Source organism: Mytilus galloprovincialis, chromosome 5 (genome assembly GCF_965363235.1).
Source record: "Mytilus galloprovincialis chromosome 5, xbMytGall1.hap1.1, whole genome shotgun sequence".
In the NCBI taxonomy this organism is placed as follows: Eukaryota; Metazoa; Mollusca; class Bivalvia; order Mytilida; family Mytilidae; genus Mytilus; species Mytilus galloprovincialis.
Genome location: NC_134842.1, coordinates 77285515 through 77429693, shown reverse-complemented (window position 1 = coordinate 77429693; position 144179 = coordinate 77285515). Strand labels below are relative to the sequence as shown.

The 144179-nt window shown below is 33.1% G+C and overlaps 3 protein-coding genes and 1 long non-coding RNA gene across 5 annotated transcripts; all 4 read left to right on the top strand.

The window, feature by feature from the left end:
- The first annotated feature begins 37449 nt into the window (after window positions 1-37449).
- Window positions 37450-69217, top strand: LOC143076439 (uncharacterized). The gene is made up of 2 exons (XM_076252216.1): window positions 37450-40375; window positions 68028-69217. Exons 1-2 carry the CDS (start codon window positions 37819-37821, stop codon window positions 68624-68626), a joined length of 3156 nt encoding a protein of 1051 aa, XP_076108331.1. The 5' UTR covers window positions 37450-37818; the 3' UTR covers window positions 68627-69217.
- Window positions 69218-80302: 11085 nt separating this feature from the next.
- On the top strand, window positions 80303-87289 carry LOC143076438 (uncharacterized). 2 transcript variants are annotated; one of them, XM_076252215.1, is made up of 6 exons: window positions 80303-80353; window positions 81540-81625; window positions 82474-82656; window positions 83178-84608; window positions 86012-86230; window positions 87065-87289. In XM_076252215.1, exons 2-6 carry the CDS (start codon window positions 81565-81567, stop codon window positions 87073-87075), a joined length of 1905 nt encoding a protein of 634 aa, XP_076108330.1. In that variant the 5' UTR covers window positions 80303-80353; window positions 81540-81564; the 3' UTR covers window positions 87076-87289. The 2 variants fall into 2 exon arrangements, with proteins under 2 accessions (XP_076108330.1, XP_076108329.1); XM_076252214.1 differs by having other exon boundaries at window positions 80307-80353; window positions 81552-81625.
- A 13498-nt stretch (window positions 87290-100787) lies between these two features.
- On the top strand, window positions 100788-103228 carry LOC143074736 (uncharacterized). The gene is made up of 4 exons (XM_076250046.1): window positions 100788-101108; window positions 101454-101597; window positions 101817-102122; window positions 102675-103228. The coding sequence occupies exons 1-4, from the start codon at window positions 101045-101047 to the stop codon at window positions 102917-102919; spliced, it is 759 nt and encodes a 252-aa protein (XP_076106161.1). The 5' UTR covers window positions 100788-101044; the 3' UTR covers window positions 102920-103228.
- Window positions 103229-111262: 8034 nt separating this feature from the next.
- LOC143076437 (uncharacterized) lies at window positions 111263-115483 on the top strand. Its single transcript, XR_012978648.1, has 4 exons — window positions 111263-111370; window positions 113459-113540; window positions 114017-114661; window positions 115356-115483. It is a non-coding gene; the product is annotated as an uncharacterized LOC143076437 (long non-coding RNA).
- Window positions 115484-144179: the final 28696 nt, after the last annotated feature.

Here is a 144179-nt window from a genome sequence, read left to right as displayed (position 1 = left end):
TTCTCCTGGATATACTGTGATTTTTCACAGCGGAGTAGAACATAAGCATTGCTTCTGCCAGTCATCATAGAAGTGGACTAAATCCTATTGGGTTGTAAATTTCCTAGGAGGATGTCTAAGGAAAGGTTATATTTAATGGTAAGTAAGAACGAGAGAGTGAGTGAATGAGTTGGAGAGAGTGAGTGAATGAGTTGGAGAGAGTGAGTGAATGAGCTGGAGAGAGTGAGTGAATGAGCTGGAGAGAGAGAGTGAGTGAATGAGTTGGAGAGAGTGAGTGAATGAGCTGTAGAGAGTGAGTGAGAGAGTGAGTGAATGAGCTGGAGAGTGAGTGAATGAGCTGGAAAGTCAGTGAATGAATGAGCGAGAGAGAGACAGTGAGTGAACGAGAGAGAGTGAACGAGAGAGAGAGTGAACGAGAGAGCGAGAGTGAGTGAACGAGAGAGCGAGAGTGAATGAGAGAGTGAGTGAACGAAAGAGAGTGAGTGAATGAGAATGAGAGAGCGAGAGAGCGAGAGAGATAGAGAGCAAGAGAGGTAGAGAGATAGAGAGAGAGGTCAATATTACAAGTTTAGTGCTTTTATAGGTATAATACCACTATTCAGGCACGGTCGTAAAGAACATACAAGAAAGTAATAGATATTTTTAACAAAACAGCTCTTACGCATAGCTGTATCTTTGCCAATTGCGGGTATATTTGGTTATTTGTGGTATCAAATGAAAGCTTTAGGACTTGAGATCATTGTAGAACCCTTGTTGAGAGATTTATTTAAATTATAAAGAAGTATATGAAATTTTGATAGAAGGGCACATTTGACCTGTTGTTCAGATTAGAAGTTCCTGTTTTTGTACTATCAAACTTCAGGGAACCTTTACGCTCTAACATGCAATAAAAGGTATGTTGACTTTTGCAGCACAAGTCAGGATAAGGTACCGTTTTGACATTTAGCTCACTCGCTCGCTCTAGCTCACTTAATAATCAAATCAAATCAAATCAAATATTTTTTTGTCGTATAAACTTTACAGTTTGTGACGAACGTATATTAATACAATGAACACAATAAACATATATACATACATATGAAACATACACAATAAAAACAGCATCAAAATTTATAACAACAAACAAGCTGTTAATAGTCCCCTGCCCTCAGTTCTAATGAATTTTTTTAAGAAGGATCCTAACTTATTTGTTTGTACAGGCGTTGATGGATTTAGTAAATAATGAATTTTTCTTCTTCAGTTAAATTGTTAAAGTTATTATTGTGTTGAAAAAAGTTATTTCTTAGAGTTTTATTATAATCACAATACAGTAAACAAAGTTTCTCATCCTCTAGTATTTTACATTTATGGCAAAGTTGTTCCTCTCTTGAGATTTTAAAATATCTACCCTTTTCAATCAAGAGGAAGTGATCACTTATTCTAAATTTAGTGATTAATATTAATAATGATAATAATATATTTATTTAAAGAGAGTAACGCATTTGGATTAAACCAATTTTCTATAAGGCTCTCTACATACAATGTTAACAATATGAATAAAACATAATTAATCTACTATTACACAAATGTAAACAATAGACGTATATAAAGTAATATAACAACAACAACAAAAACACCTATGGTATACATTGTGGTTTAACTTAAATTTAACACTTTTAAAAATAAAATGACTTGTAAGATATACTTTTTGATTTTTTAATTTCACTGGACAGTGAATTCCACACTATTGAACCACTTAAAGAAAAAAAATCACTCTAGCCCACTTATTTACTGTATCTCTCACTCGCTCAATCGCTCATTCACTCTTACTGTCACTCAATCTCTCTCTCTCCCACGCATTCTGTCTCTCTCTCGCTCATTCTCTTCTCGCTCATTCTCTATCTCTCTACCTCTCTTGCTCTCTATCTCTCTCGCTCTCTCGCTCTCTCATTCTCATTCACTCACTCTCTTTCGTTCACTCACTCTCTCATTCACTCTCGCTCTCTCGTTCACTCACTCTCGCTCTCTCGTTCACTCTCTCTCTCGTTCACTCACTGTCTCTCTCTCGCTCATTCATTCACTGACTTTCCAGCTCATTCACTCACTCTCCAGCTCATTCACTCACTCTCTCACTCACTCTCTACAGCTCATTCACTCACTCTCTCCAACTCATTCACTCACTCTCTCTCTCCAGCTCATTCACTCACTCTCTCCAGCTCATTCACTCACTCTCTCCAACTCATTCACTCACTCTCTCCAACTCATTCACTCACTCTCTCGTTCTTACTTACCATTAAATATAACCTTTCCTTAGACATCCTCCTAGGAAATTTACAACCCAATAGGATTTAGTCCACTTCTATGATGACTGGCAGAAGCAATGCTTATGTTCTACTCCGCTGTGAAAAATCACAGTATATCCAGGAGAACACCATTGTCTACCAGTATCAGGGAAAGGGCGGCATCCTCACCTTCAGTTAAACTTCATTAGGTGAGGAGCAAGTTTATTTGTTTTTTGACATGAAACTTTAAATCTGAACCAAAATGTTGTATGTGTTGGTATTTTTACAAATGGCTTCTTGCAGTTTTATCTTACAGAAGGATGTTTATGATATTTTGCTATCATTTGCATGATGGTTTTTCATCATTCTATGTACTTTTCAAATATAATTGTCGAAACATGTTTTATTTAATAAATTATTGAGAAAATTGCAAACATCCATATTAAAGGACGATAACTGCAATTGATATTTTATTCAGATTGCTACCATATGTCGGTACATGTTTTGTAGAAACAGTTTTCAACAAGATCCTTGGTTTGTCTCAGAAACCTAGCACAGACTAAATTGTCAGACTTGGAAACATGGTAATATATCATCAAAATTTCAACAAAAAATAACCCAAAGTTGTGTAATCAACTTCAGTTATCGTTCAAAATCCATGGATCACAATTATAACGACATCATTTTGACCGACTGCAATAATTGATTCTAAAAACACAAAACTGGGTAGAAATTATCATTAGTAGGTGTAAAACCACTAATTCATAACCCAATTTCTTTCCATGTTAATTTCTGCAATTTCAAGCATTAATGGCTTCTTTGTCTTAAGTTCAAATAAAGTGGCAGTTATTTCATGTCTAAACGGTACCTTATCCTGACTTGTGCTGCAAAAATCAACAAACCTTTAATTGCATATTAGAGCATACTGGTTCCCTGAAGTTTGATAGTACAAAACAGGAACTTCTAATCTGAACAACAGGTCAAATGTGCCCTTCTATCAAAATTTCATATACTTCTTTATAATTTAAATAAATCTCTCAACAAGGGTTCTACAGTGATTCCAAGTCCTAAAGCTTTCATTTGATACCACAAATAACCAAATATACCCGCAATTGGCAAAGATACAGCTATGCGTAAGAGCTGTTTTGTTAAAAATATCTATTACTTTCTTGTATGTTCTTTACGACCGTGCCTGAATAGTGGTATTATACCTATAAAAGCACTAAACTTGTAATATTGACCTCTGCTTGGCTTAATTTCCTTCTATGATCTATTTCTAACATTGAAAAACACATAAAGCTGTTGTGATAACACTGTATCACTGAATTCAAGCTCTAATTGGACTGGTAGTAACATATGCGTCAAACAAAGAAAACTACATCTGGATACCAATAGTGACAAGTATGACCCTTTTCCAATTTTACTAGTTTTGATATGTTAATAGCTTCTCAAATAACAGTGTTCTGACCTAAATGTCTTATTTTTATCAGAGATTCTTACTTGAATATAAACACAGTGGTCCAAATATAAAATATAATTGATAATTTTGTCCCCCCTTTTTTCTACATGTTTAAAAAGGAGAGTAATTTGATAAGAAACATACTTTTGTTTATAAACATGGATCAACAAGAGTAGTTTATATATCTCCAAGCTAGACAACTTGCTTAAATGATTATGAAATGCATTTCCAGTGAGATTTTGGAATTCCTATATAAGTATACACCAATTGTCCTTGAAATAAATAATTCACTAAGAAACCCAATAAAACATGAACACTCACTAGATAATTGAACCAAAAGTAATATTTATCTGTAAACTAGTCATATTATACAAGTTTCATTGCTTTAAGTGTTAGAAAATGCAAAAAATAAAATTTCAGGTAAAATCTCAACTGTGTGCATGCTGAATGTCCAAAAAAGGGAAAACTACCTTAGTGTAACAATTTGGAGGCTGTAATTTGACGCTAGCACGTTTGTTACATAAAATAAATAATGTAACATGATATCTGACATCCCTCATTATCCCTCTCTTTCTCTCTCTTGCTCCCTCTTTCTATTTAGCTCACTCGCTCGCTCTAGCTCACTCACTGACTCTAGCCCACTCGCTCACTTACTTCTTCTGTCACTTACTCACTCTGTTTCTCTCTCACTCGCTCACTCCTCTTTCTGTCACTCACTCACACTGTCTCTCTCGCTCATTCTCTCTCTCGCTCATTTACTCTCTCTCTTGTTCATTTACTCTCTCTCTCTCTCTCGCTCATTTACTCTCTCTGTCTCTCTCATTTACTGTCTCTCAGTATGTCTCATTTTCTCTCACTCATTCATTCACTCACTCACTCTCACTCTCGCTCACTCTCTTTAGCTCATTCGCTCACTCTCTCCAGCTCATTCACTCACTCTTTCGTTTTTACTTACCATTAAATATAACCTTTCTTTAGATATCCTTCTAGGCAATTTAAAACCCAATAGGACTTAGTCCACTTCTATGATGACTGGCAGAAGCAATGCTTATGTTCTACTCCGCTGTGAAAAATCACAGTATTTCCAGGACAACACCATTGTCTACCAGTATCAGGGAAAGGGCGGCATCCTCACCTTCAGTTAAACTTCATTAGGTGAGGAGCAAGTTTATTTGTTTTTGACATGAAACTTTAAATCTAAACCAAAATGTTGTATGTGTTGGTATTTTTACAAATGACTTCTTGCAGTTTTATCTTATAGAAGGATGTTAATGATATTTTGCTATCATTTGCATGAGGGTTTTTCATCATTCTATGTATTTTTCAAATATAATTGTCGAAACATGTTTTATTTAATAAATTATTGAGAAAATTGCAAACATCCATATTAAAGGACGATAACTGCAATTGATATTTTATTCAGATTGCTACCATATGTCGTGTTTTGTAGAAACAGTTTTCAACAAGATCCTTGGTTTGTCTCAGAAAGCTAGCACAGACTAAGTTGTCAGACTTGGAAACATGGTAATATATCATCAAAATTTCGACAAAAAGTACCAAAGTTGTGTAATCAACTTCAGTTATCGTTCAAAATCCATGGATCACAATTATAAAGACTACATTTTGACCGACTGCAATAATTGATTCTAAAAACACAAAACTGGGTAGAAATTATCATTAATAGGTGTAAAACCACTAATTCATAGCCCAATTTCTTTCTATGTTAAATTCTGTAATTTCAAGCATTAATGGCTTCTTTGTCTTAAGTTCAAATAAAGTGGCAGTTATTTCATGTCAAAACGGTACCTTATCCTGACTTGTGCTGCAAAAATGAACATACCTTTAATTGCATATGAGAGCATACTGGTTCCCTGAAGTTTGATAGTACAAACACAGGAACTTCTAATCTGAACAACAGGTCAAATGTGCCCTTCTATCAAAATTTCATATACTTCTTTATAATTTAAATAAATCTCTCAACAAGGGTTCTACAGTGATCCCAAGTCCTAAAGCTTTCATTTGATACCACAAATAACCAAATATACCCGCAATTGGCAAAGATACAGCTATGCGTAAGAACTGTTTTGTTAAAAATATGTACTACTTTCTTGTATGTTCTTTACGACCGGGCCTGGATTAGTGGTATTATACCTATAACAGCACTAAACTTGTAATATTGACCTCTGCTTGGCTTAATTTCCTTCTATGATCTATTTCTAACATTGAAAAACACATAAAGCTGTTGTCAAAACGCTGTTTCACTGAATTCAAGCTCTAATTGGACTGGTAGTAACATATGCGTCAAACAAAGAAAACTACATCTGGATACTAATAGTGACAAATATGACCCTTTGTCAATTTTACTTATTTTGATATGTTAATAGCTTCTCAAATAACAGTGTTCTGACCTAAATGTCTTATTTTTATCAGATATTCTTACTTGAATATAAATACAGTGGTCCAAATATATATTATAATTGATAATTTTGTCCCCCCTATTTTCTACATGTTTAAAAAGGAGAGTAATTTGATAAGAAACATACTTTTTTGTATAAACATGGATCAACAAAGAGATGATTTCAGCTTTCCAATTGTGAACTTTCCATTTCTAAGTAGCAACATTCCAGCAGCACCTGCATACGGGGTATATATCTCCTAATTGATACGATATTCCCGTGCTTGCATTTCCTATCATGATTTTCTTGATAGAGGGTTACTGCTCACAAAGAAGCTATTAAACCAAGAGTTACAAATGGTGAAGTTGAAATCATCCCTTCGTAAATTTTACGGACGCCATCACGAGTTGGTTGACCGTTATGAAATAACCGTTTCACAAATGATATCGGATATGTTCCTTACGTCGTAACTACAATCCCCTTCCCTTGCATGAATGTGACCTACCGAATTAGACTATTTACCGGATTTGTAATCACATAAACAACTCGACGGGTGCCACATGTGGAGCAGGATCTGCTTACCCTTCCGGAGCACCTGAGATCACCCCTAGTTTTTGGTGGGGTTCGTGTTGTTTATTCTTTAGTTTTCTATGTTGTGTCATGTGTACTATTGTTTTTCTGTTTATCTTTTTCATTTTTAGCCATGGCGTTGTCAGTTTGTTTTAGATTTATGAGTTTGACTGTCCCTTTGGTATCTTTCGTCCCTCTTTTATATATCTCCAAGCTAGACAACTTGCTTAAATGGTTATGAAATGCATTTCCAGTGAGATTTTGGAACTCCTATATAAGTATACACCAATTGTCCTTGAAATAAATAATTCACTAAGAAACCCAATAAAACATGAACACTCACTAGATAATTGAACCAAAAGTAATATTTATCTGTAAACTAGTCATATTATACAAGTTTCATTGCTTTAAGTGTTAGAAAATGCAAAAATTAAAATTGCAGGTAAAATCTCAACTGTGTGCATGCTGAATGTCCAAAAAAGGGAAAACTACCTTAGTGTAACAATTTGAAGGCTGTAATTTGACACAAGCACGTTTGTTACATAAAATAAATAATGTAACATGATATCTGACATCCCTCATTATCCCTCTCTTTCTCTCTCTTGCTCCCTCTCTCTATTTAGCTCACTCGATCACTCTAGCTCACTCACTGACTCTAGCCCACTCACTCACTTACTCCTTCTGTCACTTACTCACTCTGTCTCTCTCTCACTCCCTCTTTCTGTCACTCAACACTGTCTCTCTCGCTCATTTACTCTCCCTCTCTCTCTCTCACTCATTCATTCACTCAATCACTCTCACTCTGTCTGGCCCATTCTCTCACTCTCTCGCTCATTTACTCTCCCTCTCTCTCTCTCACTTTCTCTCACTCATTCATTCACTCAATCAGTCTCACTCTGTCTAGCTCATTCTCTCACTCTCTTTAGCTCATTCGCTCACTCTCTCTAGCTCATTCACTGTCTAGCTCATTCTCTCACTCTCTTTAGCTCATTCGCTCACTCTCTCTAGCTCATTCACTCTCTAGCTCATTCGCTCACTCTCTCTAGCTCATTCGCTCATTCGCTCACTCTCTCACTCTCTTCAGCTCAATCACTCACTCTCTCCAGCTCATTCACTCACTCTCTCCAGCTCATTCACCTCTCTCTCTCTCCAGCTCATTCACTCACTCTCTCCAGCTCATTCACTTACTCTCTCGTTCTTACTTACCATTAAATATAACCTTTCCTTAGACATCCTCCTAGGCAATTTAAAACCCAAAAGGCCTTAGTCCACTTCTATGATGACTGGCAGAAGCAATGCTTATGTTCTACTCCGCTGTGAAAAATCACAGTATTTCCAGGAGAACACCATTGTCTACCAGTATCAGGGAAAGGGCGGCATCCTCACCTTCAGTTAAACTTCATTAGGTGAGGAGCAAGTTTATATGTTTTTGACATGAAACTTTAAATCTAAACCAAAATGTTGTATGTGTTGGTATTTTTACAAATGACTTCTTGCAGTTTTATCTTACAGAAGGATGTTAATGATATTTTGCTATCATTTGCATGATAGTTTTTCATCATTCTATGTACTTTTCAAATATAATTGTCGAAACATGTTTTATTTAATAAATTATTGAGAAAATTGCAAACATCCATATTAAAGGACGATAACTGCAATTGATATTTTATTCAGATTGCTACCATATGTCGGTACGTGTTTAGTAGCAACAGTTTTCAACAAGATCCTTGGTTTGTCTCAGAATGCTAGCATAGACTAAGTTGTCAGACTTGGAAACATGGTAATATATCATCAAAATTTCGACAAAAAAGTACCAAAGTTGTGTAATCAACTTCAGTTATCGTTCAAAATCCATGGATCACAATTATAACGACTACATTTTGACCGACTGCAATAATTGATTCTAAAAACACAAAACTGGGTAGAAATTATCATTAATAGGTGTAAAACCACTAATTCATAGCCCAATTTCTTTCCATGTTAAATTTTGTAATTTCAAGCATTAATGGCTTCTTTGTCTTAAGTTCAAATAAAGTGGCAGTTATTTCATGTCAAAACGATACCTTATCCTATCTTGTGCTGCAAAAATCAACATACCTTTAATTGCATATTAGAGCATACTGGTTCCTTGAAGTTTGATAGTACAAAAACAGGAACTTATAATCTGAACAACAGGTCAAATGTGCCCTTCTATCAAAATTTCATATACTTCTTTATAATTTAAATAAATCTCTCAACAAGGGTTCTACCATGTCTACAGTGATCCCAAGTCCTAAAGCTTTCATTTGATACCACAAATAACCAAATATACCCGCAATTGGCAAAGATACAGCTATGCGTAAGAACTATTTTGTAAAAAATATGTACTACTTTCTTGTATGTTCTTTACGACCGGGCCTGGATTAGTGGTATTATGCCTATAACAGCACTAAACTTGTAATATTGACCTCTGCTTGGCTTAATTTCCTTCTATGATCTATTTCTAACATTGAAAAACACATAAAGCTGTTGTCAAAACACTGTATCACTGAATTCAAGCTCTAATTGGACTGGTAGTAACATATGCGTCAAACAAAGAAAACTACATCTGGATACTAATAGTGACAAATATGACCCTTTGTCAATTTTACTTATTTTGATATGTTAATAGCTTCTCAAATAACCGTGTTCTGACCTAAATGTCTTATTTTTATCAGATATTCTTACTTGAATATAAATACAGTGGTCCAAATATAAATTATATTTGATAATTTTGTCCCCCCTTTTTTTCTACATGTTTAAAAAGGAGAGTAATTTGATAAGAAACATACTTTTGTGTATAAAGATGGATCAACAAAGAGATGATTTCAGCTTTCCAATTGTGAACTTTCCATTTCTAAGTAGCAACATTCCAGCAGCACCTGCACACGGGGTATATATCTCCCAATTGATACGATATTCCCGTGCTTGCATTTCCTATCATGATTTTCTTGATAGAGGGTTACTGCTCACAAAGAAGCTATTAAACCAAGAGTTACAAATGGTGAAGTTGAAATCATCCCTTCGTAAATTTTACGGACGCCATCACGAGTTGGTTGACCGTTATGAAATAACCGTTTCACAAATGATATCGGATATGTTCCTTACGTCGTAACTACAATCCCCTTCCCTTGCATGAATGTGACCTACCGAATTAGACTATTTACCGGATTTGTAATCACATAAACAACTCGACGGGTGCCACATGTGGAGCAGGATCTGCTTACCCTTCCGGAGCACCTGAGATCACCCCTAGTTTTTGGTGGGGTTCGTGTTGTTTATTCTTTAGTTTTCTATGTTGTGTCATGTGTACTATTGTTTTTCTGTTTATCTTTTTCATTTTTAGCCATGGCGTTGTCAGTTTGTTTTAGATTTATGAGTTTGACTGTCCCTTTGGTATCTTTCGTCCCTCTTTTATATATCTCCAAGCTAGACAACTTGCTTAAATGGTTATGAAATGCATTTCCAGTGAAATTTTGGAATTCCTATATAAGTATACACCAATTGTCCTTAAAATGAATACTTCACTAAGAAACCCAATAAAACATGAACACTCACTAGATAATTGAACCAAAAGTAATATTTATCTGTAAACTAGTCATATTATACAAGTTTCATTGCTTTAAGTGTTAGAAAATGCAAAAATTAAAATTTCAGGTAAAATCTCAACTGTGTGCATGCTGAATGTCCAAAAAAGGGAAAACTACCTTAGTGTAACAATTTGAAGGCTGTAATTTGACACTAGCACGTTTGTTACATAAAATAAATAATGTAACATGATATCTGACATCCCTCATTATCCCTCTCTTTCTCTCTCTTGCTCCCTCTCTCTATTTAGCTCACTCGCTCGCTCTAGCTCACTCACTGACTCTAGCCCACTCGCTCACTTACTCCTTCTGTCACTTACTCACTCTGTCTCTCTCTCACTCCCTCTTTCTGTCACTCAACACTGTCTCTCTCGCTCATTTACTCTCTCTCTCTCTCTCTCTCTTTCTCACTTTCTCTCACTCATTCATTCACTCAATCAGTCTCACTCTGTCTAGCTCATTCTCTCACTCTCTTTAGCTCATTCGCTCACTCTCTCTAGCTCATTCACTCTCTAGCTCATTCGCTCACTCTCTCACTCTCTTCAGCTCATTCACTCACTCTCTCCAGCTCATTCACTCACTCTCTCCAGCTCAATCACTCACTCTCTCCAGCTCATTCACCTCTCTCTCTCCAGCTCATTCACTCACTCTCTCCAGCTCATTCACTCACTCTCTCCAGCTCATTCACTTACTCTCTCGTTCTTACTTACCATTAAATATAACCTTTCCTTAGACATCCTCCTAGGCAATTTAAAACCCAAAAGGACTTAGTCCATTTCTATGATGACTGGCAGAAGCAATGCTTATGTTCTACTCCGCTGTGAAAAATCACAGTATTTCCAGGAGAACACCATTGTCTACCAGTATCAGGGAAAGGGCGGCATCCTCACCTTCAGTTAAACTTCATTAGGTGAGGAGCAAGTTTATATGTTTTTGACATGAAACTTTAAATCTAAACCAAAATGTTGTATGTGTTGGTATTTTTACAAATGACTTCTTGCAGTTTTATCTTACAGAAGGATGTTAATGATATTTTGCTATCATTTGCATAATAGTTTTTTCATCATTCTATGTACTTTTCAAATATAATTGTCGAAACATGTTTTATTTAATAAATTATTGAGAAAATTGCAAACATGCATATTAAAGGACGATAACTGCAATTGATATTTTATTCAGATTGCTACCATATGTCGGTACGTGTTTAGTAGCAACAGTTTTCAACAAGATCCTTGGTTGTCTCAGAATGCTAGCATAGACTAAGTTGTCAGACTTGGAAACATGGTAATATATCATCAAAATTTCGACAAAAAAGTACCAAAGTTGTGTAATCAACTTCAGTTATCGTTCAAAATCCATGGATCACAATTATAACGACTACATTTTGACCGACTGCAATAATTGATTCTAAAAACACAAAACTGGGTAGAAATTATCATTAATAGGTGTAAAACCACTAATTCATAGCCCAATTTCTTTCCATGTTAAATTTTGTAATTTCAAGCATTAATGGCTTCTTTGTCTTAAGTTCAAATAAAGTGGCAGTTATTTCATGTCAAAACGATACCTTATCCTATCTTGTGCTGCAAAAATCAACATACCTTTAATTGCATATTAGAGCATACTGGTTCCTTGAAGTTTGATAGTACAAAAACAGGAACTTATAATCTGAACAACAGGTCAAATGTGCCCTTCTATCAAAATTTCATATACTTCTTTATAATTTAAATAAATCTCTCAACAAGGGTTCTACCATGTCTACAGTGATCCCAAGTCCTAAAGCTTTCATTTGATACCACAAATAACCAAATATACCCGCAATTGGCAAAGATACAGCTATGCGTAAGAACTATTTTGTTAAAAATATGTACTACTTTCTTGTATGTTCTTTACGACCGGGCCTGGATTAGTGGTATTATGCCTATAACAGCACTAAACTTGTAATATTGACCTCTGCTTGGCTTAATTTCCTTCTATGATCTATTTCTAACATTGAAAAACACATAAAGCTATTGTCAAAACACTGTATTACTGAATTCAAGCTCTAATTGGACTGGTAGTAACATATGCGTCAAACAAAGAAAACTACATCTGGATACTAATAGTGACAAATATGACCCTTTGTCAATTTTACTTATTTTGATATGTTAATAGCTTCTCAAATAACAGTGTTCTGACCTAAATGTCTTATTTTTATCAGATATTCTTACTTGAATATAAATACAGTGGTCCAAATATAAATTATATTTGATAATTTTGTCCCCCCTTATTTTCTACATGTTTAAAAAGGAGAGTAATTTGATAAGAAACATATATACTTTTGTGTATAAACATGGATCAACAAAGAGATGATTTCAGCTTTCCAATTGTGAACTTTCCATTTCTAAGTAGCAACATTCCAGCAGCACCTGCATACGGGTATATATCTCCCAATTGATACGATATTCCCGTGCTTGCATTTCCTATCATGATTTTCTTGATAGAGGGTTACTGCTCACAAAGAAGCTATTAAACCAAGAGTTACAAATGGTGAAGTTGAAATCATCCCTTCGTAAATTTTACGGACGCCATCACGAGTTGGTTGACCGTTATGAAATAACCGTTTCACAAATGATATCGGATATGTTCCTTACGTCGTAACTACAATCCCCTTCCCTTGCATGAATGTGACCTACCGAATTAGACTATTTACCGGATTTGTAATCACATAAACAACTCGACGGGTGCCACATGTGGAGCAGGATCTGCTTACCCTTCCGGAGCACCTGAGATCACCCCTAGTTTTTGGTGGGGTTCGTGTTGTTTATTCTTTAGTTTTCTATGTTGTGTCATGTGTACTATTGTTTTTCTGTTTATCTTTTTCATTTTTAGCCATGGCGTTGTCAGTTTGTTTTAGATTTATGAGTTTGACTGTCCCTTTGGTATCTTTCGTCCCTCTTTTATATATCTCCAAGCTAGACAACTTGCTTAAATGGTTATGAAATGCATTTCCAGTGAGATTTTGGAATTCCTATATAAGTATACACCAATTGTCCTTAAAATGAATACTTCACTAAGAAACCCAATAAAACATGAACACTCACTAGATAATTGAACCAAAAGTAATATTTATCTGTAAACTAGTCATATTATACAAGTTTCATTGCTTTAAGTGTTAGAAAATGCAAAAATTAAAATTTCAGGTAAAATCTCAACTGTGTGCATGCTGAATGTCCAAAAAAGGGAAAACTACCTTAGTGTAACAATTTGAAGGCTGTAATTTGACACTAGCACGTTTGTTACATAAAATAAATAATGTAACATGATATCTGACATCCCTCATTATCCCTCTCTTTCTCTCTCTTGCTCCCTCTCTCTATTTAGCTCACTCGCTCGCTCTAGCTCACTCACTGACTCTAGCCCACTCGCTCACTTACTCCTTCTGTCACTTACTCACTCTGTCTCTCTCTCACTCCCTCTTTCTGTCACTCAACACTGTCTCTCTCGCTCATTTACTCTCTCTCTCTCTCTCTCTTTCTCACTTTCTCTCACTCATTCATTCACTCAATCAGTCTCACTCTGTCTAGCTCATTCTCTCACTCTCTTTAGCTCATTCGCTCACTCTCTCTAGCTCATTCACTCTCTAGCTCATTCGCTCACTCTCTCACTCTCTTCAGCTCATTCACTCACTCTCTCCAGCTCATTCACTCACTCTCTCCAGCTCAATCACTCACTCTCTCCAGCTCATTCACCTCTCTCTCTCCAGCTCATTCACTCACTCTCTCCAGCTCATTCACTCACTCTCTCCAGCTCATTCACTTACTCTCTCGTTCTTACTTACCATTAAATATAACCTTTCCTTAGACATCCTCCTAGGCAATTTAAAACCCAAAAGGACTTAGTCCATTTCTATGATGACTGGCAGAAGCAATGCTTATGTTCTACTCCGCTGTGAAAAATCACAGTATTTCCAGGAGAACACCATTGTCTACCAGTATCAGGGAAAGGGCGGCATCCTCACCTTCAGTTAAACTTCATTAGGTGAGGAGCAAGTTTATATGTTTTTGACATGAAACTTTAAATCTAAACCAAAATGTTGTATGTGTTGGTATTTTTACAAATGACTTCTTGCAGTTTTATCTTACAGAAGGATGTTAATGATATTTTGCTATCATTTGCATAATAGTTTTTCATCATTCTATGTACTTTTCAAATATAATTGTCGAAACATGTTTTATTTAATAAATTATTGAGAAAATTGCAAACATCCATATTAAAGGACGATAACTGCAATTGATATTTTATTCAGATTGCTACCATATGTCGGTACGTGTTTAGTAGCAACAGTTTTCAACAAGATCCTTGGTTTGTCTCAGAATGCTAGCATAGACTAAGTTGTCAGACTTGGAAACATGGTAATATATCATCAAAATTTCGACAAAAAAGTACCAAAGTTGTGTAATCAACTTCAGTTATCGTTCAAAATCCATGGATCACAATTATAACGACTACATTTTGACCGACTGCAATAATTGATTCTAAAAACACAAAACTGGGTAGAAATTATCATTAATAGGTGTAAAACCACTAATTCATAGCCCAATTTCTTTCCATGTTAAATTTTGTAATTTCAAGCATTAATGGCTTCTTTGTCTTAAGTTCAAATAAAGTGGCAGTTATTTCATGTCAAAACGATACCTTATCCTATCTTGTGCTGCAAAAATCAACATACCTTTAATTGCATATTAGAGCATACTGGTTCCTTGAAGTTTGATAGTACAAAAACAGGAACTTATAATCTGAACAACAGGTCAAATGTGCCCTTCTATCAAAATTTCATATACTTCTTTATAATTTAAATAAATCTCTCAACAAGGGTTCTACCATGTCTACAGTGATCCCAAGTCCTAAAGCTTTCATTTGATACCACAAATAACCAAATATACCCGCAATTGGCAAAGATACAGCTATGCGTAAGAACTATTTTGTAAAAAATATGTACTACTTTCTTGTATGTTCTTTACGACCGGGCCTGGATTAGTGGTATTATGCCTATAACAGCACTAAACTTGTAATATTGACCTCTGCTTGGCTTAATTTCCTTCTATGATCTATTTCTAACATTGAAAAACACATAAAGCTATTGTCAAAACACTGTATTACTGAATTCAAGCTCTAATTGGACTGGTAGTAACATATGCGTCAAACAAAGAAAACTACATCTGGATACTAATAGTGACAAATATGACCCTTTGTCAATTTTACTTATTTTGATATGTTAATAGCTTCTCAAATAACCGTGTTCTGACCTAAATGTCTTATTTTTATCAGATATTCTTACTTGAATATAAATACAGTGGTCCAAATATAAATTATATTTGATAATTTTGTCCCCCCTTTTTTTCTACATGTTTAAAAAGGAGAGTAATTTGATAAGAAACATATATACTTTTGTGTATAAACATGGATCAACAAAGAGATGATTTCAGCTTTCCAATTGTGAACTTTCCATTTCTAAGTAGCAACATTCCAGCAGCACCTGCATACGGGTATATATCTCCCAATTGATACGATATTCCCGTGCTTGCATTTCCTATCATGATTTTCTTGATAGAGGGTTACTGCTCACAAAGAAGCTATTAAACCAAGAGTTACAAATGGTGAAGTTGAAATCATCCCTTCGTAAATTTTACGGACGCCATCACGAGTTGGTTGACCGTTATGAAATAACCGTTTCACAAATGATATCGGATATGTTCCTTACGTCGTAACTACAATCCCCTTCCCTTGCATGAATGTGACCTACCGAATTAGACTATTTACCGGATTTGTAATCACATAAACAACTCGACGGGTGCCACATGTGGAGCAGGATCTGCTTACCCTTCCGGAGCACCTGAGATCACCCCTAGTTTTTGGTGGGGTTCGTGTTGTTTATTCTTTAGTTTTCTATGTTGTGTCATGTGTACTATTGTTTTTCTGTTTATCTTTTTCATTTTTAGCCATGGCGTTGTCAGTTTGTTTTAGATTTATGAGTTTGACTGTCCCTTTGGTATCTTTCGTCCCTCTTTTATATATCTCCAAGCTAGACAACTTGCTTAAATGGTTATGAAATGCATTTCCAGTGAGATTTTGGAATTCCTATATAAGTATACACCAATTGTCCTTAAAATGAATACTTCACTAAGAAACCCAATAAAACATGAACACTCACTAGATAATTGAACCAAAAGTAATATTTATCTGTAAACTAGTCATATTATACAAGTTTCATTGCTTTAAGTGTTAGAAAATGCAAAAATTAAAATTTCAGGTAAAATCTCAACTGTGTGCATGCTGAATGTCCAAAAAAGGGAAAACTACCTTAGTGTAACAATTTGAAGGCTGTAATTTGACACTAGCACGTTTGTTACATAAAATAAATAATGTAACATGATATCTGACATCCCTCATTATCCCTCTCTTTCTCTCTCTTGCTCCCTCTCTCTATTTAGCTCACTCGCTCGCTCTAGCTCACTCACTGACTCTAGCCCACTCGCTCACTTACTCCTTCTGTCACTTACTCACTCTGTCTCTCTCTCACTCCCTCTTTCTGTCACTCAACACTGTCTCTCTCGCTCATTTACTCTCTCTCTCTCTCTCTCTTTCTCACTTTCTCTCACTCATTCATTCACTCAATCAGTCTCACTCTGTCTAGCTCATTCTCTCACTCTCTTTAGCTCATTCGCTCACTCTCTCTAGCTCATTCACTCTCTAGCTCATTCGCTCACTCTCTCACTCTCTTCAGCTCATTCACTCACTCTCTCCAGCTCATTCACTCACTCTCTCCAGCTCAATCACTCACTCTCTCCAGCTCATTCACCTCTCTCTCTCCAGCTCATTCACTCACTCTCTCCAGCTCATTCACTCACTCTCTCCAGCTCATTCACTTACTCTCTCGTTCTTACTTACCATTAAATATAACCTTTCCTTAGACATCCTCCTAGGCAATTTAAAACCCAAAAGGACTTAGTCCATTTCTATGATGACTGGCAGAAGCAATGCTTATGTTCTACTCCGCTGTGAAAAATCACAGTATTTCCAGGAGAACACCATTGTCTACCAGTATCAGGGAAAGGGCGGCATCCTCACCTTCAGTTAAACTTCATTAGGTGAGGAGCAAGTTTATATGTTTTTGACATGAAACTTTAAATCTAAACCAAAATGTTGTATGTGTTGGTATTTTTACAAATGACTTCTTGCAGTTTTATCTTACAGAAGGATGTTAATGATATTTTGCTATCATTTGCATAATAGTTTTTCATCATTCTATGTACTTTTCAAATATAATTGTCGAAACATGTTTTATTTAATAAATTATTGAGAAAATTGCAAACATCCATATTAAAGGACGATAACTGCAATTGATATTTTATTCAGATTGCTACCATATGTCGGTACGTGTTTAGTAGCAACAGTTTTCAACAAGATCCTTGGTTTGTCTCAGAATGCTAGCATAGACTAAGTTGTCAGACTTGGAAACATGGTAATATATCATCAAAATTTCGACAAAAAAGTACCAAAGTTGTGTAATCAACTTCAGTTATCGTTCAAAATCCATGGATCACAATTATAACGACTACATTTTGACCGACTGCAATAATTGATTCTAAAAACACAAAACTGGGTAGAAATTATCATTAATAGGTGTAAAACCACTAATTCATAGCCCAATTTCTTTCCATGTTAAATTTTGTAATTTCAAGCATTAATGGCTTCTTTGTCTTAAGTTCAAATAAAGTGGCAGTTATTTCATGTCAAAACGATACCTTATCCTATCTTGTGCTGCAAAAATCAACATACCTTTAATTGCATATTAGAGCATACTGGTTCCTTGAAGTTTGATAGTACAAAAACAGGAACTTATAATCTGAACAACAGGTCAAATGTGCCCTTCTATCAAAATTTCATATACTTCTTTATAATTTAAATAAATCTCTCAACAAGGGTTCTACCATGTCTACAGTGATCCCAAGTCCTAAAGCTTTCATTTGATACCACAAATAACCAAATATACCCGCAATTGGCAAAGATACAAAGAACTATTTTGTTAAAAATATGTACTACTTTCTTGTATGTTCTTTACGACCGGGCCTGGATTAGTGGTATTATGCCTATAACAGCACTAAACTTGTAATATTGACCTCTGCTTGGCTTAATTTCCTTCTATGATCTATTTCTAACATTGAAAAACACATAAAGCTGTTGTCAAAACACTGTATCACTGAATTCAAGCTCTAATTGGACTGGTAGTAACATATGCGTCAAACAAAGAAAACTACATCTGGATACTAATAGTGACAAATATGACCCTTTGTCAATTTTACTTATTTTGATATGTTAATAGCTTCTCAAATAACAGTGTTCTGACCTAAATGTCTTATTTTTATCAGATATTCTTACTTGAATATAAATACAGTGGTCCAAATATAAATTATATTTGATAATTTTGTCCCCCCTTTTTTTCTACATGTTTAAAAAGGAGAGTAATTTGATAAGAAACATACTTTTGTGTATAAACATGGATCAACAAAGAGATGATTTCAGCTTTCCAATTGTGAACTTTCCATTTCTAAGTAGCAACATTCCAGCAGCACCTGCATACGGGTATATATCTCCCAATTGATACGATATTCCCGTGCTTGCATTTCCTATCATGATTTTCTTGATAGAGGGTTACTGCTCACAAAGAAGCTATTAAACCAAGAGTTACAAATGGTGAAGTTGAAATCATCCCTTCGTAAATTTTACGGACGCCATCACGAGTTGGTTGACCGTTATGAAATAACCGTTTCACAAATGATATCGGATATGTTCCTTACGTCGTAACTACAATCCCCTTCCCTTGCATGAATGTGACCTACCGAATTAGACTATTTACCGGATTTGTAATCACATAAACAACTCGACGGGTGCCACATGTGGAGCAGGATCTGCTTACCCTTCCGGAGCACCTGAGATCACCCCTAGCTTTTGGTGGGGTTCGTGTTGTTTATTCTTTAGTTTTCTATGTTGTGTCATGTGTACTATTGTTTTTCTGTTTATCTTTTTCATTTTTAGCCATGGCGTTGTCAGTTTGTTTTAGATTTATGAGTTTGACTGTCCCTTTGGTATCTTTCGTCCCTCTTTTATATATCTCCAAGCTAGACAACTTGCTTAAATGGTTATGAAATGCATTTCCAGTGAGATTTTGGAATTCCTATATAAGTATACACCAATTGTCCTTAAAATGAATACTTCACTAAGAAACCCAATAAAACATGAACACTCACTAGATAATTGAACCAAAAGTAATATTTATCTGTAAAAGTTATCAAAGATACCAGGATTATAATTTAGTACGCCAGACGCGCGTTTCGTCTACATAAGACTCATCAGTGACGCTCATGTCAAAATATTTATAAAGCCAAACAAGTAAAAAGTTGAAGAGCGTTGAGGATCCAAAATTCCAAACAGTTTGCCAAATACGGCTAAGGTAATCTATGCCTGGGATACGAAAATCCTTAGTGTTTCGAAAAATTCAATGTTTTGTAAACAGGAAATTTAGAAAAAATGACCACATTATTAATATTCATGTCAACACCGGAGTGTTGACTACTGGGCGGGTGATACCCTCGGGGACGAAACGTCCACCAGCAGTGGCATCGACCCAGTGGTGTAAAAGTTATCAAAGATACCAGGATTATAATTTAGTACGCCAGACGCGCGTTTCGTCTACATAAGACTCATCAGTGACGCTCATGTCAAAATATTTATAAAGCCAAACAAGTAAAAAGTTGAAGAGCGTTGAGGATCCAAAATTCCAAACAGTTTGCCAAATACGGCTAAGGTAACTAGTCATATTATACAAGTTTCATTGCTTTAAGTGTTAGAAAATGCAAAAATTAAAATTTCAGGTAAAATCTCAACTGTGTGCATGCTGAATGTCCAAAAAAGGGAAAACTACCTTAGTGTAACAATTTGAAGGCTGTAATTTGACACTAGCACGTTTGTTACATAAAATAAATAATGTAACATGATATCTGACATCCCTCATTATCCCTCTCTTTCTCTCTCTTGCTCCCTCTCTCTATTTAGCTCACTCGCTCGCTCTAGCTCACTCACTGACTCTAGCCCACTCGCTCACTTACTCCTTCTGTCACTTACTCACTCTGTCTCTCTCTCACTCCCTCTTTCTGTCACTCAACACTGTCTCTCTCGCTCATTTACTCTCACTCTCTCTCTCTTTCTCACTTTCTCTCACTCATTCATTCACTCAATCAGTCTCACTCTGTCTAGCTCATTCTCTCACTCTCTTTAGCTCATTCGCTCACTCTCTCTAGCTCATTCACTCTCTAGCTCATCAGCTCATTCACTCACTCTCTCCAGCTCATTCACTCACTCTCTCCAGCTCATTCACTCACTCTCTCCAGCTCAATCACTCACTCTCTCCAGCTCATTCACCTCTCTCTCTCCAGCTCATTCACTCACTCTCTCCAGCTCATTCACTCACTCTCTCCAGCTCATTCACTTACTCTCTCGTTCTTACTTACCATTAAATATAACCTTTCCTTAGACATCCTCCTAGGCAATTTAAAACCCAAAAGGACTTAGTCCATTTCTATGATGACTGGCAGAAGCAATGCTTATGTTCTACTCCGCTGTGAAAAATCACAGTATTTCCAGGAGAACACCATTGTCTACCAGTATCAGGGAAAGGGCGGCATCCTCACCTTCAGTTAAACTTCATTAGGTGAGGAGCAAGTTTATATGTTTTTGACATGAAACTTTAAATCTAAACCAAAATGTTGTATGTGTTGGTATTTTTACAAATGACTTCTTGCAGTTTTATCTTACAGAAGGATGTTAATGATATTTTGCTATCATTTGCATAATAGTTTTTCATCATTCTATGTACTTTTCAAATATAATTGTCGAAACATGTTTTATTTAATAAATTATTGAGAAAATTGCAAACATCCATATTAAAGGACGATAACTGCAATTGATATTTTATTCAGATTGCTACCATATGTCGGTACGTGTTTAGTAGCAACAGTTTTCAACAAGATCCTTGGTTTGTCTCAGAATGCTAGCATAGACTAAGTTGTCAGACTTGGAAACAAGGTAATATATCATCAAAATTTCGACAAAAAAGTACCAAAGTTGTGTAATCAACTTCAGTTATCGTTCAAAATCCATGGATCACAATTATAACGACTACATTTTGACCGACTGCAATAATTGATTCTAAAAACACAAAACTGGGTAGAAATTATCATTAATAGGTGTAAAACCACTAATTCATAGCCCAATTTCTTTCCATGTTAAATTTTGTAATTTCAAGCATTAATGGCTTCTTTGTCTTAAGTTCAAATAAAGTGGCAGTTATTTCATGTCAAAACGATACCTTATCCTATCTTGTGCTGCAAAAATCAACATACCTTTAATTGCATATTAGAGCATACTGGTTCCTTGAAGTTTGATAGTACAAAAACAGGAACTTATAATCTGAACAACAGGTCAAATGTGCCCTTCTATCAAAATTTCATATACTTCTTTATAATTTAAATAAATCTCTCAACAAGGGTTCTACCATGTCTACAGTGATCCCAAGTCCTAAAGCTTTCATTTGATACCACAAATAACCAAATATACCCGCAATTGGCAAAGATACAGCTATGCGTAAGAACTATTTTGTTAAAAATATGTACTACTTTCTGGTAGTAACATATGCGTCAAACAAAGAAAACTACATCTGGATACTAATAGTGACAAATATGACCCTTTGTCAATTTTACTTATTTTGATAAGTTAATAGCTTCTCAAATAACCGTGTTCTGACCTAAATGTCTTATTTTTATCAGATATTCTTACTTGAATATAAATACAGTGGTCCAAATATAAATTATATTTGATAATTTTGTCCCCCCTTTTTTTCTACATGTTTAAAAAGGAGAGTAATTTGATAAGAAACATATATACTTTTGTGTATAAACATGGATCAACAAAGAGATGATTTCAGCTTTCCAATTGTGAACTTTCCATTTCTAAGTAGCAACATTCCAGCAGCACCTGCATACGGGTATATATCTCCCAATTGATACGATATTCCCGTGCTTGCATTTCCTATCATGATTTTCTTGATAGAGGGTTACTGCTCACAAAGAAGCTATTAAACCAAGAGTTACAAATGGTGAAGTTGAAATCATCCCTTCGTAAATTTTACGGACGCCGTCACGAGTTGGTTGACCGTTATGAAATAACCGTTTCACAAATGATATCGGATATGTTCCTTACGTCGTAACTACAATCCCCTTCCCTTGCATGAATGTGACCTACCGAATTAGACTATTTACCGGATTTGTAATCACATAAACAACTCGACGGGTGCCACATGTGGAGCAGGATCTGCTTACCCTTCCGGAGCACCTGAGATCACCCCTAGTTTTTGGTGGGGTTCGTGTTGTTTATTCTTTAGTTTTCTATGTTGTGTCATGTGTACTATTGTTTTTCTGTTTATCTTTTTCATTTTTAGCCATGGCGTTGTCAGTTTGTTTTAGATTTATGAGTTTGACTGTCCCTTTGGTATCTTTCGTCCCCCTTTTATATATCTCCAAGCTAGACAACTTGCTTAGATGGTTATGAAATGCATTTCCAGTGAGATTTTGGAATTCCTATATAAGTATACACCAATTGTCCTTAAAATGAATACTTCACTAAGAAACCCAATAAAACATGAACACTCACTAGATAATTGAACCAAAAGTAATATTTATCTGTAAACTAGTCATATTATACAAGTTTCATTGCTTTAAGTGTTAGAAAATGCAAAAATTAAAATTTCAGGTAAAATCTCAACTGTGTGCATGCTGAATGTCCAAAAAAGGGAAAACTACCTTAGTGTAACAATTTGAAGGCTGTAATTTGACACTAGCACGTTTGTTACATAAAATAAATAATGTAACATGATATCTGACATCCCTCATTATCCCTCTCTTTCTCTCTCTTGCTCCCTCTCTCTATTTAGCTCACTCGCTCGCTCTAGCTCACTCACTGACTCTAGCCCACTCGCTCACTTACTCCTTCTGTCACTTACTCACTCTGTCTCTCTCTCACTCCCTCTTTCTGTCACTCAACACTGTCTCTCTCGCTCATTTACTCTCTCTCTCTCTCTCTTTCTCACTTTCTCTCACTCATTCATTCACTCAATCAGTCTCACTCTGTCTAGCTCATTCTCTCACTCTCTTTAGCTCATTCGCTCACTCTCTCTAGCTCATTCACTCTCTAGCTCATTCGCTCACTCTCTCACTCTCTTCAGCTCATTCACTCACTCTCTCCAGCTCATTCACTCACTCTCTCCAGCTCAATCACTCACTCTCTCCAGCTCATTCACCTCTCTCTCTCCAGCTCATTCACTCACTCTCTCCAGCTCATTCACTTACTCTCTCGTTCTTACTTACCATTAAATATAACCTTTCCTTAGACATCCTCCTAGGCAATTTAAAACCCAAAAGGACTTAGTCCATTTCTATGATGACTGGCAGAAGCAATGCTTATGTTCTACTCCGCTGTGAAAAATCACAGTATTTCCAGGAGAACACCATTGTCTACCAGTATCAGGGAAAGGGCGGCATTCTTACCTTCAGTTAAACTTCATTAGGTGAGGAGCAAGTTTATATGTTTTTGACATGAAACTTTAAATCTAAACCAAAATGTTGTATGTGTTGGTATTTTTACAAATGACTTCTTGCAGTTTTATCTTACAGAAGGATGTTAATGATATTTTGCTATCATTTGCATAATAGTTTTTCATCATTCTATGTACTTTTCAAATATAATTGTCGAAACATGTTTTATTTAATAAATTATTGAGAAAATTGCAAACATCCATATTAAAGGACGATAACTGCAATTGATATTTTATTCAGATTGCTACCATATGTCGGTACGTGTTAAGTAGCAACAGTTTTCAACAAGATCCTTGGTTTGTCTCAGAATGCTAGCATAGACTAAGTTGTCAGACTTGGAAACATGGTAATATATCATCAAAATTTCGACAAAAAAGTACCAAAGTTGTGTAATCAACTTCAGTTATCGTTCAAAATCCATGGATCACAATTATAACGACTACATTTTGACCGACTGCAATAATTGATTCTAAAAACACAAAACTGGGTAGAAATTATCATTAATAGGTGTAAAACCACTAATTCATAGCCCAATTTCTTTCCATGTTTAATTTTGTAATTTCAAGCATTAATGGCTTCTTTGTCTTAAGTTCAAATAAAGTGGCAGTTATTTCATGTCAAAACGATACCTTATCCTATCTTGTGCTGCAAAAATCAACATACCTTTAATTGCATATTAGAGCATACTGGTTCCTTGAAGTTTGATAGTACAAAAACAGGAACTTATAATCTGAACAACAGGTCAAATGTGCCCTTCTATCAAAATTTCATATACTTCTTTATAATTTAAATAAATCTCTCAACAAGGGTTCTACCATGTCTACAGTGATCCCAAGTCCTAAAGCTTTCATTTGATACCACAAATAACCAAATATACCCGCAATTGGCAAAGATACAGCTATGCGTAAGAACTATTTTGTTAAAAATATGTACTACTTTCTTGTATGTTCTTTACGACCGGGCCTGGATTAGTGGTATTATGCCTATAACAGCACTAAACTTGTAATATTGACCTCTGCTTGGCTTAATTTCCTTCTATGATCTATTTCTAACATTGAAAAACACATAAAGCTGTTGTCAAAACACTGTATCACTGAATTCAAGCTCTAATTGGACTGGTAGTAACATATGCGTCAAACAAAGAAAACTACATCTGGATACTAATAGTGACAAATATGACCCTTTGTCAATTTTACTTATTTTGATATGTTAATAGCTTCTCAAATAACAGTGTTCTGACCTAAATGTCTTATTTTTATCAGATATTCTTACTTGAATATAAATACAGTGGTCCAAATATAAATTATATTTGATAATTTTGTCCCCCCTTTTTTTCTACATGTTTAAAAAGGAGAGTAATTTGATAAGAAACATACTTTTGTGTATAAACATGGATCAACAAAGAGATGATTTCAGCTTTCCAATTGTGAACTTTCCATTTCTAAGTAGCAACATTCCAGCAGCACCTGCATACGGGTATATATCTCCCAATTGATACGATATTCCCGTGCTTGCATTTCCTATCATGATTTTCTTGATAGAGGGTTACTGCTCACAAAGAAGCTATTAAACCAAGAGTTACAAATGGTGAAGTTGAAATCATCCCTTCGTAAATTTTACGGACGCCATCACGAGTTGGTTGACCGTTATGAAATAACCGTTTCACAAATGATATCGGATATGTTCCTTACGTCGTAACTACAATCCCCTTCCCTTGCATGAATGTGACCTACCGAATTAGACTATTTACCGGATTTGTAATCACATAAACAACTCGACGGGTGCCACATGTGGAGCAGGATCTGCTTACCCTTCCGGAGCACCTGAGATCACCCCTAGTTTTTGGTGGGGTTCGTGTTGTTTATTCTTTAGTTTTCTATGTTGTGTCATGTGTACTATTGTTTTTCTGTTTATCTTTTTCATTTTTAGCCATGGCGTTGTCAGTTTGTTTTAGATTTATGAGTTTGACTGTCCCTTTGGTATCTTTCGTCCCTCTTTTATATATCTCCAAGCTAGACAACTTGCTTAAATGGTTATGAAATGCATTTCCAGTGAGATTTTGGAATTCCTATATAAGTATCTTGAAATAAATAATTCACTAAGAAACCCAATAAAACATGAACACTCACTAGATAATTGAACCAAAAGTAATATTTATCTGTAAACTAGTCATATTATACAAGTTTCATTGCTTTAAGTGTTAGAAAATGCAAAAATTAAAATTTCAGGTAAAATCTCAACTGTGTGCATGCTGAATGTCCAAAAAAGGGAAAACTACCTTAGTGTAACAATTTGAAGGCTGTAATTTGACACTAGCACGTTTGTTACATAAAATAAATAATGTAACATGATATCTGACATCCCTCATTATCCCTCTCTTTCTCTCTCTTGCTCCCTCTCTCTATTTAGCTCACTCGCTCGCTCTAGCTCACTCACTGACTCTAGCCCACTCGCTCACTTACTCCTTCTGTCACTTACTCACTCTGTCGCTCTCTCACTCCCTCTTTCTGTCACTCAACACTGTCTCTCTCGCTCATTTACTCTCTCTCTGTCTCTCTCTCTCTCACTTTCTCTCACTCATTCATTCACTCAATCACTCTCACTCTGTCTAGCTCATTCTCTCACTCTCTTTAGCTCATTCGCTCACTCTCTCTAGCTCATTCGCTCACTCTCTCTAGCTCATTCGCTCATTCGCTCACTCTCTCACTCTCTTCAACTCATTCACTTACTCTCTTCAGCTCATTCACTTACTGTCTCCAGCTCAATCACTCACTCTCTCCAGCTCAATCACTCACTCTCTCCAGCTCATTCACCTCTCTCTCTCCAGCTCATTCACTCACTCTCTCCAGCTCATTCACTCACTCTCTCCAGCTCATTCACTTACTCTCTCGTTCTTACTTACCATTAAATATAACCTTTCCTTAGACATCCTCCTAGGCAATTTAAAACCCAATAGGACTTAGTCCACTTCTATGATGACTGGCAGAAGCAATGCTTATGTTCTACTCCGCTGTGAAAAATCACAGTATTTCCAGGAGAACACCATTGTCTTCCAGTATCAGGGAAAGGGCGGCATCCTCACCTTCAGTTAAACTTCATTAGGTGAGGAGCAAGTTTAAATGTTTTTGACATGAAACTTTAAATCTAAACCAAAATGTTGTATGTGTTGGTATTTTTATAAATGACTTCTTGCAGTTTTATCTTACAGAAGGATGTTAATGATATTTTGCTATCATTTGCATGATAGTTTTTCATCATTCTATGTACTTTTCAAATATAATTGTCGAAACATGTTTTATTTAATAAATTATTGAGAAAATTGCAAACATCCATATAAAAGGACGATAATTGCAATTGATATTTTATTCAGATTGCTACCATATGTCGGTACGTGTTTAGTAGCAACAGTTTTCAACAAGATCCTTGGTTTGTCTCAGAAAGCTAGCACAGACTAAGTTGTCAGACTTGGAAACATGGTAATATATCATCAAAATTTCGACAAAAAAGTACCAAAGTTGTGTAATCAACTTCAGTTATCGTTCAAAATCCATGGATCACAATTATAACGACTACATTTTGACCGACTGCAATAATTGATTCTAAAAACACAAAACTGGGTAGAAATTATCATTAATAGGTGTAAAACCACTAATTCATAGCCCAATTTCTTTCCATGTTAAATTCTGTAATTTCAAGCATTAATGGCTTCTTTGTCTTAAGTTCAAATAAAATGACAGTTATTTCATGTCAAAACGATACCTTATCCTATCTTGTGCTGCAAAAATCAACATACCTTTAATTGCATATTAGAGCATACTGGTTCCTTGAAGTTTGATAGTACAAAAACAGGAACTTATAGTCTGAACAACAGGTCAAATGTGCCCTTCTATCAAAATTTCATATACTTCTTTATAATTTAAATAAATCTCTCAACAAGGGTTCTACAGTGATCCCAAGTCCTAAAGCTTTCATTTGATACCACAAATAACCAAATATACCCGCAATTGGCAAAGATACAGCTATGCGTAAGAACTATTTTGTTAAAAATATGTACTACTTTCTTGTATGTTCTGTACGACCGGGCCTGGATTAGTGGTATTATACCTATAACAGCACTAAACTTGTAATATTGACCTCTGCTTGGCTTAATTTCCTTCTATGATCTATTTCTAACATTGAAAAACACATAAAGCTGTTGTCAAAACACTGTATCACTGAATTCAAGCTCTAATTGGACTGGTAGTAACATATGCGTCAAACAAAGAAAACTACATCTGGATACTAATAGTGACAAATATGGAAACAGAATGACAACAGCAGCAGATATACATACAGAGAACAATGTGAGTAAAAATACAGAAAAAATAGCAAATGTTGGTACAAAACGCTGTTTATCACCAGATCCTAATTCTAAACCAAATAACTGTAAAAAACTAAAATCAATTTGTGGTGACAAAGACGACGAGATATATCGATTATCAGATTCACAACAGTGTACTATTAATAACACAGATAAGAGTGATATTAGTGAACTGAAATCGTTGATTTTAGGATTAACGGGCACCATGAATAGTATTTGTGAAGTAATGACAAAACGGATGGATGACTTTGAAATGAATATCCCTAGGCAAGTCGCTGCTATGATTGATACAAAAATATCTGAAGAGATTAGTAAGGTCAAAGAGCAATTTAAGGTTGATCTGAATGCTGTCACCGAAAAAGTAAACAAGATGGAAACTTCTTACGCTAATGCGGTAAAAACTAATACAGACCGCACTACATATGATGATAGCCTTGTGATTCGTAACTTACCTGAAACCGAAACAGAAAATGTTGTAAATAAAGTTATCAGTGTTTTTAAAGATGGATTACGCTTGAAAGATATACAAGTGGTTTCAGCGGAAAGAAAGAAAACGGCAAATAAAAAGAAACACGGGGTTGTGGTAGTAAAGTTACAGTCAAGTGCAGAAAAACGTAAAGTGATGGAAAAGAAAAGAGAGCTGAAACAGTCGAGAAATTTCCAGGACGTTTTTATCGAAAACGATATACCGAAAGCACAGAGGCTAATGAACAACAACTTGCGCAATATAGTGAAAGCAATCGGTATGAATAAGCTAGAAATGAGAGGAACAAGGGTTTGTCCAACATCATATGATAATCGTGTGTCTAGGGAGAAAATTCCTGTCGTAGCCGGTAAAAGCGATGTCAATCAAGTGAATGGACAATCAAGAACACAACCAACAAATAATAATTCTGGACGTGGTAGAAATGGTGGCGTCAGAGGTCGAAATGGTAAACGAAGAGGGTATTAGGTTAAATGTGGATTTTGGAACTTAAATGGCTGGAATACTGATTGTAAACGGGATGAATTTAACCTTTTAACCTTTATCATCGCACAATGTAATCTGCATATAGTTGGACTGGCGGAAACACACTTAAGAGGAAATGATTCTATTGTAATGCATGGATATCAATGGTTTGGCCATTACCGAAATAATATACATAAACGTGCGAAATGTGGATCGGGTGGAGTTGGTGTTTTAGTCAGGAACGATTTTGCTGACCAGTTTTCAATAGAAATTGTCGAAAGCAGTAAAGATGGAATCATGTGGATTCGATTTACTGAAAAAAACTGTGTCCAAAACTGTTTTTATGTTTGCGTGGTGTATTTGCCACCAGAGAACTCTACTAGAGCTGTAAACGCACAAGAATTTTTTGATAATATTATCGGTGATATTTATACAATTCCGAATGAAAATATGTTTTATCTATGTGGAGATTGGAATAGCCGATGTGGTGATATGCTAGACTATATACCAGGCGTAGATTCCTTACCAGAACGAAATGTAGTTGATTTTAAATGGAATTCGTATGGAAGTATATTTTGCGATTTTCTATCTGATATAAGCTGTTGTATACTTAATGGCCGAAATACGATTCAAAATGACTTTACGTACGTATCTACTCGAGGATCTAGTGTAGTAGATTACTGTATAGTACCTTACGAAAAGTTACAAAATTTTGAAAAGTTTAGTGTAAGTCGTGCAAGTTCCTTAGTCGACACTGTAAATGGCATTGGAAAATATGACTTAAAAGGAATTGTTCCAGATCATTCTATGTTATCATGGGAGATGTCACTAGACTTTTTAGTGACTGAAATAACACGTGAAAATACCAAGCAATCTGTTAAGAAGAGGTACGACACACAAAACATACCTCAGGACTTTCTTGTAAATTCGGAAGCTATTTGTGACTTAAACAAACTTATTTTAGACCTTGAAAACTCAAATAAGTCACAAGTCGATTTAGACCAGATGTATTGTGAATTTGTTAAAGTGGTAAAATCAGAGATGTCAAGTAAACTTTCATGTAAAACATATATAACGGATGGATTTAATAACAAACGCCATAGATGCAAAAAACCATGGTGGAATGAAGAACTAACCGTTTTATGGAATTGTGTTTGTAGTGCAGAAAAAATATGGATTAAAGCAACCTGTAATAAAAGTACGTTACGTCATAATTATGTCCAAAAGAGGAAACATTTCGATAAAGCGTGTCAACGTTCCAAACGCCAATACTGGTATAGTATGCAAGATGAATTAAAGAATTTAGAAGATAACCCAAAAGAATTTTGGAGGAAAATCGGGAAAATTGGAGTAGGAAACAACAGGCAAAGTATTCCAATGGAAGTGAAAATGGAAGATAATTCAATATGTACCGATCCGAAAATTGTTTTAGATAAATGGAAATGTGATTTTTCAAATATGTTGAATTCTGGAAATTTATATGAAACTACCGAAAAAGATGTTAACAGTTGCATAATAACCGATGATATTCATGACAGTGAAATAACCAATGAAGAAGTTGTCAATATTTTAAAATTGTCAAAAGCGGGAAAATCTCCTGGTTGTGATGAAATTCCGATGGAGATGTATAAAAATCAGACAGCTATAAACGCCCTTACTCAAGTGTTCAACATTTGTTATAATACAGGAATGATACCGGAGCTATGGAGTAGATGAATAATCACCCCCATACCGAAGAGTTCGACTTCCGACCCTCGGGACCCGATGTCTTACAGAGGAATAACATTGGCGCCAACTGCATATAAACTGTATTGCGGAGTACTGAATTCAAGATTTACTGTAAAGCTTGATGATCTAAATTTTATACATGATGAACAAAATGGTTTTAGATCTAATCGTAATACTATTGATCATTTGTCAACAATTACAACTATTATTGAAACAAGAAAAATGTGTAAAATGTCAACTTTTGCAGCTTTTATTGATTTCAAAAAAGCATATGATACTGTAAACAGATTTTTATTATTTTGTAAACTTGAGTCAATAGGAATTAGTAGTAAAATGTTGAATGCTTTAAAATCTTTATATCATAAAGTACAGTCATGTGTTAAAGTTAATGGGAATTTAACCCAATGGTTTGATGTTCAATGTGGTTTAAAACAAGGGTGTGTGTTATCGCCCATTTTATTCAATATTTTTATTAATAATTTAGTAAATGAGGTTAAACGTTTAAATGTTGGTATTCCGATAGAGGAAGAGAAAATATGTATTTTGCTCTATGCTGATGATATTGTTTTACTTGCTGAAAATGAATCAGACTTACAGATGCTCTTAAATGTTTTACATATGTGGTGTCATACAAATGATATTAGTGTTAATTTGAGTAAATCTAAGATTATTCATTTTAGACCACCTTCTTTTCCAAGGTCTATTTATACATTTATGCTGGGTAATGATAATATTGAAACTGTAATACAATATACTTACCTTGGTTTACATCTTACAGAATTTTTAAATTATGATTTAATGGCAAAAGCTATTGCCAAGTCGGCAAGTAGAGCTCTTGGGTTATTGATCGCAAAATGTAAATCAAATGGTGGTTTTTGTTACTCTACTTATACAAAGCTTTTTGACACACTTGTATGGTCAGTCATCGATTATGGTGCTTCAATATGGGGAACAAGAGAATTCTCTTGCATAAATGCTGTTAAAAACAGAGCGATGAGATTTTTTATGGGTGTAGGAAAGTATACACCAAACTTATCTCTCTATGGTGATATGGGCTGGATTCCATGCAATGTAAAGCAATGGACAGCTGTTTTTAGATTATGGTCCAGATTTTGTAAAATGGACAATGATAGATTGAACAAAAGAGTATTTATATGGTCATATAAGTATGGAAATAAGCCAATTAAAAACTGGTGCTTCAGAGTGATGACTAAGTTTAAAGAGTATAATCTTGAACCATATTGTAACTGTGATATTTTGTTAACTAAAAATGTAATTAAGGATATAGAATGCTTAGCTATTGATTTATATAAAACTGAATGGCATAATAAGTTGGTTTCGAATGAATATGCCAAACTTCGTACTTATAAATTATTTAAAACAGAAGTTAAGGTAGAAAATTACATTTGCAAAACTATTGCAGGGAAATATAGAAGTGCTTTTGCAAAATTTCGTTGTGGTGTTGCGCCCCTAAAAATTGAAACGGGCCGGTATCAGAACTTACCTATTAATGAACGAATATGTTTTAGTTGTAATGAAACCATAGAAGATGAGAAACATGTAATTTTGAAATGTCCACTATATGCAGATTTTCGTGCTGTATTGTTTAGTCATGCTAATTCTTTTTGTCATGATTTTAATAGTGTGTCAGATGATGATAAATTTGTATTTTTATTTAGTGATGAACATGTTTATTTTTACACTGCCAAAATCTGCTATGATATTTTACTGAAAAGAAAATGTTTATTATATTCTTAACATTTGTTTACTTTTAAACTGTTTTATGTTAATCTTAACATTTGTATACTTTTAATTTGTTTATGTTTTATGTATGTATATATATATATATGTAAATGGTTTCGATTTAACATCTAATAGAACTTTTTAATGTATCAATTAGTGTGTTTTAGTTATATTCTTAGACATTTATATAATTTTAATTCAGTAACTGTATCAGTTTATTTTCACAAACTGATCCACGCTTAATTAGATTGAATGTTGATTGTTGCTATTTTTAGACATTATATATATATGTAAATGTATATACCTTTTTTTTTATAGTCTCTCATAACTCTTTTTAGAGTGGCTCTTGTTTTATATTGTAATATGTAAACTGTAATATTATGTAAATGTTTTAGAAGAGGTGAGACTCAAATAAAATATTGTCTTGTCTTGTCTTGTCTTGTCTATGACCCTTTGTCAATTTTACTTATTTTGATATGTTAATAGCTTCTCAAATAACAGTGTTCTGACCTAAATGTCTTATTTTTATCAGATATTCTTACTTGAATATAAATACAGTGGTCCAAATATAAATTATAATTGATGATTTTGTCCCCCCTTTTTTTCTACATGTTTAAAAAGGAGAGTAATTTGATAAGAAACATACTTTTGTGTATAAACATGGATCATCAAGAGTAATTTATATATCTCCAAGATGACAACTTGCTTAAATGGTTATGAAATGCATTTCGAGTGAGATTTTGGAATTCCTATATAAGTATACACCAATTGTCCTTGAAATAAATAATTCACTAAGAAACTCAATAAAACATGAACACTCACTGGATAATTGAACCAAAAGTAATATGTATCTGTAAACTAGTCATATTATACAAGTTTCATTGCTTTAAGTGTTAGAAAATGCAAAAATTAAAATTTCAGGTAAAATCTTAACTGTGTGCATGCTGAATGTCCAAAATAGGGAAAACTACCTTAGTGTAACAATTTGAAGGCTGTAATTTGACACTAGCACGTTTGTTACATAAAATAAATAATGTACCATGATATCTGACATCCCTCATTATCCCTCTCTTTCTCTCTCTTGCTCCCTCTATCTCTGTTTAGCTCAGTCACCGACTCTAGCCCACTCATTCACTGTATATCTCACTCGCTCACTTACTCCTTCTGTCACTTACTTTTATAGTTTTGTCAAAGGGGCAAAGTAAACATTTTGTCCAATTTTATAAAAATTAAACCAGCTAAATTAATATTAGTCAAGGTGTTTGGTGCCACCTTAATCAACCATGTTTTCTGTTTTAACACTTGTCCAGCCAAAACCAATAAAAATTCAATTAAAAAAAATACTGTTTATTCAAATGATCAGTTAAATAACACGAGGGTCGTATCTTTACGGGCTTTATAAACATCATAGCAGTATCAATTAGGATGTTATATCTCGTTTTTGATATGAATGCTCCTAATTAAATATGTGTATCTATCAAACAATTTGGTAAAGGTTTTAATTAATTTGCTGTTCATTTTTGCTTTTTAAGCTAACAATTCGTCTATTATACTTTTCAAGATAACATATATAAGAACACAAAAAATGGAATAAAATGTCATTTAAAGGCATATGCATTGAACCCTAAACAGAGTTCACCGACAATTTTAGCAATATAGAATAATTAGTGGACATTTTGGCTTCTTTTTAAGTTTTCCTCTTTCTATTGTGGTTTCAAGATAAAAAACAATTACACAAGCAAATTGAAGATCTTGTCTTGTAGATCATTTGTTTGATATAAAGGATTAAACACATTTTTTTTCTAGAGGATATTGATGTGTAAAACGGGGCGATTAACTCACAAACTGAATAAAAGTTCGAAGAAATCTCGCATCATATTTGAATAGGGAGATAGACGATTGTACTTTGATTTCAAATATATATTATCAAAAGTGGACATATTACACTATAAAATTCACACTGATCTGGTAAAAATGGTCTAAGTCCCATAACTCTAGATGTCAGACTGACAAAAGACAAAAAAAAATAAAGAATAGTGTAAATAAGATGGATACAACTAATGTGACTGGATTGAAAAAAATGAATAGTATGATACAGTATTTCAATTTCTATTGGCTTATAATTTTTTTAACTATACATATGAGGGTCGGTAAGGAGGAGGGGTCCTTCGTCTATTTCATTTATTATGTCTGTTTAGTTCACGCATCATTGTAAATATAACGGAATATGATGAGACTGTCAACAAAGTGAGAGGTTTAGCTCTATAAAACCAGGTTTAATCCACCATTTTCTACATTTGAAAATGCCTTTACCATGTCTGAAATATGACAGTTCTTGTCCATTCGTTTTTGATGTGTTTTGTCATTTGATTTTGCCATGTGATTATGGACTTTCCGATTATAAATTCCTCTGAGTTCAGTATTTTTGTGATTTTACGTTTTTCATGTATGTATTCTCAGTCTCTTAGGCGATTTTCTCTATTCTTTATAAATTTGGTCCGATTTTCTCTGTTCTTCGAATTTAAGCACCCTATTTTTCACTTTTCTTTATAGATTTTGCCTGTTTTCTCTTTTTTTTTAGCATTTATTTTGCACATTTTGTCTATCATTCTCTATTCTGTAATTGTTTTGTGCTTGACGGTCCAGCGTCAGATACATTATGCTTATTTAGGACCAGAACAAATTCAACAATTATAACCTAATTAGTATTTATAAAAGAGAAGTTGTGGTATGATTGCCAATTAGACAACGCTCCACAAGAGACCAAATGACACAGAAATTAACAACTAACGGTCACCTTACGGCCTTTAACAATGAGGTAAGCCCATATCGGATAGTCAGCTAAAAAAGCCCAGAAATTACAAATTTTAAGGTAGGTTCTGTAAAAGGGGATCGACTGGGATACAGTGCAAACTATTTTGTCGGAAAAAAAAACATGAATATTGTGTAGGTGGAATTTTCCCCTTGAAAAATGTCACATAGAAACCCATAAAATATTGTCCCCCACCTATGACCCAGCATAAATTATCATTTTGCCTGATCTTACCACGATTTTTGTACATTTCAATACATTAGCTTGCCATCTACAAGTAATGAACGATGTATTTTCTATTTTCAGAAGATGAAATTTATGATTTTAAATAAGAGAAAGGTATTTTTAAACGCTCTCTAAAAGTAGTGTTTAGTATGGATATATTAAAGGCTAAGCAACAAAAAGTATGTTTGTTAAAGGTTTCTTTGTTTTCAAAGAATAATAGGGTACGATTTATGTCTTGATATAAAGGAGAAAGTGTTCAATGTTGAACGAAAGGCAGTCTGCAAATAAATGGAAAAAAAAACAACATAAGGACAGATTTTAAAATGGATATTCAAAAGGTGAGAACGTGGTGCAGATCCGATACTTCAAATCAGGATAGAAACTAAATACTAAGGCAAAAAAAAATATATGTGAATTTCCTATTACATCTTTGAAAAAAAAAGGATTTTTTTTTTTCACTTTACAATTTCTTTTTACAATAAGTATATGGGATGGACATTCTCACTTTAACAGACTGGGTGCTTATTGAAAAATGACACACAAAAAACAACCTGTAGTGAAGGCTATTTTTGAGCTTAAAAAATAGGGAGGATAAGGAATAGGAATCACACACTTTTTGTTTTGGCCTAATTTGGAATATTTAGAAAGGTTAAAATCAGTATCCTTCTTTTATGCTTGGACAACCAAAACTAACAAATTTCTTATAGCATGCACAGTCATATAAGTGAGATGTTTAGCTATAAAACCAGGTTTAATCCTTCATTTTCGACAATAGGAATGTCTGTCCAAAGACAGGAGTATGACAGTTGTTTCCAATTCGTTTCATGTATTAGAGTTTTAGATTTTGCCATTTGACAAGGGACATTTCGTTTAAAATATTCCATTGAGTTTGGTATTTTTGATATTTTACCTTTTCAGCAGGTACATAAACCAGGAAAGTGATGAATACGTCTTAAAAAATCCCGCACGAAATTAGTATTTGGACAATACTGCGTGAAATCGGAAGCAAATGGCAAGAAACAATCAAACCAAAGTTATAACTTACTATGCAGTTTGGTTTTGCTCATTGTTGAAGGGCGTAAGGTGACCTATAATTGTTAACATCTGTGTCATTTTGGTCTCTTGTGGAAAGTTATCTCATTGTCAATCATACGACATCTTCTTATTTTATATCTACTATAATGTAAATATTTTATCATACACTGTATTGAAACAAATATTTGTCGGTAACTGAAGGACAAGTTACATCTATTTTTGACAACAGAGGTCATTATTGATGAACCATTCATGCTTTATCTGCAAAACAGTTCAGAAGAACTTAAAAATAGCACAAGGATACACTAGGGATATCACCTTCGTATATCAAGTCTGCTTTTTATGTGATGGTTCTTTAGGCGTTTGTTTTTTCTGCAAAATAGTTAAAAGATAAAATGTAATATTCTCCAGCGGTTCATATTCATTGTTCTCTCGTCATTATCTCTCTATGACGCGGATATATAGTCTACGTTAAACGGATCGCACGTGCTGCAGTGGTAATTATTCCTGCTGCAATACGATAGGCAGACGAGCACGCGCAAATCAATATGTATGTAACTAATAAATAAATACATAATTAGAAAGTTGTTAATTTGATAGAGTAGTGAAGAAAAGTGAACAGATTTTACAATGAATGATATTTTTTTCTAATGTATCATATTTTGAAATATGGAAATATGGAAATATATATTCTCTAATCATTTAGATGGCTTTTCCAGTGAAGCAATTTATTTTTGGCGACTTCTTGTGCAAATTACTGATCGCAAGTGTCTATATGCACTTTTTTACCAAGCACTGACGGAATTTCATGAAGAAAAAATCTATTAAGTTATTATCCTGAAATTCTGAGAGAGAAAAAAGTTGTTGTAAAATGTTGGAATTTTTTATTTATTGCAATAACAGCTAGGATTATATTATTGGATATATGTAAGCACAAATTATAAGGTAAATAGAAATTGTTTTAGAGTTAATCAAAAGGAAATAAAAATGACAGAATCGAGTGAAGAAGAAAGCATGCTGTCAAAAACTGAGAGATCGCCACGAAAAAGAAAAAAGAGAAAAAATCGGAAAAAGTCTGTCGAAAATAATTTACAAAACACAGCTAATTCCAAGGAGCCAATACCCACTTCAACATTGTCTGATAACGATTGCAAGACAAAATCTGACAAAAGATCTGACAAAAGACAAAGCGGCAGACGATCTTTGAAACATTTATTTAAAAAACAGTCGGATTCCAATTTTCACAAACTTTCAAACGATGATGTACGTGTCAGTACAGAAGACATCTTTTATGAAACCGGAAAATTGGATTTATCAGAAAAAATGCCACATCATACACAATTTGATCCTATATTGCAACCGCGGACTCGACTTGGGTGCATGACTTTAAAAGATGCAATGAAAGAGAAACATTCCAGAAGAGAGCAATCTCCATCCAAACTACGCCTTTTAAGCAGTGGTTCAAGTGAAACGTCCTTGCCTGATATTATTGTTCATGATTCAGACCAGCCAGCAGATTACCACAGAAAGAAATCAAGGTCAAAAAGTGCTGAAATTCCAAAACGAACTCATTTACCCCGCCATGTTTCACAATCAACTGAAACCGCTAATGATTCTGCGATACCTTGTCGCGGAGAACAATTGAGTAATACATTAGATGAAAAAACAAAACATTTACCAAGGCAGCAAGAACGGGGAAGAAAATTGGACAAAACCTATCAACACCGGCGTTCCCATTCAAAAGAATTCATCGATTCTGAAAACCAAAGAGAATCTTTTTCTGCATTTATTAACCTACGACAATCATCGCCGTCATCTAGGTCGTCTAGTTTACAAAGACTACAAAGTCCATCAACCACAAAGGATAGTTGTCATCAAAATAAGTTACAAAGTACATTAAATACGAGCGAGGATGTAACCGATCAAAAGGATTATAACTATAGTAAAAATGACAATATATCAACAATGACAAAATCTAATCTACCGAATACAAAACAAACTGCATTGGGTTTAAATAAAACAGTGTCACAGATGGCGAAACGAGGTTCAATCAATAAAACTGATAATTCAACAACAGAAAACACATTTGAAAACATTAAAGAGGAAAAACGTTTCGACAGACGAAGTTACAAATCACCGCGGCGATTTTCTGGTCGGAGTGCTTCTAGAGAACGAAAAAAATCAGGAAAAGCCTCTGAAAACACGGAAAAAATTGAAAATTTTAAAAACGAAAAAATATCTGTGCAAAATAAAAATGAGAAGGATTTCAACTCTGAAGCTACAACTAAGGATATACAAACGGAAACTGATATACCTGTCAATACGGTTATGTCTAGGAGTATACAAACGTCTTTGAATTTACTCGACATTCAAAGTTACGGTAAGAACACCGGAAGTAAATCTGAGAACGATCTAGCTGCTCCAGTCGTGCCAGTGATAATTGAGCCTATTCAAATCGAAATAAAAAATGATTCTGATACTGAATCAATTGTACAAAGTGAAAAGTGTTTAGATGAAAAATCCTCACATAATTCATCAGAAAGCGAAGAATTCAAAACACCAAAGCAATCACCATTACCAGACAGAAAGAATGTAGATGAAACGCCATCTTCATCCACCAAAGCACATGGTAAAAACGAGAAGAAAAAATCACATGAACCGGAAAAGAAATCAAAACTTTCTTTTTTAGCAATTGTAGCATTGAAAAGAAAAATTGCTAATCACAGAAAAAAGAAAAAAGACAAAATGTCTGGTGATGAAGCGGAGAAAAAACAAAATGTAAAAGAGTCCGTTGCAGTTACGTCGCAAGATATTATGCCAGAAGTTTCAGACAAACCAAACGAATCTGACCTTGAAAGAGAAAAATATCTTTCTTCGTTTTACTTTGAAAATGAAACTATTTTCAATGTAGGTTCTCTTTCCTACTTACCAGAAACTGATATCTTAGATGTAGACGAAATCAAAAGGGAAATTCCCAATTCCGACAAAAAATTGTCTTTTGATATCATAGAACCAGATGTGACCTCTGACAAACCCATGCCAGATTCGTATGTTCACAAGCATGGGCACCTTGCAAAGCGAAGACAAAGTGAAGTTTTTCGTGAAAAACGTAAAAAAGCATTACACTATTGTAAAGTATTTGTGGCTTTTCTCTTTTCTCACATAGGTCTATGTTCATTAATGGTGGCATATGCTATTTTAGGTGGAACTATATTCAAATTATTAGAAGGTCCATTCGAAATGCAAACAAAAATTAAAGTGATGAACGAAAGGGATCAGACTAAAATCCAAATTTTACTGCTAGCTTCTAAATTGATTGTTAATAATAAAACTAGCAACAATGAAACTGCAGTTCTAATGGATAAATTATACAATGACACTGCAGATGAAATAGATAAATTATTAACAAAATTCCAAACGGAAGTATACATAGCTACGAAAGTAAATGGATTTAGTAATGCAGGGGAAGATAACCTAGAAACGGAGGAGCAATGGTCCTTTGCTAGTTCACTTTTGTTTGCTATCACCGTCATGACGACCATTGGTAAGTTTATTTCTTATAATTTTATATATGTCTCGAAGTTTTTTTATCAGTATTGATTTTTAGAGACAGTAATGCAGTATTACAGAGTCTGGATGAGGGATACTTACTTTCTGTATCTTTTAAATGTTATCTTAAAAGAGCACAGATTTTGTAAATTCTCATGAAAATAATTTTTCTGTTATTTGTTTTATTTGTGATTAGCTAAATTTTTCTTTATTCTGTTATTCTTTCGTTTCTGTAATCAGTATTGTATTTATTACCCAATTATTTTATTTTTCACAGTTATTCTTTATACTTGCACATCCATCATTCTCCATTCTTTAAATTTTTGCTAATATTCTCTTCATATTATTGGTCCACAAACCCCATCCAGACCCTCATACATGCACCAACGTAATCAGTGGGGATATATGGGTGCACATACATGCACTAAGATAGCATATATATGCGTCGTTGTACAAAATTTCATGATTGAACTGTCGGGTGTATTTTTTTCCTTGTATTGTATCTTCATCTTAGCTAGCCAAGGGTTACGATCCCATCCCCTCCTGGAGAGAAGGTGAGTGTATCATAAGCCTTGGCCAGCGAAAATGACTTATCTCCTTTTTCTTAAATCCAGAAAAGAATATCGGATGCATGCATCAAATCATAAAGTGTTATTTTTTTATTATTACAAAAAATACTAAATTGAGCAATTTTATTTTGGATTCGTGATTTTTTTATGGATTTACTTTAGAATTCGTCGAACTGCGCCCACATAAATATACAATATGTGTACATTGTAGGGAAATATAAAATTCAGTTGTATGGGCTTTGCTTACAAGACGAGAAGCGAGCCTGACATAGCTTTTTTTTCTATTTGGTAGCGAGTACTATTATAAATTATATATTTTAAAAAATCTACAGAATTTTATATTGGTTTTATAAAGGTTCAGTCAGGTGCTAAAATCCACAAATGGTGTCTTTGTTAAAAGAAATAGACACGAAAAGGGGCCTCATGCAAATGAACTGACACTCAAAAGAAATCTCCACTTTACTATTTATCGATACTTTTGTACAAAAACCAATATTTAAAAGGCAACGATTATTTGTATTCCTGTTATTTATACAATAGTCGTCTTCCTGCATGATATTGAAAAAAAATGTCCGTAGTAAATTAAACATTCGTGAATACATGTATGTTTATAAACGAAACGAATGAATGTAAAAAGTTAGAACAAGAAATACGCATTTTTAAAACTTTTTAAGGCCATTTTTCGAAAGCCCTTCCACGCATAATTATGTCAGATATATATAAGTTTACTGTTACCATTTCTGATGACCTGTAGACAATTCCATCATAATTTCAGTTTAACTACAATTAAATAATACTACTGCAAAATCGGTAACTTTGTTGAACGTTTTAATGTATACCTGTATGTACTTCTAATTATCAAGTATTATCAATCAAATCAAATAATATTAACGGTAATATTGTGGAAATGATGATTTTATCGACAACTCTGTGTGGTAAATCATACCGTTAAAGAGCAAAAAGAACCCAACAAAAAAACAACGTGAAAACGTCATCATAAAGATAGATTTCAAAATACGTTTGACAGAAATTCATTGTGCCATTTTAAGAAAAAGGATTAACACACATCAATAATTACATTAGATGTATGTTTCATTATAATACTTTATTCTGATTGGCTAACTGCACATCACATGTTATTCCGTAAGCAGTTGCATTGCTCAATACAACTTTTCATTCATGATAACACGTGGTCCAACAATAAAGTGCACAGATGAATTAAATAAAAAAATATATAAAATTCAATTTTTCATGATCATAGCTAAAAAATGTAATTATAAGTATTGAATGCTTCTTTTAGTAACTTTATAGGGTTGTAAAAGCGTTGACCGTGCGCACATTTTTAGAATGAAGCGCTTCCGCGCTTCATACAAAATGTACTTCGGTCAACGCTTTTACACCCCAATAAATTTACAAAAAGAAGCATTCAATTCTTAAATAATAGAATGTATCATACGAGCATGTTTTATCAATAAAGTTTGATTTCGATCTAACATTTGTTACAGTTTGAAAAACAGACAAACATTTTATCTGCTAATTTCACGGAGAGGCCTTTCGATATTTTTATCAAACCATCTCTTACTTTGGCATCCACAATATTTATAAGTCAATTTCCTTCACACGTCTTTTCTTGACACTATATATCCTCAGCCACTACACGTATCCTTGAAACATTTCTTATAAAACCTTATTTTACGAAATTATAAAACCAAGACGCCGGCTGCGCCCATGAAACGACAGACATTTTCTTTAATGATTTCCGATCGTTATAAGTAATAAGAGCTATTTTTTTAGTAATTGTAACGTTACACAACTGCGGTAAACTTCATAAATAATTTACAGCTTTTTCAAGGTTAATAGGATTTACTTTTTCGAGTCGCCAATCTTTAAGATACAAACATATTTGTATTTGTCATAATAAGTTTAATTGGCAATAAAGATTTGAATTTTTAAGTGTTTTTTACTGGTTTTGCTACAATGAAAACAATCTTGCCCCAACATCGACAACTTAGATTCACTAATAAATAATTTACTGATATGCCATGGAAAGGAAGGTATAAGACCCATTAAATGAATGATTGATTGTTAGTTGCTTTAGGTCCCGTACCAAATGTTGCATGCACGTTCAGAACGAAAACAGACTAAATTTGGACAGAGAGTTATCTCATTGGTACTCACACCACATCTTCCTATATCTAAAGCCAATACGTAGGTCTTATAGCAGAGGTGGTAGTTCGTGGAAATTATACGGCCACTTGAAGGTTGGAGTATTTTGGATAGGAACATAAATATAGCCTTGTAACAGGGCACATACGGACACACAAACAAGTTGTTACTGAAGTGCCTTATTTATATTCCCTAGTTCCTTGGTGATAAATTCGATGTTTTTTTATTTCATTTAGACAAACGATAGAATATTTCACCGATTCAAAGTATCCAAACTTCTAACAATAATTCAAGATTGGTTGAATAGAAAAATACAAGAAAAATTATGTTTTTAATCCCTAAAGTTACATCATTGAAATATATTAGCTTGTATGTTGGTGCTGTAGCACATTGCTTTTGTACATTTTCGCATACATTGGAAAACATATAATATTTTTATATAACGTCATCCATGAAACGTGAAAACTAATTTTAAAAAACAATTAATTGAATTTAAAGTTATTATGTTTGAATACATTTACACGCTCCTTTGGTTCTGTTCTGTTGCTGTTTTTTTAAATTGATTAAGCCACCCCCCCCCCCCCCAAAAAAAAAAAAATACTGATACATTTATCCAATAAAACACAAAATAATTTTGAATACTATATTACACTCTACAGGGAAGGGGGGGGGGGGGGGGTTACTTAAATATTTTTTTGGTAGGGGGGTGCCATTTTTGCTTCAAAAATTCAGTACCTGTAGTTATATAAGTATGTCAGAAAGAAGACCAATACTTATATACAAATCAGGAGACACATGTTCTGGGTTGATTTGGGATCTTATTTGAATTGGTTTAATTTATTATAATATTGACCATTAATAATTTTAAGATTTCGAATAGCATATTTATATGATATGAAGATCATAATACCCCAAATCAATGTATGAAGTAATCAAACGTAATGCATTTTAATATAGTATGTTATAAAAAGGAGGGTACTCATTTTTATATAAAATCTCGCAAAATTATGACTAATATTTTTGGCACATACACGTAAACCCAATTATAGGAAGTGAACACTCCGGTATATAACTATCTTCTTACTAGTAATCATTATCTTGTATGTTGTTCAAGATTGCATTACTCGTACACAAGTTTTATTGTAGATATTATTACAGGGCGGTAAAAAAAAAGCAAAAATTCTCAGCCTTCAGTGGACCGTTTATCTTCCAATAAAACTATAAAAAGAAACAATAAATATTCTTAATTGCGCACCAATACTGAAGCACTTGAATTATGGTCACGTGGTAATTAAGTTCTTGTGTTGATTGTTTCCCAACTAACATGACTAACACTGCAAGGCAGAAGTACTTGAATCGAGTTTGGTTTGAATTGGATATTCAACTTTTTCTTAAATTTTTCAAATCTGTTGACTTGGACCTCAATCAATTCAATTCTTTATTACTTTGAGCAAATGATGCTCATCAGTACAAATCTATACTATTAAACCAGAAGACTTCATTTTGTGTGTCGCTTCTCTTCCTTCCACAGTAAATCAATCATCATGCCTCTGTGTCCTTTAGGTAACATGCATAGTCGCATTTGTCATCCATTCTTATGATTATTCAGATTGAGTTATTTTGGGAGAAAAACGACAAAAAAGGAGTCCGGATATGATTCCGTTATCGGACTAACTTTTAGTCATAGATAGACTTCCGGTTTGAAACATGCACAAATACAACCAATGGTGTGATAGATAACAAAAATGAAAAAATGAATAAGCCATTCAGAGCGTTCTCCATATCATGATGTTTAGATCGCAAGAACCACAACTATTATACCCAGTCTTTATAGAGAAAAATAATTTTTCGCGTCTATATACATGTAAACTACGATTATACTACTTGAATATATAGAGACTCTCTGTATTCTTTCTACTGTTTTCTTTGAATATTTACTATTTAAGAGGTCATACAAGTTGCATATATATTTAAAAAGTAAAACGTGACACAAGTGCAACCAATCATAATTTTTTTATGATGGATAACAAAAATGAAAAATGAATAAACCATTCAGAGCGTTCTCCATATCATGGTGTTTAGATCGCAAGAATCACAACTATTATACCTCCTTATAGAGGACAATTATTTTTCGCGTTTATGTACATGTAAACTACGATTATACTACTTTAATATATAGAGACTGTCTGTATTCTCTCTACTGCTTTCTTTGAATGTTTACTATTTAAGGGGTTATACCACTTGCATATATATTAAAATAAGTAAAACATACTCAACTTCATCTAAAACTACTTCGACCAATAACTTTAACCGGCAGCGGAACAGACGGACGGACGGACGGACGACCAAACAAACGAACACACGGATGCACATATTAGAAAACATAATGCCCATAAATGGGGCATAAATTGTTGAAAGGGAAAATACTGATTTGGCAAAAATGAAAGTAAGGTAGAGATTAGAGGCAGGCAGGACCTTTTTCGAGACGTCGGGATTGGTGTTTTTAAGCTCGGGATTTGGGGATTGATCCATACGGGATCGGGAATATATTTTTCGATTTCGGGATCAGGACCCCTCCGACCACCCCTCAAATAAGCCTTGTCGGTCTTAGTCATTTATACATGATTCATATCCTACCATTGGCATGTTAATAAGGCTCTCAAAATAAAAAGCAGTGATGGATTGTCCTAGAAGCATATTTTATTAGACTAATAATGGTCTATATATAAACAGTTACATTTATTTCATGTTTGAAACGGTGCAAATTTTTAATTTGATTTGACTTAAAATTACCAACAGAAGCATTGTAGCAAATGGGAAGATTAATTGTGGTCTGAGGCCAGACACACGAAAATATTTGAATTTAACAGAAAGGAAACACATATCGGACATTGGAAAAAGGGAGAGGGAAATGGGAGAGATCTTTTGATACCTTTTATGAAATTTTCCATACATAATATCTTTTACAAAAAATCATCCAACAACAGTTCGCAAGCTGTATATGCCCGCGATTTCGCGGGTGTGTTCTAGTATAATATATGCAAATACAATATATCATAAAACATACATAAAACATACATAACTGATAAATGAATACATCCGAGAAGAATAATAATCTATATTAAGTATTGGTATGACATGTCTGTTCTACGTTTAAATGCATGGAAAAGAAATTTACAAAGTTACATTTTCTGTGCTCAACAACTGTATAAGCTTAAATGACGATGGACGCAGTGGACGCTTATAATAATATGGCTTAATATACTGTCTCCTAAATGCATTATAACAATCACACTGTAAAATGAAATAAAACTCGTCTTCTATTGTATTTAAAGTACAGAGAGTGCATTTTCTTTCAGATCTATTAACACCGTGATATCGTCTTGTTTCAACAAATAAGTTATGTGAAGACAATCTTATTCTCGTTAGATAAACTCTAAAAATCACATGTTTAGTAAGGTTAAATTGTAAATAAAACATTATTTACACAGTATTTATGTAAAAAAACACTTTGGCGAGCCATCCAATAATCGATTCAAATATTGATTAGCTGGATCAAATATTCTAGTTTTGATAAAATACTTCGGAGTGTCATTTACAACTCAAAAATCTTGGTTATACCAGAAGTCATTCAGACCCAAATTAAACAATAAAAACTTCAGTTGATAAATCTAACTATTTCTGTTATTACATAGACCAAAGAGTAGAAAACACCCGAAGGCCACCAATGGGTCTACAACTCAGCGAGAACATCCCGCACCCGGATGCGTGCTACAGCTGGCCCCTCATCTTTAGTGTTGTTTTTTTGTTGTAAACCTGCATATATAACCTTTTATTCGTATCAATAGATTGTAAAGGTAAAGAATAGTGTTTCACTGTGCGTTTTATTGTGTGTTTGTTTATTCCACATTGGATATAGGTATGGGTGAAGGGTTCTGATCTTACAAAACATGTTTAACCCAGCGACATTTTAGCGCCTGTCCCAAGTCCGTAACATATGTAGCCTTTGTTAGTTTTGTGTTGTTTTTAAATTTTGGTTTATGCGTAAGTTTCTCAATTTAGCGCTAGCGTTAAAGATCCACATAAAAAACTGTGCTGTTCCTTCACAGTTTATCAAGGATTTGTATAGTGAGATATACAAATCCTTGAGTTTATTTATGCCGAATTAGAACTTGAAATTATGTTTCTCTTTTAATGTTTAAAACCATTATGTTCACACAAAGCGATTGGATCAAGGATCAACTTTTAAATTCCATACAAGATGGATAGAATGATTAATTCTAATAATTAAAACTAATTATGATCTAGTGACGTCTTACACAAGTATCTTTTAGGTTGATTAAAAGTTGTATTACTGTGCAGTTGAAATTTTTCTCACATATATTTTGTGTGTTAACTGCGGCTATAGAGTTTCGTGTACGGCAATTAGTAGCTTTGCAATATTAAGTGTCTCTGTGAAGACTTTGGGGAGCAATTATTTTAAAAATAGGAATTGTTAGTTCTGCATCGCCGAATTTTAACGTAACTGAAGGATCCCTGTAGAAAACGACCAATTATTTAGAGAAATGTACTGCATAGCAGATAATATGAAACAACTAGGTTAACTCATTTTACTCATGATAATAAAAAGGAAGTAAATGGTATTTCCATGCACAATAACATTCAAAGTACCAGATCGGGAGATTTAAGGCACTAGAAACATTGCCAAACTGCAAATTCGATATGTTTGATAAATTCAGTCATTTTGTATACAAATAGATCTTCTTTTTAAATTATTGATCCCTCTAATTCAAATAGAAAGCATACCTAAAGGTTTACCATTTATTTATGAGAGTGTTTTGTCTGCAAAATACATTGATATAAAAAAGAAGATTCTAGTGACAATGATACAACTCTCTATCCAAGTCACAATATATGAAAAGTTAACATTTATTGGTCAAAGTATGGCCTTCAAAACAGAACCTTGGCTCATACCGAACAGCAAGCTATAGAGGGCCGAATTTAAACCGATTAATTAACTCTTTGAATATTACTTCCGTTTGAACTATATGCCCTTAAATGAGCAGTAATTGAATCGTTAATAATTGATGATTATTGTTGTGTAGTCTACGGTCGTAAATATTTACTTAGTACTTCCAGTACAATTTTGCTTTTCACAAATTGAAATATTTGCCACTGAACATTATGCCATCAACAATTATTTTATCTGAGTACAGTGCTCGATACCTCAAATCCAGTATTTTGATTAGTGGAATTATGAGTCTGAGAATGATAATCGCACTTAATTTATTTTATAACTTCAATGCATTTTGGAATTCACATTAATAAAATATTTGACTGTGACTTTCCTTTAATTTACATAAAAGTTAATTTATGAATTCTTGTCATTTTTTAAAGCTATTTGTTTTCTATGGAAAAGGGATTCTTAGGATTTTTCATAAGTTGTTGCAAAGTGAAACATATATATGTATCAGCAGCGATTTGTAACGATGGAGCCTTTCTCGACGGGATAATTAATCCATAGACGCGTTAAATAATAACATTGGCAACTGTACGTAAATCTTCATACTAATATCAACACAAACATTTCTATATACTATACAGTAGAATGCAGGTTATGTGCGTTATAGTCAATTTTTTATACAATCATGTACGCATTTTTCCATATTCATATTGTTTCTTTTTATTATATTTATTTCTTTTATCGTTTTATTTACACCAATTTATCAGTAAGTACACTGTGAAATTTGTCGCTGATAAACCATTACAAAATAGATTCAAGAAGTAGGGTCAGCTTCCCTTCAATTCATATCTTAAAGTATAATATCTCATATGTATATATACTAGGTACTAGGATGTAAAGACATGTTAAGTTGTGTTTTGTCATTGTATAGTCTGCAAATTACACTCTCCCAGAAACAGTGGCGGATCCAGGAGGGGGGGGGGGGGGGGGGGTTCGGGGGTGCGCACCCCCCCTTTATTTTTGCCGATCAATGCATTTGTATCGGGACATATGTTTTGCATAATTGAAATTCACCAAGTTCCTCATTTAGCATATTGAGATCATATTGAGATCATATTGAGATCATATTTAGATCTGTTCAAATCTAACTGGATCTTTCACTCCAAAATTTGGTTTCACTTATGGGTCACCTTAACGTTTACATCACCATTTACTTTGACAAATGGTCAGTCATAGTCCATTTAAACATCTGTCACATGAACCGATATAAGGGGAATGCAACAACGTTATTCTTATCGTGTGAACGATTGAACAAAGAGTACCATGCTGCTATAGACAAGTTGATATCTTGAATGTAGAACTTCCAGTGGTATTTCTAATCGCAGTGTAGACATATAATGGTTGATTGATGATTTTCCTTGATGAGGTTAAACTGTTCATACAGTACGTCTTGTCTGTGTTTTATGATGACTATGCATCTGTTGTTTTCTCATTGTATCTCTGGCGGGTGGTACTAAGTGAAAATAATTCTAAGTCAAAGCATTCTTACTGTTTCTTCACCAATTCTAAGGTTATAACACACATGTGTATCTCTGGCGGGTGGTACTAAGCGAAAATAATTCTAAGTCAAAGCATTCTTACTGTTTCGTCACCAATGCTAAGGTTAGAACACACATGTGTATCTATGTATATTTTCCTTTCAAAAAACCAAATGCAATTCATACTTCGAAAAAGATTTGTCTTTTTTATTTTCTTATTGATTTTTTTATTTTGGAAAAAAGGGGGTCTATGAAAACAGTTCCCAAAACCATAAAACACGAACTTATTGGTGTTTGAACTTGTTTTGTTGTGTTCGGTGATTAACACTGTCTATTTCAAGTCTAAAAGGGATTTGGAAACGACCATTTAGCTTCAGGGGGGTATGTTTTTCCCCATAATAATACTCTGACTCCAAATTTGAGGAAAGATTATTTTGGTCAAGCAGATGACAAAAAGAAATTGTTGCTCTGCTAGATTGTTTTTTCCTATCCTTCTTTGAAGTTTGTGTGAAGCTCGAAAAGAATGCACATACATCTTAATCTGTCCAGCATACACAAACAAGACACAAGGTTAAGATATATATTATGATTGCCAGCCAGTTCACCTTTGGTTTTCACATGGCGGAACGTTTAACCGTTTGTTGTAATTTGTTGTTACTACAGAATTAATTAATGTATAGTTTTGATTGTACGCAAATAAGTATTCTCTGAAAATACACCATTGATTAAAGAAAAATATAAACAGATATGAGATATAATAGATAATGAAATCATGGAATGTGTCAAAGAGACAACAACCGGCAGACCAAAGAGCAAAACACAGCACAAGGCCACCAATGGTTTTCAATGCAGCGATTAAATCCCGCACACGGATGTATGCCTCAGCTGACTCCTAAACAATTTTGCGAAATAGTTCCTTAGGGTATCTTGTTTATAAATTTTATCCGAAGTTTTGATCCATCAACAAACATGGCCGCCATGGCTAAAAATAGAACATAGGGGTCAAAAACAGTTTTCGTCTATACCTCAAATACTAAAACTATTATAGCAAATCTGACATGGGGTAAAATTATTCAATTGGTAAAGATCTGTTAGCTCTGAAATTTTTAGATGAATCGAACAACCCATTGTTGGGTGGCTGCCACTATATTGGTAGTTTTAAGGAAATTTTGCAGTTTTATGCCCCATTTATGGGCACTATGTTTTCTGGTCTGTGCGTCTGTCCATTTGTTCACCTGTCCGTTCGTCTGACCGCTTCAGGTTAAAGTTTTTGGTCGAGGTAGTTTTGATGAAGTTGACGTCCAATCAATTTGAAACTTAGTACACATGTTCCCCATGATATGATCTTTATAATTTTAATGCCAAATTAGAGATTTCACCCATTTCCGCGGTCCACTGAACTCAGAAAATGGTAGTGCGGATGGGGCACCCGTGTACTGGGAACACGTTATTGTTTGTTTTTATCTTGAATATCATTATAGATAGATATAAATTGTAGACAGCAATAATGTTCAGTAAAGTAAGATATTTAAAAAAGTTAACACGACTCTACTACTGGGTATCTTGCAATACCATATTTCTCTAATGTTAAGCTTGAAACTTCAGAGAATCAATTAGGACGCACGAAGTTTATAACGTGTTAAATTGTTTTTATTTTTTAAAAACTCTCGGCAAGCTTCGTGTTTTAATGTTGTAAATTAAAATATCTCGAATTAAAATATTTTGTATCAGACTTAATACTGTGATTTACCTAACAAAAATATGCATTTTAATGCTCTCGCTAGTGACTAAATGATATGTTAAAAAAGATATGATATAGATATAAGATACTTTCTTTCTATTCCTTAAAAACCTCGCAAGAAAACATCTCTTAAGGTGGTACCTACACTACAGGGATATAACTCGGTAAAATCAGCAGAATGTTTTAATGACGTTGTGTTGTTAAGGGAATATTAAACATCTCAATGATCAAAATAGGTGTTTTTCAAACTGCTATATAACCAGTGTAATTTTTCTGATTAAACGGTTGGTTCAAATTTTTTGATTTTTTTATATTTTTGATAAAGGGTCAAAGTAAATACTGTGTCAATATTTTATGAAAATTAAACGAGCCAAATTAATTTTAGTAAAAGTGTTGGGTACCACCTTAACTGTATTTATTGTTATCACAACTGGTATAGAAGGAGCACCTCTTATTTTATCCCATCTTCTATATGTTATAAAAATGGTAAACTCCCAGATAATTGATAAAATAAAAATCCAATGAAAGATAGGTACAGACGTGTTCGGTAGTATACCAGATGTCTTCTTATACAAACGATCGATTTATAGTAATATAACTGGCCACAGACCACAATTAATTCCTCTATCAGTTCTTTATAACGTTTTGCATCATTAAAAAAAATGCACCATGCACTTTTGTCAATTTTTTTGTGTGTGTAATGTATAGTCCTAGTCCAAATATATATCCAAATTCAGAAAGATTGAACAAATCACTTTTACAAATTTAGCCAATACACATCTATACCCCTATTGACAAGTCAAGAGATGTTCCGAAAACTGTAAATATTACCTTTTTGCACTTGGCCTAATCACTCATTCCATATCAAAATCAGTTTAAATACAACATTCAAAAATTTATTTCACCTCTCTTCTTTCATTTCCACTCAAAAAAATCTAAGAAATGACTGAGGAAGGAAAAGAAAAAAAATTAATGAAAAATACACTCTAATTAAAAGGAACTATATACGTCAACGAAAAGCCGGGTCATTAATTGTGGTCTTGGGCCAACTAATAGTATACTTTTACTATACAGTTTGTGCTATTGTTATTCTCTTCTTTATTTTTTTTGTCTATTTTTCTCTTTTCTTAAATTGTTATGTTCCTTTTCTGTAGATTTGGCCAAGCATTCTCTATTCGATAGTTTTGTGGCACATTATTCTCTCTTCTTTATATTTAAGCACTCCATTATTCTCTTTTCTCTGTTTTATTAGGCTATTTTTCTTAAATATTTTGCCAATTTGCTGAAGATTTGGATTCTGTAAATCCCACCGAGACTTTCGTTTGCAAACACACGAAACTGCTAATGACGAGTTATTTCTAATATAAAAAAGAAGATGTGTTATGATTGCCAATGAGACAACTATCCACAAAAGACCAAAATGACACAGACATTAACAACTATAGGTCACCGTACGGCCTTCAACAATGAGCAAAGCCCATACCGCATAGTCAGCAATAAAAGGCCCCAATAAGACAATGTAAAACAATTCAAACGAGAAAACTAACGGCCTTATTTATGTAAAAAAATGAACGAAAAACAAATATGTAACACATAAACAAACGACAACCACTGAATATACAGGCTCCTGACTTGGGGCAGGCACATACATAAATAATGTGTCGGGGTTAAACATGTTAGCGGGATCCCAACCCTCCCCCTAACCTGGGACAGTGGTATAACAGTACAACATAAGAACGAACTATAAAAATCAGTTGAAAAAGGCTTAACTCATCAGATGGACAAAAATATAAGTGGACGTGGCCGGGTACTTATACATCCCGACACAAAAAGACACAATGAACAGATCTGAGAGTACTCGCAGTTATCTGACAGCTAGTTCAAAGCCACTAACAACTAATAAAAAAATCATGCATCTAAGACTAAACTATCAATCCGTACACATCCAACATCCAATGGATTTAGTGTAAAGACATCCTAAACAGCCAGAGAAAAACATGACCTTGTGCAATGCCAAGTTACAGGTATCGACAGATTGTAGATCCATGAATATGTATATATATATAACATACTAGTAAAATTTAGTTAGCTTTTAATCTACTGATAACAAAATCAATATTTATTCCAATAAAAACAATATTCAATGATCTTATTACGGTGTTGAATAGGTAACCTTTTAGAATAAGTTTTTTTTTAAAGGAGCGACAAGTTTACATGGATCATTTCTAAATTTCCGGGCACGGTTAACAACATTTCCGTAAAAATGAGGATGTGCTATCCCGTTTGAAATAAGTTTTCTACAGGTACATCCAAACTTCAAAACCAAATCTTTATATTTATGGAAAAATTTAGTAAAGGTTTTCAGTAATTTATGGTAACGATATCCCTGGCTTAATAATTTACCAGTAATACATAGGTTGCGTTCGTTAAAATCAAAAACGTCACAACAGACACGGGCATAGCGAACAAGTTGTGAAATATAAACACCGTAAGATGGTGCCAAAGGAACATCACCATCTAAAAAAGGAAAATTAACAATAGGGAACGAAAAATCGTCTCTTTTGTCGTAAATTTTAGTGTGGAGTTTTCCATTTAAAACCGAAATATCTAAATCCAGGAAAGGACAGTTATTACCGAATAAATTTGATTTATTTAAAGTAAGTTCCTTGGGGTAAATTTCAGCAGTATATTGAGAAAATTCTTGATTATTTAACGAAAAAATATCATCAAGATAACGGTAAGTGTTGTTGAATTTAATAGTCAAGATAAAGACACTTATTTCTTAAGCACACTCGTGTATAGCATGTTGACAATTACATTAACATTGTAGATTTGGCCAATTATTCTCTATTCTATAAACCCCATCCATACTCTCATATACTAACACAGAAAACAGCTAATGACATTCAAGTTGTTTCTAATAGACCGATAAAGGCACTTCTTTTTTATGAACTCTCATGTATAAAATGGTGACAATTACATTAACATTGTAGAATTGGCCAATTATTCTCTGTTCTACAAACCCTATCAAGTCTCTCTTATACCAATACATGAAACTGGTAATGCCAAGTTATTTTAATAGACAGATTGAAGTTCTTTCTTAAGAACTCTAATGTATAAAATGGTTACAATTACATAAACATTGTAGATTTGGACAATCATTCTATATTCTATAAACCCCATCCATACTCTCATATACTAACACCAAAAAAAAAAACGGCTAATGAAGAGTTATTTTAACAGACAGATAAAGGCACTTCCTTCTTAAGCACACTCGTGTATAGAATGGTGACAATTGCATTTAAAACATTGTAGATTTGGCCAATTATTCTCTATTCTATAAACCCTATCCGCCTCTCTTATACTAACACACGAAACTGTTAATGACAAGTTGTTTCTAATAGACAGATAATGGTACTCCTTTCTAAGAGCTCTCCCTGTATAAAATGGTGACAATTACATTACCATTGTAGAATTGGCCAATTATTCTCTGTTCTATAAATAAAATTGAGAATGGAAATGGGGAATGTGCCAAAGAGACAACAACCCGACCATAGAAAAAAACAACAGCAGAAGGTCACCAACAGGTCTTCAATGTAGCGAGAAATTCCCGCACCCGGAGGCGTCCTTCAGCTGGCCCCTAAATAAATATATACTAGTTCAGTGATAATGAACGCCATACTAATTTCCAAATTGTACACAAGAAACTAAAATTAAAACAATACAAGACTAACAAAGGCCAGAGGCTCCTGAATTGGGACAGGCGCAAAAATGCGGCGGGGTTAAACATGTTTGTGAGATCTCAACCCTCCCCCTATACCTCTAGCCAATGTAGAAAAGTAAGCGCATAACAATACGCACATTAAAATTCAGTCGAAATGATGTCCGAGTCTGATGTCAGAAGATGTTACCAAAGAAAATAAACAAAATGACAATAATACATAAATAACAACAGACTACTAGCAGTTAACTGACATGCCAGCTCCAGACTTCAATTAAACTGACTGAAAGATTATGATTTCATCATATGAACATCAGGCACAATCCTTCCCGTTAGGGGTTTAGTATCATACCATCATAACATATATGAGAAGAACATAACCCGTGTCATGCCAACAACTGGTTTTTGAATAAATGTGTTTAGTTCCGATGCAAAGACCCTATAAGTGAATCAATATTAACGCCAAAATATGCAATCATTAATGACCTGACAACAGTATCGTAACTATATCCCTTCTTAATAAGTCTATTCAAAGGTTTTGTTAGTAACCCTATCAAGTCTCTCTTATACCAACACACGAAACTGTTAGTTGAATAGACAGATAATGTACTCCTTTCTAAGAGCTCTCATGTATAAAATGGTGACAATTACATTAACACATTCTACTACTCTGTGACACTTATTTCATGTAACCTTTCTGATGATCATCATGATTATAAATAGATTTCATGGCGACAACAGACTACTCGACTTGACGATTGTTCCATTTATTGCTTCTTATTATACACCCCGCTAAAAAATGCCATTAAAACATCATTATCCTCTTTCAGTCTATTAAGAACGTTTATACTTATAGTTTTAGATGTAAGTCTAAAATAATTGGTTTTCCTTTTTTTTTGTATTTTTTCATTTAAGAATTTAGAAAGGTTAATTATGAGTACATTGCAATTACATTGTTCTAACCCCAATTTGACAATAACACTTCCCATGCAATTGATTGAATTGTCAATTGTTTTTGGACGTTGTAAAATATTCCGAATGCTTTAGTGTACACTTTTGAAAAACAAAAAGGTAAGATTGCATCACAAAATCTTCTTTTAAAATGGCTAATTAATAAAAAGATGTTGTATCGGTTCATAATATCGAGCTTAAATTCACATCAACATCATTGAAGTCGCATCATGTAATATCGAGCTTAAACTCACACAGACGTTTGCGATACTTTTTAATTTTTTAAATGGAAAGGTACGAAAAAAGAATGTACAACACATTCTTCTAATTGAAGTTTCTTTGTCGGGAAGTGGTGACCGTCAAATATATGATCAGGGTTGTACTAACATGAAGTAGTCTCGCCATAAATATTCAAGAAATATTTGCCACTGGACATTAACCAAATGGTGACTCCTACATGCACATTTACCATGTGTATATTTATACGTTTTTAACGACGACATTTGTTTTGCACGTTCATTTTACATTAAGGCGGGCTACTTATTGCTTCGAATGTATGAACGATATATTTAAGAACACATTAGCATGATTAACCAGAGTATTTACAAATTTACCTTGCTAGGTATTACACCCACCTTAACAAAAACAATCTTAAGAACATTCTATTAATGGGGCTTTAATGACTGGCATCAAAGACATATCCATACTTGTATACCTCCAAATAGTTCTTATTTTCTAATTAAAAGCAGGTATAACAGACCACGAAATGAACCAACTTCTGTAAGAAAGCAATAATGGGTTTATAATAAAAGACAAGTACACCAACTGACTTGCTCGTTTTTTGTTATGTAACTACCACATGTTTTTCACTTTTATGCGTTGAATCACATGAATGTATTCTTTGGGTCTATATACCTCCTCTGTCATTGTTAATCTTGTTTGTTGCTGTCGTTTAGATGCTTCTACAGGTAAGGGACGACATCAAAAGATCAATGTAAGATAAAAAAAAAAACTTAATTCAAATAGTTTGGGGGTGGGGTTGGGGTTGGGGGTTGAACTGCAGCAAGATTATGGTTATCCGACATTGATTTTTACATATATATCCATATGGGTCAATCAATTTTTCCCAAATTAAGTTAAGAGGGGGTGGGGTGTCAGTGAAAAAACTATGTGAATTAAGTTTTTTATCCTTCATTGAACTTTTGGTGTCATCCCTAAGACATGTCTACAACAAGCGTTTATCTTTTATTTTTCTTAATCAAATATGACCTTTGAACAGTATAAAGTAAACTTAAAAAAAAACTAAATAAAACTCCGAGGAAAATTTAAAACTGAAAGTCTAGAATCAAATTACAAAATCAAAAGCTCAAATACATTAAACGAATGGTTAACAATGGTCACATTCCTGACTTGGTATAGACATTTTCGTATGATCTTTTTTAAAAAAAAAATATGATTTTTTTTATTCAATATTATGATACTTCATAGTAAAATAGCACAGTTTGATATATGAACTCGATTTTTTTAGCAGATAATTTGAATAATAATTTTGCATTATACAATTCTCAAAAGCTTTTAAACATTTGAGAATTACAAAATAATATACTTACTATTGAACACAATAGGTATTTGAGACTATAAAACAAGAGGAAATGTATGGTACGATTGCCTATGTAGACGACTATACAATCTCGAGCAGCTATCAACTGACAGGAATGAAGGCCAATCAAAGGCCATCGCACTGCTTTCAACAATAAGCAAAACCTGTCGTTTGTATATAAAGCAGTTAAAGGATTCGGCATGACATAATAGCGGGAAAAAAAAAAAAAAAAAAATAATAATAAAAAAAGAACACCAGCGGCATGATTTAAACTCACATATCTGTTACAAAACACTACAACGGTGGGTTCGAGTTTCACATAATCCAAATAAAAGTCATAACGAGTTGAAGAACTCAACTTACTGTATTACATTATTTTTAACGATACGTATTTTCCGTAGAAAGTACTTGATATATATTATAATTTTAATAGTACAAATTTTGGCGTAATTGTTTTCAATATTACCTGAAGATGCTTAAAATCATTTTGTTATCTCTTTCTAAATGCCAATGTTCTCTCAGTTATTTCTGATCAAAAGGTCATATGTATATGGGAGATTAGTTTGGTTAATGTAACTAATTAGTTTACGTCATAATAGCTCTATTCCCTTGCCAAGTGGATAAGTTATGGAAAAGAACTTCAGAACTTTCCGTTCTAACAATTAAAAACCATGAATCAATTGTCAAAGAACTTAACAACGACCTCGTTTGACCTATTTGCATAGTGACGTCAATCAGCGCTTTACACCTGTCGAGGCAGACGTCATAAAGTATCTTCCCGTGATGTAGTATAGGTAAAAAATGTCTGCACATGATTAAGTTTTATCGTGGCACTATGTGAAACTTTTTCATTTGGATTACATAAATATTTTGTGTCTTATGTGCTATACATGTTATATATATCAGGGATGTTGATGTGTATAATCTGATTAGGATAAAAGTCAGAAACCAGTAGGTGCAAGTTATATTCATCAACGCAAATGTTAAATTTATTAATAACGTCATACAGAAATATTTATGTATATATAATATGATAATCTTAAAAACATTTTCTCTATTTAAACGATCTAGACAACCACTAATCAAAAATTTGTTAAAAGATGGAAATATTGGAAGGGCGTCGATGAAGGTGGTTTAATATCATTTTTCTGCAATTTACATGCTATTTGAAAATAAATTCCACCGTGCATTATTGATATTGATACATCGAATGTTCATTGTTCAAAATCCTGTTAATCCGTCAACCAATAAAGATTTAGTTGTGAGCGAGAAAAAGAGAATAAAAAATTAGTTAATATTTTTAAATAAGATAATTTGGAAAAACAATATAAAAAAAATAGTGTAAAACTTATAAAAATAAACTTATGACTATCATAAAACCATCATAAGACACTCTCGTGTAGTCCTGTCATTATGACCAAACTTACGAGATGTCATGATTTAGGACCACTTTGTATAACCCAGTTAGGACTAACATAATTCTCTAGACCATCATAAGACAGCTTTGAGAAACTGGCCCCTGATGCTTAGCATTTTCGATGTAGGTTCGTTAAAAAAATACTTAAAACAAAACAAATGTAGTTTGTCGTGCTTTGATTTAGTCGAACCTTAACGTCTTACGAAATATGGATTGTGATGGCAATTTAGATCAAGATTAAAAATGTCTAATTTAAGACTTGAAGATTTTTTTACCTTTGCATGTCAATAGAACAGCTTTAAAAACTATTATAGACAGATGAGTAAAACCTGTTCTGATTGGCTATGCTACATTGCTATTCATTGTTTGATTACATCCATGTAAGATATGGTAAGCTCATCAAGGTCACGTGTTACTTTTACAACATAGACGCAGACGTATCTTTGGCGCTTTAGTTGCTGTTAACAAGAAGCCTCGTCTGAAAGTGAGTCACGTGATGAGCCGAAATGTGCTGAAGTGATTGTTTTAGTTGTGCCTTTTAATATCATTTTTACTTTTCACTACTATTTTAAATCAAACCAACTGTTGTTTAAACTTTTTCTCGAGATTTGTAATTGCATTACTCAAATGAAAATAACATGGGTATAACTTGTTGTTTTTCTCGATTTTTTTTCAATCATTTCTATTAATATTAATTTGATTATGTATTTTGGCATAAAACTGCGTTTATTTCTTTATCTAAATTCATTTAGTATATTCATCATTTCTGTTTTAATAACCATATTCCTGGAACATCTGATAATCGCTAACCTCCCTTGAATTACAAACTGTCAAAGAAAGACAACTCTCCTCACAAAAACAAAATAATATATACTTTATAGTACGAAAGTTCCAAAAGGAAACTGAATATTAAGTCTTACTCTGTCTACGAGGAAATAACATAAAAAATGTTGAAAAAAGTGTTCTAGTCATCTATAATAATTTAATTTCAAATTCCATGATCAAGTAGTAAATATTGAAGAAAAAACCAGCTGACAACGTCACGTTCACTTGACGCAACGTCGTTTAGCTGATAGAAAAATACGTTCAGCCAATTAGAAGGCGTGTTACATTTAAAATAAAATTAAAAACAAATTAAACTTATAGTGAAGGAACAGTCTAAATATGATTTATCATTGGTTGACTGATTGATCACGGTTTGCTAAACGTGCAGTGGAAAATATTTCTTGTATGATTGGAACTTGAATTGAAACGGACTTACCTATGTATTAATGAAAGTGAACACTATATTTATCTTAAGTGAATATGCAAAATAATGTTTCATTGAAAGCATCCTGCTGACTTCATGAAAAATGTGAGGACCTTTATAAAAATTATAAATAAGATATGAAATACTTTATTGTCTGGGAATCGGTTTTGACACGCTATTATGAAAGAAAGGGCTTCACATCTTGAATAACTTAAGGATCCAGTATTATATTTTACCACAACATATTTGTACAGAGTTAATAGTGTAATATACAACTATATAACATTGATAACGAGTTACACGTGTGAAACAATCGTCTAATCAGGTGTTTGTTTATTAGATATTGTTGATATTTATTAAAGCAAACAACTGCAAGACGTACTGACGGTGCTATGTGCATATTAATCATACATGTTTGTTGCTTACTGACCAACGGAATTAATTATGATACAGCTTTGTTTTCATCTTAGCCAATTTGTAGAGCTGTCAATCATCCCGTACTATTGACGTTTGTTTGACGGGTAATTGGTCAACCTACATATGCCACACGGGAATTAACGTTATATATTACTGAAATGCAAATGGAATAATTAAGATAAATAACTGTACAAGAAAGAAAAAATAAAGCAACTCTTTAAAGTGTGACAATTGTTAATAATAACTGAACAATTTTGGGGTAAAGAGTAACTTTAAAAGTATGACATTCAAAAGTCTGATTTAAGGGGCCCGATGGCACGGCCCCCTTTATGGAATGAATTTCGTTGATTATTTAGGGAATCTTCGGAGCGGGCCCACTCTAATGCATTCAGTTATCCACTGATAATTATAATTAGCCGTGTACACAATAGAAAAAAAAAAGAGAACAACTCTTTAAAGTATGAACATTCTAAAGAAGTTTCTCTTGAAGATGATATTTTGGCTCTCAATAATGACGACTTCAGTATGTATATTAAAGAAATTTATCCTGCTGAACTTACTTTAAATAAAGCTAATAATAACAATGACCACTGTCCTTTCCTCGATCTTGATATCTATATCACTAACGGAAAGCTGAATACTAAAATTTATGATAAAAGAGATGATTTTTCATTTCCTATCGTTAATTATCCATTTTTAGATGGTGACGTTCCCTTGTCACCATCTTACGGTGTTTATATATCTCAACTTGTACGATTCGCTCGTGTATGTCACACTAACAATGTTTTAGATTTAAACAGTGAGAAATATGTATTACTGAAAAATTATTACACCAGGGTTTTCGATATCACAAACTAGTCAAAACATTTACTAAATTCTATCATCGGTACATGTATACGGACATCATTCGTTAATATAGCTCAACATGCAGACTTCTTATACGTTCAGGTATTTCACATCCAATTTTTTATGGAAATATTCTTTATAAAGCACAAAGGTGTCAGTATTCACCTCAAAAACTAACAAAACCTTTGAATAGACTTATTAAGAAGGGTTATAGTTACGATACTGTTGTCAGGTCATTAAAGATTGCATATTTTGGCGTTAATATTTATTCACTTATAGGGTCTTTGCATCGGAACTAAACACATTTATTCAAAAACCAGTTGTTGGCATGACACGGGTTATGTTCTTCTCATATATGTTATGATGGTATGATACTAAACCCTTAACGGGAAGGATTGTGCTTCATATGATGAAATCATAATCTTTCAGTCAGTTTATTTGAAGTCTGGAGCTGGCATGTCAGTTAACTGCTAATAGTCTGTTGTTATTTATGTATTATTGTCATTTTGTTTATTTTCTTTGGTTACATCTTCTGACATCAGACTCGGACTTCTCTTGGACTGAATTTTAATGTGTGTATTGTTATGCGTTTACTTTTCTACATTGGCTAGAGGTATAGGGGGAGGGTTGAGATCTCACAAACACGTTTAACTCCGCCGCATTTTTGCGCCTGTCCCAAGTCAGGAGCCTCTGGCCTTTGTTAGTCTTGTATTATTTTAATTTTAGTTTCTTGTGTACAATTTGGAAATTAGTATGGCGTTCATTATCACTGAACTAGTATAAATTTGATTAGGGGCCAGCTGAAGGACGCTTCCGGGTGCGGGAATTTCTCGCTACATTGAAGACCTGTTGGTGACCTTCTGCTGTTGTTTTTTTTCTATGGTCGGGTTGTTGTCTCTTTGGCACATTCCCCATTTCCATTCTCAATTTTATCTCTATTCGTCTTTCACTCAAAAGGCTTCTCAATTACTGTCAGTTGACGTCGGAATACAAAGATCAAAGTCAAATTAGTTAAAAAGTGTCCCCATCATTATCAGACAGCTCACGTATTGCTTTGATTTTCGAACGAAAGGAAACATCGTGTAAAGATAAACTTTTTCCCTCTAGAAAGTGTTTCTATTCTGGGGTTTTAAGTGGCGACACCTGCTGATTACATTTCTGTAGAATTATTATGTTTTTGTCCAGAATAGTCGTCATTTTTCTAACATCTGTTTCTGTTTGGTTGTTGTATGTTCCACATGTTCTTTGCTAATTATTGTAATTTTAGTTATATTATTATTATTATCGCATCATAATAACAAATAATTTATGTGAAAACTACTGTTATAAGTTATATACCAATATCTGCTGGACATTACATAAAATTACATTATGGACAAAATATCATACCGTCCCGTCTAATGGATTCAAACAGTGTAATCTTTTATTACGAAATAAAAAGTAATACAATGTAGTATGATTGCCAATGATAATGAGACACGTATCCATCAGAAACCAAATGACGTAGAAATAAGCAACTAAAGGTCAATGTACGACCTTCAACCATGAGCATAATCAATTCCAAGGAGAAAAATAACGACCTGGTTTATGCACAAAACTATTATTCTTTTATGATTTGCATATAAAGGAGTACGTTTGTATGATTGGTCGAAAGGGCTCCCGGTAGAGGCTCTTGACGTTATTTATTTTTCGATGGACGACTTTGAACGAACTACTTTTTGTAACCAATGTAGACAAGATGCCGGCGACGTGAACAGTTTTTACTTTGCGTTCATCATTAAATTAAATAATAAATACAAATAATTCATTTGAATGATAATAAGATATTTTTTGCAGTTTACTTGTAATCAGGTAGCAAATTCCATAGATTTCATTTTTTTTTGCGTCAACCTGAAATATATTCATAAGCAAGGCAAATTCAATGACAGAAATAAACACTTTACGTGTGATAGAGGTTAAGAGTGCGAAAATCAGTAAATTTGTTTTTAAGGAGCACAGACTTTATTTGGAAGAACAAGATGTATTTTTGTGTGGATTTATCCTTGCAATTTCATGGTCTTAAGTTTTGTTTAATCTATACATGTACGTCATGTATAGCAACAGAATTGAATTAGAACGCGATATATGATCATATATTTTTAACCGTTGCAGTATCAAAGTTCGCAAACCAGAATATCGAATACATTTTTGAAAATAGTGACCCATTTCTATAATTATCTTTATCAGATAACTATAATAAATAAACTGATCATAGATACCAGGACTAAATTTTGTATAAAATTATACGCCAGACGCGCGTTTCGTGTACAAAAGACTCATCAGTGACGCTCGAATCCAAAAATAGTTAAAACGGCCAAATAAAGTACGAAGTTGAAGAGCATTGAGTATCAAAATTCCTAAAAGTTTTGCCAAATCCAGCTTAGGTAATCTATGCCTGAGGTAGAAAAGCCTTAGTATTTCAAAAATTCAAAATTTTGTAAACAGTTAATTTATAAATATAATTTACGATTGCCAAAAGACGATTCAGGAATATGACAGTTGTTTCTTTCCCTTTTATTTAATGTGTTTTAGCTTTTGATTTTACCATTTGATAAGGGACTTTTCGATTTGAATTTTCCTTGGAGTTCGGTATTTATGTTAGCATACTTTGTCCCATCGAACACTAGCTTGCAAACTTAAACATTCATAGATAATATCGAAATTACAGTAATGTAACATCAATGCCAGAAGAATAGTCGGTTAACTAACCAAAGTACGAAAATAACTTAACTAACGTTTCATTTCCCTATTAAAACCCCAGTTAATTCGGTATTTTTGAGTAATATAAGTGACGTTTGATGAAGTCTCCCGCCTTTTACAAACAAACAGATCCCGACTGTTATATAAAAACTAACTTGTCAAAACAAGAAACACGAAGACATGAAAGATACATGGAATCAAAATAAGAAACAGTAAGATACATGGTATCTATTATAAGTAACAGTATTCTTAACAGATTTGTTGACACAGAAGGTACCAGACGCTTACGTACTCAACTGTATGTTTTGAAGCTATCAATCTACAGTCAAACCTGCTCAAGAGACCACCTGTACTAAGCAAATACATGTATTATAAGACCATTAATTTAAGATCTCTCTGTAGTACATTTCATATAAATTAAACCTTTATTGAAAGACGACCTGTCTTAAGAGACAACTGTTTTGCTCTTCCTTAAATGGTCTCTTAAAACAGGTTTCACTGTAATTTGATATTTTTAGCCCTCTGACGAACTCTTGCAGACGACAAGTGTATGCTATTGTTATGTTATTTGCTTGACATAAGACATGTTTCATTAATTTATTTTTTACTTATACATTTTTGTACGTAAACATGATAAACAGTTGCTGATTAAGAGGCCTTGGGTCTCAGTGGTTGTTGTTATTTATTTCTCTACTATATGCACTGCTTGGTGCATTCGACATTCCGCATATTGGAGAGAAAATAACTGCAGCAAACTCTATGAGGTTTAATTGAGTAACAAAACAAATACTTAACACACATTAATTGCTGGAAAAAAAATGACGAATGTCAAATACCGCACTTGTTCAAAGCACTTACCCCATTTTTATTTCAGGTAGTTTTACGATTCTATTGGTTTTGTTAATTACTTTACCAAATATTAGAATTCTGCACAAACTTGACCTTGAAATCAAGTTCTGGAAAATTCAATCTGACTAGAAGATCGGTACCGTGTCCGCGTTTTTTTTCTAATCAGATCGAAGAAAATTAATATCAAATTTTAATTTGGGGAATAGAATCTGATGTTTAGTTTTGCAAGTTTGAATTTGAATTTTTGTTTTTCATGATTTATCTTTTTTTTTTTAAATATTTTATTGCTAGATCTATTTGTTTGATAATTGTTTGTTATTTAAGCCTGGCGTTGTTTTAAGAGAGCGACAGCGATGTAAGCGTAAATTCGGAAATTTGAATGTCCAAGCACGTATTTGTCAACCGACGTACATTCATGGGAAAGAGTTTTGTTGAACTAGATTTTGGCGGGAAAAGTCAAACTCAAAAGTCGAAGAGAACTGTACATAATCAAAACGAGAAACTAAGACCACCAATAGTCTACAAAACACAAAAAAATGAGAATGTGCAACAAGAAATTCACCAAAATGGTAGATAATCGCAGGAGGCAACATGCTACATTTAATTTGTCTATAAGTTCTTTATACCGTTTTATCTCTTGTTGAACTACACTATTGGCGGGAAAAGTCAACGTTAATCGTACAGGTAATCCATAGTGTATGTTGTTTTCTCACAAATAAAGTTCATGCATCATTTACGAACTGAATTCCCGTCACGTGTTACTATAATCATAGTTATAGATGTCTAATATCTTTTTTTCTATTTTTTTTCTGATTTGATGTAACGTTTAACTTAGATCTCATCACTGTTGACATAACTCATAATTTATCTAGAGATGAGAAGAGTCGACTACATGTAAGAGCTCAATCACTCATACAGCATGTATGTTAGTCCATGATTTCATATTTCAGTGAACGTAAAGTAATATCTTTCTCATTCAGTCTGTTCCCAAACATGCTAAATAAAGATATGATTATACTGACAACTACGGAAGCGTATTAGCGCCACACATTTTGCGTTATAACGCAAACCTTTGCGTTACAACGCAAACATTTGCGATATAACGCAAACCTTTGCGTTATAACGCAAACATTTGCGTTATAACGCAAACCTTTTGCGTTATAACGAAAACCTTTGCGTTATAACGCAAACCTTTGCGTTATAACGCAAACCTTTGCGTTAAACGCAAACCTTTGCGTTATAACGCAAACCTTTGCGTTATAACGCAAACATTTGCGTTATAACGCAAACCTTTGCGTTTAACGCAAACCTTTGCGTTATAACGCAAACCTTTGCGTTTAACGCAAACCTTTGCGTTATAATAACGCAAACCTTTGCGTTAAACGCAAACCTTTGCGATATAACGCAAACCTTTGCGTTATAACGCAAACCTTTGCGTTATAACGCAAACCTTTGCGTTGTAACGCAAACCTTTGCGATATAACGCAAACCTTTGCGTTATAACGCAAACATCTTTATTTCAATTATTCATTAAGTTTTGTATATATGTCCGTCTGTCATTCATTTCGGATGTGATTTACTAGTAGATAAAAAAAGAAACATACATACAAGGCCAAATCATTATAATAAATATGCATAGGAATAATGGAATAATTGAAGTGCAATTATACATAAATTAAGACTGATTTGTGCATCAGAAAAGTATATAATTTAACAAGAAAATAGATATAGTATATAGTCATATTAAAATTGAAAGATCAAAAATAATGTCATACAATTGTGAAACCTCCAAGTCAAATAGACAAAATGATCTTTCTGCTTTAAAATGAATTATTAATAAGGAAACATTTTTTTTAAATCTCAGAATATGATCAAGATTCTTTGATAGAAAGTCATTGAATTTTCATTTCAATATAATGAAGTATTTTTAAGATGCTTGGGTAGCAATTTGAATAGAGAGAACATAATTTTATTAATAAAACATCTTCATTCTATACATGTATTGCCAAAGGGTAGCTTGTTTGAATGTAACCTACTTTACACAGTTCTCAAACGAGAGCTTACTTTGGAAGTATATTTATATTCGGTTATAGCTATATTAGCAGGGTTGATTTTTTTCTTAGGTATAACCTCAATTTACTCAATTTTCTTTGTAATATATATACTAGTAGTAACTTGGATATCGTTTTTGGGGACCTTTATTATAGTTTGTTGTTTAGTGTGAGCCAATGCTCTGTGTTGAAGACCGTAATTTGGCCTATGATGGTTTACTTTTACGAATAGTGACTTAGATGGAGAGTTTTCTTATTGGCACTCATACCACATCTTCTTATATTATTCTGCTCATTATTAGTCATTGATATGATCTAATTATTCAAGCAGTTTACTTTGCAATTACTACAAAGGTGATCAATTTTATTATATCCAGCCTCCTCCATTAAAAACTACAGTTTCCTTTGAATCTTAAATAAGAAATAAGATAAAACAAATGTTTGCGTTATAACGCAAAGGTTTGCGTTATAATGCAAAGGTTTGCGTTATGTCGCAAAGGTTTGCGTTACAACGCAAAGGTTTGCGTTATAACGCAAAGGTTTGCGTTATATCGCAAAGGTTTGCGTTATAACGCAAACATAGGAAGAAAAATAAAAAAAAAATGTGTGGCGCTAATACGCTTCCGTAGACAACTACAAACGCATGATTAATTTAAAGAGTTAATATAAAAATAAGAAGATGTGAAATGATTGACAATAACAGAACTCTCCACAAGAGACAAAATGACACAAGAAATTAACAATTTTAGGTCACCGTACATAAGTAATTATTATATTTTACTGTTAAACAAGCTTCAGATTGCATCATAACTTTTTGTCTTATTTTATAGGATATGGTCATGTAGCTCCGAAGACAGACATGGGTAGAATTGTGACAATAGGATATGCTGTATTTGGAATACCTCTGACGTTATTGTGTCTCACTAATATTGGAGATTTAATGGCTACTGGTTTCCGAATGTTATATGCTAAAGTCTGTTGTGGTGTTTGTTGTTTACTTTTTACCCCAAGTAGAAGAAAAATGCAAGATCCGGAAAAAGCGTTAGAAAGTGGAAGTATAGAATATCAAGAAGGCAAAGCAACAGACAAATTTCCAGAGGTGATAAATGTTCCGACTTCAGTTTGTATTTTATTAATGACATCCTATATTTTGTTAGGAACGTTGCTTTTTTCAATATGGGAGGGATGGGACGCCATTACCGGAACCTATTTTTCTTTTATAACTTTAAGTACTATTGGATTTGGAGATGTTGTGCCAGGTACTGCTATGAACCAATGGGCAAACGAAGAAAAACTAGTACTATGTGCTATGTATCTAGTGTTTGGACTCTCTTTAATTGCAATGTGTTTTAACCTAGTACAAGAGGATGTAAAAAATAAATGTAGATGGCTTGGAGCCAAACTAGGTATAATAGATCGTTCAAAGTGACGAGAGAAATAAGTGACTTAACACATACCCTATTCCGTATAGATAAGTCATCTGAAGTGTAAGAGAGATGCGTTCGAACAAAGTTATCTATGTGACTTAACACATACCCTATTCCGTATAGATAAGTCATCTGAAGTGTAAGAGAGGTGCGTTCGAACAAGGTTATCTATATGACTTAACACATACCCTATTCCGTATAGATAAGTCGTCTGACGTGTAAAAGAAGTGTGATAGAATATTGAGGGATCTACCATTTGATGTTTAGGGGTGCGGGACTAGGATGAAATTTGAAAAGTTTTTTTAGTAAAATAAAAGGCAAGACAAGACGAATTTCAAACCAAAAATTTATGTAAAAAAAAGTCAGGATAAACTTATAAAAAATGCAGGATTAAAAAGAGAGAAAAAGTAAAAGGCAGGACAGAGATTACAAAAAAAAAAAAAAAAAATGCAGGACAGAATTTTTCATCCTAGTTCCTTTCATAAAAATTAAATGGTTATCTATGTGCATGTATATTTGAATTATTGTCTAATTATGTTGTTGAAAGGTATGTTCAAAGTTTGAGTGCGATAAAATTTTAACCAGTACTGCAGCATTGTATCTTTAAAACATTGTAATATTTTACTTATCAATCTTTAAGTATGCATGTATTGGTCCAGTATGTTTCTCAACATTATAATTATCAGAAACTAGTTTGATTTAAGAATTGAGAATGCTTCTTTTTGTAAATTCATTGGTGTGTAAAAATGTACAAACGTAAACATGTGCGCACGGTCAACGCTTTTACAACCATGTGAAATTACAAAAAGAAGCATTCAAGTCTTACAATTACTTTGTTAGCTACGATCATAAAAACACGATTTCTATCACGTTTTTCCTTAGCACTTTATTGTGGAAGCTCATGTCATCATGAATGATATACATTTCATTGTGTAATGAATGTTAATTTCAGAATGACACGAGATTGCTGTCAGCCAATCAAATAACGTATAACATAATGAAACATACATGCACAATGTGATTATATGACTTTTTTTATACAAAGTATTTTCTACTTGTAAAAGATAATCCAATGTGCATATCTAATTTTTTTGTATTTTCAGTATTGTACATTTATATTTCTTTTTTTCACAAATGAATTAGTCAAAGGAATTTTAGACAGAAACATTTCAAATACAGTAACGTCAAGTATTTTCAGTCTGTTGATTTGCAACCATTTCTGATCAATAACACACACCATACAACCAGCATTGAAACCATTTCTGATCAATAACACACACCAAACAACCAGCATTGAAACCATTTCTGATCAATAACACACACCATACAACCAGCATTGAAACCATTTCTGATCAATAACACACACCAAACAACCAGCATTGAAACCATTTCTGATCAATAACACACACCATACAACCAGCATTGAAACCATTTCTGATCAATAACACACACCATACAACCAGCATTGAAACCATTTCTGATCAATAACACACACCATACAACCAGCATTGAAACCATTTCTGATCAATAACACACACCATACAACCAGCATTGAAACCATTTCTGATCAATAACACACACCATACAACCACCATTTTCTTCAATGACTTTATTATTTTTATTTTCTTCTTTCAATTTGCTGATATTAACAATTTTCACTTTTGCATATCATCAGTTATGGTCCTTTTTTTCAAATACACTATGTGTAGTTTCTGTGCAATACCGTGGACAGGCGCGGATCCCAAAAAGGGGGGTTCCGGGGGTTGGACCCCCGTTTTTTGGATGATCAATGCATTTGAATTGGTACATGTAGTCGGAACCCCTCCTTTGTCCTGGGTTAGGACCCCCCTTTTAAATTGCTGGATCCGCCCCTGGGGGAAACTGTTCAGCCAATCATTTTCTAAGTTGAATTTGTTGTTTATCATTACAAAATCATTTTAAAGTTTACATTTGCTGTTAGGGGACATAGTCTTTTATAGATTAACACCTCTTTAGATAAGTTGAAAACCGCTAAAAAAAAAACCTGTCTTAATTAAATAAGGTACGTGTGTGGTGACAAAATAGCGGTTCCTTTCAATTTAGAGAAATTCCACTTGTACTGTTTATTAGTTGTGGCACGTGTTTGTTTTCAATGAAACTTATACGTTTGCTTCAATGCACATACATGACCACACCCTTCATATATAAACCTTTATGTAAACACATTTTACTCGTGCTTGTGCTAGGAGCCGTCTATAACTTGCAGTGAGGTGAGAATTTTTTCTCCATATTGAAGGTCTCGCTGTAACTTATAGATGGAGAATATCAATTCAACTGTGTACCTTTGCCCTCGTTTCTTTCCCCCCTTTTTAGCTCACCTGGCCCGAACGGCCAAGTGAGCTTTTCTCATCTATTTGCGTCCGTCGTCCGTCGTCGTCGTCGTCGTCTGTTAACTTTTACAAAAATCTTATCCTCTGAAACTACTCGGTCAAATTTAACCAAACTTGGCCACAATCATCATTGGGGTATCCAGTTTAAAAATGTGTCCGATGACCCGGCCAACCAACCAAGATGGCCGCCATGGCTAAAAATAGAACATAGGGGGTAAAATGCAGATTTTGGCTTATATCTCTGAAACTAAAGTATTTAGAGCAAATCTGACAAGTAAAATTGTTTATCAGGTCAAGATCTATCTGCCCTGAAATTTTCAGATGAATCGGAGAACCTGTTGTTGGGTTGCTGCCACTAAATTGGTAATTTTAAGAAAATTTTTGCAGTTTTTGGTTATTATTTTGAATATTATTATAGATAAAGATAAATTGTAAACATCATAATGTTCAGCAAAGTAAGATCTACAAATAAGTCAACATGACCAAAATGGTCAGTTGACCCCTTAAGGATTTATTGTCCTTTATAGTCATTTTTTACCAATCTTTCGTAATTTTTGTAATCTTCTACAAAAATCTTCTCTGAAACTACTGGGCCAAATTTGATCAAACTTAGCAACAATCATTATTCGGGTATCTTGTTCAAAACATGTGTGCGGTAATCCGGCCAACCAACCAAGATGGCCGCCATGGCTAAAAATAGAACATAGGGGTAAAATGTAGATTTTGGCTTATAACTTTGAAACCAAAGCATTTAAAGCAAATCTGACAAGCATATACATTGTTAATCAAGTTAATATCTATCTGCCCTGAAATTTTCAGATGAATTGGACAACTGGTTGTTGGGTTGCAGTCCCCCAATTGGTAATTTTTAAAGAAATTTTGCCATTTTTGGTTATTATCTTGAATACTATTATAGATAAACATAAATTGTAAACAGCAATAATGTTTAGCAAAGTAAGATCTACAAATAAGTCAACATGACCAAATGGTCAGTTGACCCCTTAAGGAGTTATTGCCCTTGATAGTCAATTTTTAACAATTTTCATTAATTTGATAATTTTTTGTAAATTTTTACAAAATATTTTCCTCTGTAACGAACGGGTCAAGTTTATTATAGATAGAGAAAATTGTAAGGAGCAAGAAATTCAGTACATAAAGATCCACAAACACATCACCATCACCAAAACACAATTTTGTCATGAATCCATCTGTGTAATTTGTTTAATATGCACATAGACCAAGGTGAGCTCTTAAGAGCCTCTAGTTTGCATATCGATTTTGTGTCATGAATTTTAACCAATGGCATTTTCCATTTTGTGTGAGTATTTTGAATATACACATGGAAAAAAGTATTACAACACCTTGATTTTTTAAAATTTGAAAAATCAGCCTCTTTTTTTTGGATGGAATATAATAAAATATTTGTATAATATTATTGAAACATAGTTTATGATAACATTGGCATTGAAACGAACAAAAAATGTTTAAAAAAAAAATGATTTATATAACCACAATTTTAATAACAAAATGAAGTGTTTTTTGTACAAAAAAATGCATTTTACAACTTTTACTGTAGTCGAACCTTACAATGTCAGACATTTCAAAATTAATCTTCAGATGACTGTTCACATCATGGTTGATCGTTATACGCCAAAGAATTAGTACTTTGTGCGCAGCCTCCATTCAAACGGATAACCGCATCTAAACGTCTTCTGATTCCTGCCAAAAATCGACTAATTTGTTGCTAAGGTAGCAGAAACCATTTCTGATGAAGAGCATTGTTTATTTCATGATGTGTTTGAACTGGGGTGTCCTTTCGCGCACGTTCCGCCCAATAGTGTTCCATATATGCTCCATATGGTTCAAATCCGGGCTACGATCCGTCCAAGGAAGATGAACCGAGTTCCATTGGAACAATGGATCTTCCTCCACGATGCTAATTTTCAACTTTAGCGAGCTCTGCACTACATTGGTTACGGAAAACTGTGTGTCTGTTTGTAAGCAAAGGTCTCTGAAATGGTCTTATCGCACGATAACCAGTAGCGATGAGTCGATCACGAACAGTTCTTGTTAAAAAGCTCCCGTATGCCCACCACTCTCTTTTTATGATTGTATTGTATGCAATGGGTTTCCTTCTGACCAACCTTCATTATGCTTGATTTTCCCTAGCAAATGGTATAGTGGGTCTTCTTTATCTCGGAAGGTCTTGAACATCTGTTAGTGCCTTATTTTTAACTCAAAACGACTTATAGTGGAATTGTGATGACCAACAATACGTGCAGTTGTTACAGCGACATCCCTGCTTCTCTCATGCTGATAATATGCCATCTTGCTGCAGTTTAGAGTTGTCGAGGACCCATTACAAGGTGTCAATCACATAACTTTAAAAACTTGGTTATTTAAAGTGTTGAAAACAATGAGGATGAAAACATGTTTTGCTGTTTACGGGTACAGTAGCTGCATGTGCAGATAAAAACTTATCGATTCGATATTTATTGATTAAGCTCAGGTGATACTTAAATAATGTTTAAGTTGTTCTATTTTACCAAATTATATCACGAAAAAATAAAAAGTGTTTTTTTTTTATTTCAATTTCAATTTGGTGTTGCAATACTTTTTTCCATGTGAATATATTGTATGATTGCCAATGAGGCAACTCTCCACAAGGGCCCAAATGACATAGAATTATAAAAGGCTTTTCCGGTCCATGGATAAAACATTGACAGAGAAGTTTTAATTTGTAGTATTTTAATCAAATGTATGACTATTATTTGTACGATTTAAACTCAAAATATATATTCAAATTTTCAAATTTGTATCTTTATTGTATGTGATCATCATATTGAATGTATGTATTTATTTAATTGTCCTTTGAGAGAAGGAGAGGGAGAGAGTGTCTATCTTAAGTTATGTTACATTTAAGTTTATCAAATTATTCAAATTTTCATATATATATATATTAAACATTATGTTTCCTGTGGTTGAAGTTATGTTTGAAGCTATGCCCAGTAGTTTGGAACGGGGGACGGACTTTTGACCCTATGCGGTTTAAGTTATGTCTGAACCCTTGTTGTTTAAATTATGTATGACCCTTTGTGGTTTGAGTTATATCTGACCCTTCGTGATTTAAGTATTATGTGGCCATTTGTGATTAACGTTATATTTGACCCCTTGTAAGTGAAGTAATGTCTGGCCGTTTGTGGTCGTGGAACTGATCAAAAAGCCATTGGTTAAAGCGTTTCTGATGAAGGTTAATCCAGATAAAAAGCCCTTTTGAAGGAAAACAATGAAAATCAAACACAATATCGGTTATAATTTATAAGATTTCTTTCTTTTGACATTTCTTTACTCAATAATTCTGCTTAAAATATCAAACACAGAACTCGATAAGTTTTGTTTTCACGAATTATTACATGTATGACTTCATGAACGCATTGCATTGCATTGACTTATCTGATTCGGTTCTAAGATATTTAAAAAGCATTTTACATTTTTTACAATTGAATTCAATGTTTTCAATTGATTTTGGTATAGAAGACGAGAGAAGCAAGCCATAGGTCTTCTCATTTGTTCTCGACTAACAATTCCCGTTTCGCACAGAACGCGAATCATAAGGTTCGTTCTCTTTAATTAGAGGGTTCTTTGCTTAATATCAGTTGCCGTGAAAGCTGAAAAATCAAGTCAACTCACATTATACATCAGAAATGAAAATAGTACATAATAAATGGTATGCATCCGAGGCGGTTTACTTGATTTACCCAAAAAAAAAAAGCACCGGACGGTACAAACGATTAGCTACATGACAAAAGGTGATAAAAACTTATAGCTATACCCATATAATATCAGCTCTCCATTCATTAAGAACGCTCAAAGCCAAAAAATGAAGGCCAATGATGTAGAAGTACCAAACCATTGAAGAGCTTTGTGTCCGAGATGCATTAACTCTAAAGACTGACTATCTTTATCTGGCGAGTTATGAACCCATAGTTTGGGCAAATTTTATGAGTACAATGATGGGTCATTGGTGTTAAGACATTCTCTACAATTAATCATGTGACATTTAATCCTGGCTAGTTACTATGTACTGCCCTCTGGAAGCAATGTAGAAGGCCTTTACCACAGCCCTTTATAGGGTAAAGGCTATTCACTTACAGGACAAACTTAAGCACACGGCTTTCTTTTCACCTACAAATTTGCAATTTATTTTGTATCGAAGCAATGTAGTGCACTCAGAAATAACAATTCCTACTATGTTTGTATAATTCAAGCAACAATTACCAAATATATGAATTAACTATACGAAACACTATCAATGTAATTAATAATAGTATTTGAAAAAGATGAAAGATTCCTAAAACCAACTTGTTTTGCATAAGCCAGAAAACAATGGCGAATTACACAGGTGGATCTTCGTTTTGCCTCGTTACTGTAATTAATTTTGGGCGTCAGAAACCGTTAATCCTATTCTTTTTCAAAAAGAGGCTAAATCGTCTATCAACAATCGTTAATGAAAGCTGTTGTGTGTAGCCAAGTCTAGGTATACAGTCAGTTTAATTTAACACTGAAAACATTTTTATGCTATAAGCTGACCTACGCCTTTTAATAATGAAGAGTCGAAATGAAAGATCGGTATACAAATATTCATCAAAGATATCAGAGATATAATCTATGTCAGACGAGCTTTTCGACGACACAAGACTCACCATTGGCGCTAAAAGCAACACACAAAACAACTGGAAAGTAAAATCAAGTACAAAACTAAAGGAGCATTGAAAAAAAATGTTGTGCCAAATTTGACGAAAGTTTATCTATGCCCGGGATAAAAAAAAACCAACTTAGATATTTGAAATATCGTTTAAAGCAAGAATTTGGACAGGCGTCGCATGGTTCAATATTAAACAAAACACGTAAGAAAATACTTATAATGACAATAACATTCTAAGAATTGATTAATGGTCAGATTGTTATCAACATGGGAAACACGACTGTTAGCTTTAGTGGAGCAGAAATAGCATACCATTCTGAAGTATCTATTCGCATTCGAAACGTTTTATGTCCTAACGTCAATTTTAATTCGAATTACAATGCGCGTCACATTCGCTTTACTGTCCAAACGACGTGAACTTTTACTTCGTATTGACAAAAGCGTACTTCTAATGGGAATGAGATAATGCGAATTAGTCAATTCGAATTCGATTCGAATTAAAAATGAGGAGTGTGCATGTGTGAACGCAAATAGCGAATTCGATTCGAATTCAAATCGAATTAAACATACGTGTGAACGAGGCATAAGTTCCTCCACGTGTCTGTTAGGGTCGTGTTGGTCAAGCATTTGTTTTGATGTTTAGTGTCTTTGAGTGTTGTATTTTGATGTTTAGTGTCTTTGAGTGTTGTATTTTGATGTTTAGTGTCTTTGAGTGTTGTATTTTGATGTTTAGTGTCTCTGAGTGTTGTATTTTGATGTTTAGTGTCTTTGAGTGTTGTATTTTGATGTTTAGTGTCTCTGAGTGTTTTATTTTGATGTTTAGTGTCTTTGCGTGTTGTATTTTGATGTTTAGTGTCTTTGAGTGTTGTATTTTGATTTGCATTACCATCGATGTACGCTAGGACATACTAGAGGAAACGGGAAAAATCTGTGAAAGGGATAACAACGATTTGGTAGTAAAGTAATCGGCGTTTTGCATTTGCGCCGATCTGCATTTCATTTGCGCCGAATTGACTCCTCGGCTCGTTTTAGTGTGTAATATGTCCATCATGTACAACGAAGTTCCAGAACAATATGAATCAAAACTAACTTAAATATAAATGAACAACCAGATTTTATCAATGGTATAGTACAGTACATGTACAAATATTAACTTACCTGTAAATCTAATTAGGAGCAAATATAAAATCGGAGCAAATGAAAAAATGAAATCGGCGCAAATGAAAGAATGAAAATTTTCAAAATCGGCGCAAATGTCATACACCCAAAGTAATACAAGTTTTAATTACTATATAACTGTAGCTTTCCAAAACTTAATTGAATTTAGAACAAGAACGTGAAGCGACATACACATTTTAAGTTATAAGGAAAAATACAAGGTTGATGCTTATACATCACTTGTAACCAATTGCCATTTAGTTTGAAACCACATCAGGGGTATTATCTCACCTGAATTAAAACTCTGATGACATTTTCACTGTTTATTTTGACCAAGTGTACCGACCAACACGAGAGTCTTTCTACGGTAATTGTAAAGTTTTCATTGACGGAGAACAAGAAAAACACATCGACTCTCAACCCGTTAATGTCATTACAACTTTGATGTGGCGAAAGATTCTAAGGTAATTTGCCGTTGCGAACATATTAATAAAATTCATCATTTCCTGTCAAAATTTCTGTGGTAATAGCCATTCCAGAAAAAGTATAATAAAAACATATTATTTGTACATTCAAAGAAAATTTCGAAAACGAATATTGTTTTGATAAACATCATGATGTAACAAAAGCAATCAATTTTTTAAGTTTTGATTATTTACATGTATACCACATCAAAGAATATTGTATAGAGTTCTTGACATGTTTGCCGGCGGCAATTAACCAATTTCCTCATGTTGAAAAACATACCGAGAGTTTGTGGTTACAAAATTATAACAAACTACAATGGAGTATTGTCTCATTGGCAGTTTTACCACATCTTCTTTTTTTATATAATTAAATTTGGAATGGAAATTGGGAGTTTGTCAAAGAGACAACAACCCGACCATAGAGCAAAGAAAAGCTGGAGACCATCCAACACCCGAAGGTGGGCCTCATCTGGCTCCTAAATAAAAAGTGTACTAGTTCAGTGAAAAAACTATAAGATAAAATCAGACGAGAGTCTTAATTGAGTCAGAGAGGATCTAAGTCATGCATTTCACTACAACATTTCCTTATTTATAAGTCATAGACCTCTGCAGTGCTGGTCTTTTGTCTAAAGGTTTCTTGTATTAAAAATGGATGAACAAATTTGTCCTACATTTGTTTAGTTGTAATCTCTGTTCGATCCTGCGTTTTTATAAGTTTGTCCTGACTTTTTGCATAAATTGTCATCCTACCTTTTTTTACTCAAAACTCTATAAAGTAAGGAGTACGTCAAAAAGATTGCTAATCTTACAGGATCTACTAAAGCCAAAATGACGCGGATTTTAGTAACTGTATTCAGTATGTTACCTTTAACATGTCTTTTTGGTTTACTTTATAGATGGTTGCTGTTCGTTAAAGTTCATACATCATTGCATATGATGCTTATTTCCGTTTACGCAAGCGCAAACAATGTTTTATTAAATTAGTTTGAATTTTAAAAGATGTTTTCATTTACTTAAAAAACATACACAATAACATTAAATTATATTCGAAACGATTTATAGTGTCTGTGGTCACGTGATTGCGATCTCTTTTGTAGCGTTCAATCATAGATGTAATACGGTTCAATTAATGGCGTCAGAACACAATAATTCTTCCCCTTGGCTACAATAATATTGAGAAAGGAAATGGGGAATGTGTCAAAGCGACAACAACCCGACCACAGAGCAGACAACAAATGCATTTGTTTGGTTAAAGTCAAGTTGAATTAAAAAAAAAATCACCGTTTCTAACATGAAATGAATTTAACTGCTTATTTAAGAATTGAATGCTTCTTTTTGTAACTTTATTGGGTTGTAAAAGCGTTGACCGAAGTAGATTTTAAAAATGTACGCACGGTCAACGCTTTTACAAACGCTTTTACAACCCTATAAAGTTACAAAAAGATGCATTCAATATTTATAATTACATTTTTTAGCTATGATCATGAAAACACGAATTTTATATCTTTTTATTTAATTCACCTGTGCACTTTATTGTGGGACCACGTATTATCATGAATGTAAAGTTTTATTGAGTAATGCAATTGCTTAAGGAATAACATGTGATGTGCAGTTAGCCAATCAGAATAAAGTATTATAATGAAACATACATATAATGTAATTATAGAGCATTATTATTCTAATAAAATATGCTTGTTCCAGGACAATCCTTCAGTGCTTTTTCTGTTGAGAGCCCTATTAACATGCCAATGGTAGGATTTGAAATCTTGAATAATGACGAAGGCTAATTCCTACCCTTCTTTCATTTTGGTCAAATCACCACTTTCACTTTCAACAATTACTTTTTTCCATATGTTTTACTTATTTCAAGATATATACAACTGATAGGATAGACCACGAACAAAAGGAATTAATTGTGGTCTGAGGCCTTATGTTCAGATTAAATAAACATCATACATAGTATTTGTCGCCTCTTTGCTGGAATCGAAAAATTAAAAGTACAACATTGAATGAAGGTCGAACACCAAAATTTCCTTATTTGGACAAGACGTCTTTTTGCAAGCTAAATAAAGTTTGAGACACCAAATCAAATAAATGAACTCAATTCCGAAACATGATATATGTCAATACTCTTTCTCAATAACTAGTACTATAGGGGTATTGCATGAATATTGGGGAATATTGTCCCGAGTAGAATTTTATATTGCACGAGCTTGCGAGTGCAATATATGTTCTACGAGGGACAATATTCCCCAATATTCATGCAATAACCCTTTTATTGTATAGCAATATCATATTTAAAAGTAAAAACTGGTTTAAACTAAGATTTGATCGTTGATGACGTCATGAATTTTGAAGATTTATTGCACTAGTGCAATATTAGAATTTATTGCACGCTAACTTTTGGTTACTTTCTGTGGGAAATATTATATTGCTATACAATAAAATGTATTATATTTTGTTTTCGGCTCTTTTATTGGATTGTTGTCTCTTTGACACATTCCTCGTTTCCATTCTCAATTTTATGTTTTTAAGACGTTCGTGTAATTAACGATCGCGTGCCTGGCGGTCATTAAAATGTACACTAATGCACATTCGCATGCCATTTAACCTTTGACCGTTCAGTTAAATGCTTTTAAACATATTATTACAAAGTTGTTAAATTATGCATCTTCCTAATTGTTTTGCTACATGTAATCAGTCGTTTTTATTGCAGTGTATTGAAGTCTTGTAGCGCATGCCATAGATACCATAGCAAGCATACAATCATGTTTACATGAAAAGAACCATATAAAATCATTTGTAAACAAAGACTTACAACACCTCTGGTCATCTTTACATCTAAAACTTGTAGCAAACTATTTACAAGCTATGTTGTCTTGTCAGGATCTGCATTATTAATTATTTATGTCCAGGGTAGAAAGCTTGTAATTAGTCTTAAGTAGTATGCTTTTTAGGGGTTATATATAGAAAACAAATGTTATCATAAAGTACATTTTCGTTTCCGAACATTACCGTTCGGTTGGATAGGTAAGACTCATTTTTTTTTCTATACAGATTATTTATTGAGAAGCATTTATTTACATATTTAATCATATAAATAATTAATTACTTTACTTTTTTTTCTTTTTTTTAAATCAAAATATTTGTTGTTAAATAAATTGTTAACAATAAATTTGTGACAAATTAATATATGAATGAAAAATATAATAATAAGAAATCACTTGAATTTGTGTATTTTATATGTAAAAATATGAAAATGGTTCTTTTAAGTTATCGAAAGTTTAATTCTAATTTGAATGTGTTGCAATATGAACAAAACAAAATTAACGACTAAATAATAGGATTGTCCTTTCAACACAATTATTCAACTTGAACTTGTTGATAATTAACAAAACTAGTAAGTTTACTGATATTCAATTCATCACAACAGACCTTTCAGGAACATAAATAAAATATCTATACTGTTCTATAACACCTAAAGCAAAATTTGTCTATAATAAGATGACATCGTTTCTTTTGAAGAAAACAGAATACTTCAAATTCGGAAGCTCACAAAATAAAATGTAGCTGCTGATACATCGGATATCAACCAAATTTTGATTTATTGTTTATAAAATGCTAGATACTTAATTTCATTGATACTTTTCACTTTCATGTTATTGACAAAAATATATTTAAAATTGAAAACAAGTGTGAAGATAAATAAAGAAAAAAAATACCGATATTAAAGGGGAATACATCCGTGAAGAAAATCACACCAGTACCGCAATTTTTCACATCGTTTCGCTGAATGCCACTCAAAAATTACTGGATACATGTTGTAATAGTCATTTCATTGTTTAAATATATAAAACGTATTAACCTATTTTGAATTTAGCAAACAAAATAGTTTTAAATACACAATGCAGTTATATTGTTCAAAATGTTCGTAACTTCATCGTTATACTTTTGTACCCAATGCTTCTTTCTTTACGCGTGGTATTATAGCTTGCTTTAAAGTTCCATTAAAATCTTACGATTTAATAGACTTGAACACGTGGGGATGTTCGGTTTCGTAACCGTAATTGTTATAAATGTGCTAACATTTACTAAAAAGAAATGTCTTTAAAACTTAACGCCAGGGCGAGTCACGAAAAGTGCAATCTTTTATTGATCTTTAAAAAAAATGTAAATTTATATATTCTCTAATTTGACTTTCTCATTTATTATGTAGCTCTTCTTACAGACAGAAATCCAGTATGTATCTGTCTCTATCATTGATACTCAGTGTTCTGGGATTGGCTCTAGCAGACGACGTTTGTAAGTATCAGCAGAGAATTATATTTTCCTTTTAATAACAACTTTCAGAGACGAAGAAGAAGGTAGACTTTTATCATTTATGATGAATTATCAAAAAAAATATTTTTTTGTCGAACTTAGTTTCGTCTTGAATACCCAAATTAGTTCACTTTCGATCACGATGTCATTCGATGGGAAACTATGTAAAATTTCCATAGAAAGTGTGTAAGCTGGGACAATTTTATTTTATTGTTGCCAAAACACACAGAAGAAATGCACCTAACTGAAGAAGTGAAATTTTTCATCATTGCAAAAATAAAAAAAAATAAGGAAAATACTAAAAATGACCGAATAAATGAACATAAAAAAAAACCCAAACCGATAAGAGATATTTATCGGACCACATATGAATCATCACGTTGTGATTGGTTAAACGCCGTCACGTGGTGACCCCCTATGAGACCGTATGGGGTTAGTAAGTTTCATATGGGGTTCATGACGCGTTAATGGCGACGTCATCTATTAATGTTGATCTGTTTCATTGTTTATTTTTCAACAAAACGCCGCAGAAAAAGTCTAGCGATAAATTCGTTATACGGTTAACTACTGACCCCCTACGGATCCATAGAGTGTGAATAAAATGCATAGGGGACTCGGCCTCCGGCCTCACCCCCTATGGATTTTACTAACCCTCTATGGATCCGTATGGGGTCAGTAGCGAACCATATAACTTATAGTATTATACTTTTCCACTCATAAAATGTTCATGTATAGCACAATATTGTTCTATTTGAGATTTAGTAGCTACCATTGAAAAACATTCATAAAAAAATACATCTCTGAAAAGCGATTGTTTTTTTATTTGATAGGGAACTTTGGTGACTGGGATGATGATTACTCCTACACCGGATATCAACCAACTGGTTTCCTGCAGGGAGCTAGCCAGAGTATCAGGAGATATCCAACTTACCGGAGATACAGGGGAAGTCTCGGGGGATCAACGGGAGTTCGAGGAGGAAGTCTAGGAGGATCGTCAGGCTTTCGAGGAAATCGTAAGTGTCTTTAGATTTACCATTCACAATCTGATTTAAATACAGACACTTAGTCCAGTGTTTAGTCCAGTGTTTGTGTACAAGAAACTGCAAACACCCCGTTACGCCCTTTCGAGATCCTATGGTTTTGTCGTTATGATTCATGCCGAAAGATTTTTGAAGGCTGAAACGTCATTGGCTGATAGAATAGTTACCAAAATAAAATGAAAGAAGTTAGATTATTGTGAAGCGTGGTCACATCAATATTTCAATCAGATTGTAGTTGTCTTTGTTGCCAATTTTGACATCTACCAAATTGCAATTCTTTCTGCACAATCTTTTGGAACACTATTTAAAAAGGTGCAACTTCTATCTCTTGTTTACAAATTATTAGTAACACATTATGTTAAAGCTTAATTTGCGCTGAGGTTTTTAACAGCACACTCAATATGTTAGTGATTGATATTCATAAATATTTTTTTCATGAGACAATTTCATATGATAACATGTAAAGAAGGGTTTTAATTGTTTTTTTTTTTCAGTTGGATCCACCGGAATCTCATACAATACTGGGTATAGTAGAAATAAAGGATACGGCTCTTCAGGTACAAGTTATAGCGGAAGTCGAGGTTATGGCTCCTATGGTAACAACTATGGCAGTGGAATGATAACGACTGGATCCTTAGGTACATCGATAAGACCATTAGGGAGGTCGAGGTATCATTCGAAAAGTTCCTCCATTATTCAACCAAGAGGCAGTATTGGAAACAATTTTAGAATTAGGTCACTTAATGACGACGACGACGATTTTGATGATATCAACATTGGAGTTCTAGGTCCTTCTGTTGCTAGGGGAAGATCCGGAAGTCGATCTGTTCGACCAACAATTGTTCGACCAACAGTTGTTCGACCAACAATTAAGAATTATCCAAGAAAATCTGCTATTAGACCTATAATAAACAATATTGCGTCACCGATCAATATTAGAAGGTCATTTGATAACGATGAAGATGATATAAACAGAGGAGTTCTTGGGCCTGCTGTCGTAAGAAACGGAGGTAGTAGAGCTTCCGTACGGCCAATAGCCAAAAAAACTTATCACCGGAAACTAGCCTCTGTCCGAACCACTGGTAGTGCGGGAGTGGCTACATCTCCTTTAAGAACATCTTTTGACGACAATAACGATGACTTTGATGACGTAAATGGTATTTTAGGCTTCAGTTCTGCAGGTCGACCTTCTGGTATAGCAAGAAAAATATCTCCAAGACGGGGCACCATTGGTGGATCAGCTATTGGAATACAACCAAGGTTTGGTAATGATGGAGATGACTTTGATAGAGATATACAAGACGATTTCAATGGGGATTTCAATGATGACTTCAATGGGGATTTCAATGATGACTTCAATAGGGGGATAATTGGGGCGTCTGTAAATCGAAATAGTGGAATACTTGGGGCGTCTGGAAATAGAAATAGTGGAATTATTGGTGCATCTGGAAATAGAAATGGCGGAATACTTGGGGCATCTGTAAAGAGAGCGGGACCGACTTCAACTGGATCAATTAGAGGTAGTCTTGGACCTGCTATAAACAGGGGTGGACATTCATCGCATTCTAAATCTTCTAACTACCACAGTAGTCCACACCAGAATATACATGTAACGCATGTGCATAGGTATCAACCGGACTACGATGAGGATAACTTTGGCAGTGCACCAGTATTTAACAGTAGACCAGTCCTCGGTGGTGGATATGCTGGATATGCTACACAGTACCCCCAATATGGGTCATATGGTTATAGTACCGGTAACAGCTATTCCAACGGAGGTGGATTTGGAACTGGAAACTTTGGTGGTGGATTTAGGGGTCGCTTCCGAGGATCTGGCGGAGGAAGTGGGGGACGTGGCGGTTCTGGCGGTTCAGGTTCCGGTGGTGGAGACAGTGATGATTTTGATTTTGATGATGACGAAAATGGTAAGTATACTTGCATATGAAACGGGTTGTGTTGTCTTTAGAAAACAATTTGGCAATACAAATAATATTGTTTGTACAGGATAAATTGAAAAAAAAAAAACGCAAGATATAAGCGCACATGCAAATAACTTCTGTCTACTTAATGTTACATATAATTCACAATATATGTCTTATATTCGAATAAGAATAAGAATAGCTTTATTTGTCAACTAAGACGCACAGGAAGATCAGAATAATTAATACACATTATGATATACACGCACGATTAACATTGATTTTATTGATTACAGTGATTACATCCCAGCTCCTTTGTTCTAACAGGGGTAATCTGAGACGGATCTGAGCCGGATCACCCCAGTTTGAGCTTCTTTGTTATGCATGCTTTCCTTTGTTCTGTAACATTTTGGCGGGAATGTCAAATCCACTATAAAACTTATAATTAATTATACGGAAAAGACTATCTATCAAAATTCACGTGTGTCTATGCTGGGATTCTAACTCAAGACCTTTAGCATATCAAGCCACGACACATACCATTACACCAGGGCGACTGGATACAAACTAACAGTAATTTAACATACTTGAAAGAAACAATTTTTTTTTATAAGTGGGGCGAGTTGGCAGACCTTTATTAAGGGGGGTTTAAACCTTTTTCGTTAATAAGTGAGTTGTCAGACTGATTGTTCAATTTGATTTTATACTTTTTCAAAAGTGGGGCGAGTCGGTAAACAAGAGTGGGGCAATTTTTTATTATAAAGTGGCAATATAGTATGGGCCGATTGACAAGTAGGGCGAGTTGACATTGTTTGATATCTACTCATCGTGTTCGGGGGTCATATAGGGTATACATCATATATAGTAATATATAAAGTATATTATAATGGTTGTGTGGCGTTCTAAACTAAATTTTATGAATTGTAAATGTTTTTCGTCTATTCTAAAACAGCTGGGATGTAAAATAGTTATCCCACTCGGACTTGGTGTGTCAGTGTTTTAGATCACCCTCTGACTTCCGGCCATCGGGTTGATCTTAGATCATCTTACACTGACACACCGTGTCCTTGTGGGATAACTATAAATGAAAAACTAAAACTTATCTCAGGAATTCAAGATTAAGTCTTTAAATGCCTTTTTGAATTTTGAATAGAGTGCATGTTTCATAATTGAGGTGATCATACTTTCAAAACACGAAAAAAAAAAATCATTAAAATAGAACTGTTGCTTGGAAACATGCATACATGTAGGTATTTCTGTACTTTCTTACTATTCTCCCTCAATAAAACAAAAAACAAAACAAAAACTTCCCCCTTTACAATATGACGGTAATAACCATGAAGTGGCCTAAATTAAAATTATCTCATTGATAAGAATACAAGATTAATTAATCATCATTATTTCACCAGGATCTAGCGGTGGTTCTGGCAGTGGAGGTGGATTCGGCAGTGGATTTAATAATCTCGGTGGCATTGGTGGTGTAGCAGGACGATTTGTCGGTGGTGGCTTTGGATCAGTTGGTGGCATTGGTAGTATGGGTGGCTCCCAAGGCCGCTACTACGGATATGGAGTATATCCTAACAGTAGAAATATTAACCACAATACTAACTATAAGAATAGTTATGGAAGTAAGTACTGGAGTAAATGGGTCATTCCATTTTATATCTGAAAAGAAGGGTGGATGGTTATTTTTTCAAAGACCTCTAAAACAATTTAAGGCAAATTTTAATCCTTCTGACAGATGCTTGTGTTTAAACCCCTCATATGCCAAATCGTGGTATCGGTCTTCTCAGAAACAAACAAATCGGTACCCGTAAGAAATAACTGTTGAGATACCCCTCAGAAAAAAACCATCCACTCCCTATTTTCATATCTTAAATGGAATGATCTAATATTGGCAGACACTTATACTGTACCATTATACACCGAATACGGAAAATTTACAAAAATACACACCAAACTATTTGATATTTAATATTTCCTTATATTACTGTTTACCGGTACATGATTATCTAATAATTCTGAAACACTATTAATTTACATTATTCCAAACTGTAAGTTATAAATGTCACATAGCATTACCATGATAGTAAAAAATACCATTGTTTAAACAAATCAACAACAACGAAATCACAAATTTAAATTTGAAATATTTAAAATATAATGTATAAAGAGAATTCCGCATGACATGAATATTTTTAAGACAAAGGTCACCCTGGTCCTGTTTAATTGAAACAATTCGATAATGATACTATTTGTGTAATTAATTTGTAACAATAACGGTATTACATGCAATATAACCTTATTAGCAAATTTATTTTATGTGCTACATGTACATACATTATAACCTTGTTAACAAAACTATGTTGTATGTTATCTGCATTACACTAACATGTCCGAACAAATTCGTTTAATGTATTGGTATATATAATTAGTCTAACAACCTACTTACTTTATTTCAGAGTCATACTAATGGATTAAATGACCTGTGGACATATTGACTGGACATAGAGGTCATATTGGTCATTATGAAGTTTGACATGTCATATTTACGATGGTCAACGTGTGACTACATGTAATAAACTGATTGATTTGTGAGAATCAAAGGGAGGTTACCGTCTTCAATCCGGTTTATAACTTGTTAGATCTCAACACTAATTAGTTTCCAATAAATGTATTTAACTGGTTTTACTTATTCGTTTGATTATTTTATGATCTTTTATGACAAACGATTCGATTTTGGTTATTTTATATTTTTATGTGCCGTACCATTGACAACAGTGAGGGGGGGGGGGGGGGGGGGGGAGAGAAAGGAGAAAGGGGGTAGGAGAAAGGAGAGGAAGGCTGGGAGAAAGGAGAAAAGGTTGGAGAAAGGAGAAAAAATAAAATATCTCTCCTTTTAAATTTTTTTCCAATATTTCAAGAAAAAATATCTCAAAAGGAGATGTTTTATTCTAATGGGAGAAAGGAGAACGGGGGTAGGAGAAAGGAAAAGAGGGCTGGGAGAAAGGAGAAGGGTACCCCCTGTCCTCCCCCTCAACAGTAAGCAACGAAAGTGAATAACAATTTGTTTTCAAATCTTCCAGTAAACCGATATAAATTAACACCCCCAAACAATTGAAGTATTTATATACATGACAAGAAAATGACGATTTATACAAAGAAAAGTAAACAAGAATTTGATATGGTATAATACTATAATATTGAGATTGTAAATGGGGAATATGTCATAAAGCAGACAACAACAGAAAGCCACAAATGGGTCTTTAACGCAGCGAGAAAAACCCCGCACCCGGAGGTGGTCCTCAGCTAGACCTTTAGAATAAAGTTTGTACTAGTTTAGTGAAAAACGTCGTCATACTCAACTCCAAAACATATAGATGAGTTAAAATTAACAAAAAAAACCCACCCAAACATACAAGACTAACAAAGGCCAGAGGCCTTATAGTATCACTGGGGGTAAAGCTGATGACCGTAACTGCATTCACGGTCATCCCAAGATGTCGGATGAAAAATTAGGTCAGTTTCTGTATTGTCTGTTAAAGTGTTTCTATATCATTTTCTTTACAAATCATACATTGAAACGATGTAAATTTATAAAAGAATCACTCGGAAATCACTAATTACTTCTGAGAAATGTGCATGAAACGGGAAAATCGATTTGAAAAAATCGCCAAGATGACCGTAAATCACAATCGAGATGACCGTAACAGAATCAGCGATTCATAACAAGGCCGTAACTGCTTTTAAGATGACCGTAATTTGTAAATGATGACCGTAACTTTTAAAGGATGACCCTCAATTCTAAGAAATATCCGTATTTATATAACTATCTTTTTGTATCAAATGATTAATCGTGTTGGTATACACATATTAATATGAAAGTTTTATCCTATACATGTAGGTAGAAGAAAATAAGACGTGCTTCAAATGCAAAGATTACCATATGTATCTTTTTTACAGTAGAGGGTTCAATTTTTAAAATGAATTTGTCAAAAGACATGCGGTGCACAGCCTTCAACTGCTCGACAAAAGATTTTTTTTGTTTCTGGGATTCCTTTTAATGACATATAATAAATACACATTTTTAAAAATGCCAAAAAATTGCATGTACACCCATTGATATTATATCGTCTTTCATTTTGTCGTGCAAATAAAATAACAGAAATATTTTGAAAATATCATTCGAATAAACTAGTGAAGGTGAGCTCCAGCAAAGTAGATCCTTAAAATAGTATTGTACGAAAAGCGTATCACAAGGCGGAACGTTGTCAATTTGTGTATATACAGAAATGTTATTCATACAGTCAGGATTCTACTTCTTCAAAATTATCTCCCCATTACGCCAGTTCATGCTCACAGTCGTAGAAATGGAAGCCATTGTAGGGATGACGCTCTGCCAATTTTGCTCTTGAAAACTGACAAATTTATCCACATAGCACCATTACGATCGATCGTTATATGTCAGTTATATTTTAAAATACAAATGTATCTACTAGCTAATGAGCATTAGTTAAGGTTCATCATAACAAACGGACAAATATGGCTGTATTTACATTCCAAAAATTACTCTTAGTACAGACTTACCTGTAAAGTTGAAAAGTTTTAATGCCTAGCATCCACTAGATATAATATTAAAAGAGTGTATCTGAGTCGGTGAGTGGACAGTATCAAAGTAATTCAGGTGTTTGTTTATTTTTGCACCTTCTGCAGAAAGGAAAAAAAATTGCCCATCAAAAACCAAGAAAGATTTTGTCTTTCTTAAACACAAAATGCATTTAACTTTTATATATGTAGTGGATGCTAGGCATTAAAACTTTCCAAACAGCACAGGTAAGTTTGTACACAGAGTAGTTTTTGAGGTGAAAATACGGCCATATTTGTCCATTTGTTATGATGAACCTTAATGATCTTGTCTGCATTGATTCAATTTAAAAATATTGTCTGTTTGGATGTCAGATGGAATTTTTGAAAATTCTTAAGCATTTAAAAAAAATCTTATTAAATATTTCGTGGAAGGGCAGACTAAACATTTTCAGTGGTTGAAGATTATAAACCCTAGTTATCACACACACATTTTCATCATCCAAATTAAAAGACTGTCGTCAAGTACTTTTAGAAAAAATAGCTATTCGAACACACCTACTCTGTTTTTGTGATTCATTAGATAGGTATCTCAATTGACCCATATATTTCATCTTTTCGTACTGTCATTTGTTTACGTTATAAAGTCAACCTGTAGCTTTGATATATAATAATGATAGAATGTGAAGCGAGATGCTATATAAAATACTCTTGCTTTGTACGTTTTAAAGACAAAATATACACCCCAAACATGCCCTAACATAAAAAGGTGCACTCGATTTTTCTCTTTTCGATACAATCGTTACCTGTTTTGGGGAATTTTTTCTTGATTCACATAATGGAAGGGCAGACACGAAAATTTCTGAACTAAAAGATTGATATGTTCTCCGTCCGTGATAAAAAAAAAATCGGAGGTTATGCATTTTCTACATCCAACTTATAGATACCACAGTGTGGGAACGGAACTGTACGGTTTTCTAGTATTTTGGTCATTCGGGAGACTGTCAAGCGGGGCTCCGACATTCGAAAAATAACAAGTCGCTTGATGGAAACTTTGATGAACTCTAATGTTACTGTATAACGTTTCTGCTGCAAGTTGTGGTAATCAAAACTTTCTATATGTAGATATAAACCAATACAACAATAAAAACGACAAATGCATCCAAACGTTTTCTTTAGAATAGTGGGGCTCCGAGTAAATCGATCAAAACTGTCACGGAGCAGCGATCAAAAATGTTAAATAAACATCGAAAAACCCATCGTTACTACCAGATTTTTCACATGTACCTTTTCTGATTTATAGTCTTACTTGTCTGAAAGTTTAAAAGTCATTGTCCCAGTAGAAACCAAAATATATTCATTCTCTCAATGTCGTATATTTTAATTGACTGTACAATCGCTTGCAAGTTTACTGTACAATCGCTCGGAGCTGTCCTGTACAATCACTTGGAGCTTTCTTAGCCCAATTCATTAAATACATTACATATGCGTTTCATTGGTTGTTCCTTGTCTGTTCTATTGTATTTGAAATGAAAATAACACGGATTCAGTCATTTTGCCGATTAATAAAGATGGTTAACAATCTATCACGGACACATTTCTGAAGGTGTGTATATCAGAGAGAAAATCAACATTCGAATAATAAGCATACAAGACAAAATAAAAAGACAGTACAAATGTCAAGAAATCACTAAAAAAAATAGTGCTCGTAAAAAATGAATAATCAAAAAGATGACTAGGTGCTCCGTAAGGGTAATAATATTTTGAAGTTTACTTAATTTATTTATCCCAACAGTTTAAATAAAAAATATATATGTATATTAATAATACAACAAAGGATGTTTCAGCAGAGCTTTCCTGGTCAACTTAAATGCAAAATTTTGGTCAACAAAAAACTGAAAGGAAGTAGAAATATCTTAATTGGCTTGATTTGTTTGACGTGAATTAAATTATTAAAAATATTCTATATAAAAACTTGCTTAGCATTGATTTTTTTTTCGGATGCAGTTTAAATTAATGACACAAATGTCATTAAAATTATTTTGTATCCTCATATTTTCGTTATATATAGCTTGTAGTTAAAACATATTGTATTTGTAATATATGTAACAGAAATTACGATTGCAGTAATACACAAAGGGATTCAGAATAATGTTGTTGTCATATCAATCTCATTTGTTAAAAGAGAAAAAGAATTGACTGTTTTTAAATGGTTAAACCATGTCATTATGATATGTGTTCCAATGGTGTTCCAAATCGGAGGTAAAGAGGAATGCATTATTGGCCAAAAAGCGAATTGATATTTTAATGGAACATAAAAATTTCTAGTTTGGTTTTACACGAGTCCCAGTTTTTCGGAGGACTGAGCGCTCACAAACATATTTAACCCCGCCACTATCTTTATGTGTCTATCCCAAGTCAGGAGCCTGTTGTTCAGAGGTTGTCGTTTGTGTTCATATCTGTCATATATGTTTTTCCGCAAGTATTTTGTTATGAATAAGTCCGTCAGTTTTTGAAATTTAATTGTTTAATATTTTTAATGTCGGTACCTTTTATACCCGACTATAACTGCTTACATCCACTTCATTTAAACTTTGTGGATAGTTGTCTCATTGGTAATTATACCACATCTCCTTATTTTGATATTGAAATAGAAATATTTTTATTTTTATCCATCAGATGTGATAATAAAATTGAAAATGGAAATGAGGAATGTGCCAAAGAGACAACAACCCGACCATAGAAAAAAACAACAGCAGAAGGTCACCAACAGGTCTTCAATGTAGCGAGAAATTCCCGCACCCGGAGGCGTCCTTCAGCTGGCCCCTAAACAAATATATACTAGTTCAGTGATAATGAACGCCATACTAATTTCCAAATTGTAAGCCTTTTTCAACTGATTTTTATAGTTCGTTCTTATATTGTACTGATACACCACTGTCCTAGGTTAAGGGGGATCCCGCTTACATGTTTAAACCCGCCACATCATGTATGTATGTGCTTGTCCAAAGTCAGGAGCCTATAATTCAGTGGTTGTCGTTTGTGTATGTGTTACATATTTGTTTTTCTTTCATTTTTGTACATAAATTAGGTAGTTAGTTTTCTCGTTTGAATTGTTTTACATTGTCATTTCGGGGCCTTGTATAGCTGAATGTGCGGTATGGGCTTTCCTCGTTGTTGAGGGCCATACGGTGACCCTTAGTTGTTAATGTCTGTGTCATTTGGTCTCTTGTGGACAGTTGTATCATTGGCAACCATACCACATCTTCTTTTTTTTAATGTTGTTCGAACTCAAATTAACTGTGTGATACTGCTTTTTATTATGAAGAAATTCATAAAATATAAGGATTTTGTGTTTTTTTTGTCATTTAAATAAAAACTCACACCCTTATCATTGATACATCATGTGGAATAGGATCTGCTAACCCTTCCGGAGCACCTGAGATCACCCCTAGTTTTTGGTGGGGTTAGTGTTGTTTAATTATTCTTTAGTTTTCTATGTTGTGTCATGTGTACTATTGTGTGTCTGTTTGTCCTTTTCATTTTTAGCCATGGCGTTGTCAGTTTATTTTCGATTTATGAGTTTGACTGTCCCTCTGGTATTTTTCGTCCCTCTTTTATCATTAAGAGAGCTTTGTACCACCAGTAGAAAAGCTAGGTTTAATATCAAGTCAGGAACATGACAGGTGTTTTCAGGCAATTATACCACATCTTCTTATTCTTATATCCTGTTTATTGACTTATACGTGTACACTGTATTTTTTTGTTTGGCGAATAGCACCATTTAACATTCGAATTCCTTTATCGAGTTAGAATATCCCGATCCTCTGCTGAAACATTCTTTGTTGCATTGTTAATATACGTATTTCTTATTTTTTTTAAACTGTTGGGATACATAAATTAAGTAAACTTCAAAATATTATTACCCTTCCGGAGCACCTAGTCATCTTTTTGATTATTCATTTTTCTACGAGCACGCTTTTTTTAAGTGATTTTATTACATTTGTTTTGTCCTTTTATTTTGTCTTGTATGCTTATTATTCGAAAGTTGATTTTCTCTCTGATATACACACCTTCAGAAATGTGTCCGTGATAGATTGTTAACCATCTTTATTAGTCGGCAAAATGACTGAATCCGTGTTATTTTCATTTCAAATACAATAGAACAGACAAGGAACAACCAATGAAACGCATATGTAATGTATTTAATGAATTGGGCTAAGGAAAGCTCCAAGTGATTGTACAGGACAGCTCCGAGCGATTGTACAGTAAACTTGCAAGCGATTGTACAGTCAATTAAAATATACGACATTGAAAGAATGAATATATTTTGGTTTCTACTGGGACAATGACTTTTAAACTTTTAGACAAGTAAGACTATAAATCAGAAAAGGTACATGTGAAAATTCTGGTAGTAACGATGGGTTTTTCGATGTTTATTTAACATTTTTGATCGCTGCTCCGTGACAGTTTTGATCGATTTACTCGGAGCCCCACTATTCTAAAGAAAACGTTTGGATGCATATGTCGTTTTTATTGTTGTATTGGTTTATATCTACATATAGAAAGTTTTGATTACCACAACTTGCAGCAGAAACGTTATACAGTAACATTAGAGTTCATCAAAGTTTCCATCAAGCGACTTGTTATTTTTCGAATGTCGGAGCCCCGCTTGACAGTCTCCCGAATGACCAATATACTAGAAAACCGTACAGTTCCGTTCCCACACTGTGGATACTATATATAAAAAAGAAGATGTGGTATTATTGCCAATGAGACAGCTATCCAGAAAAGACCAAAATGACACAAACATTAACAACTATAGGTAACCGTAAGGCCTTCAACAATGAGCAAAGCCCATACCGCATAGTCAGCTATAAAAGGCCCCGATGTCGTCGACTTGATATCTTATTGTTTTGCATTACTATGTAATAGATACATTGAAAACTTATGCAAATGGTGTTTTTAAAATAAGAAAATTGTCGTTTTATTTGTTTCTATTAACTTTTAAAAATTTTGTTACTATATCAAACATTACAGTTAACTTTTATCGCTTTCTCGATAAACACAGAGCTTCGATTCTTTTGTTCTATTTCAAAAGTGTTTCCGCCTGCATATATCAAGACAAATTAAGATTTTAATCTGCTTCCTCTGGACCCATACACATGGGCTCGATTACCAAATATTCGTATGTATTATTAATGTTTTTAATGATCCATTTATTGGCATTATGTTTTTCTGGTCTGTGCGTACGTGCGTCCGTTCGTCTGTTTGTTTGTCCGTTTGTCCAGCTTCAAGTAAAATAAAATTGAAACTTAGTACACATTTTCCCTATGGAATGATCTTTTTAATTCTAAAGCCAAATTACAGTTTTATCCCATTTTCATAGTCCACTAAACATAGAAAATGATAGTGTAGATGAGGCATCCGTGTACTAGGGACACATTCATGTTTCTTCAAATTTTCGTCGTATCGCTGTAAATTTGTGTTAAAATTTTAACGTCGATATCAATAAATATTTCATTGTTTACGAGAAATATGCAATTTACTATCATTGTTATAAATCCTAAATATCGCCAATTATATTATAGTTTAAAAAAAGAAATTTATGAAACATATTTATATCCGCTGACCGAGCCCCTATTGAGATCGACAAACTCAACAAAAAAGCTTTGAATACAATACGGATATTTCTTAGAATTGATGGTCATCCTATAAAAGTTACGGTCGTCCTATATAAATTACAGTCAGTCTTTACAAATTACGGTCATCCTTTACAAGTTACGGTCATCTTTTTACCAATCACGGTCATCCTTGTTTTATGTTACGGTCATCTTGAAAATATTTTGATTATGATTTACGGTCATCTTAACGATTTTTTCAAATCGAATTTCCCGTTTCATGCACATTTCTCGGAAGTAATTAGTGATTTTCGAGTGATTCTTTTATAAATTTACATCGTTGCAATGTATGATTTGTAAAGAAAATGATATAGAAACACTTTAACAGACAATACAGAAACTGACCTATTTTTCATCCGACATCTTGGGATGACCGTGAATGCAGTTACGGTCATCAGCTTTACCCCAGTGAGTATTGTAATATTTAATGTCGCTGTCTCATAGATCAACTATAATATTCTCATTCGTCACAACTCGACTGATTCCGTACCTCGCCGATTGACATCCGAGGGATAGAAGGAGAGTAGCGGAGTTACCCGAATATTGCCGATTGCTATGTTCTACTATAAACATTGGATATTTACGTGGAACAATTTTATGAACTGAACAGATTGACCCATTCCATAAAGGAATAGAATGCCTTTAGTAATAAGTATTATTTTGAAGGTTAGATAGATAGTTTATTCTCATAAAACCATGCAAGTACAAAGGTTACAGAGAAGTTAAAATATAATATACATAAAAATAAAAAATGCATTAAAAATGCATAAAATTCAAAGGAATATGAGGTTATTTTGGTCAATATATCCGATGATAAGTTAATATATCAAATACACTCTCGCAAATCAATCTCGCGTCAAAGATTTTAAGTCGAGATAAAATTGAGATTGGATATGGGGAATGTGACAAAACCTGACTAAATAGCAGAACACAGGCGAAGGTTACCAATGGAATATGTTTCCCTATAAAATGTTGAAACCGATTTAAACTAGCGATGGCATAAGTTTTTACATCTCACACCTTTACAATTTACAGTTTAAAATACCTTGCAGAAAAGTAACACAATAGGATAAGATGAGCAGTGCATGGCTTCACACCATTTTTATTGTTTGTATATCGTAGATTTCCATTCTTGTCTTCATTTTCCTTGACAAAAGGTATGAAAATCTAATGTAAAAATTCTCCAAACTTCACCAGTTTATGTTTCATTTAAATAATATGTACGCACTATATTTTGGTAAATTGTGCAATATTCTATACCTGCGACTGAGCAATACCAATGTTCCTGGAAACCAACTGATACCAAATGATATATTATATTCTCTAATACCCGCGACTGAGCAATCGCAATGTTCCCTGTTACCTTCTGATACGAAACGATCTATTCTATTCTCTAATACCCGCGGCTTGGCAATCTCAATGTTCCTACTTACCGATTGATATAACATTATATCGTTTATTCTCTAATACCCGCGACTGAGTAATCGAAATGTTCCTAATTACTTGCTGTTAAAATCTTACAGTCTATTCTCTAAAACCCACAACTGATCAAACTCAATAATTGAGTTATCTCCTGATATAAAATCATACAGTCAATTTTCCGAAACCCACGACTGAGCAATCGCAATGTTCTAGTTAGCCGCCGATACACAAGCATACAGTCTATTCTCTAATACCCGCGCCTGAGCAATCTCAATGTTCTAGTTAGCTGCTGATACACAAGCATACAGTCTATTCTCTAATACCCACGACTGAACAATCTCAATGTTCTAGTTAGCTGCTGATACACAATCATACAGTCTGTTCTCTAATATCCGCGACTGAGCAATCTCAATGTTCTAGTTAGCTGCTGATACACAAGCATACAGTCTATTTTCTAATACCCACGATTGAGCAATCTCAATGTTTTTGTTAGCTGCTGATAGACGAGCATACAGTCTATTATCTAATACCCACGACTGAGCAATCTCAATGTTCTAGTTAGCTGCTGATACACAAGCAAGCAGTCTATTCTCTAATACCCACGACTGAGCAATCGCAATGTTCCCTGTTACCTTCTGATACAAAATGATCTATTCTATTCTCTAATACCCGCGGCTTGGCAATCTCAATGTTCCTACTTACCGATTGATATAACATTATATCGTTTATTCTCTAATACCTGCGACTGAGTAATCGCAATGTTCCTATTTACTTGCTGTTAAAATCTTACAGTCTATTCTCTAAAACCCACAACTGATCAAACTCAATAATTGAGTTATCTCCGATATAAAATCATACAGTCAATTTTCCAAAACCCACGACTGAGCAATCGCAATGTTCTAGTTAGCCGCCGATACACAAGCATACAGTCTATTCTCTAATACCCGCGACTGAGCAATCTCAATGTTCTAGTTAGCTGCTGATACACAAGCATACTGTCTATTCTCAAATACCCGCGACTGAGCAATCTCAATGTTCTAGTTAGCTGCTGATACACAAGCATACTGTTTATTCTCAAATACCTGCGACTGAGCAATCTCAATGTTCTAGTTAGCTGCTGATACACAAGCATACTGTCTATTCTCAAATACCCGCGACTGAGCAATCTCAATGTTCTAGTTAGCTGCTGATACACAAGCATACTGTTTATTCTCAAATACCTGCGACTGAGCAATCTCAATGTTCTAGTTAGCTGCTGATACACAAGCAGACTGTCTATTCTCAAATACCCGCGACTGAGCAATCTAAATGTTCTTAGGAACCTGCTGATACAAAATCATAATATCTTTTCTCTAATACCCGCGACTGAGCAATTTTAATTTTCTTAGTAACCTGTTCATTCAAAATCATATCGTCTATACTCTAATACCTGCGACTGAGCACTCCACCTGTTCCTAGTAACCTGTTGATACAAAGTCATATCGTCTATACCCTAATACCCGCGACTGAGTAATCTCAATGTTCCGAGTAACCTGTTGATACAAAGTCATATCGTTTATTCTCTTATACCCGCGCGTGTGCAATCTCAATGTTTTAAGTAACCTGTTGATACAAAATCCTATCGTTTATATTCTTTAATTAGTGACTGTGCAATTTTAAAGTTCCAAATAACCTGCTGATACAAAATCACGACGTCTATACTCTTATACCATTGACTGAGCAAGCGAATTATTCCAAGTGTTATGTTTCTACAAAATTATATCGTCCATACTCCTATACCCATGACTAAGCAAGCGCAATGTTCCAAGTAACCAGCTGATAAATCATATCGTCTATTCTGTAATACCTGCGACTGAGCAATTTTAATGTTCCAAGTAATCTGCTTATACAAAATCATATCGTCTATACTCTAATACCTGCGACTGAACAAGTGCAACGTTCTAAGTAATCTGCTGATACAAAACCAAATTGTCTATACTCTAATACCTGCGACTGAACAAGTGCAACGTTCTAAGTAATCTGCTGATACAAAACCAAATTGTCTATACTCTAATACCTGCGACTGAACAAGTGCAACGTTCTAAGTAATCTGCTGATACAAAACCAAATTGTCTATACTCTAATATCCGCGACTGTACTATAATTTTAGATTCAAAGTAATAAACCATTCAAACAATTTAAATGCAGATTTTATGTTTTATCTTGATATAAACCATATAATTGAAACATCACTGAAATATAAGACGCAGTGATAGAATAAAAAAAGACAAAAGTCTTAATCAATCTATTTAACCGAAAATAAATTATACATCTATAAAATGTCAAACGATGCTATCATTTTCAATACTATGAAATTCATGTACAAAGTTGTTTATGAAAAACTACTTGTTATTAAATTGCAATAGCAATATATATACACATGGAAAAAAGTATTGCAACACCTTGATTTTTCAAAAATTGAAAAATCAGCCTCTTTTTTTGGATGATATATAATAAGATATTTGTATAATATTATTGAAACATAGTTTATGATAACATTGGCATTGAAACGAACAAAAAATGTTTAAAAAAAAAAAGATTTATATAACCACAATTTTAATAACAAAATGAAGCGTTTTTTGTACAAAAAAATGCATTTTACAACTTTGACTGTAGTCGAACTTTACAATGTCAGACATTTCAAAATTAATCTTCAGATGACTGTTCAAATCATGGTTGATCGTTACACGCCAAAGAATTAGTACTTTGTGCGCAGCCTCCATTCAAACGGATAACCGCATCTTAACGTCTTCTGATTCCTGGCAAAAATCGACTAATTTGTTGCTAAGGTAGCAGCAACCATTTCTGATGAAGGGCATTGTTTATTTCATGATGTGTTTGAACTGGGGTGTCCTTTCGCGCACTTCCCGCCCAATAGTGTCCCATATATGCTCGATATGGTTCAAATCTGGGCTACGATCCGTCCACGGAAGATGACCCGAATTCCATTGGAACAATGAATCTTCCTCCATGATGCTAATTTTCAATTTTAGCGAGCTCTGCACTACATTGGATATGGAAAACTGTGTGTCTGTCCGTGAACAAAGGTCTCCGAAATGGTCTTATCGCACGATAACCAGTAGCGATGAGTCAATCTCGAACAGTTCTTGTTAAAAGGTCCCTGTATGCCAAACACTCTCTTTTTTGGATTGTATTGTATGCAAGGGGTTTCCTTCTGACCAACCTTTTTTATGCTTGATTTTCCCTAGAAAATGGTATAGAGGGTCTTCTTTATTTCGGAAGGTCTTTAACATCGTTTAGTGCCATTTTTAATTCTCAAAACGACTTCTAGTGGAATGGTGATGACCAACAATACGTGCAGTTATTACAGCGACCTCCTGCTTCACTCATGCTGATAATCTGTCATCTTGCTGCAGTTAAGAGTTGTCGATGACCCATTACAAGGTGTCAATCACATAACTTTAAAATTTTGGTTATTTAAAGTGTTGAAAACAATGAGGATGAAAACACCTGTTTTGCTGTTTACGGGTACAGTAGCTACATGTGCAGATAAAAACTTACCGAGTCGATATTTATTGATTAAACTCAGGTGATACTATTTTACCAAATTATATCACAAAAAAATAAAAAGTGTTTTTTTAATTTCAATTTCAATTTGGTGTTGCAATACTTTTTTCCATGTGTATATATATCTAAGAATTTCGAAAAATTCAACATATTATGTGTATAAACAGTGCATATTAGATTTGAAAATGGCCAAGGAGTTTAGTATGACGTCCATTATCACTGAACTAGTATACATATTTTTTAAGGGGCCAGATGGAGAACGCCTCCGGGTGTGGGAATTTCTCGCTACATTGAAGACCAATTGGTGGCCTTCGGCTGTTGTCTGCTCCAGGGTCGGGTTGTTGTCGCTTTCACACATTCCCCATTTCCTTTCCCAATTTTTTTTGCATGCTGAAAATAAATGCATGGAACTTTTAATAGCCCTATCACATAAATGCAAAGTGTCCTATTTCAATACAGGTCGTAATAACTTCAAAAACCCAAGTTGTATTGTTTATTAAGTATGCTAAACTACGGAAGCGTATTAATTAGGGACATAATAAAAATAAAATTGACAGTGAACTTTTTTTTAAAAGTCGAAATTTCGAGATTTTAGAAAGTCAAAATTTCAAGTTTAAGTCAAAACTTCAAGATTTGAAATGTCAAAATATCGACTTTGAAAAAAACATTCACTGCCAATTTTATTTTTACTAAGTCACTATTACGCTTCCGTACTAAACATATGTGACAACCCTGGATCAAAAACTTGACTTTGTACTATTTATTTGAACACCCTACAAAAAAGTCTCTGATAAAAATGTATATGTGTTTGTACCTTTGTTTTTTACATCCATAATAGTGACCACTACAAGGTCTTTCTGGTAAAACTAAAGCTTCTATACATTGACCATGTAGAGTAAGTACAAAAATGGTCAAAATATAATTAACAGTATTAATCATTCTAATGGGGAAGTTGTGTCTTTTTTGCATTTCAAGTATAAAACTGAAGCGAGACAATAAAGGCGAGCATTTTTTATATATCCTCTAAGAACAAAGGTCTTGGACATAAATATATATAAATGGTTGTAAATTTACTGTCATTTTTTTTGCAACTAGTGAGACCTTTTTTTTCATAATACGCATCTTTCGGTAGTTAATTTCAGATTTCTTTAAAGAAATACAGTTTATATTTTTTTTTAGTATTGGAGGATGGAAAAATTAATTGTTTTCTCGACGCTTTTATTTATTGGAGTTACTGCAACGAATAACTACTGTGAGTATGACAAACTTATAAATACAAATATTCCGTTCAATTCATAAACACTGAGATGTAAAAATGTAGAGGTAGTTTGACATGTATATTAAAAAAAAAAAAGTTAAATGAAATAAATACATTTTAAGCATCCACTTACACCAAAATAATTATTAACTCCTCGCTGTTCTTCATCAAAAATAACTTTCAGCTTGTTATTTGTATTTGTTTTTGCATACATTTAATCTTTTTAATAAGGTTTTGATCAAAATGATATATGTTTATACAGTTAAGTTCTTTTTTAATAGACTTACATTTAAGGAAAGTCAGTTTTAAGTCTACTATTTTAATATTTCATATTTACAGGGATGTATGAGCAGAATGAACCCCTTATTAGTACCGGAAGTTTAGGTAACGCAGGTGGTTGTCAATGCTCGTGTGAACCAGCCATTGAGCCACGTAGAGGGAGCGGTGTTTTACCAACAAGCAGGAGACGTAGACGTAAAAATAGTAAGTTGATATAATTGAGAATTTATTACAGACCTATTTGTAAAAGTCTAAAGACTTCATAGTCGAGAGTTATATATTTTTATTACATGCAAATTTACCGCACTATAGTTTAATGACGCGATGAAATTCTTTCAGATCAGTTTTTTTTCAAATGAAGAAAATAATGAACGCACTTTAAATATCAACAAGTATATTCCTATTTTTTTTAAAATAACATAGGCAGACGACATCGTCAACAATCAATAAATGAAGTTATTCCAGAAAGTCCTTTCATTGAAAGAGGATCTCGTGGTATAAAAGTGACTGACCCTATACCAGAAACAAGGGGACTAGGGGTTGGAGTCAGAGCTCCGATATTAAAGAACAAACGTAGAATAGGTGTCGGAAATGCAGTTATACGTGGTGTTGCTGGTATTGAAGGAGGTGCACCGTCTAGAGGAGTTTTACAGCCAGACTATAGATTTGATAATGGACACGACAACGGTTTTGTGGATAATGGTTTTGATAATGGCATTAATAGCAACGGTAAGTACAATGTACATGTACGCTTTTAGATTGAACATTATTGAAATTTTAGTTAGAAACTTTTCAAAATTTAATTAAAAAATCATTCGAAAAATTATTTAGCGGTTAACCAATCTATACTTCTAAAGATATCTCTAAAGGAAGAGACCGATTTTAATTGAGCCGCATCTCCTCTGAAACCATACAAACTTCGAAATATTTGTAATATGATGTATAAATGTAATGTTTTGTACTTCTTACGATTGTCTACGAAACAACCTTTTCTCTGTTTTGAATATCGATTCACATCAATAATTCCAGAAAAGCATCAACAAAAAATTCCCAAATCAAACAATGAATAAAAAAGGCGGATCCATAACTTTTCGTAAGGGGGGCCCGCTGACTGACCCAAGGGGTCCTGCTCAAGTCACGCTTCAGTGATTCCCTATATAATCATCCATTTTTTTTCCCGAGAAAGGGGGGGGGGGGCTTGTTTACTTTCTAACAAAATCAGTATTCAATTTCTTGCAGTTAATTTGATAGTTAATTAATTTTTCTTAACAATTTTTACAGGAATTGGTATCGACTCCAATGTGAATGGAGGCTCGGCAGGCTTTCCAACAAATGTGAACGGTGGTTTTGGTACAGATTCTAATGTCGGATTCATTGGTGATCCTAATGTTGGACTGGTTACTGAAACAAACGGTGGGATACAGGGCAGATTTAGCGGAGATGGATTTCCGAATACCGGAGATATCCGACAAGAGTCTTGGGGTTCCGGAAGTCGGAATCGACGTAGGAAAAAATACAAATATTAATCTAAAAAAAAATATGTGAAATTGTATAGAGTATGTGACGATTTTGTTTTATTCAAAAGCAGGGAAAATGAATGAAAATATGTTTAATTGATAACAGAAGCAATTAAAAATTGTGTGCAGTTTCGATACCAAGCACGCCTTTAGATTAGTTTTGAGACGATCATGAACTTGTCTATTCTGAGGACCCCTCTTCTGCAATAACTTGCTCAGTTATTTTGTATTATCTCGTAGCATAGTGTATACTCGTATATTGTCGTGAATTATCTTGTATCCTCGTATACTATCGTATAAATATATATTTAATGACAATGCTTTTTTTTCTCGAGTGCATGTTATAAATTGTTTTTTGCGAGTTTTATCTCAAGGAAATGAGGATTTTAAACGTCTGTTATCGATACCGAGTTTGAACTTTGTGTCCCTTAAACTTTAGTATTTATGTTGTTGTCCGTATATTGGGAATATTATTTAGCTTTATGCATGTTTTAAGCTGTAGACCTTAGTGATATGGGATTTTCTTGCTGCGTTAAATAACTGATGTTTAACGAACTTGACTGGCTGGTAAGTGCTCGCATGGTCGGTTGCGGTGGTCTTGTACTGTTTTCTGTAATTTGGTCGGACTGTTGTCTCTTTGACACATTCACGTTTGCATTCTCTCAAACTCCGAAACAGTGGTGACGTTGCTTCGCTAAACTATCAGTTAAAGTCAACGTAGCGTAGTAAAGAGGACGTAACCGCTGTTTCGGAGTTCGGCATTCTCTATTATGTTCCATGAACGATACACAAAAGTGTTGAGTATTTAGAATACCTTGTTAAGTCCTGTTACATGTTTTGTATAACTTTTGACCACCGGTATACCACAGTTGTTTTTATTTGTACATAATCTATTGTCCTAGTTCAGGACTCGTACAACATTTTACTAACATTATCTGTTTCCTGTAGATCACGAACCGTTCAACATGTTCCATGCATTACATGTCGTCCTTCGGGAATCGTACAAGTGGAGATAATCCAGAAAAGTACAGTATCGTATAACGTGCTGTAAAGATCCAAATATTTGATGCTGAATTCCAACGATACAAGGAGAATAAAAAACGCGTTTGAAAATACATTTGAACAGAAATACTATGGGGTATCCATCCATGACAAACTCAAAACAAGAATAGCCAACAAAAAATAATAAGCAAAGGAACAACATCAATATGAAAAAAGATGGGTTGTGATTGCCAATGAGACAACCCTCCACAAGAGACCAAATGATGCAGAAATTAGCAATCATAGGTTACTGTACGGCCTTCAACAATGAGTAAAGTATCGACCCAATAGTTTAATTATCTATAACACGACGTACGATATGACAAGTGGGCGTGACGGACAATCGTTCATCTAATCCGACTAAGTCAATTGATCAACTGAGCGCGCCAAGATATGGTCTTGTCCACGCTGTTATGAAAATGATTCTATTTAAACTTCTCTGTAACCTTTGTTCTTGCATGTTTGGGAAGAATACACTATCTAGATGTACCTATCTAAAGCAATTGATACGGTTTTCTAAAGCTTGTATTTCATATCATGATTTCATTGGAAGAAGGTTGATCTTATAGGAAGTTTGTCCTTATTTCACCGAATGAGACCTACCGATAAAAATTTCCCCGTAATTTTTACTACATGAGCAACATGAACAGTAGACTGACGAAGAGCAGGGTTGCGTGCAATGTCGTAGTGGCTACATAGGGCTACGAAGATTTATTGACTACTGAACGATAGCTAGCCTAGCTGCTAAATAGATCTAGATAGCAGCTAGGCTAGCTACACGTTCAGGAGTCAAAAATCTACGTAGCCCTATGTCTATCCATGTACAAAAAAATGTAGCTGCTACGATATTGAACCCTCTAGTCAATAGTTGTCCGACTCCTATTGACAATCATAGTTCCATATCTCAAATTTATATATATACATATATATATATATATATAGGTTTATCGCGCTATTGTCATGAATTTAGAATGAGTTAAGTGACTTTTTTATTATTTATTTTGTTAAGTACAAATATATGTGGTTAATTATGTCATTGGGGCACGATAAATGTAGGTCTGTAACGAGTTTATTGTAAATATATTGGATTGTTAATATCTTTAATATATATCGGACAAGCTAACACATCTGACATGTGTATACAAATAAATTACCGATTTAATGGCTGGTCAGTCGAAATCAAGGAACACAGTAAGGGCTAAAATAAATGGACATAATATATTTATGTTTTATTTTATTTGATTGGCAATTGTACAATAATATATTTATGTTTTATTTTATTTGATTGGCAATTGTACAATAGTCTATTTTGTGTGTGTGTGTGGGGGGGGGGGGGGGGGGGAAGGTTAAATTTATTTTAAGCTTGCTATATTAGTAAGTGCATTTATTGATTATTTTTTTCCACTTTGTTACGTCTGATGTTTTTCTTAATTGGGATATGTATCAAAAAGTACATTAAAAATACATATAATTATATTTATATAAATAAAAAACCAAATCCACCCCCCAAAAAAACATACAAACAAACAAATGAATAAATAAATAAAGTTAATCGAGAAAAGATTTATTTTGTTTTGATATTAAACTTAAAAGTAAGACATGTTATGGAAGTTTTTCGTGTAACGTTGCGCACGATGTTCCTACAACACGACGTTACACCACCACGACGTCAAAGAGAGTTTTCTGAAACTTTTGACGTACATTTATTCATTTTTTAAAGTTTCATTTGCCTTTTTTTTATGTAGTTGGCTGAATCTAAATCTGTCTACATTTTGTGATGTTCATTTACAATGAATTTATTTACCTCAAGTTGTGGAAATCGATTAAATAATTTTTACCCTTAATTCACCTTAAAATGTAGTATTGTCGTAAGAAATGAACTTGAAGGAAGGAAAAATAAGACAGAAGTACACGGTTTAAAAAAAAATGAATTATAACAAAACTTTAATCGCAGGCTGCTAAAATTGCATGGTCCTTATCTTCTGTTATTGTAAATTTTTCATATCTTGATTCAACCCTAATACAAATATATCCGACACTCTGCAAGTAAATAAAAACATATTAATTAATTTGAATTGAATTGTATTAAGCATTTGCTTGACACATAACTTGTCGAAATACAACCATTAAATAAAATTACTACAACCCGATCTTGAAAATTATTTTCCCAGTCATTTGAAGTTGCTTGCTTTTAAAATGTACTAATCTTCTCCTGATTCGTCCGTATAATACGGGGTTGCATTAATTCAATGAAACTGTTTTTGTCGCTGTTTCCGATAAGTCTTTCAGTTACCTCCGTTTCGCTCGTATTTTTATAAGTATGCACCGTGGTTTTTTTCGACAACCAGCAATTTTTTTTTAAATTTCACCACGCGATTCGTTTTAAGTATCAGGAATATCACGGCCGACACTCGGCTAACCGAGAGATTGGTCGGTTAATCTATATTGAGTATGTGGCTATATGGGCGATTGGTCTGTTAATCTATATTGAGTATGTGGCTATATGGGCGATTGGTCTGTTAATCTATATTGAGTATGTGGCTATATGGGCGATTGGTCTGTTAATCGGGTTGGTCATACGTCTGTTAAGAGTAAAACGCTTAATTTAATGTTAAACTCTATTAAATATACAGATTTTTTGGCATGTTATAAGAACCAAATCGAAAAAAGAAAAGTGTCTGACAAAATGATATCTATCATAGAACATTTTGCACTTGTAAAAACATTTCTTAGTCTGCGCAGTTTTCAGTAAAACTAAAAGGCGTCGCGCAAGTATGTAGTATTTATGCTTATACGCATAGCAATTTTTTTAATAAAAGGCGAAACAAACTTTAGATATCATTTAAAGGACAAAAAATAGTACTGTGGTTCTAAAAAATAAATTGACATTAGTAAATATTTCATAATTGTAAAATAATGTGATTAATACCACGTTTTAGTGAAAATTATGGGAATAAAGTCTGTTAATGGGTTGGACAATTGAAACTGTGTCAGTTAAGAGTTATTTAGCCACGACAATAATTTTGCTACCTTTATATTTTCCCCTTGAAAAATTTAAGAATGAGATGTTCCTGAGTAAACAAAAATGACAATACGGTGCCACAGTATCCTAGAAAGAGCATTTTTATTTTGACTTTCTTTGCATTTTATAGAAGGGTGTGTCACTTCATTATAGCGTGATATGGATTGGCCTCTGGAATATGCATGAATTTTTTATTGACATTTTCAATCAGCCTTAATTGTGTCTGTTCGAAGTAGCATGTTCTCAATTCCGACTAAAAGTGTCTTTCTAATACAACACAGGGTACATATAACGTCTTCTCGTTTACATATGAACATGATATGTGTCACTGGACGTTAAACCCTAATTCGTCAGCATCATCCAATTGGTTCTTTTCTTCTACAGTACTTAATCATGTGTTGTTTACAAATCACTCTAAAGAAGTAAACGGAAAGGAGCGAATGCAGCTACATTTGGCTATTTTAAGTTTCAATTCATTTTATTCCGTTTAGTTCCTTTCTAAATAAGTGCAGAGGAGAACTACAGTTGTCTATGGTGGCCGGTGAAGTCCATTTCGCGTTTTCGCGATTTCGTCTTTCATATTCTATAGGGCGAAAAGGCGAAATCGCGAAGTCGAAAACGCGAAAACGCGAAGTCGAAGTCGGTTTCGCGTTTTCGCGTTTTCGACTTCGCAATTTCGCGTTTTCGCCATATAGAATATGTAAGGCGAAAACGCTAAAGCGCTAAAACGCAAAATGGCATTAACCTGCCACCATAGTTGTCCGCATGTAAACTTCTAGAATTTGTCTCCAATATAAGTACATCGCAATCCGTTACTGTTTCAACAGCCATCGGTGTTTCATGTGTGTATACTTAAACAAGTACTATTTTTCTCTAGTGTTTAGCAATGTATCACTCTCTACTGTTCTTATATATTATTCTATATTCTGCGTTTCCATCCAGATTCTCGTGTATACCATGAGGGTCCGGATTGTATTCTTTCAATTGTTATGTAATTTTTTTCTACATTTTATTTATCTTACTCATTATTCTTTCTTTATTTTTCATATTTTACTTACTGATTTTTAGTTACATAACTACGTTTATATCTGATTTATATACTGGTTACCAATGTAGATGACAAATTTGTGTCATTCATGACAATTAAACAGAATCAACATGATATATGCAATCATTCTTGGATGCAATTAATATAACTTTAATATTACACTTTTTGAAACAATTTTTATCGATTTTCAATTTCATGTGTTGTTTCCGTATATGTTATGTTTCATTGCTCATGTGTTTTTTTCGTATATTTTAGCCGCTCGTCTTGAGCCTACTCATTTGATCCGATAACAACCCATATAGCAATAAAATTATACTTTTATTGCCATTCATAACTCTTAACAGACCAATTAACAGACCGGGTTTTATACATCCGACCCATAAACAGACCAGGTTTTAAATAAAGATTGATTTATGTCACCAAAATACAGATTTTCGTGTAGATTTTTCACACAATGATATCAATATGGTTAACAAACATAATGCCTTTCTTTTTTCGATGTTCAAAATATTGAATGCAAGTAAATTTAACCAATGTGTCATTTTGTGTACATTTTATGTGTGTAAAATGTGTATAAATTTGTTGATGAGTAACCCGCCTTTTCATTTTATAGATCGTACATCGAAGCTAGAAAAATAATAATTATGTGACAGTGGAAAAAGCAGCTTCGTTTAATATTTTTGACTTTAATTCAAAATTCTCAATTTTGATATTTTAGGCTTTAATTCTCTGTGTTTTATACTTCATTTTATTTTATAATTCATTTCATTTTATAACTTCGTTTCTATTTACATTTCATATCCAGGACTTAAAATCAACATGCTTTGAAATGCAATTTAATTAAGATAGTTTCGACATTGAGTGACATGTTTCAATCGGTTAGCTAATTAGTGACATTTTACCTTATTCATAATGTATGTTCTTAATTGTCATAATCAGATTATCATTTAATATCTATTCTTCAAGTTCTAAAAATAGTTTAATCTTAGTTTGTCAGTGAACAATATCACTCAAATTAATTGTTATTTGTTATGTCTATACTTGTCAATTCAATTTTGTATAAATACTTGTTTATAATTTTTATAAGCAAGATTTGGACTCAGGACTTTACACTGAACACAGTCCATCTGTAATAAAAGTATTAGTATTCCATGCTGAATTATTGGTTTATTCATCGCTAGTTCCAGAGTCTCAGAAGTTAGTTTTCACCAGAGTTTCAGTCTCAGAGTTCTCATTGCTATTCACAACAATCGTTCGTTGTGTGATCAGGTGCATCACACAGTTTCAGTAACAAGAGGCCATTCAGTCAGGCTCTTGTTGCACAACCTAGAAGTCACTCTTATTTCCCCGGTGACAATTACACCACTGAATTCAGTACAATGAATTGTTTTGTTAGACATGAATACTTTTTATGATGAAAATATATTTAGAAAGTTATACAATGAAACATGCTGAACTTTCAATGATTTTCTCGATAACACCTGATTAACAGACTTTAGCCAACCCGATTAACAGACCAACCGCCGATATAGCCGCATACTCAATATAGATTAACCGACCAATCTCTCGGTTAGCCGAGTGTCGGCCGTGAATATACAATAGAACAAATTTTGCACATGTAACGTCGAAAAAAAATCGTTTGTTTGGATTTTTCGACGTTTTTCGACGTTTGGACAAAATGGCTACCGTTTTGTAATGTTTCGTAGCATTTTATTCCTGTAAGACCCAAACATGCAGTTAATAAAAAAAAGAATCTAGACTTTATGTTCTTTTCGTGTGTCTAACTTTTGTTTTGGTAAATTATAAATTACTTATTAAAATATCAGGTAAAAAAAACCCGCATTTATTGCTTGTACAAATGAAATATCAACTTGGACAAAATGGCTACCGCTTGAAAAACGACTGTGTAGAGATGGTTTTATAGAATCTACTATTTTTGAACTCTCGAACAATGAGGCAAATGTTTGTTCTTTCGGTAGATGTTATAATTATCTCACATTTTTTAGACATTTTTAGCTATGTCTACTTATAAAACTATCTTTCAGCCGTTAAGTCAACAAAAAACGTCATTGGACATTAGCTTAATATGCAGTCACCGAGTCAAACGAAATTCGACAAAAGAACGGCTTTAATTTAACCGAGAACTGACACACTTCGTTGCTTCTGTCAAGTTTCGGGACGATCAGAGAATAAGAAATAGGATCACTATACATAAGAGATAAAACAGTTGTTAAAAAATGTAACGTTGGACATCCGTTTGTTTTACATACTAGCTTTGTTGTTTTAATCCTCAAATATAAGTTAGATATTACTAAGCATATCACCAAGAGGTATAAGAACATAAAGAAAAACATATACTGAATTAGTTTTTATAGTGGTTAGACTAGTGTTTGTTAACATTTTATTTTGTTTTGCGGAGGAAATTTCGAAGATTCTGTTTTAAATCATGGGGGTTGTAGGAACAGCGTGCGTGACGTTTGTGTTCATCAATACGCTTTCTTTCCTTCTTACGTCCTTGACCTGCCTTTCGACATATATATCAACGGTAAGCTCGAATACAGCTAAATCGTTAAGTATATATAACTACCCCAGAATTTCACACCACTGAGAGAATGAATATCATTCTATTTTGTGCTTTTTTGTACATTAAAGGCAGCAACCATTTAACTTCAAGGAGGATATGGTTTGTTTTCTGAGTCAGAAATTTGAAAAATTTTGTTAAAGTTTTCAATCAATTTATTTTTTCTTCTTCAAAATTTAACACTATAAGGTATGGGGATAATCTGGATTTAGAATTGTTTTTTTGTCATCTGCTTGACCATCAATTTGTTTTCATAAAATTAGGGATCAGAACATATTTAAGGAAAATACCATAACCCCCTTGAAGTAACCCTCCACCTATACCTTTAGCTTATGTAGAATAAACAAACATGCACACAGCAATACACACAGTAAGAATCCGATGTTAGAATAAACAAAAGAAACTAAGCAAATTGACAACCATGCCTATAATGTTGTACGCCAGACGTGCGTGAAAGTCTAAATCGTTTTTTTTTAAATTAAGAATGTCACAACAAAATCCAATATCCTTTGTTTAGTATAATAGGTTTTAAGTGATTTTTATTGAATGTATAAAGTGTCTTGTTTATCATTATTGTTTTAAGTACTACATATCAGTAGTCAATTATGTCAATAAGTCACGAGAAAAATATATCACTGATGATGAGTTTATCGTAAATCAGTTGGTTTAATTGTGATCTTTTTATGTATTTCGGACATACCAGTACATCTGCAGTGTCCAAGATATACTATAGGTATACAGCTGGTCAACCGACAAAGAGAACCTAAGGTAGGGTGCAATTAATATCTGTACTTTTTCTTTAAATTTACTCTTGATACATAATGTTTAATTATATTTGTTTTTTTGGTTCGATAAATATACAAAAAGTGTTTTTTTTTATGTTGAAACAAAATAATTAAGGATACTGTGCTTTTTTTGCCTTATAATTGGCCAAAATTTGTCTTTTCTGGAATATTATAAAAGTATCGAGAAAATGTTAATTGATTTACCATCAGAAGGAGCTGTAAATGGAACCTTAGATTTTTGAAGAATTGAATGCTTCTTTTTGAAAAAAAATTGGGCTAGAAAAAACACGCCTTTTCAACCCTATACAGGGATTCTGATCCCGGGTCCCGCTAACTGTTTTGTCAGATTCCCGTTTACCGCTTATACTATGTACGTAAGGGGTCATCCATAATTGTCAACCATTTTCCAAAGTGTACAAAACATACACTTTTTCAGACCCCCACCCTCCCTCAGAAAGTGTACATCAACCATTTTCAGATTTCAAGACAAGAATCAATAATTCTTAATAAAAAGAAGATCCTGTTTATTAAAGTTTAGTTTAATATAGAAATTTGCATTGAAAAGAAACTGAAAGATATCTGACTGTTTTATTTCATTTGATGAAAAAAAAGCGTACAGTAAACATGTTGATTTTTGAACCCCCTCCCCCCAAGTGTACGTTTTGTACACTTTGGAAAATGGTTGATAATTATGGATGACCCCTAAGCAATTCTCATATTTTTGTCATTTCCCGTGTCCCGCTAGACTTCATTTCTAGTTTTCACGACACAATAATTTGACTTTCACGTGTCACGCTTACAAAAAATCGGCAATCCCGCGTCCCGCTTAGACCCCAATGAGACCCACTGTACAATTACTAAAAGAAACATTCAGTACTTATCATTAGTACATTTTATACTAGCATCATGAAAACACGATTTTTATCATTTTTTTTTATATAACTGCATGTACTCTCTATATTGTGGAAGCTCGTGTCATCATGATTTTGAAACTTAGGTTAATTTCAGAATGACGCAATATTGTCGTTTGGCGACCAAAACAGCGTATTTTATAATGAAACATACATGTACTGTAATTATTTAAGAATTGAATGCTTGGTTTTGTAATTTCATAGGGTTGAAAAAGCGTTGATTGAAGCACATTTTGTATGAAATGCTGCGTATTAAAATTGTGAGCATGATCAACACTTTAACAACCCTATGAAATTATAAAAAGAAGCATTTAGGTCTTAAAATAACAGTTGTATGCTACAACCATGAAATTAAGGCTTACATCAAGTTTTCAATGCTTTATTCTAAATATTCGAAGAAGAACGTCAGTCATAGCTGTTCTTAGGAGAGCTGTGATGTAGAGGTTAGCGCATCGGACTACTAACACAAAGGTTCCTGGTTCGATCCCCATTGCGGAGAGAAAATTTCAGGGACTGAATTTCCGTCTCTCTTTTGACACCATTTGCGGGAATGGTCTTGAGAAACGATTTTTGTCCGTCGGAAGGAGACGATAAATGGCTGACCCGTGTTAAGAGAGACCCATATCTCTTGCACGTAAAAGAGACTCTTGTAGATTTCTTTACTTTTATTTTGTTTAATGTCATTCGTGTCCCTTCTGTTCTTATATCTTACTCTTACATAGATATACGAAGATGTTGTATGAGTGCCAATGAGATAACTTGACATCCAAGTCACAATTTATAAAAGAAAACCATTAAAGGTCAAAGTACTGTCTTCAATACGAAATGTTTGTTTTATGGGCGCAGAATTTTTTTTTTGTAATTTCTTCAAGTATAATTATATAAGTTCCAGAAACATCGTTTGGCATATAATCCTCACATGTAAACCATTTACAACAGGATTTCCGTTTGGGGTGTATCTTTCCTGAAATTTATCCTTTTTTTGGTTCCGATATAAACAAAATGGTTATTTGAAAGAAAAAAATCACTGTATATCATTAAATAATGTTGACCACTAGCTACAGTATCCCTTATTTTTTTACACTTAGGTCGATGAAATGTTAATAAAGGTTTATTTCAACTATATATTATAAGGGGTTATAATATTGTTTTCTTTTTAGGAAATCACCATGGCGTTATCTTTTCGACTGGTGTTGCCCACAGTGGTTTTGTTTTGCCTGACTTACAGCGAAGCATTTACAGGTAAATAATGGATATTAGTATATTATAATTTAAAAACTGTAATTTGTCTGTATCTATTTTAAAAATACTTATTAACTGGGTAATAATTAAAATACTATTTTTTTTACAATAGATTATAAATTTATGATGAGCTGAACATAAGTTGATAAGAAAATTCATCTAATCAAAAACGAGTCGAACAAAAATGAATTGTTTTCTGCTCTTTGGTCGGGATGTTGTCTTTGACACATTCCCCATTTCCTTTCTCAATTTCACCTTTTTTTTATAGTACATCTTTCTGGTCCATTTTTATGTTCTATTATAAATAAAAAAATTAGCACCATAGTTTGGTCGTTTATTAAGTTTATTAAAAGGCAAGTCACACTTTTGTAACAAAATAATAAATGTTATAATTAAATATTTCTTGCATTTTGGACCTTAGGTTCCAAGTATTAGTACTTCGGGTTAAGCTGACTTTAATCTTTTAATCATTTTAGCTTCTTATCAACGGAGGGCAGTATTGAAGTCATATGCACCATCCAAGATAAGAGTCCAAGCTTACTATCCAAAAGGAAGTATTGGGTACCAATCATCTCCTAAACGTGCACCCGGTTACATTCAGAAAACAAGGAGTTATGGGAAAATACTGGATACTTCCTATGCACCAAGGGTTGTGATGAAGTATGGCAGTCGAACGCGTAAGGGATACGGACGTCAAAGGAATACATACTTGTTAAAGAAAGTTTCAAGTTATGCTGAGTTGAATACCGGTTTTCAGGGAAAGAAGTATGATTATATTCCTAAAGGTAACTTTGCATATGCTGGGCTAAAGAGACAATACCTACCTTTGAAAGGATCGAAGAAGTTTGGTTATGGAAAGAAATACAAGTCATTTGAAAGACCTTTACAGGGCAAAATAGGTAGGGTAGGAGTCCATAAGATTGGCATTGGTGCTGGCTCATATGGAATTGGTCGCAGAGGAGGTCGTCAATTAGCAGGAGCTTCAAATTCACTGCATGGACCAGTCAGAAATATTGGACGTTTTGTACCAGGAGAATCAGCTGTGGCCTTTGGAGGGGGTTTTGGAAATAGATTTAGTGGAGGCGGAGGCGGAAATTTCTTCATAACAGATAACATGGAAGGTAGGTTGTTGAGGCTAGCGTTTCGTTTACATGTATCTCTACCGTAAAAAAATGAAAAAAACACGTTTAATGATTTCATGCGTTCGAAAAGTGGAAGATATTAGCAAGCAAAATCGAGGTAATTGTGCAAATGTTGATACAAGCATGAAAATTACCATAAAGCATCATTATTATATACTTTTTAAGAAATAACTGCTTGCCAATAAAAACAAGAAGCGCTTATTTGGATTCACCTTCGTCAGGAACGCTCAAAGCCACACATTTGAAATCCGAGGATGTATAAGTACCGAAACCGTTGAAGAGGTACATGTATTCATATATGTCAAAAATACATAAGGGCAACAGTGGTATACCGCTGTTCGAAACTCATAAATCGATTGAGAAAACAAAATTCGGGTTACAAACTAAAACTGAGGGAAACACATCAAATATATAACTGATGGAAACACATCAAACATAAGAGCAACGACACAACAGAAACAGAACATCAACATGTAACACAGAAACGAACTATTATATAACAATGGCCATTTTCCTGACTACAACACATGTAAAGCATTGTAAAGGGAAAATACGATGGTTTCAGTGTTTAATTATCATACAAACTATTGTAAACCTTATGCGAATTTTCATTCAGATTTAATTTTAAATTATTTGTATATTTATTTACCTATTTATATTTTATATTTTTCAGAAGTAACCAAGTGATCTATACGTACCATTATTAATCTGGGGTATATATATTTCATAAACATGTCATACATATATATACCAAATACTGTTATGCTAGTAATCCTTATGTATAAAAGAAAACAATTTGAACTTCTTGTTTATTATATGAAAAAATCACTCAAGAAGAATATGACAGAAACAACACGTAAAACAAAAAAGTCTTTTCAATATACATGTAAGTTATATCTAAATGTAATCGCAAAGCATGTTTCTGGTGAGTTACTACAATACACGATAGCGGTAACAAATTCGTTGCATAAGGGAGTGTCAATTTCATAGTTATTAAAATTCTATGAGTAGATCAATTGAGTGCTTTTAAATACCCATTGGTGGCCCTCGGCTGTTGTCTGCTCTATTGTCGGGCTGTTGTCGCTTTGACACATTCCACATGTCTATTCTCAATTTTATAAACTGTAATACCACCAAATCATGGTACATCACATCCGGTTGTATACGCAAATAGGTCGAAAAAAAAAGTTCCCTTGAAATTGACAGTTGTAGGTAATTAATCCTACATTTTATTGCAATAAAACATTTCTGTGTCTTAAACATATGCCTTGGGTACTTCAAAGCCCATTATTTTTTTTATTTGGGTTTCTATAGAATATTTTGTAAACTTGAGGTTACATGGTTATTAAATCTTGTACACATGTTAAATAAGGAGAGAAATGTGATTGGTTAGCTTCCAGTGATGGTTGTTTTCTTATATTTTTTCTGTAGTACTAGACATGATAAAACTTTACTCATGCCAAGTATTTCTTTATTTGCAACAAAGATAAATTCTGCAAATTTTTTTGTTTTGAAAAGTGCAAATTTAACAAAGACTAATGGGAGAAAATCAATGGTGGTACTACACCTTTTAAACATCGAGTAAGTTATTTGTTTCGTAATGTTTCGATGTTGCTGTTGTCATATTTTGCTGATTGAGAATAAATCTGATTATATTTTTTTTTCGTTCTTGTAACTACTCATCACCTTTGCTAGGCAAGCACCACAACCCAAACCTTTCCTCGGATTAAGATAGAATTGCAGATCCACAAAGATGATTATTTACGTTGATCGCAGTTGCAAATGCTGCATCCAATCAAAACGAGCGTTTAAGAAAATGTAAATGTTTATAAGTAGGTGAAAACTTTGCCACTAGCTGATTGTGCAACAAGTCATCAACCCATTAAACATAGGACAATTTGTATATAAAGTGTTAATCTTAAAGTACTTGATTAACTAGTTGAAGTTCCTGTGTATGTTTCTTACGCAAATATGAGAGTGTCAACGTATATTTTCCGTTTCTCTTTCACGAAATTGTAAACACCACACAGAACCATTTGAACACCATCACACTGAAGCGAGTCCAAGTGCTGCCATTGGTTAAGAATGATGTAGTCCAAATGGGCATGACATGTATTTACCGGTAGGTGGCACAGCATTGTTTTTACACATATTTCCTAATTTGCGAAGGATGCAGAGAATTGAACCGGATTGTAATCCTTGGCAAGCAACAATGCTGATTGAGTGTTTCACCAATGACAACAAGTATGTCCCAAACTTACGAAGCCACCATTCCGTCCACGTTTCCTCGACTGCACTTACATGAGCAACACACGTACGACACGTGCCACATATGAACCAGGGTGTGCTTACTCTTCTGTTAAAACCTAAGAACACTTCGGTATTTTGTTTGGTTCATCTTGCTCAATCTTTAGGTTTCCATGTTGAGTTTTGCAGAGAATGTTGTTGTATGATTGCCAACAATAACCAAAAAGAAACGAAATGGGAAACAACTGTAGGAAACTGTTCGTCTCTGAAAAATTCCAATTACAAATTAAATGAGATGCTGTACGACCATACATTATTATTTTTTTTTTTAACAATTATTGATAGTTTCAAACTTTTTACATCTGCCATTAAAGCGCTAGGTTTGGCATGCCACAAAACCAGGTTCAACCGACCATTTTTTCATAAAATGCCCTGTACCAAGTCAGGAAAATGGCCATTGTTACATTATAGTTCGTTTCTGTGTGTTTTACATTTCGCTGTTGTGTCTCTGTTGTGTCGTAGTTCTCTTATATTTGATACGTTTCCCTCAGTTTAAGTTTGTTACCCGGATTTGTTTTTTCTCTATCGATTTATGAATTTTAAACAGCGGTATACTACTGTTGCCTTTATTTAACATGAGAGATAAGCTTATATAATACGCGTTTGCACTTTAGCTACCTTCAAAGACATGAACTAAAGTAGCTACATGTTAATTGACAGCCGAGATGAATTTAACCTCGTTTTCATGTTCTATTTGATTATTTGCAGTGCTAAATAAATCATATTAAATGAAGCATTTGTCAAAATTTTATGAACATGGATTATTTTTGAACGCACAATGTGCAAGACTTCCTTTGATTTTTTTTAGTTTCTTTGATTATTTAATTGATATCATAATTTTCTTTCAACTTAAGAGTTTATCAAAAGAATAATTAAGCACTGGAAACTATATATTGATTGCTGTTAAATATTATGTAATATTTGTGCTGTTTTTCTTCTTATTCTACATTTTAAGGTGCATTCCATATTTTGAAAGACAATTGCTATAATTATGAATAAAAGCAAATGTAGTATATACGACAACAATAGAACTAACCCCACCCCCTAAAAAACACGAAGGGTGCCACATGTGGAGCAGGATCTGCTTACCCTTCCGGAGCATCTGAAATCACTCCCAGTTTTTTTGTGGGGTTCGTGTTACTTAGTCTTTAAATTTCTATGATGGGTGTTGTGTACTATTATTTGTCTCTTTGTCTTTTTCTTTTATTAGCCATGACATTATCTGTTCTATTTTCGATCTGTTAGTTGAATATTCCATTTCAATTTTTCTCCCCATGAATTAGTTTTCTTTAAAAAATAGTTTTTTTAGGAATAATCATTGAGCATTTTTTTACGACCTGTCACTTTTAAAATTATTTGGTGACCAATAATTGAATTAAATATTTAAAAAAGTATGGTAAAAGCTACATTATAGCAAAGTATAAGAAAGTCCCATCTGAAGGAATATGAACTTCGAACAAAGAACATTTCATTAACTGAAAGATAATTTATCTAATTTCTTCTGACTGATGAGCGACAGAACCGTGTATTTTCTAACAGTTTTATCGTTGTATTTTCGAATATATCCACTATTTCAACATTATCTTCGAGTTTTACCAAACATTAATGGATTTTAGTGTAAAAGTATGTGTAAAGCAAGTGATATAACGTTTGTCTGAACTCATAAAAATGAAACAAATTTTTAAAATAGTGACGAATTAATTACATAACATGCATAACTTACACTTAAACATCTTTTTCAATTAAGATCTCGAAGAGCAGAAGATTACGTAACTTTGAATTATTGCATAATTAAAAGACAAACAAAATTCCAACTTCGTTAAACATGTTACAACAATTCGTGATTTTAGGATGAACGCGTTATGCTGTTCACTCCATTTACCACATATATCATAAAGTACACCAAATTTACTACGTGTAACCCAAATTGATACTCCAATAAATACACTTGTCAAAACAAAAGTACAAAAAAAAAAACGAAATATTATGCAATAAAGTCATTCAGTTAAGATTAAATTGTGAAGTAATAATTTAAAAAAAAAAAAACTCCACCATTTTCTACTGACGAAAATGCCTGTACCAAGTCAGGAATATGACCAGATGTTATCAATTCCTTTGATGTGTTTTTGAGCTTTTGATTTTGCAATGTAATAAGGGACTTTCCGTTTTGATTTCTTTTGAGTTCATTTTTTTTTACTAATTTTACTGTCATGTTTACTTTTTCACCTTTTCTCTTTCGTCGGTATTTTGCAGTCTGTCGGAATAATATGTCCTAAAAATGCATATTCATTGCAAGGCGTGAATAATTTTATATGATTTGAGATATCATGAAAGAAATGTATGAAAATAAGGTAAAAGTTGTGTGTGAAGTATTGTAATAATGCTCCTCAAATTAGAAAAAAAAAGGAATCTGGGATAAGCTGAATAAATGATAAATATAACAAAGGTTCCGTGTCCATTCGTTTTAGATGTGTTTTGTCTTTTGATTTTGCCATGTGATTATGGAATTTCAGATTTGATTTTCCTCTGTGTTCAGAAGTTTTGTGATTTTTATTTTTAGCATCTCATAGTTGTTTATATAACTAACCAAAATATTTGAAATAAGAAAATGTACATTAACTCGAAACATACTTATACACCAAGTAGAATATAACTCAAATATAAAACTTTTCATACAGGGCAACATATTGCGTGCCTGCAAACAATACTAGACTAGTGATATCAGATACTCCGAAAAGTTAAGCATAACCTTCCGAAGCAGATTCAGATTCAATATTTTATTATAGTCTCACCAAATACAGTTACATATACTAGTATTTACACAATAAAATATTCATACAGGTACATAAAAAATACATGCCTAACAGCAAACTTAAAGTTAAAATTGTACAGGTATGTGCCAATCTTAAAAGATTTATCAGAGACTGTACAAGCAATATTAAAAAGATAATTCGATATTGTACATTTTAAATATAATATAAATTTGCTGAAGAATATCATTAATGTACAGCATAAGCAATTACCAGTATGTAAAAAGACATTTCTGCAGAGTATATATAGCTGGTTTTGACGACACTGTCAAAAACGTTATCATTATTCAATAAAAAACAACATTTTCATTATCTGATTAAACGTTTAAATCCACATGCTGCTTTATAAAACAATATATGTTGAAGATCTTCATATGTGGACATTTAATAGTACATGTAGCTCATCGTCAATACCAGACTTGGGGTCAATTACATTGGAATGTAATTAATTAAATTACACATTACATTGCAAAAATGATCAATTACATCAATTACACATTACACTGTTTTTGAAATGTAATTAATTAACTTACAATTACTTTACTAAAGTAATTAATTAAATTACACATTACATTTCAGTCATGGTATTTTTTTAACAATATTATACATGTATAAATAATGCATGTGTAAAATATTCATGCAAGCATAATTGCATTTGATAATCATTAGCCATTTTACTGTTTTGTCATTTAGTCTGAATCTCTCTGGTCTGAACACTTTGACATCAATTCTAAATAGCATTACGACAGGAGCTAATGTGGTAGATATTGCTTGATCAGAACATGGAAGTTCTATGATCAAAAGATCATCATATTGAAAGGAAGGGGAATTGGTTCCTATTAACTTGCCAATACATCAAGGGGTATTTTGACATCTCAAAAGTGAAGTCATTTATATTAAACATAATATAAATAAAGATATTATACATAAATCATAAATATTTGTTTTTTTATTAAAAATATCAAAAAGTGTGCTTGTCACAATATTGAAAATATTTTTTAGTACAAATAAAGTATGTACAATGACTTTATATTAGCAATATTTTGCTAATTAGACAAAAATACATGTAACAGTGGAATTGCCCCTGGACATTTTAATCTGATTAATTGCTGTTTGTTTTTACAGCTGTTAATTTTTATTTCACTACTCCTTTTGTGTATACTAATTTGACAAAATGATTGTGTACAGTGATTTTAAATTCTAAATGAACTGTCTAAGACAGATTTTTCACAGTGACACTTTTTATTGGTTTTTGTTTAACAAGGTGATTAATTACTTATCAATCTATTTAGTTAAAAGATCTTTCTTAAAATCTGAACACTAATATATGATTCTCACATTTTTAAAATTTATTATTAAATAATAATTATTAAAAAAAACCATCTGTAGGTCAAATAAATATTAATATACATTGTAACTTCAGTATAAATTATAGACTTCATATATTAAAAAAGTATGTAATGTCAATATATGAAAAACAAGTATTATTTTACAATTTATATTATTTAACACAAATCCTTATCTTTAACACCATAAAAGTATATGTAATTGAAATGTAATTCAAAAGTAATTGAGCATTACATGCTTTTTTCAATGTAATTAATTAAATTACCATTACATGTAATTAAAAATATGCTAAATTACACATTACATTCAATTACATGGAAAATTGTAATGCATTACACTTAATTACCATTACATTTTCAATTACCCCATCCCTGGTCAATACTGTATTAATTTCTTTTCTATCATATCTATCTGTTTCTATACTCATGCAGAATAATCATATTGTTAAGTGTTCAAATCGATAAGGTGTTTGAGTCAGTCAACAATAATTAATATGAAACATGTCGATCAGAATAATAAAAAAAAGTGAAGCAAAAACAAAACTAAGACAAAAAAGACGACCGACGTCCATGTACATAACAGAAAATGGACAACCACACGCTAACTAAGACAACATGACATTACACAATAACACTAAAGTTTGTTAAAAGGATATTCTGTAAGCATTTCATTTTGTATTTTTGTAACTTGTATTACACAAAACGGCGTCTTAAAGAGTATACGTATATGCTATTTTAGAAATAGTTAGTACGTATATTTTATTTTAGTATCACAATGCAAGCAAGCAACCTTTTTGCATTCTATTTCACTTAAAATTTGCAGAAAAATTAGTTGAATGTTTGTAAACAATTTACAATCCCAACGTGTTTACATCTCATTACTATTTATGTCTGGAGTAATGAAGATTGCACAATAAAATGAGAAACATCACAACTATGTAATGGCAGCAATTTCAATAGAAAGCATGGTACCAACCCCAAAGTTACATACAAACCATCATAACCACGAAATGCCTAGGTAACCGGTGCAGCCAAATGTGCTAATACTCTTACAATACCTGTCAAATTTAAATTTTAATCTGCACGTACATTAATAGCAAATATCTGATGAGTGGAAATGAAAGGGTGATTAAAAAGACATTTTTTTTTAAACTTTTTAACGCGAAGTGTAATCAAGCTAGTTGTTTTAATTAGATGATTCAAATGAAGCAGAATTATGAACATGGAATTTTTATTTCGATTTAAAAAAAATAGACTACAGTGTGAAATCCGTTGTGCAATAAAATAAAATTAAGAATACACTCAACATAAAACTACAAAGAACAAATATGCAATTCATTGCCTGAGTGAAACACATATGGATATCAGCTAAAGTTAATCAGTTGAAAACTATGGCCGTGCTTACTCCATACAATTTACTCTGAGTACCTCCTGTGCACCTGGTAAAGGACACATGACAGGAAATGGAAAATTAAAATTTGAATGCATTTTATATTTCAGATACTTAAATACTAAGTCAGAAGGTGATAAAAAAACCGGCAATATTAGCCAAAAGGTTATGATGAGCCTTAATTAAACCACTTGAAAAACATGTTCTATTTCAACATACATTGAGATTTCCACTCATAAAATCAGTTAAATGTGAATGTCTCCAATTTGAGAAATAAAGTTTTAAGACATGGCAGGAACTAGACAAAAAACAAATAATTCATTTTATGTTTTAGATAATTGAAAACGTACCTGTATTTATAAATGCCTTTTCTTACGTCTACAGAAGGAGATATAAAATAAACAAATGAATAAAAACTTGTTATCTTTCAATATGTTTTCTGCATTTACTTCTTTATTCATTCTCAATGTCTTTGTCTGTTGAAACCTTTCTTATTTTTTCCTCAACATCGTGTTTTTACAAAGTAACGTAATATAACCGCTAACCGTGTATTAAATTAAACAAATTTTACTAAAAGAGGAACTAAAGATACCAAAGGGACAGTCAAACTCTAAAACAAAACAACACGAAGCCCACCAACAACTAGGGGTGATCTAACCTATATGAATTCACACGGTTTCCACGCGGTTTCAACACACCAATAATATTCCTAGAGATAGATGACTAGCAGGTTAAATAAAAAGCATGAAAGAAAGGCATCTTCCTATAATAAGAAGTTTGTAAACTACTGCCAATTACTGACTAAATGTGTTTTTGTGTGTTTTTGTATTTTGTTGACATGAACAGTCTTGGAATGAAGATTTAAACTTTTTTTTGGCATTTGCGAAATCATCAATAATGTTACAATAAAAAAGTATTATAAAATTCTGCACAATAAATAATTAATTTCAAGAATTTTTATTTGCTTAGACATGCTGCTTTATTTGCATTGATGTTCATTTTTATTCTATAGTCGCATGCTTGTTTTAGAATATATGAAAATATGAAGTTTATACATTATACAACATTTTATAACTATAAAGTGTTTGAAAATAAAGAATTTGAAGCTTTGAAGTATTACATAATAATAACGAAAAGAAATACAGATTACGCAATTACAACAATTAAATATTCAGAGGAAACAGTATTGTTACGCTACAGTCCAACTCTAAAGCTGAATATAATCATCATGACTATAATTGTCTCATATATTGGAAATGTTTCGATTAATAAAAGAAGCAACATTAACTTTAGAAAAACTAACTAAGTACAAAATAATGTACGAATAAAAATATGACACACAGCTACAAACGACAACAACTGAATTACAGGCTACCGACTACGGAGAGGCACATACAAAATGTGGCGGGGTTAAAATAGTTTGAAGGCGCGCCAATCCTATTTCATCGTTTGACTTTGATATGACCAATGCCGCTGTATTCCAATTTTAGATAAATTCCAGAAATGATATATAAAGAAAGATTATTTTAAGCTTTTGCGAATGGAGATCTTGTAGAATTCAGAAATTATGAGCAAGCTTATCAAAGAAGGTAATTACATAGTCTTAAACTGTGATTATTTTTCAATTTCAAATTATTTTTTCTAAAAGCACGAAATGAGTATGAATGTGAAGTTATTCGATATTCAATATCCAACCGGCTGCTTGTATACTATAGTAAGTTTTATTTTCAAAGTTTGCAGTTGGAAACAATAAAAATTAAAATATTCGATAGCATTAAAAACTTGATGGTTATAGATAAAAGGAGTAAAAGGATCTGTAGAAAATTATTTTATGACACCTGTATGCTGTCTTTCAACTTCGTACTTTATTTGGCCTTTTTTTTTTTTCTTTTTTTTTTTTTTTAACTTTTTTGGATTTGAGCGTCACTGATGAGTCTTTTGTAGACGAACCGCGCGTCTGGCGTATATACAAAATTTAGTCCTGGTATCTATGATGAGTTTATTTAATTACTGTTGTCCTCAAATCCTTATGTGAATGACACAGTTGTCTTTATGAAATTTAGGTTTTAATCAATAAAATGCACTTTTTATACATGATTTTTCTACCAAAAAAATCTAACATCCACTCTAGTAACATTTAAAAATATAAATATAAATAATCATGGAAAGCTCTTCAAATATTGAAAGATATGAAGTTCATCATAATTACATTAAGTGTCATTTGTATATTTATATCAACCTAGTGTCTGCATAATATTATGAAGATTGAGAAATCATGCTTCTTTTTATTTGCATCATTATTCAGTTTTATTCTAGATCTACAGTCGCATGCATATTTGAGTGTTTATGAACTTGAAAAGAAATACCGATTACGAAATTACAAGAATTAAACATTCCTCATTATAAATGAAAACTTCAATTTGAAAATTCGCATGAATTTCACATGAAAATAATGTTTTGAAATTCCCATGAATAAAATGTCCTAATGTATACTACAAAAATGTTTAATATACTTTTTTTTGCAAGATTGCAGAGTAATTCTCAATAGATCATTGCCATGGTCAATCTTAATTCTTTAATATAACAATAACTTAATGTTTATGATACGATTCCTTTGTAAAGTATGCCCAATGACAAATTCCATTGTTCGGTTTCATATTTTGAGGGATAAATATGTAATTTTTTTTACACACTTATGAAATCAAGAAGCACTTACTACTTTTTAAGAAACAGTTTCAATTATTTCCTTCATTAGACGCTATGGAGTTTTGTATAACATATGCATTGTCTGTTAAGAAACCAGTCATATATTTTATCAAGACGTTTATACGCATTGATAGTATTTATTCATAAGAAATCTTCTTCAACAAATCTTTAAAGAGTTTTAAAGTGTGTTGCATCTTTACACTATCAAAATTTACAAAACAATTGAAGATAATTTAATTCTAATTAAAACAGAAAACTACATCCTATTAATTTACCATAATTTATTTTTTTAATTACATTTTAATTGTATTGTATTGCAGCTGGTATATGAAGGTTTTGATCTATTACAACATTTGTGAGAATGAAACATTTTTATGTATAAATATCCCATCTCTCATTGTTTTCCTTCTAGATTGGCACGTGCCATCATTAGACAATATGCTAACATAACTTTAGACTAATTATATATCTAAGTATAATTGTATGGCCTACTAACATTAACTTCCGATTTGCCTGTTGTGACCATAGTTTTATCCTTCTGATGTTTTAAAGGTCTTATGTTAATTAAAAAGAAACATGTACTTCGATAATCTAAATGAGAACATTGGTTTATTGAAGGTACATTGAAGGAACCAAGACCTTGTTGATAAATATTCTGTATCAACTTCACAAATGATACATGATGGTTATGGTGTATAGATTTGTCTTTGTCCTATTATTAATATTACTTCTACTGTTGGATTGTTTTATATGATATCCATTTAACGTGGCCCGGTACTTAAAGATCCCAGTCAAAGTGTTTGTATTATCTCTAATTTTTTTGCTAAGCGCTTTAAAACCAGGTTTGATCCACAATTTTCTACATTTGAAAATGCCTGTACCAAGTTAGGAACATGACAATTCTTGTCCATTCGGTTTTTATGATTTTTGTCATTTGATTTTGCCATGTGATTATGGACTTTACGATTGGATTTTCCTCTGATATATAAAGGCAACAGTAGTATACCGCTGTTCGAAAGTCATAAATCTATTGAGACCATGCTGTTAGGCTACCGGACTATAAAGTTTTTGCTATTAACTATATAAAAACAGTGGAATTCGTCATGTTAAGAGTGTAAGCTGATCTCAAAGACCTTACTATCACAAACAAAGACCACAATGAGGGTATGTCAAATACCTACAGACCTGCTCGAGATAATGTTTGGATAAGGCAGTTAAGGACAGTTCCCCAGGAGGGCATTAATGACAAAAACATAGATTGAGTCCTGAACATCACTTGTTTCTTGTACACCAGGCTTTAGTACAGGACTTTCACAGATTAAAGAATTTATTCCTCCCCAAAAATCGTCTATTTATCTGGTTAAAGGAGTACAGTAATATCAGCGTATATCCTATGATCCTGATTTTGTTGCTATCAAAGATATCACTCGTTTTTTGTACCCCAAGCGGGATGGAAAGTAACACTACACCACGGGATGCGCCTGCAAGCTCGTTTTGTAACGTCTGAGTGCTATCTTTTGTGTGAAAACTTGAAAATTTTCAAAACAACAGAATATTATATGATAGTTATCCTTGTATTCATGGAATACTATCATGTAACTATACAACTGATTGTTCAACTTGGGAGAAGTGTTGTATACATACTCCCGATTATGCATAAATAGTTCACGTAGGAAATATGACTGACAAAAAGTTTCTAAGTTGTTGTCTTGTCTGTTGCAGTTATTCTTATCTATAGAACGCAGAACGCAAGCAGTTTAATTGAATGTGTGTAAATGTTATCTGCAAATCCTGTAAATTGTTATAAGATTGCAACCATCTTAAAACCGTATAAGAACATATGTAACATTTATCAATTTAAAGTCATAAGAAACCTCAAGTTAAAAAAAAAATGCGTATGTTTTTTTATAACTCAAAGGAAATTTTTCATTATAAAACTTATGAAGATATACTTTTTTTTGAAGAAAATTTCTCTAATTTGTTCATATTCAGAAGAAATTTACTTTATTTTGATTGCCTTCTTCCAGGAAGCAATTCCCTGACATATTTTCCGTGTGCAAAGTGACCTCCGTGTGACCCATCTCGTAAAAATCCGGTGATCGCAATACTCATGGATGTCCTTAAAATAAACTATTATCTGATTGTACATGTTAAACGCGTGCTCAATATCCATGCTTTTTTGTTGATTGTTGACAAACAGTTGACAATCGTGAAACTTCGGCTTCAAAACACGAACTCTTATAAACTGCCGTATTTTCACAACAGCACCGACCGATTGAAAAAAAATTGACGATTATACGAAATCTATGCGAAAAAAATGATAAAATCGTGCACAACAGACTAAGTTTATGATGTGTGTATGCATTGGTTTAAGAATTGGAATAACATTATTTTTCACTGGTCACTCGTTTATTATGACTTTAATGTTTCTATCGTGATCCCATTGACAATATCGCCGTCCTAAGTAACTTTCTTTGTGTAAATCATAGATCGTTACCTTACTGAATCGCTAAAATATGTGTTAATGATACTAAAAGACGATAATTAGATGTGTATGTGGTTTATAAACATACCAAAGGACAAACTTGTCGTCATATAATTACCAGTAATAGTTGAGATTGGCTAAGTCTTCGATATCATCACTTAATAGTAGCTTATTACAGAATATCATTTTCCTCTGACTTTAAACTAAGCCAACTATGTTCGAATAATTATTGGCTTTCTTTTCAATTTTTTTGTTTTGAATTTGTGCTTCAGTTGATGCAAGTTCTGTTACGACACTGTGCTTGATATAACTATTAACTATTATAAACCATGCATATTTAAATCAGCGTACAATAAACTATTATTAGGCACTGAAAATAATATTTCAAACCGAACTTCAATATTATCAATATCGACAAGTATTGTTTCGGTTGGAAAGACCTTCAATTGTTTTCTGAACAAATGATTTTTCTTCTTTTTTTTCTCGCATGATGTCAATTTTATATTTGGTATGCAATATTGAACAGTTTATACGCTTTTGAAACTGACATCACTTAACCTAATATTTATCTAATCAAGAGTTCCTAATTGTGAAGTTGAAATCATCCCTTCGTTAATTTTTCGAATGCCATCACGAGTTGGTTGACAGTTATTGAATAATCGTTTCACATATGATATCGGATATGTTCCTTACGTCGTAACTACAACCCCCTTCCCTTTCATGAATGTGACCTACCGAATTAGACTATTTACCGGACTTTTGACAACATGAGCAACACGACGGGTGCTGCGTGTTGAGCATGATCTGCTTAACCTTCTGGAGAACCTGAGATCACCCCAGGTTTTGGTGGGGTTCGTGTTGCTTATTCTTTAGTTTTCTATGTTTTGTCCTGTGTATTTTTGATTGTCTTTTCATTTTTAGCCATGGTGTTGTCAGCTTATTTTCGATTTATGAGTTTGACTGTCCCTCTGATATCTTTCGCCCCTCTTTTATCTGTGTACGAGTTATCACTGTTTTCTTGTTTTTTCTTCTCCTTTGCAACCATTTAAGAAAACGACAAAAATTTTTCACCAGTTTGTTTTGCCAAACGTTTTTTCAATTTTTTTGTTTTGAATTTGTGCTTCAGTTGATGCAAGTTCTGTGACAACATTGTGTTTGATATAACTATTAACTATTAGAAACCATGCATATTTTAAATCAGCGTACAATAAACTATTATTAGGCACTGAAAATAATATTTCAAATCGAACTTCAATATTTTCAATATCGACATGTATCGTTTCGGTTGGAAAGACCTTCAATTGTTTTCTGAACAAATGATTTTCTTCTTTTTTTTTTCTTTCGCATGATGTCAATTTTATATTTGGTATGCAATAGTGAACAGTTTATACGCTTTTGAAACTGACATCACTTAACCTAATATTTATCTAATCAAGCGTTCCTAATTGTGAAGTTGAAATCATCCCTTTGTTAATTTTACGGATGCCATCATGAGTTGGTTGACAGTTATGGAATAATCGTTTCACATATGATATCGGATATGTTCCTTACGTCGTAACTACAACCCCCTTCCCTTTCATGAATGTGACCTACCGAATTAGAATATTTACCGTACTTTTGAAACATGAGCAACACGACGGGTGCTGCATGTTGAGCATAATCTGCTTAACCTTCTGGAGAACCTGAGATCACCCCAGGTTTTGGTGGGGTTCATGTTGCTTATTCTTTAGTTTTCTATATTTTATCCTGTGTATTTTTGTTTGTCTTTTCATTTTTAGCCATGGCGTTATGGCGTTGTCAGTTTATTTTCGATTTATGAGTTTGACTGTCCCTCTGGTATCTTTCGCCCCTCTTTTATCTGTGTAAGGGTTATCACTGTTTTCTTATTTTTTCTTCTCCTTTGCAACCATTAAAGAAAACGACAAAATTATTTCACTAATTTGTTTTGGCAAAAAGTTTTTTCAATTTTTTTGTTTTGAATTTGTGCTTCAGTTGATGCAAGTTCTGTGACGACATTGTGCTTGATATAACTATTAACTATTAGAAACCATGCATATTTTAAATCAGCGTACAATAAACTATTATTAGGCACTGAAAATAATATTTCAAACCGAACTTCAATATTTTCAATATCGATATGTATCGTTTCGGTTGGAAAGACCTTCAATTGTTTTCTGAACAAAAATGAATTTTTCTTCTTTTTTTACTTTCGCATGATGTCAATTTTATATTTGGTATGCAATATTGAACAGTTTATACGCTTTTGAAACTGACATCTCTTAACCTAATATTTATCTAATCAAGAGTTCCTAATTGTGAAGTTGAAATCATCCCTTCGTTAATTTTACGGATGCCATCACGAGTTGGTTGACAGTTATGAAATAACCGTTTCACATATGATATCGGATATGTTCCTTACGTCGTAACTACAACCCCCTTCCCTTTCATGAATGTGACCTACCGCATTAGACTATTTACCGGACTTTTGACAACATGAGCAACACGACGGGTGCTGCATGTTGAGTATGATCTGCTTAACCTTCTGGAAAACCTGAGATCACCCCAGGTTTTGGTGGGGTTCGTGTTGCTTATTCTTTAGTTTTCTATGTTTTGTCCTGTGTATTTTTGTTTGTCTTTTCATTTTTAGCCATGGCGTTGTCAGTTTATTTTCGATTTATGAGTTTGACTGTCCCTCTGGTATCTTTCGCCCCTCTTTTATCTGTGTAAGGGTTATCACTGTTTTCTTGTTTTTTCTTCTCCTTTGCAACCATTAAAGAAAACGACAAAATTATTTCACCAATTTGCTCGTCATATCCTCAGGATGTTGAGATCGGTTTTACCGGACAGATCCGGAGACTACATATGCGAATTATTTCCCATTATGTTTTAGTAATAAGTGATATTCATTTATAATATGTAAATCATGAGTTTTAGAGACCTAGTGTCTTGTGAAGTTCATGGTCCAACAAAAAGAAAATAAGGTCAAGGTCAAGATGGATGTCATGTTCTATATTCTGATTTTGGCTTATTTTCACTTCTTTTCAGAAATTGTATTAAGCAATCGACAAATGATTTATACTAAATGTTTAGTTGGAACATGTCATTAAAACATACATTTTGTGTAGAAAGTAAATGGGAGTTTTCAACTCATTATATATTTAAAATTATGCTTATAGTAATATAACTCATTAATTATATATAATATGTGGTCTTTGGATTTGAGATCTGTAGATTATGACCTTGAAATTGAGGTCGAAGTCAAAGGTAAATTTGACGTTCTAGATTTTGATCTTTTCTTTTAATTCATATCTATACATTAAATAAAAAAATAATTAAATGATTTGTTTATTGAAGTGTCACATATTGATATTTGCAATAAAAATAATTCAAACACAATATACATATAAAATAAAACAACCATATCCAGCCAAAACTGACTTACAAGACACTATATTATACCAAATAAATATTTACAGATTAAGACAGCGTAACAATAAAATAATTAAAATTATAAACGTCTTTTTCACAAATAATTAATAATCCTCAGTTTGAATCTCTGATTATTAGTTATATAAAATATATACCCATTTCACACAAAATAATAAAAATTCTCAAAGTTTCCATTTATTATAAAATATCACTTTATAAATTACAGTGTCTGTTAGATAAATAAAAATAACTATTTATAAAATATAAACTTTTAAAAGTGAAATACCCTTTTATTTGTCCAAATAAGTCATAAAAAATAAGTTGAATCATAAAAAAATAATTGTCTTGGGATAAAAAAAATTGTGACGATTTTGTTAAAACTGATGCTGGATTCCTGTGCCATTCATAATACTTTAAAAGTTTTCATTAATGTTCAGATGGTAAAAATTCGTAATGTGTTTATAACATTCGTAAAAAGTCGCATGTTAGATCACTACAAAAGGACATTCAATTAAAAAATGTTTTTCATCTTCAGTGGCTCTACAGTCACACAATACACCTAAACGTTCCTCTGTAGGCATATGCGGCATGGAGTATCTCCCTACTCAAATTGTGAGAGGGAGGGAGACTGAGCGGAAAGGAGCGACTATACAATATAAAGCCAAATGGTTCTGTGCATTGGGTTGCAAGCCATAAACCTTTTAAAATTTACCCGAAATGACCTTATGTAAACCGGAAGTAGATATTACATGTACTTATTTTAGGTAAAAGTTTATAAAACATTTATTTTTGGAATCAAGTTCAAGTTAACAATTTATTATACAGAAAAGGATATTTTACAAGTCGGAAGTAACAAATTGTCTATTTTTTTCAAATTAAAGTGTTTAGAAACCATATAGTGTTAGATTCAGTATTTAATGACACTGGAAATTCAGTTTTAGATTGGATTTTTACATGTTGATATCAAAATAGATCATTTCAGGTGGAAACACTTTCAATTTTTTTTTTCTAAACAGTTGGTTTTTAATTTAAGTTTTTCCCGACTATTTTTCCCCGCTGTTTTGTTGTTTCAAAAGATGTCGCTTAGATTTTTGATACATGCTATCGGACAGTTTATAGGCTTTTGTAACTAACACCGCTTAACCGAATATTTGATCCTGTAAGATTTATCTCCCCAAACACTGTTTTTGTTTGTTTGCACGACTCCTTCTCAAACGTAAAATATTACAACAATTTTATTTTACCAAATTGCTCATCATTTCCTCAAAATGTTTTGATTAGCTTTAACAGAGCGTTGTAAAGAATCCATAAGACTGATTTTCACTTATGCGTTTCATATATGTGATATACCATTGTAATTGGTAAATCTTAAGTGATAAAAATCAAGTTTTTTTTTTATTTGAGGTCCTTGGTCAAAGAAAAAATATAAGGTCAAGGTCAAAATGTTCACTTCTCCCCAAAAGCCGTATATCGACAATATATTGTCGATAAATTGTCAGTTTTGACATGTTATTACAAATACATGTAGGTTGAAAGGGTACGTTAACATTTAAAGTTTGGGGGTCTTTCGCCATCTTAGATTGTAAAAACCGAGACCCTCAGGTCTAGAATTTCTATCAAGATAGCAAAATTTGATTCAGGAACGCAGATAACCCCTGTGAATTTTCATTTTAAAGAACAAATTCATAGGAATATAACTAAATATTATTTTTACAGGTGTAGATAATTCTTGCTTGATTTTTTAATGTTTTTAAATAAATTGGCATTTTAAGGGAGATAACTCTGAAATAGTGCAGTTTTATGAAGGAATCAACGTGACATTTTCCTATTTTGTATTTTAGCCGGAAGAAACGCACGATAACCCTATCATTTCTTTTGATACTCCCAAAGCATTTTCAAAAAGCTACCTTCTCGTATGATAGTTAACAGTTCTTTTATTTAGTTTAGCATGTTTAGCTCCTAATCACTTAAAGATGTTTTTTCCTATAAAATCCATATAAAATGTGTCATTTTGACACAATCTGTAGCTTATAAAAATGCGCGGTGACCTATCATTTTTGTTATATTTTGGAACAATATCACTATATACTACGTTTTGGCAAAGTATGAAAAAGTTGTGGCATTTTTTCTTTATACTCCAATACCACCTCAATGGGAGATTTCTCTCCTCTTATAATTAACATTACTTATATAGTGATAGAAAGAATTATTCATATATAATATTAACCAAAAGTCTTTTGATTTGTGTACTTGGTTTATGACCTTGAATTTAAGGTCAAGATCACAGGTCAACTGATTTTGATTTTGTCTTCTTCTCACTTCTTTTCATTAACCATACAAGATATCGACAACATTTTTTTTATAAAATTGTCATTTGCGACATGTCATACATTTGATTTTAAAAAGGGTCACTGTAGACATTAATAAAGGCAACAGTCATGACAGTAGTATAACAAAAATTAAATATGAGTTTTCGCAACTGTTATATCTAGAATTATGCGTATGGTGATATGGCTCATTAACCATATATATTAGAGAGCTAGGGTCATTCGAATTAACCTCCTTGGTTTATAACCTTGAAATTGAGGCCAAGATAAATTTGACATTCTAGATTTTGACCTTTGCTGTAGGATTTTGTTCATTAGATTACAAGCCATATGACTTTAAAAAAGCAAACCGGAAGTGCCCTTGTGTCAAATAAGGGCTTATGTTTATACATTTTTTAATGTAAAAGAATGCAAAACAACACATTTTTAAAGCAGCGTCCAATAAACTTTTAAATAATACCGGAAGTGACACATTACCTCCTTTATTTCAAACAAAATTGATAGAAACCATATATGTTTTGAATCAACAGATAATGAGCTATCATTTGATACTTGAAATTAATTTTGAAACCGCATGTTATTATTTTCATATAAAAATAAATCGATAGAAGTGGAAACCCTTCAACAATTGGTTTTTAATTATTAGTTTTATTGTTATTAACATTTATTGTGATTTATGAAAGATTTAACGACACCTTAATATAAATTGCTATATATGTACAGTTTTATTACATTGCTTTTATACGAATATTTTAAGCTGTGATTGATGGATACTTTGTATTGCTATAAAATTAAATGATACATTACTTATTTTATTATCAAGACTATAAGGATCCCATTGGAAATACGCTTGTTTACTTTTATGGGTCATCCTTGGGTTATTAAAGGCATACAATACTATATTCTAAGTTTCTATTATGTATTTGTATATATTGCCGTTTACCTGAATAAATATAATTACTATAATGATACATTATTATCTAGAACTCTATATTCGACACTGTTTACTTATATTGGACAAGGTCATGCTTTTCTCAAATTGACTTTAAAAAATGATAAAACAAATTTGCATACAAGTGTACCTAAGTCTTATCAAATTAAGGTGGCTCGTGGGTACAAAAATTTCAGCAAAAAAATTAACCTTTATTTTTTCATTACAATTTTATTTATTACACTATTAGTTATTACTTTATGATATGGTAAAAAAATCAACCCAAAAAATACATTCGGTTTGGCCTAAGATGACTTTTAAAATGTTTATATCATTGAAAAAGCTCCAAATTATCTCCCTTTGGTGCAAAAATGCCATTTTTGGCATTAAATTTGAAATATCTTTTTTAACTAATCGGTGACCTATATTTTTATTATTGTTTTTATATAAGCTGTACATTAACTAAATAATTGTAAAATTTAAGCGATTTCTGTAATTAGGTTATTTTTTTTTATTTCGATAATACCTCTATTTCTCCTAGTAGTTCAACAGAAAAAAAGGACATTAACAAAAATGTATGCTTCTTCTGGAGGCAGATTGTGAGCTTAAATGAACGGTGACCCCATGGTTTTATTTCATTTTTCTGTTAAGTATATGATAAAGTTCATTTATAAAAAAATATAGCGAAATCATGTATTAGAAAAAAAAATGATTTATACCCAGGAGCCCCCTAAAGAGTTTTATATTTCGATTAAGATGATAATATCATTATATAAAAGAGATGTTGAAAACACGTCCATTAGACAGCATTTGACTGACAAAGACAAAAATAAAAATCTTTCATCAGTGACTTTAAAAATCAGCGAAAACACAGCCCAGGGATTTAGTATTTAAACGTCATGGACAGTCAAAGAAGACATGACTTGAGCAATGCAATAAATAAATAAATAAATTTATAGACAGAATATCCCTCAAAGCAAAAGTTCAGAGCTAATATATATATCACAACGAGGCAAAAACAGACAGAACATGCCTATTATTTTTAAAGCAAGTGGCTCATTAAATAGAAATAACTAATTTCAAAGTTAGTTTTACAAGATGAAATGAAATACTACATTTCTTTGTCTAACAATACAATCTTCATGCATTTTGTTATAATTCAAACACAGTAAAAATGTAAGTCTGAAATTTGTGATTGAAATTGAACAGCAAAAAGATGGTTAATTTTTTTGGCCTTTTTTTCGATTTAAAGTTTCTGGCGAAAAAAAATACAATCACAAAAACACTAAACTCCAAGGAAGATTCAAAACAGAAAGGCCCTATTCAAATGGCAAAATCAAAAACTCAAAACACATCAAACGAAAGGATAATGAACTATGTTACCAGATCCGCGCTTGTTACCAACAAGTGCGTACATTTGCCTTTAACATTGAGATTGATGAAATGCACAGAATTGTCGTTTCCAATATATTTTAACATTTGCACACGATTGCCTTTCGGTACTCTTTTAAACGCAGGACGTATAAAAAAGGGTCTGCAATTTGATTAACTAAAGCTAACATGTTAGTAAACTGTATAAGATTCGTTAGATCGATGTTTGCATTACTAGCTGATACAATGTTAAGGATTACAGATGGCAATACACTGACTGTAACTACAGTAATCAATATTCCTAGCGTATTTATTGATCTTCTGAATTGATTCATATGATTTGTTAAATTTAAGGGTCTATTTAGTGTGGCTACTTTTCGTTGTTTAAAACACTTTTGTTCATTCGGAAAGCTGGATTTTCCTTCAACGTAATCCTGACCGTAGGCACGAACTGATAGGTGCTGTTCGTCACGTGATCCAGATTGAGCTGGATTTGAACGTGATCCAGATTGAGCCGGGTCTGAACGTAATCCAGATTGAGCCAGATCTGAACGTGATCCAGATTGAGCCAGATCTGAATGTGATCCAGATTGAGTCGGTTTAGCCGAAGTATCATCATGGTAAACCACAGTCATCCTCTTTTTTAATCGGAAGAAAACCATGCCATAAAAAACAACAATTAATACATATATACCGAGTCTGCATGTTGACACGGAGAGTTGATGTATCCAGAAGTTATCGTTGAACAGGATATCAAGTTGGCATGTTGTTGCATTCGGATTTCCATATAAACCGCCAATTAAACTGCTGTATGCAGTAATTATTGAAAACGAGGCTATATAAGAGATAGTGTGTCTCTTTGACCACGTGATAGTTTGTCGTGAAGAACGGGTGGCTAGATATCGTTCAATACAGATAAAAAAGATTTGCCACAGAGAAAATATATTTGATGCAGACAAGACTGATATAACTACAAGACATATGTAGGGAATATGGATATTCCATAATTTCAGTAATATAATAATTCCAGTTAAAATGCCAGTTGCACTAGCTATGATGTTACCAATACTGAGACACAATGTGAGGCATGTGAATTTTTGCTGTCGTAATGTTTTGTTTTTAATTAAGATGATTATTGATAGAAGATTTAAGGCTAGTGTTACTGTAGAGAATGACATATAAAAAGCTGTAGCAGTCACTGCGGTTGCGCTTACTTTAGTATCATTCATGATTTATTGATTAATGAATATCAGGATAGTCTCATTCCAGATCTACAAAACAAGAATTTGATTAAAACATTGTTATATTACAAAATTTTATAAAACTTTTAAGGATTTCATCATCTATATTTTAATTATCAATAAATATAATCCTGTTGTCATACATGATCTGCAAAATAAAATGAAAAATAAGTAAGTTAAGAGTGATCACCTACAAAATGTTAAATCACCGATTTATTAAATGTATGGCTTTACTGTGTCTCTTAATTTGAATATGACACATGTAAATAGTTATCAAAGGTACCAGGATTATAATTTATTACGCCAGACGCGCGTTTTAGCTACACAAGACTCATCAGTGACGTTCATATCAAAATATTTATAAACCAAACAAGTTCAATGTTAAAGAGCATTGAGAATCCAAAAGTCCAGAAAATGTGCCAAATACAGCTAAGGTAATCTATGCCTGGCATAAGAAAATCCTCAGTTTTTCGAAAAAATAAAAATTTGGTAAACCGGAAATTTATGAAAATAGCCACATTATTGATATTCATGTCAACACTTACACGCTTAAGTGTTGACTACTGGGCTGGTGATACCCTCGGGAACGAAACGTCCACCAGCAGTGGCATCGTCCCAGTGGTGTAAATAGTTATCAAAGGTACCAGGATTATAATTTAGTACGCCAGACACGCGTTTCATCTACATAAGACTCATCAGTGACGCTCATATCAATTTTTTTAAAATTGAGGATAGCTTGAGGATGCAGATAAAGAGTGTAATAACATTATAATAACACCCTTTCCTTATACCAGATCTTTATTGTGAGTAAGAACAATGATGACTAATTACAAAATGTTAAATATTGATGTGGTATGAGTGCCAATGAGACAACTATCCATCTAAGTCACTATCTGTAAAAAGTGAACAATTATAGGTCAAAGTACGGCATTCAACTCGGAACCTTGGCTCACACCGTACAGCAAGCTATAGAAGGCACAATAAGACAAGTGTAAAACAATTCAAACATGAAAACCAACGGTCTTATCAATATAACAATGCGAAACGAGAAACACGTATGAACCACACTAACTAACGACAACTACTGATCATCAGATTCCTGACGGCTGTTAAATAAAGGCAACAGTAGTATACCGCTGTTCAAAACTCATAAATCCATGGACAAAAAACAAAATCGGAGTAACAAACTAAAACCGAGGGAAACGCATTAAATATAAGAGGAGAACAACGACACAACACTAAAATGTAACACACACAGAAACGGACTAAGCATCAGACAAAATCCCCCGAGAATAACAAATATAACATCAAAACCAAATACATGAATTTTGGATAGACAAGTACCGCGACACGTCTTATCGCAATGTGAAATTACACTCAAAAATAAGAGAAAACAAACGACGCAACGTTAAAATGTAACACACACAGAAACGAACAATAATATAACAATGGCCATATTCCTGACTTGGTACAGGACATTTTTAAAGGAAAAAATGGTGGGTTGAACCTGGTTTTGTGGCATGCCAAACCTCGCACTTTAATGGCAATGTTAAATATAACATTGAAATGACAACATAATATTACAGGACTACAATACAAATAAACTGTTACTTATATGAGAAAAAAAGAAGTCATACAAAAGCTAAAAATTTACTTAACAGTAATAACTATTAGATGATGAGATCCAACAAGGAACCAACTCAATGTTCATTTACACTAAAAACTGCAAAATACATAATGGTCTGAAAGTGTTTTTTTTTAGCTTTATCATCAGTAATCTATATCGCCTTATCCGTTTGGTAAGAAACAAATTTTTTCACCAACCCGCAGACAATACCACTGCGCCAGTATTACCCCTGTCTATTGAAGATATACAGAACTTAACGAGTTATTCATGAAAATCAATACTTGTTGAATGCATCTTTGTTTCATGCACAAGGAGAAGATTAAATGGCAACACAAAAATGTCTGCAATTATACTAGTATCCTTCATGTATTAACATGCAAGATAGGACAGCTTCTAAAGAACAATAGCTTCTACTGTAGACCTTTGTATAAAAAAGGATATGTTGTGTGATTGTTAACGAGGCAACTATCCACCAGAGCTCGATGACGTATATATACGCAAATATGATAACTGCACGGTTTTTGTTTTTGAGAAATTTATATACCGTATAGTCAACTATAGAAAGGGCAGACATGAAAAAAGTGACACAATTCAATCGAGAAAACTAACGGTTTAATTGTTTATAAGGTTTTTAATTTGTTTACTCAAATGTTACGGATGTTCGCTTGTCATATTTGGAATTTTTTGTAAGATTTTCGAAATCCTCTGGTTTTATCCATTTGAAGCCTTAAACAATTTTGCCCATTGGCCCCCAGTTTGTTTTTATAAATCTTTTACATGTATAATTATAAGTCATCTATAAAAGACGTATAAAATCCTTGTTAATTTTAATAGTTTTTGAGACCACAAACTTGTCAATAATAAAGCTATGAAAAATCAACATAGAATATTTTCCCGCCAAAATTAAAGGCAAGTATCTCGAAAAGGGCGCATTGACATTTTTGTGGATCTTTTGCTTCCTTTAATAATCACCTATCAATATATTCTAGTGTTATAAAAGCTTGTTATTTTGAAACTGAGTACTGAACCTCCTTAATCAGTCCGGAATGCGGTTCGATAAAATTGCTCCCCTTGTTTATTTCGCTCTCCTGTCAAATCATGTAATTTCGCTACCTCCAATGGTAGACGCTACAACGATGGGTGTCGTCAAAAAAGGTACGATTAAAGGAATCAGCTAGGAATTAGACGATCACCATTGGTATAGGTGAGTTGTTTAATAGTTGTTGCTTTGTGATAAATGCATGTTTTGGATTAATTTATAATCAGAAATAGTTGGAAAGGAAAGAAACGTGTTGCTACGTGAACCCGGAAAGGCCGGGACGAATTAAAAAAAAAATCTAGAGACGATCGTTCTGAGTGTGCCACCTACACATTCAAACGTGTACACAAGCACAATATTCCCTATCTATGTAATGTGTTTTCATAATTATGTGATATAGAGCAAAAAAAGGTAGCAGTTTTTTGTGTCTTGTTGTTAAGCATATCTAGGGGAGATAATGTTATTTTTCACGGTGTGTTTGATAGGTTTGTTACATTGTAACATTATATAATACACACTCAGAAAGTGGATTAAAATAGCCTCCCACACTAAATTAACTGAATTTCAATTATTCTATTTACCGTAATGCTATTATATAAACTTCGGAGGTTCATATCACTTATATTCAACGTTTTTATATCGGATTTTTTTTTACTATTGATGTTGAACGGTTCATAGTAAAAAAACAAATCCGATAAAACCGTTGAATGTAAATGATATGAACCTCAGAAGTGTTATATATTGTCCTTTAATATAAGACCGGAGGTTCATATCATTTACATTCAACATTTTTTATCGAATTTTTGTTATTAACTATCAACGGTTCAACATTGGTAGTTAAAAAATACGATAAAAATTAACGGTTCAACATTGATAGTAAAAAAACAATCCGATAAACATGTTGAATCTTAAAGATTTGAAACTCTGAAGCCTTACATTATAGGACTATCGTTTATTAGTTCTTTATCCTAACTAAATGGTTTTTTTTTGTGGTGTATATTACAAAAAAGGGAGAGGGACTTTTAACACCAAAACACCTTAACAATCCTACAATATTTGTTTACAGAATGAGAATTGAATTCCGATCCGTTTGTACGGGGAACATGTGGTTGCAACCCCCTCTTTAATTGCCTGTTCGATTTTTTTTTTGCAGTGTCGAAAAGGGAGATAGACGGCAGTTTTATCAAGCAGTTATGTACGTTCTGCTATACATTTGACAGTCAGTAATTATTATGAAGTACACATGTCGACCAGAGGCATGGAACAGAGAGGAGAGGATTTAAAGTACCAGATGCTTATGATCTGAGATTCCAATTTGAACTAAAGAAAGCAATATATAAAGATATGTAGGAGAAATAATCTATATGAATAAAGTTATGTCACAAAAGTAACTTGTTTTTTTATGTATAGAATTTGTCAAACGTCTCCATAACAGAAGAGATGTGAATGCATCCTTCATAGTCTTGTAATACTAATGGTAAATTATAATTTATATAATTTCTGAGATGATATAGCAGTGCTATTGGTTTCCCCTTTCTCTTTCTTCAAAGAACTTGATCATCTGAACTCTTTCTTTTTATGCCCCACCTACGATAGTAGAGTAGCATTATGTTTTCTGGTCTGTGGCTTCGTCCGTCTGTGCGTCCGTCCGTTCAGGTTAAAGTTTTTGGTCAAGGTAGTTTTTGATGAAGCTGAAGTCCAATCAACTTGAAACTTAGTAGACTTGTTGCTTATGATATGATCTTTCTAATTTTAAAGCCAAATTAGACTTTTGACCCCAATTTCACGGTCCACTGAACATAGAAAATGAAAGTGGGAGTTTTAGGTTAAAGTTTTTGGTCAAGGTAGTTTTTGGTGAAGCTGAAGTCCAATCAACTTGAAACTTAGTAAACTTATTGCTTATGATATAATCTTTTTAATATTGAAGCCAAATTAGACTTTTGACCCCAATTTCACGGTCCACTAAACATAGGAAATGAAAGTGGGAGTTTCAGGTTAAAGTTTTTGGTCAAGGTAGTTTTTGATAAAATTGAAGTCCAATCAACTTGAAACTTAGTACATATGTTCCCTATAGTATAATCTTTCTAATTTTAATACCAAATTAGATTATTACCCAATTTCACGGTCCATGGAACATGGAAAAGGATAGTGCGAGTGGGACATCCGTGTACTTTGGACACATTCTTGTTTTTTTTTTAATTGGAGCCCTGTTCAAGAACAGTTAAAAGAGCATATGCTTAATTTTCGTTATCTTTTAGAATCTTCTTTTTTTTTTTTTTTTTTTAAATAAAACAGGTTGTAAATTCTACATAATATGCCAGTCAACCGCAAATGTCAACACCCAAAAAAGGTCTTTAGTATATTCATTTTTCAACTTACAAAATATGCCAAAGGTTTAAGCATCCCAAACATCACTCTTGTACAAAACTGTAACAGATTATCAAAGACTGTCTAGTAAGTACAATTTTAACCCAAGAAGTTAATGTGACAAACTATAATAAAATTGAGTCTAATGTAAAACGGTTAAATAAGTAAAGACTCTTAATGTCTTGCAAATTTTCGACTGTAGGTAAACTAATAAGAAAAGAAAAAGATATAAATAGTAAATTCAAATCGACTCGTATGAATAATATTGGCGAACAAAAAAAGTATCACATTATGTCGCCGGACAATTGTAAGATGCTATAAGATAGACTAAAAATGTATCGAAAATATAGCACAAAAGAAATCATGAAATAACTCGGTGCAATCCCAATTTAAGATGCAAACACATTAAAAGAAAAACAAAATCACACCATATCTCCACATGACACAAAACTAAAAACCAACTGCAATCAACAAATAAGACGCAAAGAAAAAAAAATCCATTCGCGGGCAACTACCGACTTATTATACTGTATGATCGAACACAAACATAGATCCCGCTAACATGTTTAACCCCGCCACATTATTTATGTACGTGCCTGTCCCAAGTCAGGAGCCTGTTATTCAGTGGTTGTTGTTTGTTTATGTGTTACATATTTGTTTTTCGTTCATTTTTTTTTATATAAATAAGGCCGTTAGTTTTCTCGTTTGAATTGTTTTACTTTGTTTTATCAGGGCCTTTCATAGCTGACTATGAGGTATGGGCTTTGCTCATTGTTGAAGCCGAACGGTGAATATGACACCAAAGAAATAAGACGCAAACTAAATTACAAGAAATTGCAAGATAAATAAATGACGTATAAAAAATAATTCCGAACGACAATTTGTTAACACAAACAAAAGGAACACAACGATATAAATATCTGCTACCCCAAAAACTCAACTTCACAATGGTCAACCAATCCGGGTTACTGTTTATAACTAAGGTGTAACAAAATGTGTAACAAAACTTTTTAAAATAATACAGAAATTATGACTGTCGGTGTAATTGTAATTGTTAAAGAAAAAAAACATGTCAAACATGCAAATATTATTTAAAAAAAATAGTTTTAATTACTTAAATGTCATGTGATGTTACATATATAGGACGGGTGTGTTCGATTCGTAAATTAATTAACAAAACCCCGTCATATAACATCCAACTTTGAAATTGCGTCCAAATGTCAAATTTAGGTGTACCACTTTGGGAATGGTCTTAAACAATTGGCAATTCATTTCTCAATTTTTGTAATTTTCCCCAGATTTTTTCTATGTCCAGCAAAAAAAAAGTAGCAGTTTATAAGGAGACCCCCTAAATGACGTAACAGCTTGACTTATGGTGGTTTTAAAAACGATTGTTTGCAAGTTGCATTGTCAACAATTGTACAATATGAAAAATAAACAACGTGAATGCAAATATTTATAATGACTTTACGGAAAGTAACTTTCGTGACATCTTGACAACCGTATACAAAGTTCATTTCACTTTTCTACCTTCTAAACACAAGAGGTCGAATTCTTTTGTTCTATTTAAACCGCATATCGGACTGTAATGGTCTAACATGTCTGACAACAATCTTTTTCATTATTTTTGTTTCATAGACTTATATACGTCGGTAACCTTTCTTTTTGTTTGTCTTACTGTCAAACTATGTTTAACCAACATTCTTGGTACTGTGATTATTTAGACTGATAGATACGTCAGTATTTTATATATTTTTTTCTCGATTCTTATTCTTATAATATTAAATCATTTTTTAATGAATATCCTGAACATTGTACTATTTCATTTTGGCATTTTTCACAACAAATCTGTGTCACATAACACGATATCAACATAAACATGAATATAGATATAGATAGAAAGCAGCCTGGTGCAATTTGATTTTCTATCATGTCGTTTTCATTTTATGTTATAGGTTAAACAAATAATTTAATAACTTTTTTTACCGGTATAAGAATGAATTCTTGTGGATCGAATCACTCAATCAAATAATTTACCTTTGTTAAACTTTCAATTCTGACATTTTTTTCCTTTTCGTTCATGCTTAATCCATCTCTATCTAAGGGCTTAAATTGCAGGTC

Coding starts and splice junctions, on each gene's coding strand:
- LOC143076439 (XM_076252216.1), top strand. CDS start 37,819: ATGACAGAATCGAGTGAAGAAGAAAGCATGCTGTCAAAAACTGAGAGA. Junction 40,376..68,027: donor CACCGTCATGACGACCATTG/GTAAGTTTATTT, acceptor CTTATTTTATAG/GATATGGTCATGTAGCTCCG.
- LOC143076438 (XM_076252215.1), top strand. CDS start 81,565: ATGTATCTGTCTCTATCATTGATACTCAGTGTTCTGGGATTGGCTCTA. Junction 81,626..82,473: donor GGCTCTAGCAGACGACGTTT/GTAAGTATCAGC, acceptor TTTATTTGATAG/GGAACTTTGGTGACTGGGAT. Junction 84,609..86,011: donor TTTTGATGATGACGAAAATG/GTAAGTATACTT, acceptor TTATTTCACCAG/GATCTAGCGGTGGTTCTGGC.
- LOC143074736 (XM_076250046.1), top strand. CDS start 101,045: ATGGAAAAATTAATTGTTTTCTCGACGCTTTTATTTATTGGAGTTACT. Junction 101,598..101,816: donor GAGACGTAGACGTAAAAATA/GTAAGTTGATAT, acceptor AAAATAACATAG/GCAGACGACATCGTCAACAA. Junction 102,123..102,674: donor TAATGGCATTAATAGCAACG/GTAAGTACAATG, acceptor CAATTTTTACAG/GAATTGGTATCGACTCCAAT.